The sequence below is a fragment of the Oncorhynchus keta genome, chromosome 4 (assembly GCF_023373465.1).
Source record: "Oncorhynchus keta strain PuntledgeMale-10-30-2019 chromosome 4, Oket_V2, whole genome shotgun sequence".
Lineage (NCBI taxonomy): Eukaryota > Metazoa > Chordata > Actinopteri > Salmoniformes > Salmonidae > Oncorhynchus > Oncorhynchus keta.
This window is the reverse complement of record NC_068424.1, coordinates 16,882,429-17,004,324: the sequence shown is the minus strand read 5'-3', so window position 1 is coordinate 17,004,324 and position 121,896 is coordinate 16,882,429. Positions and strand designations below refer to the sequence as shown.

At 44.2% G+C, this 121,896-nt stretch overlaps 3 protein-coding genes and 2 long non-coding RNA genes across 71 annotated transcripts; 3 read left to right on the top strand and 2 right to left on the bottom strand.

Annotated features, from left to right (window-relative positions):
- Positions 1–12,112: 12,112 nt before the first annotated feature.
- Positions 12,113–13,594, top strand: LOC127919205 (uncharacterized). 15 transcript variants are annotated; one of them, XR_008102173.1, is made up of 4 exons: positions 12,113–12,614; positions 12,942–12,975; positions 13,010–13,145; positions 13,282–13,594. It is a non-coding gene; the product is annotated as an uncharacterized LOC127919205 (long non-coding RNA). The 15 variants fall into 15 exon arrangements; XR_008102188.1 differs by lacking the exon at positions 13,010–13,145 and adding an exon at positions 13,163–13,230 and having other exon boundaries at positions 13,299–13,586; XR_008102177.1 differs by lacking the exon at positions 13,010–13,145 and adding an exon at positions 13,163–13,230 and having other exon boundaries at positions 13,282–13,586.
- Positions 13,595–14,477: 883 nt separating this feature from the next.
- LOC118382487 (D(3) dopamine receptor-like) lies at positions 14,478–51,826 on the bottom strand. 2 transcript variants are annotated; one of them, XM_052502701.1, is made up of 9 exons: positions 51,043–51,826; positions 50,850–50,896; positions 40,391–40,726; positions 39,739–39,851; positions 33,934–34,070; positions 31,760–32,004; positions 29,484–29,549; positions 24,389–24,758; positions 14,478–14,686 (listed from the first exon to the last, which is right to left on the bottom strand). In XM_052502701.1, the coding sequence occupies exons 3-9, from the start codon at positions 40,682–40,684 to the stop codon at positions 14,490–14,492; spliced, it is 1,422 nt and encodes a 473-aa protein (XP_052358661.1). In that variant the 5' UTR covers positions 40,685–40,726; positions 50,850–50,896; positions 51,043–51,826; the 3' UTR covers positions 14,478–14,489. The 2 variants fall into 2 exon arrangements, with proteins under 2 accessions (XP_052358661.1, XP_052358654.1); XM_052502694.1 differs by having other exon boundaries at positions 50,850–51,826.
- A 5,534-nt stretch (positions 51,827–57,360) lies between these two features.
- LOC118369956 (thiosulfate:glutathione sulfurtransferase-like) lies at positions 57,361–64,162 on the bottom strand. 3 transcript variants are annotated; one of them, XM_035754725.2, is made up of 5 exons: positions 64,046–64,156; positions 63,771–63,934; positions 58,125–58,247; positions 57,838–58,000; positions 57,361–57,703 (listed from the first exon to the last, which is right to left on the bottom strand). In XM_035754725.2, the coding sequence occupies exons 2-5, from the start codon at positions 63,910–63,912 to the stop codon at positions 57,649–57,651; spliced, it is 483 nt and encodes a 160-aa protein (XP_035610618.1). In that variant the 5' UTR covers positions 63,913–63,934; positions 64,046–64,156; the 3' UTR covers positions 57,361–57,648. The 3 variants fall into 3 exon arrangements, with proteins under 3 accessions (XP_035610618.1, XP_035610623.1, XP_035610612.1); XM_035754730.2 differs by having other exon boundaries at positions 64,052–64,070; XM_035754719.2 differs by having other exon boundaries at positions 63,771–64,162.
- A 10,801-nt stretch (positions 64,163–74,963) lies between these two features.
- Positions 74,964–108,787, top strand: LOC118369943 (SH3 domain-containing kinase-binding protein 1-like). Of its 50 annotated transcripts, none has more exons than XM_052502473.1 (24): positions 74,974–75,404; positions 76,755–76,912; positions 86,987–87,089; positions 89,287–89,393; positions 92,395–92,539; positions 93,509–93,561; positions 93,659–93,748; positions 96,301–96,370; positions 96,530–96,624; positions 103,801–103,902; positions 104,008–104,086; positions 104,195–104,356; positions 104,633–104,983; positions 105,078–105,185; positions 105,347–105,400; positions 105,562–105,804; positions 106,115–106,192; positions 106,498–106,636; positions 106,758–106,828; positions 107,109–107,218; positions 107,304–107,450; positions 107,756–107,982; positions 108,105–108,168; positions 108,260–108,787. In XM_052502473.1, the coding sequence occupies exons 1-24, from the start codon at positions 75,401–75,403 to the stop codon at positions 108,296–108,298; spliced, it is 2,799 nt and encodes a 932-aa protein (XP_052358433.1). In that variant the 5' UTR covers positions 74,974–75,400; the 3' UTR covers positions 108,299–108,787. The 50 variants fall into 50 exon arrangements, with proteins under 50 accessions (XP_052358527.1, XP_052358525.1, XP_052358540.1 ...); XM_052502467.1 differs by lacking the exon at positions 105,347–105,400 and adding an exon at positions 105,240–105,320; XM_052502456.1 differs by having other exon boundaries at positions 105,078–105,266.
- LOC127919200 (uncharacterized) lies at positions 78,447–79,484 on the top strand. Its single transcript, XR_008102161.1, has 2 exons — positions 78,447–78,748; positions 79,047–79,484. It is a non-coding gene; the product is annotated as an uncharacterized LOC127919200 (long non-coding RNA).
- Positions 108,788–121,896: the final 13,109 nt, after the last annotated feature.

The window sequence follows — 121,896 nt, the reverse complement described above, 5'->3', positions numbered from 1 at the left end:
CTAGTGATATGAACTTTTAATGTTGAAAAGCGATATTCAAAGTATAAATACAGTGAACTACACACACTAAAGGGAGATGGAGGGGGAGGGGGGAGAGATGGAGGAGGGGGGAACGCATTTCATGGGTTAATGGGGGAAGAGGGTGTATAGGCATTCCACAGTGATAGAGCATGTAATGATGTTCATAGCTAGAGGGCTCCCAGCAGGATAGCACTGACTGCCACTGTAGATAACCCTAGTCTAGTCACGGCTACACTACTGCTGCACAACAGCACCATGATCACAACACAGCGCCACGGCAACAGCGCTATGGTTACATGCCATGGTTACGAACATGGAGCAGCTCCAGCATACTGATTTTAATTTTTTTTAATTTTAAAGTTCCGCTTTTTTACTGAAGGTCTGCCATTTTGGTCTGTCTACTGCCAAACTTTGTAGAGTGTGCAGTGCCTATGTACACTGAACGTATATGTGAAGCTGAGTAGTGAGGTTTACATCCTCCATCGGTTACTGTAAATATAGCTGTTTGAGAGAACTTAGAAGAACATTTACTGTATTCAAAGCCGCATATAGGCATGCAATTGTTCCCAGTCCACTGCTCTGTTTCTATTCTGTTACAATCATCAAAGAGGAAATCTCTGGGACCGTAATCCTCGTCTCACACAATTATGCCAGAAATGTGTCTGTGTGTGTATGTATGAAGAACACACAGTATGGGTGTGTGTGCGTGCGTGCGTGTGACTGCTCTGTGACAGTGGTGGGAGGAAACAGTGAGCGCTAATGAGTGGAGAGAAGGACACAGTGAAATGCAAAGGAATACATGTTATTCCACACCTGCATTCCTTTTATCACCATTAGAGGTGCCATAACTGTCCTTCAGCTCTATTTATCTGCCTAGGGTTGGATGCTAACACACACACAGTTTGTCAAGGCTCTGAGTTTTTGTTAGGTGATAGAGAGAGCGAGATAGAGAGAATGTGGAGAATGTGAAGAAGAAAGAAGAGAAGCGAGAACAGAGGGAGGGAAACAGAAGAGGAAAGGGAAAGAGACAGGTGGAATGGGAAGGAGAGAGAGAGAGAGGCGGAGGGGAAGGAGAGAGAGAGAGAGGCGGAGGGGAAGGAGAGAGAGAGAGGCGGAGGGGAAGGAGAGAGAGAGAGGCGGAGGGGAAGGGGAGAGAGAGGCGGAGGGGAAGGAGAGAGAGAGAGGCGGAGGGGAAGGAGAGAGAGAGGCGGAGGGGAAGGAGAGAGAGAGAGGCGGAGGGGAAGGAGAGAGAGAGGCAGAGGGGAAGGGGAGAGAGAGGCGGAGGGGAAGGAGAGAGAGAGAGGCGGAGGGGAAGGAGAGAGAGAGGCAGAGGGGAAGGAGAGAGAGCGGAGGGGAAGGAGAGAGAGAGGCGGAGGAGGGGAAGGAGAGAGAGAGCGGAGGGGAAGGAGAGAGAGAGGCGGAGGGGAAGGAGAGAGAGGCGGAGGGGAAGGAGAGAGAGAGAGGCGGAGGGGAAGGAGAGAGAGAGAGGCGGAGGGGAAGGAGAGAGAGAGAGGCAGAGGGGAAGGAGAGAGAGAGAGGAGGGGAAGGAGAGAGAGAGAGGCGGAGGGGAAGGAGAGAGAGAGAGGCGGAGGAAGGAGAGAGAGAGAGAGGCGGAGGGGAAGGAGAGAGAGAGAGAGGCAGAGGGGAAGGAGAGAGAGAGAGAGGCAGAGGGGAAGGAGAGAGAGAGAGAGGCGGAGGGGAGGAGAGAGAGAGAGAGGCAGAGGGGAGGGAGAGAGAGAGAGAGGCGGGGGGGAAGGAGAGAGAGAGAGAGCGGAGGGGAAGGAGAGAGAGAGAGAGGCGGAGGGGAAGGAGAGAGAGAGAGAGAGGGAAGGAGGGGAAGGAGAGAGAGAGAGACGGAGGAAGGAGAGAGAGAGAGAGAGGGAAGGAGAGAGAGAGAGAGAGGGAAGGAGAGGAAGGAGAGAGAGGAGAGGAGGAGGGGGAGGAAGAGAGAGAGAGGCGGAGGGGAAGGAGAGAGAGAGAGGCGGAGGGGAAGGAGAGAGAGAGAGGCGGAGGGGAAGGAGAGAGAGAGAGGCGGAGGGGAAGGAGAGAGAGAGAGGCGGAGGGGAAGGAGAGAGAGAGAGGCGGAGGGGAAGGAGAGAGAGAGAGGCGGAGGGGAAGGGGTGTGTGTGAGTGTCTACATAGCTGGCCCAGTCTACACAGCTTTAGCCTAAGTCTATACAGAGTGGAACGTGGGACACTTCACACAGTAAAGTTAGAACTACAGGAGAACACCAGAACACCCAGGAGTCTGAACAAACACTCAGTCAGTAGAAATGGAGAGAGAAGCACACACACACACACACACACACACACACCATATTTTCCACACATGATGGCAGCACATGTTGCAGAATGCAGATATCAATATTCAGATATCAACATGCAGATATCAATATTCAGATATCAACATGCAGATATCAATACCAAATCAAATTTGATTTGTCACACACACTTAATACATCAGGTGTAGACTTTACTTTGAAATGCTTACAATCCAGTTTTAAGACAATTGAGTTCGGAAAATATTTACCAAATAAACGAAAGTTTAAAAAAAGTGACAATAAAAAAACGATATCAAAGCTATATACAGGGGATTCCAGTACTGAGTCAATGTGCGGGGGTCAATGCAAATAGTCTGGGTGTCCATTTGATTATTTGTTCAGCAGTCTGATGGCTTTGGGGTAGGAGCTGTTAAGGAGCCTTTTGGACCTAGACTTGGTGCTCCAGTACTGCTTTCCATGCAGTAGCAGAGAGAACAGTCTATGACTAGGGTGACTGGAATCTTTGACAATTTTTTTGGGCCTTCCTCTGACACCTCCTAGTATAAAGGTCCTGGATGGTAGGAAGCTTGGCCCCAGTGATGTACTGGGCCGTACACACTAGCCTCTGTAGCGCCTTACAGTTGGGGGCCGAGTAGTTGCCATACCAGGCGGTGATGCAACCAGTTCTCAATGGTGCAGCTGTAGGAACTTTTTGAGGATCTGGGGAACCATGACAAATCTTTTCAGTCTCTCGAGGGGGAAAGGGCATTGTCGTGCCCTCTTCATGACTATCTTGGTGTGTTTGGACCGTGATAGTTTGTTGGTGATGTGGACAATAAGGAACTTTAGACTCTCGACTCGCTCCCCTACAGCCCTGTCGATGTGAATGGGGGTCATGTTCAGCCCTCCTTTTCCTGTAGTCCACGATCAGCTCCTTTTTCTTGCTCACGTTGAGGGAGAGGTTGCTGTCCTGGCACCACACGGCCAGGTCTCTGACCTCCTCCCTATAGGTTGTCTTATTGTTGTCGGTGATCTGGCCACTGTTGTGTCATCAGCAAACTTAATGATGATGTTGGAGTCGTGCTTGGCCACGCAGACGTGGGTGAACAGAGAGTACAGGAGGGAACTAAGCACGCACCCTTGAGGGGCCCCCATGTTGAGGATCAGCATGGCAGATGTGTGGTTGGAATATGCACGTATGGTCACTGTGGGGACATCGTCGATGCATTTATTGATGAAGCCTTTGACTGAGGTGGTATACTCTTCAATACCATTGGATGAATCCCGGAACATATTCCAGTCTGTGCTAGCAAAACAGTCCTGTAGCGTAGCATCCGCGTCATCTGACCATTTATGTATTGAGATGAGTCACTGGTACTTCCTGCTTTAGTTTTTGCTTGTAAGCAGGAATCAGGAGGATATAATTATGGTCAGATTTGTCAAATGGAGGGTGAGGGAGAGCTTTGCATGCGTCTCTGTGTGTGGGGTAAAGGTGGTCTAGAATTGTTTTCCTCTGGTTGCACATGTGACATGCTGGTAGAAACGGATTTAAGTTTGCCTGCATTAAAGTCCCTGGCCACTAGGAGTATTTTCTTGTTTGCTTATGGCCTTATACAGCTTGTTTAGTGTGGTCTTGGTGTCAGCATTGGTTTGTGGTGGTAAATAGACGGCTACAAAAAATATAGATGAAAACTCTTTGGAGATAGTGTGGTCTACAGCTTATCATGAGGTACTCTACCTCAGGCGAGCAATACCTCGAGAATTCCTTCATTTTAGACATTGCACACCAGCTGTTATTGACAAATAGACACACACTACCACCCTTCATCTTACCGGACGTAGCTGTTCTGTCCTGCTGATGCATGGAAAACCCAGCCAACTGTATATTATCAGTGAAACAAGATATTACAGTTTTTAATGTCCCGTTGGTAGGATAGTCTCGAACGGGGCTCATCCAGTGTATTCTCCAGTGATGGCAAGTTGCCCAATAGAATGAATGGTAGAGGCGGGTTACCCACTCGCCTATGAATTCTCACAAGGCACCTGGATCTGCCCCCCCCCCCCTGTATCTCCGTCTTTTCTTCATGCAAATGTCGGCGATTTGGGCCTAGTTCGGGAGAAACAGTATATCCTTTGCGTAAGACTCATTAAATAAAACATCTTTGTCCAGTTTGGGGTGAGTAATCGATGTTCTGATATCCAGAACCTCTTTTCGGTCATAAGATTAGGTAGCAGCAACATTATGTACAAAATAAGTTACAATGCGAAAAAACACAGAAAATAGCACTGTTGGTTAGGAGTCCGTAAAATGTCAGCCGTCCCCTCTGGGGCCATTTTGTTCACCATGCAGATGTAGATATCAACATGCAGATATCAGTATGTAAATATCAATATGCAGGTATCAGTATACAGATAACATGCAGATATCAACATGCAGATATCAGTATACAGATAACATGGAGATATCAATATGTAGATATCAACATGCAGATATCAGTATACAGATAACATGGAGATATCAATATGTAGATATCAACATGCAGATATCAATATGTAGATATCAACATGCAGATATCAATATGTAGATATCAACATGCAGATATCAATATGCAGATATCAACATGCAGATATCAGTATACAGATAACATGGAGATATCAATATGCAGATATCAGTATACAGATAACATGCAGCTATCAATATGTAGATATCAATATGTAGATATCAATATGCAGATATCAGTATACAGATAACATGGAGATATCAATATGCAGATATCAGTATACAGATAACATGCAGATATCAATATGTAGATATCAATATGTAGATATCAGTATACAGATAACATGCAGATATCAATATGTAGATATCAGTATACAGATAACATGCAGATATCAATATGCAGATATCAGTATACAGATAACATGCAGATATCAATATGTAGATATCAACATGCAGATATCAGTATACAGATAACATGGAGATATCAATATGCAGATATCAGTATACAGATAACATGGAGATATCAATATGCAGATATCAGTATACAGATAACATGCAGATATCAATATGTAGATATCAATATGTAGATATCAGTATACAGATAACATGCAGATATCAATATGTAGATATCAGTATACAGATAACATGCAGATATCAATATGCAGATATCAGTATACAGATAACATGCAGATATCAATATGTAGATATCAACATGCAGATATCAGTATACAGATAACATGGAGATATCAATATGCAGATATCAGTATACAGATAACATGGAGATATCAATATGCAGATATCAGTATACAGATAACATGGAGATATCAATATGCAGATATCAGTATACAGATAACATGCAGATATCAATATGCAGATATCAGTATACAGATAACATGGAGATATCAATATGCAGATATCAGTATACAGATAACATGGAGATATCAATATGCAGATATCAGTATACAGATAACATGGAGATATCAACATGCAGATATCAGTATACAGATAACATGGAGATATCAATATGCAGATATCAGTATACAGATAACATGGAGATATCAACATGCAGATATCAGTATACAGATAACATGGAGATATCAATATGCAGATATCAGTATACAGATAACATGCAGATATCAATATGTAGATATCAACATGCAGATATCAGTATACAGATAACATGGAGATATCAATATGCAGATATCAGTATACAGATAACATGGAGATATCAATATGCAGATATCAGTATACAGATAACATGGAGATATCAATATGCAGATATCAGTATACAGATAACATGGAGATATCAACATGCAGATATCAGTATACAGATAACATGGAGATATCAATATGCAGATATCAGTATACAGATAACATGCAGATATCAATATGTAGATATCAATATGCAGATATCAGTATACAGATAACATGGAGATATCAATATGTAGATATCAACATGCAGATATCAGTATACAGATAACATGGAGATATCAATATGTAGATATCAACATGCAGATATCAATATGTAAATATCAATATGCAGGTATCAGTCTACAGATAACATGGAGATATCAACATGCAGATATCAGTATACAGATAACATGGAGATATCAATATGTAGATATCAACATGCAGATATCAGTATACAGATAACATGGAGATATCAATATGTAGATATCAACATGCAGATATCAGTATACAGATAACATGGAGATATCAATATGTAGATATCAGTATACAGATAACATGCAGATATCAATATGTAGAGATATACAGATAACATGGAGATATCAATATGCAGATATCAGTATACAGATAACATGGAGATATCAATATGCAGATATCAGTATACAGATAACATGGAGATATCAACATGCAGATATCAGTATACAGATAACATGCAGATATCAATATGCAGATATCAGTATACAGATAACATGGAGATATCAATATGCAGATATCAGTATACAGATAACATGGAGATATCAATATGCAGATATCAGTATACAGATAACATGGAGATATCAATATGCAGATATCAGTATACAGATAACATGCAGATATCAATATGTAGATATCAGTATACAGATAACATGGAGATATCAATATGCAGATATCAGTATACAGATATCAGTATACATGGAGATATCAACATGCAGATATCAGTATACAGATAACATGCAGATATCAATATGTAGATATCAACATGCAGATATCAGTATACAGATAACATGGAGATATCAATATGCAGATATCAGTATACAGATAACATGCAGATATCAATATGCAGATATCAGTATACAGATAACATGGAGATATCAATATGCAGATATCAGTATACAGATAACATGTATAACATGCAGATATCAGTATACAGATAACATGGAGATATCAACATGCAGATATCAGTATACAGATAACATGGAGATATCAATATGCAGATATCAGTATACAGATATGGAGATATCAATATGCAGTATACAGATAACATGCAGATATCAATATACAGATATCAGTATACAGATAACATGCAGATATCAATATGTAGATATCAACATGCAGATATCAGTATACAGATAACATGGAGATATCAATATGCAGATATCAGTATACAGATAACATGGAGATATCAATATGCAGATATCAGTATACAGATAACATGGAGATATCAATATGTAGATATCAATATGCAGATATCAGTATACAGATAACATGGAGATATCAACATGCAGATATCAGTATACAGATAACATGGAGATATCAATATGCAGATATCAGTATACAGATAACATGCAGCTATCAATATGTAGATATCAATATGTAGATATCAATATGCAGATATCAGTATACAGATAACATGGAGATATCAATATGTAGATATCAATATGCAGATATCAGTATACAGATAACATGGAGATATCAATATGCAGATATCAGTATACAGATAACATGCAGATATCAATATGTAGATATCAATATGCAGATATCAGTATACAGATAACATGGAGATATCAATATGCAGATATCAGTATACAGATAACATGCAGATATCAATATGTAGATATCAACATGCAGATATCAGTATACAGATAACATGGAGATATCAATATGTAGATATCAACATGCAGATATCAGTATACAGATAACATGGAGATATCAATATGCAGATATCAGTATACAGATAACATGCAGATATCAATATGTAGATATCAACATGCAGATATCAGTATACAGATAACATGGAGATATCAATATGCAGATATCAGTATACAGATAACATGGAGATATCAATATGCAGATATCAGTATACAGATAACATGGAGATATCAACATGCAGATATCAGTAGTAAAGATAACATGGAGATATCAATATGCAGATATCAGTATACAGATAACATGGAGATATCAATATGCAGATATCAGTATACAGATAACATGGAGATATCAATATGCAGATATCAGTATACAGATAACATGGAGATATCAATATGCAGATATCAGTATACAGATAACATGCAGATATCAATATGTAGATATCAGTATACAGATAACATGGAGATATCAATATGCAGATATCAGTATACAGATAACATGGAGATATCAATATGCAGATATCAGTATACAGATAACATGGAGATATCAATATGCAGATATCAGTATACAGATAACATGCAGATATCAATATGTAGATATCAACATGCAGATATCAGTATACAGATAACATGGAGATATCAATATGCAGATATCAGTATACAGATAACATGCAGATATCAATATGTAGATATCAATATGCAGATATCAGTATACAGATAACATGGAGATATCAATATGCAGATATCAGTATACAGATAACATGCAGATATCAATATGTAGATATATGGGTTGTGGTTGGGGAACAGGTGCACATCTCTCTAAGTGGAGGTGTGAGGTGATGTGTGGGTTGTGGTTGGGGAACAGGTGCACATCTCTCTAAGTGGAGGTGTGAGGTGATGTGTGGGTTGTGGTTGGGGAACAGGTGCACGTCTCTCTAAGTGGAGGTGTGAGGTGATGTGTGGGTTGTGGTTGGGGAACAGGTGCACGTCTCTCTAAGTGGAGGTGTGAGGTGATGTGTGGGTTGTGGTTGGGGAACAGGTGCACGTCTCTCTAAGTGGAGGTGTGAGGTGATGTGTGGGTTGTGGTTGGGGAACAGGTGCACGTCTCTCTAAGTGGAGGTGTGAGGTGATGTGTGGGTTGTGGTTGGGGAACAGGTGCACGTCTCTCTAAGTGGAGGTGTGAGGTGATGTGTGGGTTGTGGTTGGGGAACAGGTGCACGTCTCTCTAAGTGGAGGTGTGAGCGGATGTGTGGGTTGTGGTTGGGGAACAGGTGCACATCTCTCTAAGTGGAGGTGTGAGGTGATGTGTGGGTTGTGGTTGGGGAACAGGTGCACATCTCTCTAAGTGGAGGTGTGAGGTGATGTGTGGGTTGTGGTTGGGGAACAGGTGCACATCTCTCTAAGTGGAGGTGTGAGGTGATGTGTGGGTTGTGGTTGGGGAACAGGTGCACGTCTCTCTAAGTGGAGGTGTGAGGTGATGTGTGGGTTGTGTTTGGGGAACAGGTGCACGTCTCTCTAAGTGGAGGTGTGAGGTGATGTGTGGGTTGTGGTTGGGGAACAGGTGCACGTCTCTCTAAGTGGAGGTGTGAGGTGATGTGTGGGTTGTGGTTGGGGAACAGGTGCACGTCTCTCTAAGTGGAGGTGTGAGGTGATGTGTGGGTTGTGTTTGGGGAACAGGTGCACGTCTCTCTAAGTGGAGGTGTGAGGTGATGTGTGGGTTGTGGTTGGGGAACAGGTGCACATCTCTCTAAGTGGACGTGTGAGGTGATGTGTGGGTTGTGGAACAGGTGCACATCTAAGTGTCACTGGTGTTCTTTCCACCTGACTGACTGGCTCCACTCTCCATCTATCCCCTGCTAGCCTCTCTCTCTCCCTCTCTCTTTCTCTCCCTCTCTCCCTCTCTCTTTCTCTCCCCCTCTCTTTCTCTCTCCCTCTCTCTCCCTCTCTCTCTCTCTCTCTCTCTCTCCCTCTCTCTTTCTCTCCCTCTCTCTTTCTCTCTCTCTCTTCTCTCTCTCTCTCTCTCTCTCTCTCTCTCTCTCTCTCTCTTTCTCTCCCTCTCTCTTTCTCTCTCTCTCTCTCTCTTTCTCTCTCTCTCTCTTCTCTCTCTCCCTCTCTCTTTCTCTCCCTCTCTCTTTCTCTCTCTCTCTCTCTCTCTCTCTCTCTCTCTCTCTCTCTCGCTCTTTCTCTCCCTCTCTCTCTCTCTCCTTTTGTCTTTGTCTTTCTCTTTGTAAATATATTTAGCTCTGTTCATATTTCCTCTCCTTTTGTATCTTCAGCCCTCCGTCTATCTCTCTACATGTTTCTGTGGTTCTGGCAGGGCTCAGCTGGGGTCCAGCTGTGATACTGCCCCAGAACCCAAGCTGCTTCTCCCTACTACACATACTGCTCACGATCTCCCTCCAAACACACATCAAATCTCATTTTATTCTTCACATGCTTCGTAAACAACCGTTATAGACCAACAGTGAAATGCTTACTTCCCAACGATGCAGAGAGAAAGAATAGAAAAGTAATAACACAAAATAATAAATACACAATGATGAACAATAACTTGGCCATATGAGTGGATGTGCAGGGGTACGAGGTCATTGAGGTAGATATGTACATATAACTAGGAATAAAGGGACAGATAGTAAACAGTAGCAGCAGTGTATGTGATGAGTCAAAAAGAGTTAGTGAAAAAAGGGTCAATGCAGATAGTTAAATAGTTAACCAAAAAGCTACCCAGACTAACTGTTTATCTGTCTTATGGCTTGCGGGAAGAAGCTGTTCAGGGTCCTGTTTGTTTCAGACTATGTGCATCGGTACCGCTTGCCATGCGGTAGCAGAGAGAACAGTCTGACTGAATCATTGACCATTTTTAGGGTCTTCCTCTGACACTGCCTGGTATAGAGGTTCTGGATGGCAGGGAGCTCAGCCCAAGTGATGTACTGGTCCGTACACACTACGCTCTGTAGTGGTCAGATGCCAAGCAGTTTCCATACCAAGCGGTGATGTAGCCAGTCAAGATGCTCTCAATGATGCAGCTGTAGAACCTTTTGAGGATTTGAGGGCCCCTGCCAAATATTTTCAGTGATCCAAACATCTCTCTTTCTGTGTGTGTGTGTGTGTGTGTGTGTGTATACAGATGACAAGCAGCTCATGAGAAATGCTTCATTTAGCTTTTATTTGCCACAACACAGAGAACCTTTTCCTATCCGTTACAGCCCCGCCCACTTCGCCATTCACACCCGTGTCCGATTCGCTGGCACCACAAAGCCCAGGTCGCTATTAATCACTGAAATGAAAGCTCGACAGTTAGGGAGCATCGGAAATAAACGATGGATAGAGGACTATGTTTTGCACATTTTGAGGGCAAGGAAATATAACCAAATAACCAGACATAGCCCTCCGGACCTCGTTGAAGACCGAATCCCCCAGAGATAAATGAGTTTGACACCTCTGCTCTGAAGCCTTATCAATTTCTTTTACAGTGGCACCAAAAAAGCATTTTGAAAATGCTTCCTCTGTGATCCATAAGTGCTGACATCGATTTAAACGACTCCTACAGCGATCCAAACATCTCCACATCCACAGATATAGAAGGTCTTCATAGGGATTCAGATGGACGGAGCCTTTAAGCGACTGAAATATAAAACAGCCTGATAACGTTGACACGCATGCAGTGGTGGGTGACTGTTGGAAGAGGGGTGGACGATGTCACTAGTAACAGTAAATACTGCTGCTCTGAATATATAATGGCCTGATAACCTCAGTGACTATTTGAACAAATGACAGTTAAGTCATGACCTTTGCTACAGTAATAGCTGTGAGTCATCACCTGGAGTGGTGTGTAAGAAATAGAACAGGGTCTGAGTCTCAAATGGCACCCTAAGTCTGGTCAAAAGTAGTCCACTATAAAGGGAAGAGGGGGCCATTTGGGAGGCATGCTGTATCTGTGAGGCAAGACCCTGGGGTGTTGATTGACACATGACGTCGGCATAAGTCGGCATAAGTGGCCAGTATAGATGATTGGTCATTACACTGTTCCAGGCATCATCAAACGGAGGATTGTGACTGTGGTCTGATCTGTGTAGCTGAGTATTAGTGAAGGTCTTTCTTCATACGTCACCAGTTAAACTAACGTTATATTTGATCCAGCAAATGTCTGAAACACCAAACCCAGGACAGAGTATAATCCCTTGTTTCCTGAAACAAAGATCACATTAGGCAAGATGCACACCATGAGAGGACATTCAGGCTATTTTTGATGGCTGTACATTGTGTCCAGATCCTGTGCCATATAGATGCGTAGAACACTGATTTTCATTTCCTTTTCATCATTTGTCCAAATTTAAAACGTTTTTTTTCCCATCTCTGAATCATCAGTATTGTAGCAGTCATTTTTATGTTTTTTTAATTTCCCCTCCCTTCATGTCTCCTGCCCCCTGTGTACGGTATAACACAGGTGGAGCAGCTCCCTTCCCAGTCAACTGGCAGCCAAGCCACATGCAGTACTTGTAGTTCAGCTCAGGTGTGCTGGGCCTGAGGTACCGTCAGGAGGCAGCCAGAGAGCCCTTGCTCAGATGTGCTCCAGTGTGCTGAGAGGACCAGTGTGCTGAGAGGATCAGTGTGCTGAGAGGACCAGTGTGCTGAGAGGACCAGTGTGCTGAGAGGTCCCGTGTGCTGAGAGGTCCCGTGTGCTGAGAGGTCCCGTGTGCTGAGAGGTCCCGTGTGCTGAGAGGACCAGTGTGCTGAGAGGTCCAGTGTGCTGAGAGGACCAGTGCTGGGAGGACCATTATGCTGGGAGGACCAGTGTGCTGGGAGGACCAGTGTGCCAGTGTGCTGAGAGGACCAGTGTGCTGAGAGGACCAGTGTGCTGAGAGGTCCAGTGTGCTGAGAGGACCAGTGTGCTGAGAGGACCCGTGTGCTGAGAGGACCAGTGTGCTGAGAGGACCAGTGCTGGGAGGACCATTATGCTGGGAGGACCAGTGTGATGAGAGGGCCAGTGTGCTGAGAGGACCAGTGTGCTGAGAGGACCAGTGTGCTGAGAGGACCAGTGTGCTGAGAGGACCAGTGTGCTGAGAGGACCAGTGTGCTGAGAGGTCCCGTGTGCTGAGAGGTCCCGTGTGCTGAGAGGTCCAGTGTGCTGAGAGGACCAGTGTGCTGAGAGGACCAGTGTGCTGAGAGGACCAGTGTGCTGAGAGGACCAGTGTGCTGAGAGGACCAGTGTGCTGAGAGGACCAGTGTGCTGAGAGGACCAGTGTGCTGAGAGGACCAGTGTGCTGAGAGGTCCAGTGTGCTGAGAGGACCAGTGTGCTGAGAGGACCAGTGTGCTGAGAGGACCAGTGTGCTGAGAGGACCAGTGTGCTGAGAGGTCCAGTGTGCTGAGAGGTCCAGTGTGCTGAGAGGACCAGTGTGCTGAGAGGACCAGTGTGCTGAGAGGACCAGTGTGCTGAGAGGACCAGTGTGCTGAGAGGACCAGTGCTGGGAGGACCATTATGCTGGGAGGACCAGTGTGATGAGAGGGCCAGTGTGATGGGAGGACCAGTGTGCTGAGAGGACCAGTGTGATGAGAGGACCAGTGTGATGGGAGGACCAGTGTGCTGACAGGACCAGTGCTGGGAGGACCATTATGCTGGGAGGACCAGTGTGCTGAGAGGACCAGTGTGCTGAGAGGACCAGTGTGCTGAGAGGACCAGTGTGCTGAGAGGACCAGTGTGCTGAGAGGACCAGTGCGCTGAGAGGACCAGTGTGCTGAGAGGACCAGTGTGCTGAGAGGACCAGTGTGCTGAGAGGACCAGTGTGCTGAGAGGACCAGTGTGCTGAGAGGACCAGTGTGCTGAGAGGACCAGTGTGCTGAGAGGACCAGTGCTCTGAGAGGACCAGTGCTCTGAGAGGACCAGTGCTCTGAGAGGACCAGTGCTCTGAGAGGACCAGTGCTCTGAGAGGACCAGTGCTCTGAGAGGACCAGTGTGCTGAGAGGACCAGTGTGCTGAGAGGTCCAGTGCTCTGAGAGGACCAGTGTGCTGAGAGGACCAGTGTGCTGAGAGGACCAGTGTGCTGAGAGGTCCAGTGCTCTGAGAGGACCAGTGCTCTGAGAGGACCAGTGTGCTGAGAGGACCAGTGTGCTGAGAGGTCCAGTGCTCTGAGAGGACCAGTGTGCTGAGAGGTCCAGTGCTCTGAGAGGACCAGTGCTCTGAGAGGACCAGTGCTCTGAGAGGTCCAGTGCTCTGAGAGGACCAGTGCTCTGAGAGGACCAGTGCTCTGAGAGGACCAGTGTGCTGAGAGGTCCAGTGCTCTGAGAGGACCAGTGGAAGAGAATGGTCAGACATGGTCATTATGGACCTATCCTCTCGGCAGGAGATGGTTTCAATGAAGACGAGTCATTGACCCTGAAGATGGACGGTCATGGCTCATGTATCCATGCTCAGGTGTGGCTGGCCTGAGGTCCAGTACAGCTCAGAACCCTGGTCTGACAATGATTTCGATAAAGGACAGTCATTGCTCTGATAATGGGTACTCAGGCTGAGGCCATGGCTCATGTATCTTGTATCTTGTATGCCGGGCCCAAAGTGCAGTCCAGTACAGGTCAGGAGCATGGCTATGACGCGGTCATGGTGGACCATGGTGTTCTCAGCAGCTGAGGATCTTGATGAAGGCGCGTCTGAACTCGATGTTGAAGGTGGTGTAGATGACGGGGTTGAGGGCGCTGTTGACGTAGCCCAGCCAGGTGAAGGCGCTGTAGAGCTCCGGGGGAATACGACACGTCCTGCAGTGGGTGTTCAGGATGTGAGTCACGAAGAACGGCAGCCAGCAGATCAGGAACACCCCTGGAAGATGGAACGAGAGAAGGATTGAGAGAGTGGGGGAGACAGAACATGTGATCAAGTGTGACAGAGGGAGAGAGTGAGAGAGAGGGAGCATGACGGAGCGAGAGAGAGAGAGAGAAAGGGAGAGAGAGAAACAGAACAAGTGATCAAGTGTAACAGAGGGAGAGAGAGAGAGGGAGCATGACAGAGGGAGAGAGAAAGGGAGAGAGAGAGAGAAAGGGAGAGAGAGAGACAGCACAAGTGATCAAGTGTAACAGAGGGAGAGAGAGAGAGGGAGAAAGGGAGAGAGAGAAAAAGGGAGAGAGAGAGACAGCACAAGTGATCAAGTGTAACAGAGGGAGAGAGAGAGAGGGAGCATGACAGAGGGAGAGAGAAAGGGAGAGAGAGAGAAAGGGAGAGAGAGAGAGAGGGAGCATGACAGATGGAGAGAGAAAGGGAGGGAGAGAGACAGCACAAGTGATCAAGTGTAACAGAGGGAGAGAGAGAGAGGGAGCATGACAGAGTGAGAGAGAAAGGGAGAGAGAGAGAAAGCACAAGTGATCAAGTGTAACAGAGGGAGAGAGAGAGAGGGAGCATGACAGAGGGAGAGAGAAAGGGAGAGAGAGAAAGGGAGAGAGAGAAAGGGAGAGAGAGAAAGGGAGAGAGAGAAAGGGAGCATGACAGAGGGAGCATGACAGAGGGAGAGAGAAAGGGAGGGAGAGAGACAGCACAAGTGATCAAGTGTAACAGAGGGAGAGAGAGAGAGGGAGCATGACAGAGGGAGAGAGAAAGGGAGAGAGAGAAAGGGAGAGAGAGAAAGGGAGAGAGAGAAAGGGAGAGAGAGAGGGAGCATGACAGAGGGAGCATGACAGAGGGAGAGAGAAAGGGAGGGAGAGAGACAGCACAAGTGATCAAGTGTAACAGAGGGAGAGAGAGAGAAAGGGAGAGAGAGAGAAAGGGAGAGAGAGGGAGCATGGCAGAGGGAGAGAGAGAGAGGGAGAGAGAGGGAGAGAGAGGAGAGCGGGAGAGAGAGAGAGAGAGAGAGAGCATAATGGAGGGATAGAGAAAGAGGGGGAGAGAGAGAGACCGAACAAGTGATCACGTGTGACAGAGGTAGAGAGAGAGAGAGAGAGAGAGAGAGAGAGAGAGAGAGAGAGAGAGAGAGAGAGAGAGAGAGGTGCATAATGGAGGGATAGAGAGAGAGGGGGAGAGAGAACATGAGATCAAGTGTGAGGGGGAAAGCGAGATAAAGCGAGGCAGTGAAAGAGTAAAAGTAAAAGAGAGAGGGAGTACATTATTAACAATAATAATAATATGTTTTAACACACATCAACATCAACACCCTTGCAGAATTCCAAGTAGATCAATACCCCTATAGATGTGTTATGTAGAGTTGTAGGATCTTAATTTGATCAGTTTTGTCACAGGAGTAAAATAATCCTGCAGCAGGAGGATTTGATTATTCTCATAAAAGTGATCATTTAAGATGGGAAATTTGTTTTGATAGGCTACACTAGGCTATATTTTAGTTGTAGCTTGAGGCTGCATTTGGGATACACTTGTATGTCGTAATGGAGACCAATATCTATCTTGAGTTATTAAGTTTTATGAAAGGACAGTTGTTGATGTGTATGGCTGCATTTCAGATTTTTTTTTTTAAACATTTGAATATCACAGTAGTAGAACCTACTCTGATATCTGTAGATTTTGAAGAGTCAGATAGATTTAAGCAGTGTGGTACTTATATGGCAGTGAGAGGAAGGCCAGTGGCCGGCAGTGGGAGAAGATGGAAGGAGATGTCAGACATTCTGCAAATGTGTTCATCGATAAAACATTTGATCTCAATACAGTTTTCTGCTCCCAAAACTAGAATATGTTATGAACAGAGTGGACTAAGTTTTGTAGACTTGTTTTGCGTTGTTTAGGAGTGCCAAGGTGAATTCAGTTATTGCACATGTGCACTTCACAGAGTAGGCGTTCTCTAACGGAAATATACAGATGTGTGTTTGAAACCAGTTTTCTTTATTTTGTCGCACTGCATGGATCACCGGTGCAGTTGAGTGCAGCATTACTACGTGGGGCGCTCAACATGTGTTGTAGTTGAGGAGCCAGCCGAGGCTACTGCTCAAATGTTGCTGTTATAGGCCTACATGTTTCTCATTTGTATTGTGTTTTGATGCAGGTTTAGTTTTTTGGTTATTCGTTGTCAAGATTTAAAAACCGAAGGCAGGCGGCAACATTTTAGTAGCCTTGTTACGACGGGCATGTGTCTGAACACTTTCCCTCTGCTGCACGCTGTAAACCCGACACGAAAGCAGCGCAATTGACGCTGAATTCGGCAAAGTGAGCCAGCACAGCAGGCTGTAATTTCATAAAGTAGATATTTATTTATACTGGCAGTTGCTTGTGTGCCCTATTCTCCTTTATTAGTAACTTATACCCGCATGTGAATAATCCTTTATCTTACAACTTTTTGACGACCAATATGACATTTTCTGTAGGCAACAGCAATGACCCGTTGGAACCGAAACTTGGCATGGACATTTAGCCTACAACACGTTTAAACTTTCGGTCCGGTAGAAGATTCGGTCAGTGCTATTAGTGAAAGACCAATCCAATTCTCTCTTGGCCAGAGAAGCTAGGGAGTGTGTGAGGCTGAGGACATCTGCTCTGTGTGTGTGAGTGAGTGTGACGTTTCAACTTTCGGTCCGGTAGAAGATTCGGTCAGTGTTATTAGTGATGAGATGATACAGCGCACTGACTGGCTCATGTGAGTGTGTGGGTCTGGGAGGAGGGGTGTGTGTGGCGATGCACTGCCATTTGGCGTGCAGTACTTTGGCAGTGCTTGCTGTGACTTGTAGTGCAGCGCAACGCGGGCGGTAGGCATGGAAGCGGGCCGAGCTGAATTGACAACAAATCATTGCTCAGACTGAATAGAAATAGAAATGTGTCACCGGCCGGATCCGGCTTAGGGACCATGTGTTTAGGGTTGGGGGGTTCTTAGAGGGTTAGTTGGATCTCTTAGAGGGCTGTGGGGAGTTCTTAGGGGCTGGGGGAGGAAGTGATTAGGGTAGTGGGCTGGGGGGGGTTCTTCGAGAGCTGGGGGACTGAATGCTTAGAGGGTAGAGAGCTGGGGCGGGAGTGCTTAGGGTAGTGGGCTGGGGGGTTCTTAGAGAGCTGGGCGGGGGGTGCTTAGGGTAGTGGGCTGGGGGGTTCTTAGAGAGCTGGGGGAGGGAGTGCTTAGAGGGTAGAGGGCTGGGGCAGGGTCGATGTGGAATTTAGAAAGTGTCTCCCCCACAGTTCAAAGACCAATCCAATTCTCTCTTGGCAAGATAAGCTATGGAGTGTGTGAGGCTGAGGACATCTGCTGTGTGTGTGTGTGAGAGAGAGAGATTCCTCTGTCTCATTATGTAGACACCTCTGATTAGCTTCACTGTCACTCAGTAGGGCCTGGACTCACCAACATGTCAGCTCCCACAGTGAACAGCCTGGACCCATGGCTGTCAACACCACCACTAATCATTATAGTGTGTGTGTGTGTGTGTGTGTGTGTGTGTGTGTGTGTGTGTGTGTGTTTGTTGTGAAAAAGAGATGTTTGGTAGCAGGTGTTTGGTCTCATAGAGTGGATATCTATCTTTGGATCCACCTATCCACTTTACATTTGAGCTTTCCAATGGTTTGTTCTGATTGACTAAAGACTCACCTATGCTGCAGACTAACTAGTGCTAGGCTCCCAGCAGTGAAGATAATTCATTGTAACTGATATCCCACATAGGCGATATATTGGCTTTGCAGTGCACTGCAGACATTGTTCTATTGTGTTGTGGAGTATAATGGTGTTATAATGGTGGTAATAGATCTGTGAGGGAAAGTGATTCTGTCCTCTGACTCCCATGGCCATAACCTCATTATTGTACAACAGTGTTCACAGTCTATCATCCCTGTTGAAATAGAAGGACCGAAAACACCATCGTTGTGTCGTAAAACCATGAAAAGTAGTGCACCTAAACTGAGATCTGGTGTGATGATACAATAAATGTACTTCAAAACAGAATGGAAGTACTCTGAAACACCCGGAGTGGCTCTTCAATCTGAATCATTGTGTTTTTTAGGGTGTTGTGACCCTCTCTGGTGTTTCAGTGCATGAAAAAGGCAGCACCAAAACACTCAAATAAATGTCTCTCATACAATCCAAGGCTTTGAAATTGCATTTGATTCATGACATAAATATTGATTGATTGTAAATATGGAATGTTCTGTCAATATTTCCATTAAGACTCTAAAGAAGACACTGGGGATGTATACTTTTCCTGAGACTTTGGCACTAATTATAGGCTACAGTTTCCAGGCAACTGTGAGATTATAAATCATGTTACAATCAACATGTTTAGGGCTATGTAAGTCATAGTAGAGGTAACATTGATAAAGTGGGCCTTCATCACTGGTATTCTTGTGAGAAGGTGGATGTGAACCCGGTTACCCTGCTTGTCAAACGCCTGCCTTAGTCCACTCAGCCTGTCTTCTAGGTTCATCACAACTAAACTGTTGTGTTGAACCACACTCGTTACACTGAGCACATGGGGCCTCATTCAGACTTAACATGGACTGAATAAATGTTTTACTAAAGTCAATTTTTATCTATTTATTCATTCCACGTTAAATCAACTTATCTCAAGTCTGAAAAGGGCCTTGGAAGAATGTTCATTTGTGAAATTCACCCTTTATTTTTTCAGACCTTCATATCAGAAGACAAATGTATAGATTTAAGGCAAAATGTGAACTTCAGACATTGTGCTCCTGTAGTGTTCAGAATTCCCCCCAGTCTGAGGCATGGAGGAAGATGGAGGGCATTCCCGGCAGGTTTGCCCTCTAGCATGGTCAAGTATAAAAACAAGTTTGCAGGCACCTCCCCTGTATTTAGGTCCGTCACCAACTCAGACAGGTGAGAACACACCAAATGCTCAGCTGAAACAGCCCAAGAAAGCACGGGTCAATGACAACGTGAGAGCAAAATGTTATCACATTGAAGAACGAAACAGAAAAGGAATTCAGTTAATAAAAACATTTGTTTTGTGTAACATTTCAGCCACACATGCTAATAGTCCGAGTAAAACAGCTACTTGGATTCATTGATCTGTTTTCTTTTCTTTTCTTTTGTATTTCACCTTTATTTAACCAGGTAGGCTAGTTGAGAACATCTTTATTTAACCAGGTAGGCTAGTTGAGAACACCTTTATTTAACCAGGTAGGCTAGTTGAGAACACCTTTATTTAACCAGGTAGGCTAGTTGAGAACACCTTTATTTAACCAGGTAGGCTAGTTGAGAACACCTTTATTTAACCAGGTAGGCTAGTTGAGAACACCTTTATTTAACCAGGTAGGCTAGTTGAGAACACCTTTATTTAACCAGGTAGGCTAGTTGAGAACACCTTTATTTAACCAGGTAGGCTAGTTGAGAACACCTTTATTTAACCAGGTAGGCTAGTTGAGAACACCTTTATTTAACCAGGTAGGCTAGTTGAGAACACCTTTATTTAACCAGGTAGGCTAGTTGAGAACACCTTTATTTAACCAGGTAGGCTAGTTGAGAACACCTTTATTTAACCAGGTAGGCTAGTTGAGAACACCTTTATTTAACCAGGTAGGCTAGTTGAGAACACCTTTATTTAACCAGGTAGGCTAGTTGAGAACACCTTTATTTAACCAGGTAGGCTAGTTGAGAACACCTTTATTTAACCAGGTAGGCTAGTTGAGAACACCTTTATTTAACCAGGTAGGCTAGTTGAGAACACCTTTATTTAACCAGGTAGGCTAGTTGAGAACACCTTTATTTAACCAGGTAGGCTAGTTGAGAACACCTTTATTTAACCAGGTAGGCCAGTTGAGAACACCTTTATTTAACCAGGTAGGCCAGTTGAGAACACCTTTATTTAACCAGGTAGGCCAGTTGAGAACACCTTTATTTAACCAGGTAGGCTAGTTGAGAACACCTTTATTTAACCAGGTAGGCTAGTTGAGAACACCTTTATTTAACCAGGTAGGCTAGTTGAGAACATCTTTATTTAACCAGGTAGGCTAGTTGAGAACACCTTTATTTAACCAGGTAGGCTAGTTGAGAACATCTTTATTTAACCAGGTAGGCTAGTTGAGAACACCTTTATTTAACCAGGTAGGCTAGTTGAGAACACCTTTATTTAACCAGGTAGGCTAGTTGAGAACACCTTTATTTAACCAGGTAGGCTAGTTGAGAACATCTTTATTTAACCAGGTAGGCTAGTTGAGAACACCTTTATTTAACCAGGTAGGCTAGTTGAGAACACCTTTATTTAACCAGGTAGGCTAGTTGAGAACACCTTTATTTAACCAGGTAGGCTAGTTGAGAACACCTTTATTTAACCAGGTAGGCTAGTTGAGAACACCTTTATTTAACCAGGTAGGCTAGTTGAGAACACCTTTATTTAACCAGGTAGGCTCATTAACAACTGCGAACAAGTTCCCATTAACAACTGCGACCTGGCCAAGATAAAGCAAAGCAGTTTAGCACATACAACAACACACAGTCATACAATCAATAATACAGTAGAAAAATCTATATACAGCATGTGCAAATGTGGTAGGATAAGAGAGGTAAGGCAATAAATAGGCCGTGGTGGCAAAGTAATTACAATTTAGCAATTAAACAATGGAATAGTAGGATGTGCAGAAGATGATTGTGCAAGTTGAGATACTGGGATACAAAGGAGCAAGATACATAAATAAATACAGTATGGAGTATGGGGATGAGGAAGATTGGATGGGCTATTTACAGATGAGCTATCTGTGAGCTGCTCTGACAGGTCTTGGCGCTACATGTGCTGTAGTGAACTGACACGTAATGTATTTGCACCTTTGTGCACTTTATTTTTTATGCAAACGAAGGCCTGCTTTTTAGTTAATACTAGCTTCGTGAGTATCTACTGTTTTGATGTATACCCCACATGCTATATGCTAAACTAATTAGCCACTGCCATTTTAGCCTGCTAGAGTAGCTTTGGCCTACCACATCCCACTTTTAATTTTAATGTTTTTTTAAATTTATTTAACCAGGCAAGTCAGTTAAGAACACATTCTTATTCTCAATGACGGCCTGGGAACAGTGGGTTAACTGCCTGTTCAGGGGCAGAACGACAGCTCGGGGGTTTGAACTCGGAACCTTCCGGTTACTAGTCCAACGCTCTAACCACTAGGCTACCCTGCCGCCCCACTTGACATTCATGTTGATATCTTGACTCTCTATTTGCATAGCTTAATCACTTATTATTTTTTACATATTGTTATTTATATTTAATAATTGTATTTGTATTGCAATGTATTAATATTATAGCATTTGATATCCTAATGATGCATTCATGTACATTCATTATGGCTTGTCATTATTATTAGCCATCTCTGTTTCCCTGCAGAAAAACACCAGCTGGCCAATCCTAACCACAGCCATGATCACAGACTAATGCCAACTCAACTGTCAACTGTCAATCATATCCTCTAACTCAACTGCACTGTGATTCAATTCATCTGTACAACCTTCCATGTATCATCACCTTAATATAAAGACTCAGGTCAGGACATTAGCATAATGGATGACTGGTGGATTGCATTGAGACGGGGCTGAAGTTTTGTATGACTGCTACTGCTAACATTAGCAGTCATTGCCTGTATTTATTTATTCCATGAATGTGAAATATAATGCCACATTTCTGTTTATTTTGGAAGAATATGATAAATACCTAACAGATCAATGTAAACATCTTAAAGACCTGTTAATGTTTTGTTGTCATTTGATCATTTGCAAATAAAAAAGCATTTGAAGCTTCAATCTTGTCTTGAAAAACACATTTTGTACTCATTATTATCCTGGACAAACTTATTAACAAAACTGTATTTTCTTGTGTCCTTTGTTTGAGCATAATACTGTCCACTTGACCTTTTAGAATTACTGATGAGGCTTCTATCAGCACACCATATTTGAGCAGGGACTCCCATTCACAGTATTTGGAAACACAAGGAGAAGAGGTCTAATTCTGCACTAGACAGGATTCAAAACACCAGAAGAAGGGGTCTAATTCTGCACTAGATAGGACTCGAAACACCAGAAGAAGGGGTCTAATTCTGCACTAGATAGGACTCGAAACACCAGAAGAAGGGATCTAATTCTGCACTAGATAGGACTCGAAACACCAGAAGAAGGGATCTAATTCTGCACTAGATAGGACTCGAAACACCAGAAGAAAGGGTCTAATTCTGCACTAGATAGGACTCGAAACACCAGAAGAAGGGATCTAATTCTGCACTAGACAGGACTCGAAACACCAGAAGAAGGGATCTAATTCTGCACTAGATAGGACTCGAAACACCAGAAGAAGGGATCTAATTCTGCACTAGATAGGACTCGAAACACCAGAAGAAGGGATCTAATTCTGCACTAGATAGGACTCGAAACACCAGAAGAAGGGGTCTAATTCTGCACTAGATAGGACTCGAAACACCAGAAGAAGGGGTCTAATTCTGCACTAGATAGGACTCGAAACACCAGAAGAAATTCTGCACTAGGGACTCTAATTCTGAAGAAGGGATCTAGATAGGACTCGAAACACCAGAAGAAGGGATCTAATTCTGCACTAGATAGGACTCGAAACACCAGAAGAAGGGGTCTAATTCTGCACTAGATAGGACTCGAAACACCAGAAGAAGGGATCTAATTCTGCACTAGATAGGACTCGAAACACCAGAAGAAGGGATCTAATTCTGCACTAGATAGGACTCGAAACACCAGAAGAAGGGATCTAATTCTGCACTAGATAGGACTCGAAACACCAGAAGAAGGGATCTAATTCTGCACTAGATAGGACTCGAAACACCAGAAGAAGGGATCTAATTCTGCACTAGATAGGACTCGAAACACCAGAAGAAGGGATCTAATTCTGCACTAGATAGGACTCGAAACACCAGAAGAAGGGATCTAATTCTGCACTAGATAGGACTCGAAACACCAGAAGAAGGGATATAATTCTGCACTAGATAGGACTCGAAACACCAGTGTTTTCAACCTTTTCTGCCTTTCTGTTCCCAGTCCCTGGCAAGGTGTTGTGCAAATCTTGATTAAGTGGTGTTACAACACACCATGTCATGTTTCAGAACACCTCAGGATGAATGTTTCAGTACACCTTAAAACTGTCCCAATACCCTCAGAACCACGTGTTTCAATACTCCAGCCAATGTTTTGTTTGTAAGGTGGTGGCAGCTCAATTGCTACTAGTTTTTGTGTTATAGAGCACTTCATTTTAACAGTGCACTAACATTTGACCTTTTTATTTAAAAAAAGACATAGTCACTCACTAGATCCCTAAAGTGCATTCCATCAATGCACATCACAAGAGGTTGGTGGCACCTTAAATGGGGAGGATGGGCTCTGGGTAATTACTACCCTGGAATGGTATCAAACACATGGTTTCCATGCCATTCCATTTTCTCTGTTCCAGCCATTATTATGAGCCGTTCTCCCCTCAGCAGCCTCACATGTAATGTACTTTATCAATAGCCTAACTATTTTTTTCTATGTTCTACGAATTACTGGTCCATTCTCATGGTCAACGTGTTCTCAGTCAAATCACAGGGTAGAGTTAATAGAGATAAGAACATTATAGAGATGGTGATAGGCCGAATACAAACAGTAGAGTTACTCACCAAGCACAATGGCCAGCATCTGCGTAGCCTTCTTCTCCCTGTTCTGCATGCTCCTGACTCGATGTTGTTGTTGGCTGGTCAGGTACTGGGAGTGGGGGGCGGGACGGAGTGCCGTGTGAATGAGTCCATTGGACATCTCCTTGACCTCGCAGCTCCTCCGCACAGGAATACGCTCTTTGGCTTTGGCCACCTCTTCCTCGGCGCGGTCATGCTCAGTGCGGCCGCAGGAGGCGTGGCTGATGCTGCAGTAGTTCTGGATGTCCACCGGGGGCAGCAGTGTGTTCTCCACAGGGGCCGTCCGGGGACGCTTACGCCGCAGACACCCAGACAGGAGGTGAGCGTTAGGGGGCCCTGCCGGCTCTATACTCTCCTGAAAGGAACACAGTCAGTCACATTGGAAGGTGCTGAGCAATGCCCTTACTGTTGATCTGGTCCATAGGCAAGAATTTATTTTTTATTTCACCTTTATTTAACCAGGTAGGCAAGTTGAGAACAAGTTCTCATTTACAACTGTGACCTGGCCAAGATAAAGCAAAGCAGTGCGATACATATAACAACACAAGGTTACACATGGAGTAAAACAAACATACAGTCAATAATACAGTAGAAAAATAAGTCTATATACAATGTGAGCCAATGAGGTGAGATAAGGGAGGTAAAGGCAATAAATAGGCCATGGTGGCGAAGTAAATACAATATAGCAATTAAAACACTGGAATGGTAGATTTGACTGTGCAAAGTAGAAATAGTAGGGTGCAAAGGAGCAAAATAAATAAATATAGTAGGGGAAGAGGTAGTTGTTTGGGCTATTTAGAGATGGGCTATGTACAGGTGCAGTGATCTGTGAGCTGCTCTGACAGCTGGTGCTTAAAACTAGTGAGGGAGATAATTGTTTCCAGTTTCAGAGATTTTTGTAGTTTGTTCTAGTCATTGTCAGCAGAGAACTGGAAAGAGAGGCAGCCAAAGGAGGAATTGGCTTTGGGGGTGACAAGTGAGATATACCTGCTGGAATGACTGCTACGGGTGGGTGCAGCTATGGTGACCAGGGTCTTGTACATGACCTGGAGCCAATGGGTTTGGCGACGAGTATGAAGCGAGGGCCAGCCAACGAGAACGTACAGGTCGCAGTGGTGGGTAGTATATGGGGCTTTGGTGACAAAACGGATGGCACTGTGATAGACTGCAACCAATTTGTTGAGTATGGTATTGGAGGCTATTTTTTAAATGACATTGCCAAAGTTGAGGATCGGTAGGATGGTCAGTTTTACAAGGATATGTTTGGCAGCATGAGTGAAGGATGCTTTGTTGCGAAATATGAAGCCAATTCTAGATTTAACTTTGGATTGGAGATGTTTTATGTGAGTCTGGAAGGAGAGTTTACAGTCTAACCAGACACCTAGGTATTTGTAGTTGTCCACATATTCTAAGTAAGAACCGTCCAGAGTAGTGATGCTGGACGGGCGGGCAGGTGCAGGCAGCGATCGGTTGAAGAGCATGCATTTAGTTTTACTTGTACTTAAGAGCAGTTAGAGGCCATGGAAGGAGAGTTGTATGGCATTGAAGCTCGTCTGGAGGGTTGTTAACACAGTGTCCAAAGAAGGGCCAGAAGTATACAGAATGGTGTCGTCTGCGTAGAGATGGATCAGAGACCCACCGGCAGCAAGAACGACATCATTGATATATACAGAGAAGAAAGTCATAGGCAAGAATACTGTTGATCTGGTCCCTAGACAACCTTACGGTTGATTAAATCAAATCAAATTTTATTTGTCACAAGCACCGAATACAACAGGTGTAGACTTTACAGAGAAATGCTTACTTACACGCCTTTAACCAACAATGCAGTTTTAAGAAAATACCTAAAAAAAAGTAAGAGCTAAGAATAACAAATAATTAAAGAGCAGCAGTAAAATAACAATAGTGGGGCTATATACAGGGGATACCGCTACAATAATATGTACATGTAGATAGAGTTATTAAAAGGACTATGCAGCATAGAAGGGCGGGTTGGGGGGGCAATGCAAATAGCCTGGGTAGCCATTTGATTAGATGTTCAGGAGTCTTATGGCTTGGGGGTAGAAGCTGTTTAGAAGCCTCTGAGACCTAGACTTGGCCCTCCGGTACCGCTTGCCATGTGGCAGCAGAGAGAACAGTCTATGACTAGGGTAGCTGGAGTCTTTGACCATTTTTAGGGCCTTCCTCTGACACCACCTGGTATAGAGGTCCTGGATGACAGGAAGCTTGGTGACACCGCCTGGTATAGAGGTCCTGGATGGCAGGAAGCTTGGCGTACGCATTACCCTCTGTAGTGCCTTGCGTTCGGAGGCCGAGCAGTTGCCATACCAGGCAGTGATGCAACCCTTAGGATGCTTTCGATGGTGCAGCTGTAAAACCTTTTGAGGATCTGAGGACCCATGCCAAATCTTTTCAGTCTCCTGAGGGGGAATAGGTTTTGTTGTGCCCTCTTCATGATTGTCTTGGTGTGCTTGGACCATGTTAGTTTGTTGGTGATGTGGACGCCAAGGAATTTGAAGCGCTCACCCTGCTCCACTACAGCCCCGTCGATGAAAATGGGTGTGTGCTTGTCCTCCTTTTCCTTTAGTCAAACAATCAACTCCTTTGTCTTGATCACATTGAGGGAGAGGTTGTTGTCCTTGCACAACACGGTCAGGTCTCTGATCTCCTCCCTATAGGCTGTCTCATCATTGTCGGTGACCCACTGTTGTGTCATCGGCAAACTTAATGATGGTGTTGGAGTCGAGCCTGGCCGTGCAGTCATGAGTGAACCGGGAGTACAGGAGGGGACTGAACACGCACCCCTGAGGGGCCCCTGTGTTGAGGATCAGTGTGGCGGTTGTGTTGTTACCCACCCTTACCCCCTGGGGACGGCCTGCCAGGAAGTCCAGGATCCAGTTGCAGAAGGAGGTGTTTAGTCCCAGGGTGCTTATCTTAGTGATGAGCTTTGAGAGTACTATGGCGGTGAACGCTGAGCTGTAGTCAATGAATAGCATTCTCACATTGGTGTTCCTTTTGTCCAGGTGGGAAAGGGCAGTGTGGAGTGCAATAGAGATTGCATCATCTGTGGATCTGTTGGGGCGGTATGCAAATTGGAGTGGGTCTAGGGTTTCTGGGATAAGGGTGTTGATGTGAGCCATGACCAGCCTTTCAAAGAACTTCATGGCTACAGACGTGAGTGCTACGGGTCGATAGTCATTTAGGCAGGTTACCTTAGTGTTATTGGGCACAGGGACTATGGTGGTCTGCTTGAAACATGTTAGTATTAAAGACTCAGACAGAGAGAGGTTGAAAATGTCTGTGACGACACTTTCCAGTTGGTCAGCACATGCTCGGAGTACACGTCCTGGTAATGAATGTTGACCTGGTTAAAGGTCTTACTGGTTGCGGAGAGCAGTCGTCCGGAACAGCTGATGCTTTCATACTTGCCTCGAAGCGAGCATAGAAGTTATTTTGCTCATCTGGTAGGCTTGTGTCACTGGGCAGTTCTCAGCTGTGCTTTCCTGTAGTCTGTAATAGTTTGCAAGCCCTGCCACATCAGGACGAGTGTCGGAGCCGGTGTAGTACAATTCAATCTTAGTCCTGTATTTAAGCTTTGCCTGTTTGATTGTTTTTATCGGAGGGTATAGCGGAATTTGTTATAAGCTTCCGGGTTAGAGTCCTGCTCATTGAAAGCGGCAGCTCTACTCTTTAGCTCAGTGTGAATGTTGCCTGTAATCCATGGCATCTGGTTGGGGTATGTACGTACAGTCACTGTGGGGACGACGTCATTGATGCACTTATTGATGAAGCCAGTGACTGAGGTGGTGTACTCCTCAATGCCATCAGAGGAATCCCAGAACATATTCCCATCTGTACTAGCAAAATAGTCCTGTAGTTTAACATCTGCTTCATCTGACCACTTTTTTATAGACCGAGTGACTGGTGCTTCCTGCTTTCATTTTTGCTTGTAAGCAGGAATCCAGAGGATAGAATTATGGTCAGATTTGCCAAATTGCACCCCGATCTCTTTCAGCGAAATCTCAGTTTCTTTCTCCAGCAAATGACGAGGATGAGGGCCTGTTCAGGTTTTTGAAGTATATCCTTACAGACTCATTAAAGAAAAACAATTATTTGTCTATTACTTGGTGAGTAATCGCTGTTCTGATGTACAGAAGCTCTTTCCATAAGAGACGGTAGCAGAAACATACAAAATAAGTTACAAACAATGTGAAAAAAGTAATAAAATAGCATGGTTGGTTAAGAGCCGATAAAACGTCAGTCATCCACTCCGGCGCCATCTTTGCCATGATCTGGTCCATAGACAACCATACTGTTGATCAGGGCCCGGTTTTCCAAAAGCATCTTAAGGTTAAGTTCATTTTATAGGTTCTAACATTAACTTAACATTAAGATGCTTTTGGGAAACTGGCCCTGCCTGAAATTTAGATGCAGCTGTTCGCTTTCATATTTCCCCTATAATAAGGGATTGATTCAGACCTGGGACACCAGCTGACCCGACTCTCTGACATTTATTCATGATTCTACATGTCTCTGTCCTGATCTCCGCCCCACCCTGTCAGGGACCCCGCCCCTTCCTGGTTCACTGCTTCTCCCTTCCTGTTCCTCGTGTTTCCGCCTGTCAGTCTAAACTTGCGTATAACAGCCGAGCCTCGCAGCCCTGTTTACAGCGGGGAATTAAAGCTTGTCATTTGCTCCATCTTTGATGTCTCGCAGCCCTGTGGATTGGTGTGACATCCAGAGCCTGCGAGTTTAGTGGCAGTGAGGCGAGGAGAGCAGCCCGGTATCAGAATGAAGACTTTCAGCTCCCTCACAGCCCGGGGGCTAGCACAGATTAATGACATGGGCACACGCAGGCACACATACGCCCACCCACACACACTCAAGTCATCCAAAAACTCAGGTTTATCTATCTATGTATCTGTTTCTATTCATCTCCAGTACTCTTCCTCATACTTTCCAACACACTGTAAACACAGGAATTTACAAAGGCACACACACACACACACACACACACACACACACACACACACACACACACACACACACACACACACACACACACACACACAGCTCTTACCACTTTGATCCTAATGGGGGACAGGTCTCTGTTCTCCTTAAGGGACTTCTCCTGCAGACACTTTTCCTGGGAGAGAGAGATGAATGGAGAGACAGGGATTGAGAGAGAGATACAAATGATGACTGACTCATCCTTCAACAGGTAAACACACATGAGGCAAGAGAGAGGGAGAGAGAGATGGGGAGAGGAGGGAGAGAGGGGTGGCAGAGAGGAAATATCACACCTGACTCACCCTTCAAAAGGTAAACAACTTTCTTCCAGCAGTCAGCACCCTCCCATCCCCCCACCCATCCATCCATCCATCCACCCATCCATCTATTAGCTGTTAACTAAACCGCCTGTGTCACATGGCCCTCCAACAACTTAAACCGGATTCTCAATATCTTTGCCTGCTGTGTTGCTGATGATCTTGAGGTAAACTCTGCTTGAAAATTAGGTGAGAAAAAAACGACATTGTTTAATGCAAAAATGAACAGGGGCTCTTGTCTCCATATCAAATGTTGCTCCAGTTAGCTGGAACTAACCCTCGTTCTAACATTCCCAAACAGCACTCTACTCTGTTAGTTCCCTCATCCCAGATTTCTCCTGACTACACAACCATCCCATAATGATAATTCAATGTTAATTTCTCTACCATAAACTGCCTCCAACGTCGTTTTAGAGAATTTGGCAGTACGTCCAACCGGCCTCACAACCTCAGACCATGTGTAACCATGCCAGCACATGCGTTTTCTCAAGCCCTTTTGTGGGAGAAAACTCATTCTGATTGGCTGGGCCTGGCTCCTCAGTGGGTGGGCCTGGCTCCCAAGTGGGTGGGCCTGGATCCCAAGTGGGTGGCCTGTGCCCCCCAAGGCCCACCATTGGCTGCACCCCTGCTCAGTCATGTGAAATCCATATACTAGGGTCTAATGAATTAATTTCCATTGACTGATTTTCTGATATGAACTATACCTCAGTAAAATCTTGAAATTGTTGTATGTTGCGTTTATGTTTTTGTTATTAAGTATAGGTCAAAAATGGACTATAACATAGTGTGTCCTACAATCTTTCCACCTGCTCCCATCACATCATGGACATGACCTTAGTCACCTCTAGTGCAACGTAAATGACCCTGAAACCTCTAGTGTAACGGAAATGACCCTGAAACCTCGAGTGTAACGGAAATGACCCTGAAACCTCGAGTGTAACGGAAATGACCCTGAAACCTCGAGTGTAACGGAAATGACCCTGAAACCTCGAGTGTAACGTAAATGACCCTGAAACCTCGAGTGTAACGTAAATGACCCTGAAACCTCGAGTGTAACGTAAATGACCCTGAAACCTCGAGTGTAACGGAAATGACCCTGAAACCTCGAGTGTAACGTAAATGACCCTGAAACCTCGAGTGTAACGTAAATGACCCTGAAACCTCGAGTGTAACGTAAATGACCCTGAAACCTTGAGTGTAACGTAAATGACCCGGAAACCTTTAGTGCAACGTAAATGACCCTGAAACCTCTAGTGTAACGTAAATGACCCTGAAACCTCTAGTGCAACGTAAATGACCCTGAAACCTCTAGTGTAACGGAAATGACCCTGAAACCTCTAGTGTAACGGAAATGACCCTGAAATCTCGAATGTAACGGAAATGACCCTGAAACTGACTGATCGTGACTGCAATGATCAAAGAAACTCCCCAAGCCTACGGCTCCTCAGATCCCACATTATCATATAACCTGAACTGAGCCTGTTCAACTCTCACATCACAGATACATTCCCCTATCTACATCACATGGAGCCAGGTCACCTAGACAGCAGAGCGGAGCTCACAGCAGCTCCTTTGAGAGGTTTTATCATTGTCACTCCTCTAACTACGCCAACCTAATATCTGGATAATCGCCTCACTCCGTTTCCATGGCAATTGTGCACGTTGTATACAATGGCGGTGGACATTGACATCACCATGACAGATGCCACTTGTGACATTGGCTATTCATGAGTGAAATGTTGATGTGAGCGTGCAGGGTTCATTATTTATTTTTCCATGTCACATTAAGCTTGCTATCTCTTCTATAAGGAAATCCTTACATTTGACATTTTACCAGACACTCTTATCCAGAACGACTTACAGGAGCAATTGGGGTTAAGTGCCTTGCTCATTGGCAGATTTTTCATCTAGTTGGCTTGGGGATTCGAACCGGCGACCTTTTGGTTACAGGCCCAACACTCTTAACTGCTAGGCTGATGCATGCATATGTGTTTGTATGTGTGTGTTGTATAAGAGTGAATGCACTCACTTCCATGTTCATTTGCACAGTCACTGTGGGACCATATGACTGTGTTCTCACCGAGGGCTGGGCCAAACCTGGCTGGACCTTCCCGCTGCTGCCCTGGCGGATGGCAATCCTCTTCCTCCTCTTCCTGAGGAAGATGTAGATGCGGATGTACACCAGCAGGGTGACGATGAAGGGCAGGTAGAAGGACACCACCGACGAGTAGATGACAAAGTCAGGGTTGGAGATGGAGCACACCGTCGGGTCGTCTGAGAGAAGAAGAAGAAAACCACTATGTTCAAATTACTAAACAATACACATCAACAACACGTCTCTTTTCAGCACCGCTCGTACGGCCAACTAGCAAGATAACTGTAGTAAGTGTTATCTGTTATTTCCCAACACTTAATTTAAAAATGTTTGATACACATTGGTAAAATGCTACCTGCCCAAACCAGGTAACATTGACACATTTTGTTAAATCTCCACTTAAATCCATGGGTTGAGAAGCCTTCCATATTCTGAAAATTGGCCCGTTTCTATTAGTGGCATTGACACCTTGTTATGGAGTATGCAAATTGCATGTTAGCTCTGTGTTCATTCGGACGTGATTGAACACTGTTTGCTCTAGATTAATAGTGCATGATTCCTCCCACAAGGACCCTAGGAGGGAGGCTGACTGACTAAGACTGGAGCTCCTCTCTTTCCCAGCCTAGTACTACTACCAAACCCTGACTGGAGGTCCTCTCCTTCCCAACCTAGTACTACTACCAAACCCTGACTGGAGGTCCTCTCCTTCCCAACCTAGTACTACTACCAAACCCTGACTGGAGGTCCTCTCCTTCCCAACCTAGTACTACTACCAAACCCTGACTGGAGGTCCTCTCTTTCCCAGCCTAGTACTACTACCAAACCCTGACTGGAGGTCCTCTCCTTCCCAACCTAGTACTACTACCAAACCCTGACTGGAGGTCCTCTCCTTCCCAACCTAGTACTACTACCAAACCCTGACTGGAGGTCCTCTCCTTCCCAACCTAGTACTACTACCAAACCCTGACTGGAGGTCCTCTCCTTCCCAGCATAGTACTACTACCAAACCCTGACTGGAGCTCCTCTCTTTCCAGCCTAGTACTACTACCAAACCCTGACTGGAGGTCCTCTCCTTCCCAGCCTAGTACTACTACCAAACCCTGACTGGAGGTCCTCTCCTTCCCAGCCTAGTACTACTACCAAACCCTGACTGGAAGTCCTCACCTTCCCAACCTAGTACTACTACCAAACCCTGACTGGAGGTCCTCTCCTTCCCAACCTAGTACTACTACCAAACCCTGACTGGAGGTCCTCTCCTTCCCAACCTAGTACTACTACCAAACCCTGACTGGAGGTCCTCTCCTTCCCAGCCTAGTACTACTACCAAACCCTGACTGGAGCTAAGCAAGTCCCCTGTTCTGGTGTAGTTTACATTTACATTTAAGTCATTTAGCAGACGCTCTTATCCAGAGCGACTTACAAATTGGTGCATTCACCTTATGAGATCCAGTGGAACAGTCACTTTACAATAGTGCATCTAAATCTTAAAAGGGGGGTGAGAAGGATTACTTATCCTATCCTAGGTATTCCTTAAAGAGGTGGGGTTTCAGGTGTCTCCGGAAGGTGGTGATTGACTCCGCTGTCCTGGCGTCGTGAGGGAGTTTGTTCCACCATTGGGGGGCCAGAGCAGCGAACAGTAGTTTCACCTGTGGGGTTTAATATCTCACCTGTTCTTCACCTGTGAAGTCTAATATCTCACCTGTTCTTCACCTGTGAAGTCTAATATCTCACCTGTTCTGTGGTGTCTGTACAGCAGTATCGAACAGAATTCTGCTTCCATTACCTAATCTTTGAAGGTGTGTATCATCTGTTCCGTTGACTGTTGCCTATTCCAAAATCCGTCTCAATAGCCACAACGGCCTCAACATGTCCTGTAGATGTCTAAAAGGACTGGATGGGCGAAAGCAATGTGGTGGTCACACTCCCAAGCCAACCAAAGGGTTTGGTGGCGCAGCTACCATATTATACCCATCCGATCCTTCCAGATCTATGAGGAAGTAGTACAGGGTTATAGGGCCTTGCTGGCTAGGGGTTCATTTCAAACTGGGCATCCATCTCATCTACACTGGCGTGTCTGACATGTGCAAAGGGGTGTGGGTGTGTCTCACCTGATGTGTTGAATCCAAACAGAAGGGGGCAGGAGACAGCGAAGGCCAGGATCCACACTGTCGCGATCATGGCCGAGACCCGCTTCCTGGAGCTGTGTGTGGTGTTGTAGAGGACAGGCATCACCACCGCTGTGTACCTGGACATGGCTCACACAGACAATTTGTAAGAGGGAGAAGCCAAAGAAGTTGGAAAGTTAGAGGAAGAAACAAAAGGGGGAGAAAAAAAGTTAGATAAATGAGAAGTTAACAGAAAGAGAAGGAAGCACTAAGACTGCGATGTCAAGACCCACAATGGAACAGCAAACAAAGCGCAAATATTGAAACTGTTTCTCAATTACTCCATTTAACTATTCAGCAATATGACCAGTAAAGCTTTGATTAAAACCTGTATCAACCTTGTGTTATATGCCAATAATGCGTAATGAGCATGTGCAAACAGAGAGAGTAGAGGCGGTGACAGAGAGGGAACAGTAATTAGGGGGCACACCGATTCAGGCACTGATGAGACAACACGTTTCACTACAACCAGCCTACTGCCATCACCATTGTTTAACCACATCAACGTAATTATACATTTTCTTCTCACGCCGAACGTGAAGGGGTGAGGAATAAAGGCCAATGGAAAGGGGGATCCCTAGTCAGTTGTACAACAGAATGCATTCAACTAAAATGTGTCTTCCACATTTAACCCAACCCCTCTGTGTAACGGATTTCCTCCTCTTCATCTGAAGAGGAGTAAGAATGGGACCAAAGTGCAGCGTGGTAAGTGTTCATGATGTAATCTTTAATGAAACGAACTGAACACTGAAATACAAAACAATAAAGTGAACAAACGAAAACCGAAACAGTACCGTGTGGACCAAACACTCACCCACAAACCAAAAGTGAAACCCAGGCTACCTAAGTATGATTCTCAATCAGAGACAACTAACAACACCTGCCTCTGAATGAGAACCATACTAGGCTGAACACAGAAACCAACATACTAAAACAAACAGACTGCCCACCCCAACTCACGCCCTGACCATACTAAAACAAACAGACTGCCCACCCCAACTCACGCCCTGACCATACTAAAACAAACAGACTGCCCACCCCAACTCACGCCCTGACCATACTAAAACAAACAGACTGCCCACCCCAACTCACGCCCTGACCATACTAAAACAAACAGACTACCCACCCCAACTCACGCCCTGACCATACTAAAACAAAGAATTAAATAACAGAACTATGGTCAGAACGTGACACTCTAAATCAGAGAGGTGCGGAGATCTGCCTTAATCGTCATCCACGTCTTTGGCGCCCGGGGAACAGTGGGTTAACTGCCTTGCTCAGGGGCAGAACGACAGATTTTTACCTTGTCAGCTCAGGGATTCTATCCAGCTTACCTTTCGAGGTAGGGTAACATAGCACAAAAACACAAGAGAAACAATCAGAGGCTAAAAATAATACTATCCCATTTTCTCTCTCTTACTCTCTCTCCCTCTCTTTGTGTCTTTTTGCTAATTTTCAAGCTGATCTTAGGACAGGTCAAAAAATGATGTGTGGAAAACAATTTCACAGAACTAGATGACAACAGTGAAGAAGCATTGGGCAAGAGGAATAAGAGCACTTCAGAACACTTCAGGGTTGATCCATGTGGAACTCTGACCCCTGGGCATGCACATCACATTATCAATCAGGTTGTATTTATTTATATATCTTCATACTCTTGGTTTCTCTTAATATATTTTATTACTAAACACCATAAACTATGTGACATTATGAATGTCTTGCATTTACTGCAAATGCATTGCAATACCACTGTATTTTTGTGCTTTGAAAGGCACTCTATCAAATATCCTAAGCATACAGTACCAGTCAAAAGTTTGGACACACCTACTCATTCAAGGATTTTTCTTTATTTGTACTATTTTCTACATTGTAGAATAATAGTGAAGACATCAAAACTATGAAATAACACATATGGAATTGAGATTCTTCAAAGTAGCCACCCGTTGTCTTGATGACAGCTTTGCACACTCTTGGCATTCTCTCAACCAGCTTCATGAGGTAGTCACCTGGAATGCATTTCAATTAACAGGTGTGCCTTGTTAAAAGTTAATTTGTGGAATTTCTTTCCTTCTTAATGGGTTTGAGCCAATCAGTTGTGTTGTGACAAGGTAGGGGTGGTATACAGAAGATAGCCCTATTTGGTAAAAGACCAAGTTCATATTATGAAAAGAACAGCTCAAATAAGCACAAAGGATTGACTGACACAAAGGTCAGTCAATCCGGAAAATGTCAAGAACTTTGAACGTTTATTCAAGTGCAGTCTCAAAAACCATCAAGCGCTTTGATGAAACTGGCTCTCATGAGGACCATCACAGGAAAGGAAGACCCAGAGTTACCTCTGCTGCAGAAGATAAGTTCATTAAGAGTTACCAGCATCAGAAATTGCAGCCCAAGTAAATGCTTCACAGAGTTCAAATAACAGACATCTCAACATCAACTGTTCAGAGGAGACTGAGTGAATCAGGCCTTCATGGTCGAATTGCTGCAAAGAAACCACTACTAAAGGATACCAATAATAAGAAGAGACTTGCTTGGGCCATGAAACACAAGTAATGGACATTATTAGACCGGTGGAAATCGGTCCTTTGGTCTGATGAGTCGCAGAGTAGTTGAACGGATGATCTCTGCATGTGTGGTGCTGTTGGAAGACTGTTGGAAAAGCATTACACGTGACGCTGGTTGAGAGAATGCCAAGAGTGTGCACAGCTGTCATCAAGGCAAAGGGTGGCTACTTTGAATAATCTCAAATATAAAATATATTTTGATTTGTTTAACACTTTTTTGGTTACTACATGATTCCATATGTGTTATTTCATAGTTTTGATGTCTTCAATGTTATTCTACAATGTAGAAAACAGTAAAAATAAAGAAAAAACACTTGAATGAGTAAGTGTGTCCAAACTTTTGACTGGTACTGTGTATACCCCCAGTTGCAGGGTAATTCTCTCTGGGAAAAAAACATGATAATAATAAAGTTGCAATGTTTCCTGGGAGAGCAATGATAAATCATTGGGACTGTTGCTGTACTGCATCATTACAATACATACCGTGTACACATGATGCACACTGGACATTCTCTCTCTCTCTCTCTCACACACATACACACACACACACACTCCAATGTTCAAACGCCCACACACACACGGCCGCAAGCGTGCATACAAACATCCTTCACACCGAGGTGTTAATGATTCACCTGTCTGGACTAAGCTACTAATCAGTATAAAACAAACAAAACACACACACACCTACAGAGAATAACCATAAGCCTTCACTCTAAACAAACAAACAAAACACACACACACACACACACACACACACACACACACACACACACACACACACACACACACACACACAGAGAATAACACACAAACAAACAAAACACACACACACACACACACACACACACACACACACACACACACAGAGAATAACCATACGCTTTCACTCTAAACAAACAAGCAAAACACACACACACACACACACACAATGTATTCTGGCCACTGTTTTCCTATTTATTTGATGGTTAAAACTTCTTGCGACTCTCAAACCCGGATCCAGGAGCGTAATCATCGCCTCAAACTAATTAGCATAACGCAGCGGACAATATCTTTGCAGTTTTGGATACGTCAGAGTGTTTTCTATCCAAAGCTGTCAATTATATGCATAGTCGAGCATCACAAGATATCCTGTTTAAAACGGGAACGTTTTTTATCCAAAAATGAAAATACTGCCCCTAGAGTCGCAACATGTTGTGCCCAATGATCGTGTGGGTTCAGCCCCCACAGAGTTGTTAAATATGAACTAAGCAAATAAATAATGTACTTACCCAATGCACATCAACAGTACACGATTAAGTATTTGACAATATCATACAGCACGCTAACCTAGAGGGTACAGGCACCTCCATACAGCACGCTAACCTAGAGGGTACAGGCACCTCCATACAGCATGCTAACCTAGAGGGTACAGGCACCTCCATACAGCACGCTAACCTAGAGGGTACAGGCACCTCCATACAGCACGCTAACCTAGAGAGTACAGGCACCTCCATACAGCACGCTAACCTAGAGGGTACAGGCACCACCATTCAGCACGCTAACCTAGAGGGTACAGGCACCTCCATACAGCACGCTAACCTAGAGGGTACAGGCACCTCCATACAGCACGCTAACCTAGAGGGTACAGGCACCTCCACACAGCACGCTAACCTAGAGGGTACAGGCACCTCCATACAGCACGCTAACCTAGAGGGTACAGGCACCTCCATACAGCACGCTAACCTAGAGGGTACAGGCACCTCCATACAGCACGCTAACCTAGAGGGTACAGGCACCTCCATACAGCACGCTAACCTAGAGGGTACAGGCACGCACGCTAACCTAGAGGGTACAGGCACCTCCATACAGCACGCTAACCTAGAGGGTACAGGCACCTCCATACAGCACGCTAACCTAGAGGGTACAGGCACCTCCATACAGCACGCTAACCTAGAGGGTACAGGCACCTCCATACTGCACGCTAACCCAGAGGGTACAGGCACCTCCATACAGCACGCTAACCTAGAGGGTACAGGCACCTCCATACAGCACGCTAACCTAGAGGGTACAGGCACCTCCATACAGCACGCTAACCTAGAGGGTACAGGCACCTCCATACAGCACGCTAACCTAGAGGGTACAGGCACCTCCATTCAGCACGCTAACCTAGAGGGTACAGGCACCTCCATACAGCACGCTAACCTAGAGGGTACAGGCACCTCCATACAGCACGCTAACCTAGAGGGTACAGGCACCTCCACACAGCACGCTAACCTAGAGGGTACAGGCACCTCCATACAGCACGCTAACCTAGAGGGTACAGGCACCTCCATACAGCACGCTAACCTAGAGGGTACAGGCACCTCCATACAGCACGCTAACCTAGAGGGTACAGGCACCTCCATACAGCACGCTAACCTAGAGGTACAGGCACCTCCATACAGCACGCTAACCTAGAGGGTACAGGCACCTCCATACAGCACGCTAACCTAGAGGGTACAGGCACCTCCATACAGCACGCTAACCTAGAGGGTACAGGCACCTCCATACAGCACGCTAACCTAGAGGGTACAGGCACCTCCATACAGCACGCTAACCTAGAGGGTACAGGCACCTCCATACAGCACGCTAACCTAGAGGGTACAGGCACCTCCATACAGCACGCTAACCTAGAGGGTACAGGCACCTCCATACAGCACGCTAACCTAGAGGGTACAGGCACCTCCATACAGCACGCTAACCTAGAGGGTACAGGCACCTCCATACAGCACGCTAACCTAGAGGGTACAGGCACCTCCATACAGCACGCTAACCTAGAGGGTACAGGCACCTCCATACAGCACGCTAACCTAGAGGGTACAGGCACCTCCATACAGCACGCTAACCTAGAGAGTACAGGCACCTCCATACAGCACGCTAACCTAGAGGGTACAGGCACCTCCATACAGCACGCTAACCTAGAGGGTACAGGCACCTCCATACAGCATAACAAGGTGATCCGAGCCAGCAAACATTTATGAATGCAATGTTTCTCGTGAGAGTGTTTAAAATCAAATATTTAAGGCACACACACCTCACTCCTACTGTATATGTCCATTTCAACACACTTTCAAAACAACCAAAAATAACGCACACACTATCTCTTACACACACGCTCACAAACAAACGCACAGACACACACACAGACACACAACTAGCCCCTTACCTGTCGATGCTGATAGCACACAGGTTGAGAATGCTGGCGGTACACATCATGACATCCAGGGTGACAAAGACGTTACAGTACATCCTGCTGAAGAGCCACGCCCCTCCGACCACCTGGACAGGAAACACAGGGTCACATGACACACAATCAAACAGCTTTATCATCAATATCAATCATCATCATTCATAAACACACACAACATCAAATATATGATTCTCTCTCTCTGTCTCTCTCCCTTCCACAATACAACATGATCGAGAAAAAAACCTCACACACAGTTCAATTATGCCCTCACATTCACACCCTTCACAATGACAATTACACACTCCCAGTTCCAGCCCGCCTCAGCCAGGCAGATAGTGCTGCTTAGACAGGCCTTCCCTTTGTGCACTATAATATGTGGTAACAACTGTCTGACAGAGATGTGTTCTGAGCTGCATCGCCTGACTGCTGGATCTCCTGGTCTTAGATGGGAACACACACAATCACACCCATCCACATGCACCCTTCCTCTCCTTATGGTGTCCAGTCAAACACCCTATGTGATGCTCAGCTCCCTCCCTCCCCCAAACAACCCAGGTGGACCCGCACCTTCAAATACCCTGCCTCCCCATCCCTGGTCCCCTCCCCCCACACCCAGGTGGACCCTCACCTCCAGGTAGACAGCCCAGGGCATGACCAGTGAGGCCACCAGCAGGTCAGCTACAGCCAGGCTCACCACCAGGTAGTTGGTGGTGGTCTGGAGGGACCTCTCCCGCACCACAGCCAGACACACCAGCACGTTGCCAAACATGATGGCCAGGATGAGCAGGGAATACAGCATGGCGTAGTAGTTACACTCTGTATCCTCCTCCCAACCACCAGAGGAATTCCTATGGAGGAGGTCTTCCCGAATCCCTTCCGAGTCATTCCAGAAGAAGCGTTCAGTGACGCGAAACATTGCCATGGAGACGTCTCGGTGACATGGGAGAGGGGCTGGGTGAGAGACCTGCATGGGAGAGAGGGACAGGGACGGAGCTGATCCCATTACAACCACTAAGAGAAAGCTCCATACACGTCATATGAGATGTCCTCCCCATAGGGAAACTCTGAGTCACATCACCATCTAATCGGATACATTGCCATGATCAAGATGGGCAAAACAGTTTATTAGGTACACCACCCTGTTCACGAAAAGGGTTGTTCCTACAGACGTGGCCGTGGCTTGCTATATAAAGCAGGCAGACAGGCATCGAGGAATTCAGTTACTGTTTGACTGAACGTTAGAATGGGCAAAACAAGTGACCTAAGCGGCTTTGAGCGTGGAATGACCGTTGGTGCCAGGCGTGCCAGATCCAGTATCTCAGAAACTGCGGCCTTCTGGGCTTTTCATGCATGACAGTGTCTAGTGTTTCCTGAGAATGGTGCGACAAAAAAAACCATCCAGCCAGTAGCAGTCCTGTGGGCTCGTTGACGAGAGAGGTTTAAGGAGAATGGAAAGACTCATGCAAGCTAACAGGCGAGCCACAAACAGACAAATAATGGCACAATACAACAGTGGTGTGCAGAACGGCATCTCGGAACACACAACTCATCAGTCCTACTGCAGCAGACGACCACACCGGGTTCCACTCCTATCAGCTAAAAACAAGAAGAAGCAGCTCCAGTGGGCACAAGATCCCCAACACTGGACAATTGAGGAATGGAAAAACATCACCTGGTCCAAGGAATCCTAGTTCCTGCTGCGTCATGCTGAGTCAGGATTTGGCGTAAGCAGCATGAGTCCTTGGCCCCATCTTACCTGGTGTCAACGGTACAGGCTGTTGGCAGTGGAGTGATGGTGTGGGGAATGTTTCCTGGCACACATTAGGTCCCTTGATACCAATTGAGCAACTTTTCCATGCCCTGAAGAATTCAGGCTGTTCTGGAGGCAAAGGAGTGTACCTGGTAAAGTGGTCACTGAGTGTATATACGATATTGAATACACGTAAGGTTGACGTTTGTTGTCTTAAGTCTTGTCCTGGAGGCAGAACTGAGCGATTTCCACTAAATAGGCCAGCTACAAAGCCAAAATTGGCTATATCGTAAATATGTGCTTAATTTAAGGTTAGGCATTAGGGTTAGCAGTGTGATTAGGGTCTGGTTTAAAATTAGATTTTATAACTTTGTGCCCACTCTGCAGAGCTGCCTCCATCTCAAAAAATGCCACCCTGCACAAATATATGGCAACCATTCCCCATTCAGAACACACTATCCCTCTCTCACATCTGATATAAAGCCATCACATATGATAGTGTCACCTACACAATGAGGCTATTGCAGCAAACACAAAACACAATATCCTCCAGAGAATGACAGGCCATGGTCAGAGGAACGTAATCTCAGACTCCCAGGAGAAAGAAATCTTATCGTCTTAATGACAAAATAAATGACTTCTCAGTCTTTACAGTAAAACGTTACTGTTGTTATTCACTTTATATTTCCAGCAGTTTAACAGCTTAATGTCAGAGATGTGTATTTGATGAAGGCTGGTAGAGGTTAAGAGGTTAAGTTATTGTTTTCTGCTGGACCACTGCAGCAGACACATAGTTGGTTGGCACCATCATCAATCTCATTTTATTGAAACTATTCACTTTTTAATTTAAAAAAAAGATGATTTCCCAATCATCCCCAACAGTCATGTCTTATTGCCTTTGGCCTGTTACGGTAAATCCTCGCCATCAGAGAGAGCTAATCACTCCCTAGATGGCGGTGTGTCTCTCTCTCTCACTCTCTCTCTCTCAGCAAAATGGTAATGCCTACAACTGTGCAGTCCAAATACACATTCCAAGCATGAAGTACCTTTGTTGTACCTGGCCCAGTGGTAGGTAGATTAAGTTAACCTATAAAAACCTTTCAGCTATATTCATTTAACCTATCCAGACCTTTCAGATCAGCAGGGGGTGTGCACAAGGGCAGAAGAAAGAGAGTGGATTGGAAGTTGGAAACTTACAACTTGTCTCCTTCCTGGTGATGCCCCTTCAACCCTCCTCTTCCCTCATATTCCTTTCTCCTTTCCCCTCATATTCCTCCCTCCTCTCCCCTCATGTTCTTCCCTCCTCTCCCCTCGTATTCCTTCCTCCCCCCCTCTAACCTTGTATTCTTTCCTCCCCTCCCTTGTATTCTTTCCTCCACAACTTTTCCCTCCCCTTGTAGTCTTCCCTCCCCTCGTATTCTTACCTCCTCTCCCCTCGTATTGTTTCCTACTCTCCCCTCGTATTGTTTCCTCCTCTCCCCTCGTATTGTTACCTCCTCTCCCCTCTTATTGTTACCTCCTCTTCCCTCGTATTGTTTCCTCCTCTCCCCTCGTATTCTTACCTCCTCTCCCCTCGTATTGTTTCCTCCTCTCCCCTCGTATTGTTTCCTCCTCTCCCCTCGTATTCTTTCCTCCACTCTCCCCTCCCCTTGTAGTCTTCCCTCCCCTCTTATTCTTACCTCCTCTCCCCTCGTATTGTTTCCTCCTCTCCCCTCGTAATGTTTCCTCCTCGTCCTACTCTCCCCTCGTATTGTTTCCTCTCCCCTCTTATCCTCCTCTTCCCTCGTATTGTTTCCTCCTCTCCCCTCGTATTCTTACCTCCTCTCCCCTCGTATTGTTTCCTCCTCTCCCCTCGTAATGTTTCCTCCCCTCGTATTGTTTCCTCCTCTCCCCTCGTATTGTTACCTCCTCTCCCCTCGTATTGTTACCTCCTCTTCCCTCGTATTGTTTCCTCCTCTCCCCTCGTATTGTTTCCTCCTCTCCCCTCGTATTATTACCTCCTCTCCCCTCGTATTGTTTCCTCCTCTCCCCTCGTATTGTTTCCCTCTCTCCCCTCGTATTGTTTCCTCCTCTCCCCTCGTATTGTTTCCTCCTCTCCCCTCGTATTATTTCCTCCTCTCCCCTCGTATTATTTCCTCCTCTCCCCTCGTATTGTTTCCCTCTCTCCCCTCGTATTGTTTCCTCCTCTCCCCTCGTATTGTTTCCCTCTCTCCCCTCGTATTATTTCCTCCTCTCCCCTCGTATTATTTCCTCCTCTCCCCTCGTATTGTTTCCTCCTCTCCCCTCGTATTGTTTCCTCCTCTCCCCTCGTATTGTTTCCTCCTCTCCCCTCGTATTGTTACCTCCTCTCCCCTCGTATTGTTTCCTCCTCTCCCCTCGTATTATTTCCTCTCTCCCCTCGTATTATTACCTCCTCTCCCCTCGTATTGTTTCCTCTCTCCCCTCGTATTATTACCTCCTCTCCCCCTCGTATTATTTCCTCCTCTCCCCTCGTATTATTTCCTCCTCTCCCTCGTATTGTTACCTCCTCTTCCCTCGTCCTCCTCTCCCCTCGTATTATTTCCTCCTCTCCCCTCGTATTGTTTCCTCCTCTTCCCTCGTATTGTTTCCTCCTCTCCCCTCGTATTATTTCCCTCTCTCCCCTCGTATTGTTTCCTCCTCTCCCCTCGTATTGTTACCTCCTCTCCCCTCGTATTATTACCTCCTCTCCCCTCGTATTGTTTCCTCCTCTCCCCTCGTATTGTTACCTCCTCTCCCCTCGTATTGTTTCCTCCTCTCCCCTCGTATTGTTTCCTCCTCTCCCCTCGTATTATTACCTCCTCTCCCCTCGTATTGTTTCCTCCTCTCCCCTCGTATTATTACCTCCTCTCCCCTCGTATTGTTTCCTCCTCTCCCCTCGTATTGTTTCCTCCTCTCCCCTCGTATTGTTTCCTCCTCTCCCCTCGTATTATTTCCTCCTCTCCCCTCGTATTGTTTCCTCTCCCCTCGTATTGTTTCCTCCTCTCCCCTCGTATTGTTTCCTCCTCTCCCCTCGTATTATTTCCTCCTCTCCCCTCGTATTATTACCTCCTCTCCCCTCGTATTGTTTCCTCCTCTCCCCTCGTATTGTTTCCTCTCCCCTCTCCTCCTCTCCCCTCGTATTGTTTCCTCCTCTCCCCTCGTATTGTTTCCTCCTCTCCCCTCGTATTATTACCTCCTCTCCCCTCGTATTGTTTCCTCCTCTCCCCTCGTATTGTTTCCTCCTCTCCCCTCGTATTATTACCTCCTCTCCCCTCGTATTGTTTCCTCCTCTCCCCTCGTATTGTTTCCTCCTCTCCCCTCGTATTATTTCCTCCTCTCCCCTCGTATTATTTCCTCCTCTCCCCTCGTATTGTTACCTCCTCTCCCCTCGTATTGTTTCCTCCTCTCCCCTCGTATTGTTTCCTCCTCTCCCCTCGTATTGTTTCCTCCTCTCCCCTCGTATTATTTCCCTCTCTCCCCTCGTATTGTTTCCTCCTCTCCCCTCGTATTGTTACCTCCTCTTCCCTCGTATTGTTTCCTCCTCTCCCCTCGTATTGTTTCCTCCTCTCCCCTCGTATTGTTTCCTCCTCTCCCCTCGTATTATTTCCCTCTCTCCCCTCGTATTGTTTCCTCCTCTCCCCTCGTATTGTTACCTCCTCTTCCCTCGTATTGTTTCCCTCTCTCCCCTCGTATTATTTCCCTCTCTCCCCTCGTATTGTTTCCTCCTCTCCCCTCGTATTGTTTCCTCCTCTCCCCTCGTATTATTTCCCTCTCTCCCCTCGTATTGTTTCCTCCTCTCCCCTCGTATTGTTTCCTCCTCTCCCCTCGTATTGTTTCCTCCTCTCCCCTCGTATTGTTTCCTCCTCTCCCCTCGTATTATTTCCCTCTCTCCCCTCGTATTGTTTCCTCCTCTCCCCTCGTCCTCCTCTCCCCTCGTATTGTTTCCTCCTCTCCCCTCGTATTGTTTCCTCCTCTCCCCTCGTATTGTTTCCTCCTCTCCCCTCGTATTGTTTCCTCCTCTCCCCTCGTATTGTTTCCTCCTCTCCCCTCGTATTATTTCCTCCTCTCCCCTCGTATTGTTTCCTCCTCTCCCCTCGTATTGTTTCCTCCTCTCCCCTCGTATTGTTTCCTCCTCTCCCCTCGTATTATTTCCTCCTCTCCCCTCGTATTGTTTCCTCCTCTCCCCTCGTATTATTTCCCTCTCTCCCCTCGTATTGTTTCCTCCTCTCCCCTCGTATTGTTTCCTCCTCTCCCCTCGTATTATTTCCTCTCTCCCCTCGTATTATTTCCCTCTCTCCCCTCGTATTGTTTCCTCCTCTCCCCTCGTATTATTTCCTCCTCTCCCCTCGTATTATTTCCTCCTCTCCCCTCGTATTGTTACCTCCTCTCCCCTCGTATTATTTCCTCCTCTCCCCTCGTATTGTTACCTCCTCTTCCCTCGTATTGTTTCCTCCTCTCCCCTCGTATTATTTCCCTCTCTCCCCTCGTATTGTTTCCTCCTCTCCCCTCGTATTATTTCCTCCTCTCCCCTCGTATTGTTTCCTCCTCTCCCCTCGTATTATTTCCTCCTCTCCCCTCGTATTGTTTCCTCCTCTCCCCTTGTATTGTTACCTCCTCTTCCCTCGTATTGTTTCCTCCTCTCCCCTCGTATTCTTACCTCCTCTTCCCTCGTATTGTTACCTCCTCTCCCCTCGTATTGTTTCCTCCTCTCCCCTCGTATTGTTTCCTCCTCTCCCCTCGTATTGTTTCCTCTCTCCCCTCGTATTCTTACCTCCTCTCCCCTCGTATTATTACCTCCTCTCCCCTCGTATTGTTTCCCTCTCTCCCCTCGTATTGTTACCTCCTCTCCCCTCGTATTGTTTCCTCCTCTTCCCTCGTATTGTTTCCTCCTCTCCCCTCGTATTGTTACCTCCTCTTCCCTCGTATTGTTTCCTCCTCTCCCCTCGTATTATTACCTCCTCTCCCCTCGTATTATTTCCTCCTCTCCCCTCGTATTGTTACCTCCTCTTCCCTCGTATTGTTTCCTCCTCTCCCCTCGTATTATTTCCTCCTCTCCCCTCGTATTGTTACCTCCTCTCCCCTCGTATTGTTTCCTCCTCTCCCCTCGTATTGTTTCCTCTCCCCTCGTATTATTTCCCTCTCCCCTCGTATTGTTTCCTCCTCTCCCCTCATATTATTTCCTCCTCTCCCCTCGTATTGTTACCTCCTCTTCCCTCGTATTGTTTCCTCCTCTCCCCTCGTATTATTTCCTCCTCTCCCCTCGTATTGTTTCCTCCTCTCCCCTCGTATTGTTTCCTCCTCTCCTCGTATTGTTACCTCCTCTTCCCTCGTATTGTTACCTCCTCTCCCCTCGTATTACCTCCTCTCCCTCGTATTGTTTCCTCCTCCCCTCGTATTGTTTCCTCCTCTCCCTCGTATTATTTCCCTCTCTCCTCGTGTTACCTCCTCTCCCCTCGTATTATTTCCTCTCTCCCCTCGTATTGTTTCCTCCTCTCCCCTCGTATTGTTACCTCCTCTTCCCTCGTATTGTTTCCTCCTCTTCCCTCGTATTATTTCCCTCCTCTCCTCGTATTGTTACCTCCTCTCCCTCGTATTGTTACCTCCTCTCCCCTCGTATTATTTCCTCTCTCCCCTCGTATTGTTTCCTCCTCTCCCCTCCCTCCTCTTCCCTCGTATTGTTTCCTCCTCTTCCCTCGTATTATTTCCTCTCTCCCCTCGTATTGTTACCTCCTCTCCCCTCGTATTATTTCCCTCTCTCCCCTCGTATTGTTTCCTCCTCTCCCCTCGTATTATTTCCTCCTCTCCCCTCGTATTGTTTCCTCTCTCTCCCTCGTATTGTTTCCTCCTCTCCCCTCGTATTGTTTCCTCCTCTCCCCTCGTATTGTTTCCTCCTCTCCCCTCGTATTGTTTCCTCCTCTCCCCTCGTATTGTTACCTCCTCTCCCCTCGTATTGTTTCCTCCTCTCCCCTCGTATTATTTCCCTCTCTCCCCTCGTATTGTTTCCTCCTCTCCCCTCGTATTGTTACCTCCTCTTCCCTCGTATTGTTTCCTCCTCTTCCCTCGTATTGTTACCTCCTCTCCCCTCGTATTCTTACCTCCTCTCCCCTCGTATTATTTCCTCCTCTCCCCTCGTATTGTTTCCTCCTCTCCCCTCGTATTATTTCCCTCTCTCCCCTCGTATTGTTACCTCCTCTTCCCTCGTATTGTTTCCTCCTCTCCCCTCGTATTGTTACCTCCTCTCCCCTCGTATTGTTTCCTCCTCTCCCCTCGTATTGTTACCTCCTCTCCCCTCGTATTGTTACCTCCTCTTCCCTCGTATTGTTTCCTCCTCTCCCCTCGTATTATTTCCTCCTCTCCCCTCGTATTGTTTCCTCCTCTCCCCTCGTATTGTTTCCTCCTCTCCCCTCGTATTATTTCCCTCTCTCCCCTCGTATTATTACCTCCTCTCCCCTCGTATTGTTACCTCCTCTCCCCTCGTATTGTTTCCTCCTCTCCCCTCGTATTATTTCCTCCTCTCCCCTCGTATTATTTCCTCCTCTCCCCTCGTATTGTTACCTCCTCTTCCCTCGTATTGTTTCCTCCTCTCCCCTCGTATTATTTCCCTCTCTCCCCTCGTATTGTTTCCTCCTCTCCCCTCGTATTGTTACCTCCTCTTCCCTCGTATTGTTTCCTCCTCTCCCCTCGTATTGTTTCCTCCTCTCCCCTCGTATTGTTACCTCCTCTCCCCTCGTATTGTTTCCTCCTCTCCCCTCGTATTGTTACCTCCTCTCCCCTCGTATTGTTACCTCCTCTTCCCTCGTATTGTTTCCTCCTCTCCCCTCGTATTATTTCCCTCTCTCCCCTCGTATTGTTTCCTCCTCTCCCCTCGTATTGTTACCTCCTCTCCCCTCGTATTGTTTCCTCCTCTCCCCTCGTATTATTTCCTCCTCTCCCCTCGTATTATTTCCTCCTCTCCCCTCGTATTGTTACCTCCTCTCCCCTCGTATTGTTACCTCCTCTTCCCTCGTATTGTTTCCTCCTCTCCCCTCGTATTATTTCCCTCTCTCCCCTCGTATTGTTTCCTCCTCTCCCCTCGTATTATTACCTCCTCTCCCCTCGTATTGTTTCCTCCTCTCCCCTCGTATTCTTACCTCCTCTCCCTCCCTCCTCTTCCCTCGTATTGTTTCCTCCTCTCCCCTCGTATTCTTTCCTCCTCTCCCCTCGTATTGTTACCTCCTCTTCCCTCCCTCCTCTCCCCCCTCGTATTATTTCCCTCCTCCCCTCGTATTATTACCTCCTCTCCCCTCGTATTGTTACCTCCTCTCCCCTCGTATTGTTTCCTCCTCTCCCCTCGTATTATTTCCTCTCTCCCCTCGTATTGTTTCCTCCTCTCCCCTCGTATTGTTACCTCCTCTCCCCTCGTATTGTTACCTCCTCTCCCCTCGTATTATTTCCTCCTCTCCCCTCGTATTATTTCCCTCTCTCCCCTCGTATTATTACCTCCTCTCCCCTCGTATTGTTTCCTCCTCTCCCCTCGTATTGTTACCTCCTCTCCCCTCGTATTATTACCTCCTCTCCCCTCGTATTGTTACCTCCTCTTCCCTCGTATTGTTTCCTCCTCTCCCCTCGTATTATTTCCTCCTCTCCCCTCGTATTGTTTCCTCCTCTCCCCTCGTATTATTACCTCCTCTCCCCTCGTATTCTTACCTCCTCTCCCCTCGTATTGTTTCCTCCTCTCCCCTCGTATTGTTTCCTCCTCTCCCCTCGTATTATTTCCTCCTCTCCTCTTCTTCTTTCACTTCCCCTCCCCTCCTCTTCCCTTCCCTCTTCTCCTCAAGTTTTGTTGTCCCACAGAGCTCCCATTACTCCCCATTCCCACCATACTAGCCTTGCTGTTCCAGACTCATATTTGCGTATGCTACTCTCTACAGCTGTAATAAAGCAGGTGTTTGGAGGATATATTGGCACGGTTTGCGAGCCCTCGACTTCGTCTTGAGCCTAACAAGACCCATGCAAATATATCCTCCAAACACCGCCTTATCACTTAATTATGTCTATGGTCTAGTTCCTGATAATGTACTGAGATTGAACAGACCCAACCAGAGTCTACCGGGAGGGAGGTCTTCCATCAGCATGTAGACATGGTGACTCAGAGTGCTCATGGTGATTGGGGCTGCACACTTCCTGTTCTCTGATAATAAACACCTCTATCATGGGAAATGTGGAACGAAAATACAGCAATGCAGCGTGGGTCTGCGCGTGTTCGAGACAGAGAAAAAGAAAGACATATTTTGGCAGATTGTGTGTCTCTTTCACACACATGCACACACACCCATGGATTCACGCACACACACAAGCGCACACATACACGCTTGGGAACAGAAAAGTGCATGTTTGTCCTGTTGTTGTCTCAGGTTAAGGTGCCAATGTACTTGGACATGTAGCAATAACACCAACCTCCATCAGACGGCCCACACACACTGCAATCACAGGTTTACATAAAGGTTTTGACCTGAGAAGAATGACTGGACTTACAGAGCAGTAGGCATCAAAAGCATTTATCCAAGAATACATTGCTAATAGACATATGTAATCTGGTTATCAAAAATAAAGGCATTACACATTATTCTGATAGCCTATATCACAATGATTGACTCCTAATCAGTCAGTATCACCGGAAATGTTCAATTATCAAATCAGTTTGACTGTACAAATCAATTTGGGGATGCTATCTCCCACCTGCAGTTCTTGAAATAATTTATGTTTCTCTGAACAATTTTTCCTGTTGTTTATTAAGACATCCTCATGCCTGTTAGAAATATGCACACCTCTGAGAAATTCATTAAAACATGTTATAGTTAATATACATATTATGTCAATTGAAATGTTGTCACGCTGCCTTTCCTTCAATTTTTGTGAATGAGAAAATCTGTTCCATTTTTGGTGAAAGGCAGACGACACCTTCGATACGCCTCTCGTGAACCACTGGGCACACACTTGTTGAATAAACGTTGTTTCCACTTAATTTCAAGGCAATTACGTAGAACCAACGTGGAAAAGACGTTGAATAGGGGTCAGTCCCTGATACCTAAACCACAATCACGTGTGGGGAGTATATCAAGCCAACATGCATACCCAAATTGAACACATACAATGAAAATTGGTAAAAGTCGGCATAAAGTTTTTTTAAATCATTGAAAGTCATGCATCAAGTAGGCTGGGCTAGAATAAACAAACACAAAAACAATCCTGTATGTAAAACGTTTAAGCATCAGAACAAGACTTGGCAGGTGACCATAACAACCCCAACATGAATCTAAACCTTTATTATGTGTGCGCCAAAAACAGACAGTCCTACCTGTTAGGCTTTCCCAGCGCCGAATGCACGAGGTGCCATCGCCGAATCTGTCGGTTGAAAGGTAAAAGTTGTCCGGTCTGTTTTTATGCACTCCAACCGTACCCAGGGCTGTGAGGTGCCCATTCTCCGCGCGCTCTGAGTCAGAGAGCCCAGAGACGGAGCCTCATTAATGCACAAGACTATAAATACTCACCCACTCCGATTGACTATTTGTCCCTTGAGTTATTCTAGCAAAGCAACTGGTTCACTTGTCCCTTTTGATCTCTCGGGTTGCGCACGAGACTGCATCTCGGAACGTGATGTAGGCAACTAGGCTCGATGAAAATGAGCTTAAATTGTGATTAGTAGGCTAATGGTGGTGGTGGTTCATCTACCTGGTCATTACAAGTCATGTTCAAGCAAATGTACTATTTAGGTCTATATAAGTTTTCTTAATGTAATACAGTTATATGGTTGACGCTAATTAGGCTACTGGGATTGAAGAAAACAAATCATAAAATGAACAATGCCCTATGGGGGCCTAAAGTACATTCATAAACATTAGTCAAATGCCCGTGTAGAAGTCGATGGAAAAATGAATGACAGCTTAGTTTACATCAGGCTGCAGGTCCAAACATCCCCTTACTGACAACCGTTTTTTTTTAGGGAAAGAGCGCGGGAGACATTTATTGCGTGACTGTTGGTGCGGGTGCCATGAAAGAGCAAATGTCCGGTGTGGCTCACTTGATAGAGCATGGCGTTTGCAAAGCCGGAGTTGTGGGTTCGTTTCCCACGTGGGACCAGTACAAAAATGAGCGCACTTTCTAATCGCTATCGATAAGCGCGTCTGCTAATTATCTGAAATGTCTTAAAAACGCACCCCATCTGAGACGAACTCATTCAACATGTGGTCAAGAAGTCGGTTCTGCGTGAGCCATTGAGTATTTTTATCTTTAAAAAAAATATAAAACTTCACTCCAGTGTGCAGATTCATTGAAATCCCCCAAAGAAATCTTCACAGGTAGTGAGAGGTAACGACCAGATGAAAATGTACTGTGGGGGAGGGGGCTGGTCCAAAATAAGGGAGGGTTGTCGAACTTATTTTTTTGGCTTTGAGGAGGGTTGCGTGTTTTTTGGGGGGCACAAGGGAGGGTAGTGCGTTTTTTCCCTAGTTTACATTGGCTCTTCTGCTCATATTTTCCCGATAAACAATGTCTTGGCCTACTTTTGTTATATCCTAAAAAAGTTAAGAAACATTTGTGAAGGTTTGGTATGGCTATTATTAGGCTTTGGCTACTGTATGCTTATGATAAGAAGGCAGTGCACACCGGTGTTCAACTGATTGACAGATTAACTTGAGCTGAGGAAGACTGTTTCAGACCTAACAGAGTTACTCCTATCTAACAATAATGGTTATCTTTATACAAAATAGTCAGATAGAAAATTAGCCAATTACCCTCCTTCTGTATGTCTTTATCTATATTTTATTTAACTAGGCAAGTCAGTTAAGAACAAATTCTTATTTTCAACGACGGCCTAGAAACAGTGGGTTTCAGGGGCAGAACGACAGATTTGGACCTTGTTTGCTCAGGGATTTGAACTTGCAACCGTTACTAGTCTAACGCTCTAACCACTAGGCTACGCTGCCGCCCATAGCAGACTTAGTAGCCGTCTGACATAAAGACATTTCTTTATGCTGGTGGCATCTCTCTCTCTCTCTATATATATAAAAACATAGGAATATCACACAGTATACACCAGTGGCGGCTGCTGAGGGGAGAACAGCTCATTATAATGTCTGGAACAGAGTAAATGGAATGGAACCTGTAAACCATGTGTTTGATGGATTTGATACTATTCCACTCCAGCCATTACCATGAGCCTGTCCTCCCCAATTAAGGTGCCACCAACCTCCTGTGGTGGACACCTAAACCTATAGGCCCTGGCATGTAATGTCCTGATACATTTAGTGATCAAATCACTGACAGTTGAACCGTGAGGTGAACAATTATTGTTTGAGGAAAGTAACCAAAAAATTAAAATATTAAAATAGGCTAAACAGTTTAGCATATATTACACATTGAAACACAAGGAATTAGTGTTCTTATCATTTGTTAGAGGCTGTTTAAGGACACGTAAATGTGGCTCATTTGGCCAACATCCATCTTTTATTAATAAAGCTGGCTACACCAGGTTGGATCTGAATGCATATGGATGCCCATAACATTTCTCTAATGTCTCTGGTCAATTAAAATCTTCCCTGTCATATTGTCCGGCGACAACTCTTCCTAAAGTACACTCTGAAATGGCATATTGTCTTCATGAAGATTTTAGAATATCCACATTAAAATCTGTCGCCAACTGGATGGAAACCTAGCTATAGACACACCAAGCCAGTGTGCTCGTCCACTGTCACTTTGATTGTGCTGCACATCATGGTTAAGAACAGGATTCCAACCAAAAAAGCTTGTAAGAATTGTACTTAAATTCCCCCAAATACTCATCTGGAGGTTGAGCATTTTTTGTCTCTATCTGTATCTATGTAATTGTATTTGTATTTATGTAAAACAAATAGGAATCACAATGGAAATAAGTCCCAGACTTTATTGTGCAATCCCAGTCACTTAAAAAAATGTATTTTTTTTTTAAACTGACAAATAAAATAAAAATCAATCAATCCAAACTGTGCAGCGGCCAATTGATTAATGGAAAGAGACATCTGTTACAAAAGACCAGAACGTTTAATGACATTCAGAGATTGTCAAGCCAAGCCTTCTATACTGGGTAAGCCTACAAGGTAGGGAGTGATGTCTTTTCTGTTAGTCCAGATTGACAGACGACTTATTGTGGTGTTGAAAACACAAACCATGATATTGAAGTGCCCGAAGTTAACATGCTTTGTTTATTGGTTTTGTGGTGCATTGACTCAGAAACATTTGTTCCATATATTTTAGACAACTATAAATATGGCATCAAAATGTAGAACATCTGATTTCCCCCTAGCTGATCAGTCTGCAACTGGCTCTGATTGTAGTGTAATAAACATGCAGTGAGAGTGAGCTCTTCAGTGGTGGTCGGCGAACCCTCAACCTTCTGGCCCGTAGCCCTGCGTGGCATCGGCTGTGCCACGAAAGCATCCTGAAGAGGCAAAGTAGATATCCACACTTATAAACAAAAGGTTGCTACAGTTATTATTAGTTGTGGTTGTAAACATTCTTTTTGGTTAATTCTATGAGGGGGGAGGGTGTTCAATTTGGGGAGGAGGCCGTTGATTTTTTCATGACACCTTGAGTTGTTTATCGGGTTAGCCTAACTGTTAGAACTGACTGAAACAAAAGTTACCAGAACCTTCTAGCAAAATGTTCTGTCTGTGTCTGGTATGTTCTGTTAGAAACACAAGAGAGAAGTAGCCAACCTGAAAAGCTCAAGGTCTGTTCAGGACATACAGAACAGGGTATGCAGCGTCAGTAGAACTCTAGAGCAAATAGTTGATCATTTTATGTCCGTTAATTCAAAACTAATAAAGGCCCAATGCATTGCTTGTTTTTTTTTCTTAAAAAAAAATAATTGAAATGTTTATCTGAATGTTTCTGCACCCGCAGCACCCCTACTTCCTGCAACCTCATGCAGTAAATGATGAATAATTACCCCCCTTATTACACACCATCACTATGCATTAGAGGAAATGAGCAGGCTTCAATCCTAAATGAATGGGTATGAGGAAGATTGACAGCATCTAATTATATTTTCAGAGGCCTTTTGTCCTGATGATGAATTATGCTGTATGCTGCACAGCAGTGGTCTATGAGTGGGAGGTGAGACGAGAAAGACAGGAGCCAAGGAAAGAGAAAAGAGAATTGGAAAAGGAATTTTAGAGTCTAGAGCCAGATCCACACTTGATACATGTACTGTAGACTATCAGCCCCCAAATCAACGAGAGAGAGATGCAGAGAGAAATCTCTCAATCTTCTCCAACATGGTTTTCAAATCAAATCAAATTTGATTGGTCACAGACATATTTAGCAGATGTTATTGTGGGTGTAGCAAAATGCTTGTGTTCCTAGCTCCAACAGTGCAGTAATATCTAACAATACACACACAAGTAAAATAATTGAATTAAGAAATATATAAATATATTAGGATGAGCAATGTCAGAGTGGCAATGACTAAAATACGGTAGAATGGGACACAGTATATACATATAAAATGAGTAAAGTAGTATGTAAACATTTAAAGTGACCAGTGATTCCATGTCTATGTCTATAGGGCAGCAGCCTCCAAGGCGCAGGGTTGAGTAACCGGGTGGTAGCCAGCTAGTGATGGCTATTTAACAGTCTGAAGGCCTTGAGATAGAGACTGAAAAATAGCTTCTCGGTCCCGGCTTTGATGCACCTGTACTGACCTCGCCTTCTGGATGATAGCGTGGATAGGGTGGTGCTCCCTCTGCTTTATAGAATCTCTGCAGAACTGTGGACTATCAAAGCTGCTCAGTGTCAGCTAGCATTAGAGCAGACTAGCAGGAGACTATGTGGGAATGAAAGGCTCAATCAACAGTAAGTCGGAGCCGAGGGAAAACAACTTCATCATGTCACCAAGGCCAGCATCTATCCTGACTCCCTTCCAGCTGGGAGACTACTATCACATCCTTGAAATGGTGAGATTGTGACCCCCCCACTATCTATACGCCCTGTTCCTCCCCCAGGAAAAATCTGCAGTGTAGTTTGTAATGTTTACTATGTCCTGATACATTTAGTGATCAAATTGCTGACAGCTGAACCGGGAGGCAGACAATTATTGTTTTAGTTAAGTAGTATATGTATTTATGTTCCTCCCCCCAGTGAAAATCAGCAGTGTAGTTAGTAAACATTACAAGAGGGGGGAAATCACACTGTCTACTGTACTGACATTGACCGGCAGACACATAAAATGGGATGAGGGAGAGAAAGGAAAAACAGCGAGAGAAAAATAAAAAAAAAGTGAGAAAAGAGAAATGACTGAGAGAGAAGAAAAGAGAGCTGGGAGCAGCTTTCCTACTGAATGGGTGATGAAGAGACCATGAGCTGACCCCGTGTTTGACAGCTGACCCCGTGTTTGACAGCTGACCCCGTGTTTGACAGCTGACCCCGTGTTTGACAGCTGACCCCGTGTTTGACAGCTGACCCCGTGTTTGACAGCTGACCCCGTGTTTGACAGCTGACCCCGTGTTTGACAGCTGTTGAGTCTGGCTGTTATTTACCTGTCAGCATAATGGAGGTTTGAACAACATCAATGGCCGTGAACGCTCAGGGGACCATCGTAAACAACAATATAATCGACTAAGAAGAGCATGGTTATCAGTGGAGATGTTAAAGTGATGGGGTACATAAAACACTGCTGCCATCTTATGGCTGAATAGGTAAATTGCAAACTGTTTCAGTATTGATTTGATAACAGAGGTGCACACCTACAGTACCAGTCAAAAGTTTGGACACAGCTACTCATTTCAGGGTTCTTTATTTGTACTATTTTCTACATTGTAGAATAATAGTGAAGACATCAAAACTATGAAATAACACATATGGAATCATGTAGTAACCAAAAAAGTGTTAAAACAAAATATTTAATATTTGAGATTCTTCAAAAAGTAGCCACCTTTCGCCTTGATGACAGCTTTGCACACGCTTGGCATTCTCTCAACCAGCTTCATGAGGTAGTCACCTGGAATGCATTTCAATTAACAGGTGTGCTTTGTTTAAAGTTAATTTGTGAAATTAATTTCCTTCTTCATTAGACCAGTGGAAATATGTCCTTTGAGATTTTTGGTTCAAACCCCTGTCTTTGTGAGCTGCAGAGAAGGTGAAAGGATGATCTCCGCATGGGTGGTTCCCACCGTGAAGCATGGAGGTTTGATGGTGTGGGGGTGCTTTGCTGGTGACACTGTCAGTGATTTACTTAGAATTCAAGGCACACCAAAGCATTCTGCAGAGATATGCCATCCCATCTGGTTTGTGTTTAGTGGGACTATCATTTTTCTTTACAGCAGGACAATGACCCAACACCCCTCCAGGCTGTGTAAGGGCTAAGGAGAGTGACGGAGTGCTGCATCAGATGGCGTGGCCGCCACAATCCCCCGACCTCAACCCAATTGAGATGGTTTGGGATGAGTTGGACCGCAGAGTGAAGGAAAAGCAGCCAACAAGTGCTCAGCATGTGAGAACTCCTTCAAGACTGTTGGGAAAGCATTCCGGGTGAAGTTGGTTGAGAGAATGCCAAGAGTGTGCAAAGCTGTCAAAGCAAAGGGTGGCTACTTTGAAGAATCTAAAAGAATAAAATATATCTTGATGTGTTTGACACTTTTTGGTTACTACATGATTCCATGTGTTATTATATAGTTTTGATGTCATCACTATTATTCTACAATGTAGAAAATAGTAAAAATAAAGAAACCCTTGAATGAGTAGGTGTGTCTAAACTTTTGACTGGTACTGTATGTCATTGTTTATTGTTCATTTATGTAAAATTCCTGCATAAAATAAACAGTAATACAACCATATAAATCTTAAATATTGACTTTATTGATGAAGTAAGTCTCTCAGTTTATGATCTTGCCTTTTACATTTCACATCAGTCTTTCAGCCAAATGAGATAGGAAATAAGGATGCAGAACAACCTCTTCCAAGTAAGTTAGTTGTCATAGATAACTGAGGTCAATCAGTCAGGAACAGTATCTGAAAACTTGAGTCCTCTAAGACGTGTGTTTCGGTATTGGTTTTCTGGTGCAGTACTCAGACTAGATGAGTTATAGGGCTGGACCAGAACTCTGTTATGGATGTAAAGTGACTCACTTTCCCTCATGTGCGGCCCATTCACTGTACCCCCCCTGATAGTGCCGAGCCCTAGGAGAGAGAAGGGGAGGAGAGAGGGGGAGATCTTTCAGGTGTCTTCCAGTATGTGTATATGAGAATACTGTATGTCCACACTAATGTACCACACTAATAAGGTATGCCAGGTGAGTTAAAGTGTGTTATACCTGTTGAAGCCCAGTTGTCGGGCGATGGCTAGAGCTTCGGCGCTCCTCCGGCCCTTCTGGCAGTGGAACACAAGGTTGTCATCATCTTTCCCAGGAGCCTTCACTTCGAACTGCAGCTGGAACTGCTCTGGTGACAGCTTTAGAGATTCCTCCAGCTGGCTCACTGACAGACCCACACATACACGCTGAACATTAGTAGAGATTGCGCGCATGCACAGATACAGTACACATAAAAACACACACCTTTGATAGGTTAATATACACCATGATTTGTGTAGTCTACTCACATGGGATGTTTACAGAGTCCGGGATGCGTCCAGCCATGAACTCATCTTGGTTGCGGACATCAAACAGCTGGACGTTGTGAGTGGACAACATGTTCTTCAGCTGCTTGTAGCTCACCACCGAATCTGAGACACACACACACACACACCACTATAATGGGTTCACTGCTATTCCATAATCATATCCCCTGTCCCATTAATATACATTGTTGTCTGTTGTTAAAACCTTGATAAACCTGGACTCACCGTCCATTGCTTGAAAGAAAGACTCGGAAACCAGGAACAATTTCAGCCAAAATGATCCTACTGGTGGTGAATTCAGTGAAACTAAACTGTTCAGGACAGAGGTTTACTAATAGAGGTTGAGAGGCAGGCTGTGTTACAAAGGTTGACTATAGTGCTGGACCCCCAAACACAGTCTATAGTTGAAAAGTATGAATAAGCCAATGAATGAATAACTTGAACCAGGCCCAATCACAAACTGCATGGCAGCAGATCCATTCACACACACACACACTTTACTGGAAAGTGCTGATTACCTTTTTTCCAGTTAGTCCTAACATCTGGGCTAACCAACCAATCCACTCATCAGCCATTCTAATTATGTTTTGCTACTCTAGGTGAGCATTTGAAAACAAGAGCATGTTAGGGAGCATGTCATGGAACCAGTCACCAATATGGCTACAGCAGAAATGCTGCAATTAAATAGCCTTTAACTAGTTTCCTGAAAGAGGAAATCTGCCGTTCAAATCATCACAAAGCAGATACCCCGTCACTGTATTGGTAAAAAGCTGAGCGATGTGGCTGGATAAATGTTTCCACTCAAATTCATAGACAGAGTTAAATCAAATCAAATCATCCATTGTTTAAAGTTATGGATGCTATCACTGACTAACCATGAGATCAAAATGATCATTGTAAACGAACTCTGTTAAAACTACATTACAAACAATGGAGTAAAACAAGCTTATATTTTGGGTTCTGATGGGGCATGACAGTTGTATGGGGTATGAGTAAGTTCATGAGGCATTTATAAGTTATATTCTTCAACAATCAATGGGTAGTGCTTAAATTTGTAAATCAGGAGGTGCCGGAACAAAAAGTGAGCGCGAGGGGGGGGTCTTTTCATTCTCCTTGGGAGCTCTGGTGGCAAAGGAACCAAAAAAAATCCCTTCATAATAACACAATGCATGTCACCGCATTTGCGTAGTGGCATAGAGCACTGAGCAGTAGAGTAGAGGCACGTATAAATTCCACACATCGAACATTTTTAGCATCCTAGGGTCCAGATTTTTTGGGGTTTAATTCTAATTATCTTCTGTGACCAATTTTTACTAGATCCCTGCCTGAGCCCTACCCATGCCTGCTACGTTAATGCCTGCTACGTTAAGACCCTACCCATGCCTGCTACGTTAAGACCCTACCCATGCCTGCTACGTTAAGACCCTACCCATGCCTGCTACGTTAAGACCCTACCCATGCCTGCTACGTTAAGACCCTACCCATGCCTGCTACGTTAAGACCCTACCCATGCCTGCCACGTTAAGACCCTACCCATGCCTGCCACGTTAAGACCCTACCCATGCCTGCTACGTTAAGACCCTACCCATGCCTGCTACGTTAAGACCCTACCCATGCCTGCTACGTTAAGACCCTACCCATGCCTGCTACGTTAAGACCCTACCCATGCCTGCTACGTTAAGACCCTACCCATGCCTGCTACGTTAAGACCCTACCCATGCCTGCTACGTTAAGACCCTACCCATGCCTGCTACGCTAAGACCCTACCCAGACACGATTGCTTCTGCCCGAAACTAGAAATAACTTCCTGTTAGTACACCTAAATCCATTAGCAGCTTTTCTCTGTGTCACCCGCTACCTGTGCGCTGTTCGCTCTGCATGTGTTCTGCTCATGGCTGCTCTGAGTGAGTATAGCAGCAACTCCGCTTGGGCTCAATGACCAGATATGAGAGCACAGAGCATGGCTGCGAGCTGCTTTTCGTCACTCAAACATTTGTGAAATAATCTCTCCGGTTTTATATTTGATGAGGTTGAAGCCCTTTTGACACCTACGTGTTAAACAAGGTTCAACCCACACACCGCCCACTCCACCTAGTTAGAGGGGAATCTTGGGAGTTGTTGGACTTGGGAACATCAGGACTGATCATGACATTCAAAGCTAGATAACTAGACTCAGACATTGTTTATAAAGTTTTAAAAAGTGAATGTGTCTACAATAGACGAGTGAAAACAACAAAACCACTGTATTACATGGGTAAAAATAGTCCTTTAACCTGTATATGCAGGGGCGCAACTTTCACATGGGACGGGGGACATGTCCCCACATTCTGAAATGTACAGATTAAAAAGTCTTCCCTTTGATCAGCAGGAGCCATTTGCTTTCCAACCTGTGTTTTCCTGTGATTGTATTTGAAATATTGCGAAAGGCCTGTTTTGGCTGTATGCTGTTCACTGAAAGATTTGCAGCAAGTTCCCCATTGTAGGCTATGCCTTGTGATTGGGCTACACACAATCAACAGCTCGGATCCTCTGTGGCGAAGTTATAAACCTACTCCTGGTGTAGTATTCTGAATGGTTTCATTTATTATTATTTATTTCAATGCATCATCCATTTCGTATGATGTTACGAATTACAATTCTGCCATCTCTCACCACAATTGGCAAACAATTGGCCAGTCAGCCAATCAGTGTTGTTCTCAAACATCAAATCAAAATGTTATTTGTCACATGTGCCGAATAGAACGGTGTAAACCTTACAGTGAAATGCTTATTTACAAGCCCTTAACCAACCATGCAGTTTTAAGATTTTAAAAAAAATCTAGACTTGGAGCTCCGGTACCGCTTGCCGTGCAATAGCAGAAAGAAAAGTCTATGACTTAGGGTGGCGGGAGTCCTTGGCAATTTTTGGGGCATTCCTCTTACACCACCTGGTATAGAGGTCCTAGATGGCAGGAAGCTTGGCCCCAGTGATGTACTGGGACACACGCACTACCCTCTGTAGTGCCCTGCGGTCGGAGGCCGAGCACTTGCCATACCAGGTGGTGATGCAACCAATCAGGATGCTCTTGATGGTGCAGCTGTAGAAGCTTTTGAGGATCTGAGGGCCATGCCAAATCTTTTCATCTCCTTTGTCTTGATCACATTGAGGGAGAGTTTGTTATCCTGGTACCACTCTGCCAGGTCTCTGGCAATGATGGCTTGGAGTCATGCTTGACCATGCAGTCATGGGTGAACAGGGGGCACAGGAGGGGACTGAGCACACACCCCTGGGGACACCGTGTTGAGTATCAGTGTGGCGGATGTGTTGTTACCTACCCTCACCACCTGGGGGCGGCCTGTCAAGAAGTTCAGGATCCAGTTGCACAGCGAGGTGTTTAATCCCAGGGTCCTTAGCTTAGTGAGGAGCTTCGTGGGCACTATGGTGTTGGACGCTGAGCTGTAGTCAATGAATAGCATTCTCACATAGGTGTTATTTTGTCCAAGTGGGAAAGGGCAGTGTGGAGTGCAATAGAGATTTCATCATCTGTGGATCTGTTAGGGAAGTATGCAAATTGGAGAGGGTCTAGGGTTTCTGGAATAATGGTGCTGATGTGAGCCATAGCCAGCCTTTCAAAGCACTTCATGGTTACCTTGGCAGGTAACCTTGGTGTTCTTGGGCACAGGGACTATGGTGGTCTGCGTGAAACATGTTGGTATTAAAGACTCATCTAGAAGAAAAAGAAACGCAAACCTATTTAGGTGAGGTGCTGGCTAGCGGAGTAGAAAACTTGAAAATAAAAGAGCTGCACACTCTAGGAGCTCAGATGCAAATATGTAATTACCAACAGCCAAGCCGTCATCAGGGTATAATCACAAACACTGCGGAATTACTCGTTTATATCGTGTCAAAAGACACAGGTGTCTGTAACCATGGCCAAGAGTGGCCTAATATTATTGGTTACTTCTCAATTATTAAAATGGCGTACAAAGAACAGCATACAAACAACAAATGGATAGCATACAATCATAAATTCATTTTAGACTACACAAGCTTACAAACAATTACAATGGCAAGTAACAATAATCACAAGAATGGCTTCAGACAGGTTGAAAATGTCAGTGAAGACACTTGCCAGTTGGTCAGTGCATGCTCAGAGTACAAATAATCCGTCTGGCCCTGTGAATGTTGACCTGTTTAAAAGATCTTACCCACATCGGCTACAGAGAGCGTGATCACACAGTCATCCGGAACAGCCGATGCTCTCATATGCATGATTCAGTGTTGCTTTCCTCGAAGCGAGCATGTTAGTTATTTAGCTCTTCTGGTAGGCTTGTGTCACTGGGCAGCTGTGTTTCCCTTTGTAGTCCGTAATAGTTTGCAAGCCCTGCCACAACCAACGAACACTCGAGCTGGTGTAGTATGATTCAATCTTAGTCCTGTATTGACGCTTTGGCTCTTTGATGGTTTTGTCGGAGGGCATAGCAGAATTAGCATCTGTGTCCTCTGACCACTTCCTTATTGAGCGAGTCACTGGTACTTCCCGCTTTAGTTTTTGCTTGTAAGCAGGAATCAGGACGATATCATTATGGTCAGATTTGACAAATGGAGGGCAAGGGAGAGCTTTGTATGCGTCTCTGAGTAACAGTATAACTTTAGACCGTCCCCTCGCCCATACCCAGGCTCGAACCAGGGACCCTCTGCACACATCAACAACAGTCACCCACGAAGCATCGTTACCCATCGCTCCACAAAAGCCGCGGCCCTTGCAGAGGGGAACTACTACTTCAAGGTCTCAGAGCAAGTGACGTCACCGATTGAAAGGCGCACCGCTAACTAAACTAGCTGTTTCACATGCGTTACAGTGGCCTAGAGTTTTTTCCCTCTGGTTGCACATTTAACATGCTGGTAGAAATTAAGTAAAACAAATTGAAGTTTCCCTGCAATATTGTCCGGCTACTAGGAGCATCGCCTCTGGATGAGCATTTTCCTGTTTTACTAGAAGGCAATTCCAATTAACTATTACATTGAAAATGATTCAATAGTTTCTGGAATGAAGCAGTCCAAAACTGAGAGGTGGCTCAAATTAAAGCTGCAATATGTAACTTTTTGGGCTACCTGACCAAATTCACATTGAAAAGTGGAAGCCACTAAGAAGCGGTCTAAGTGCGCTATTTCTGTTTCCCTTAAGTTTAGATTTTGCACACCGGCTTCAAGTAGCTTAATATAAAATAGTGTTGGTTATGGAAAATATATTTCACATGGTTTAGATGGTGCAATGATTCTCTACTATAGTTGCTTGTTTTGTCACAAACTGAAATTAGGAAAACTATTGGTATTTTAGCAACCAGGAAATAGTGTAGTGATTTCTGCACAGTGCATACATTTTAAGCACTGTCAATGGGTAGGCTATATATAATTAATTCAAAAGTCCAAAATTGTTGTATCAATCGCAGATTGCCCTTAAATGAATACTCAAAAGGTGCCTTAGGCTATATGATGACATTGGTAACACATAGGCACGGATTTATATGGCGCAGTCACATTGAACAACAACTAGGTCTATGTTGGATTCAGGTTGAACAACTGATTAACCAAATTGACAGGCCTCAAGAAGAGTGGTGACCGTGACAGATGGAATTATAGCCTACCGGGGTTGGGCAAGGAGGACTCGCTGAATCTGGTTGTTGAGGTCGTGATACCACACCATTGGCCTCTCATACCGAGCGAAACGCGGCTGCTGGTTTCCGCAAGGGTCAGAAATATTCTCCGTAACAGCAGACCGGACACCATGATGACTATAGACCGGCTTCCCCTTGTAAGCAAAGGAACAAACTACTTTGTATCAAAAAATGTATTACACAGTATTTTCTTTCTGCCCTCTGCCGACAAATACGTGTTAACAATGTTTCAAGAGTGCACGTACCCTAACCATTGTTAAAGTGTTGAGAAATTTGGCCTATCTCGAGTCATATTATCGAGAAAGATAAGAGGCAATTGCGTCGATTTATGAGTTCTAGGAATTAGACCCTTAGTGAATGGGCGCGTTCGAGCAGATTACTTTTGACAAGTAGGTGACCATCGTTGATCATCGTCGTTGATTGCGCCTACATGTCGGATGCATTTAGTTAACAAAAACATGTATTGTTTTTTTACTGCAGGTTGTGGGAGGCTCTATTGGCTCTAATTCGTGTATTTTTGTTTCACCCACACGAACGTGACCAAAGATAAGCAAGACATTTCACTTGGTATTTTTTTTCTGGCCAGACGACAAATTCCCACCTGGCGTGGACTAATAAAGTGTATTTTATCTTATCTTCTACAGAAAGGAACCTTGACCATTGTTCTAGTTTAGCCTATTTTACAAGCAATATGTTGAGTTCCAGTGCAGTGCATGGGAATTATTTACAGTGCAGGACAAAATAGAAAATGCCAAACTTGGCTTGGGGCGTAAAAAGTTACATAGGTCTTCTTCAACATCAGCGGTCTGCCAGCGTGCTGACGTGACACTGATGGGTTGTCGGGTCTGATGGTTTGTTTATATTGCAGGTTAGGAGAATTAACGTGACAGGTTAGGATAATTAATGTGACAGGTTAGGATAACAGGTTAGGATAATTAACATGGCAGGTTAGGATAATTAATGTGACAGGTTAGGATAACAGGTTAGGATAATTAACGTGACAGGTTAGGATAATTAATGTGACAGGTTAGGATAATTAACATGGCAGGTTAGGATAATTAATGTGACAGGTTAGGATAATTAATGTATCCGTGGTGACGTGACGCGTCATTCAGGGCAGGTGGTGGGGCTCGAGGTTTCTGTGTTTTACACTATATCCATTACCATATATATCATTGAATATTATCTGCTGTTGGCTTGTGTGGATGTATGTATCTGTTATGCAACATAGCTGACTTGAAACATTGTTAACAGTTTCAAGGCCATGGGCCTTTCTCATGATGGAAAAGTAGCATGAAGACAGGAACTGTTCAATGAGTTGGGGGGGGGGGCACATTCAGAGCGGGGTGTTGCGAGAACAAGCGGTCTTTTGTTAGATAACAGGAGACAGGTGCGAGATAACGGTATGAGCGCATGGATGTTCTTCACAGCAACACTTACATCTATCAACAGAAGCGCAAAGAGGCGGGGACCCGCGTGAGCGTATGCAATAGGCTGAGCAAGTTTAAACCACGCCCAGTCTCTACTGTGATAGGCCAACAGACGGGTTGGAACTGTCTATCACAGTATAAAGAATACTGTTTACATACATCTTGTCAGTTCTCTGTTTTGCCCTGCGAGGTGGGACAGAGAGAGCCCGTATATACGAAAATTGCATTTACCACTTATTGCTTAGCTAATAAAAAGTACATAGTATACAATCGGTGACTCATTGTCATATTTATCCTGATACCAGATTCGAATTGACGCAACTCTAACAGAGGGGGGGCTTGCCTGTTTTGCATGTAATTTTGCCGTTAATATGTGTCACATATCAGTTTCTTAAACAATGTAATAAAAAAATATATATATATCATTGAGTTAATACAGCTCCAAATTGCAGGTCTTTCAGTTTAGCTCAGTGCTTTCTGTGGTGGTGGGGCAAGCCAGCAGAAAATATGCAGCGTTGCGTCGTGATTGGCCCAGTGTTCTGTCACTCATGGGAACACCACATCACCACCAAGTCAAAGGGTAGAGCTAGAGAATTCTAGCTCCTTGGGTGCTGCCATAGAGTTACATTAGAAGTGCCCATCCAAGAAGGCACAAGGTTACTGGCTACAGATAAAATTATGTCAAATCACATTATATCTACAGTAGCTTTGATTGGACTGATCATGTCAACGTCATACTTTAAAAATCTTAGCTAGCAGTCATCATGTATCAAGTCGACAATCTACTGGCAAATCCTTTTGAATCCTTGTCATATGAAGATAAATAATAAAGGGAAATTATAGATAAACATATCAGTGCTCATCGACCATTGGACATAAACATTACACAACAAGTTGGAAATTGCAAATTCAACAATGAGTGGTTTGGAAGAAATCAGTGACAGTGGCTAACTGCAAGCATTGCAAAGCAATCACTCACCTGTTATTCAGTGGAGTGGCTGTGTGTTCCAAGTTTAAAATGATAAACATTCAACATTCGCCATGCTGTCAATGCCATGCTGTCAATGAATGTCAATGCATGATTTGTGCCACATTCAAAATAACTGTTAAATCGGAACTGCGATAACTTGACTTCAGTGAGTTCAAGACAACTGGGAAGGCGGGAATAAACAAGCTTCGACTGAGAAAATACGTTTTGAAAGGTCATCCAACACGGAATTGTAAATCCGGCCTCTTTCTAGAGCTCCGACCTGAAGATAAATGACGTCATCATGATTAGACTTTTTCAGAGTTCCCAGTTGATGTGAAAGCACCATAAATCCAGAGAATGTCAGACTTTGATGATACAATTTGCCCATGAAGGACCTCCGCGCCACCTTTCTGTTCAAGTGAGTACAACACAGCAAGATGAGTATGCTGTATGCCGCTGCATAAATTATGCAATATGCCAGGGGGATATGTATTCTGTAGCTAAGAATGTAATACTAAGGTTATGTTATGTTAGTAGCCCATGTGCCTCACCCTAATAATTTGGTCTTTTTACTCCTTTTGCCTAGTGTTCTAACTTGGTGGTGCACATGTAGCCTATAACTTGTTTTAGAAAAATGTAGTCATTGAATATTGTAAGAGCTTTCATTGTCTGTTTATATGCCCCCTTTATTTATCCTACAGATCTGACTTGTTGTACAAGGAGAACACTGTAAGAACGGCCCATGTTCTGAATTGTGTCGCTGTACATTTCAAAAGTGCTAAACAAATAGTTATATTGACTATGTCTGTCCTAGCTTGCTCATATCTCTCTTATCCGCTTGTCATCCCATTATGCCATAGTTTGTACATCTCAATTGTCATTAGAAACCACATTTGTTTAAGCAAGTCAGCCACATCAGATATGTTTTTTTAAAGGGCAGTAAATGAGGCTGAATGAACTGTTTCGCTGCCAGTCAAGGCTCCGCTGATAGCCAGGTGTAGCAGTGGTAAGATGTTGGGACAGCTTTATGCAGGTGTTTTGTGGGCACCATTTGTCACTGTTATAGTGCAATTAATGTATTGTTTAGTGTTTTGTTGTGTAGGGATTTTGCTGCCATGGATCCCACTTTTTTATTTGTTTTTGCCCCACCAAGATTTACATGCTAAAATTGCCACTGAGTATCAGTGTAGGAGAATTTACGTAGCAGGTTAGGAGAATGAGTTTAAGGTTAGAGAAAAGGGTTAGTGTTAGGCTTAGTAAAATCCTTGTTATCAACAACTGTTGTCCCCGACGAGACAACTAGATGGAGCTGTACTCAATCTAGCCACAACGGTAGAAACTGTCAGACCCGACAGACCATCAGTATCGTAATACCGGCATGATGTAGGCCTAACTGAGGTGAACATGAATGAAAATGACTTGTGTATGGGCCTGTATGTAGGCCTTAACTTGGTGCATCTATAGGCTAGGTGAGGGCTCAGACCTGTGGCAATATGTATATTAATTTATGCATTCATAGGTACACACAGATTATGATATATTTGACTGTATTAAAAACTGGATTAGAAAAATAATTTTGACTTGAATTGTGCGCTGCCACACGTCTCTCCTATCTTTCAGCTGTCCCCATCACATTGTGTGTGGCTCTGAGTTATCAGTCAATGAGTGGGAGCTTGCGCAGAGGAAAGGGGGAGAGAGAGAGAGTTACAGCACTGTATAGACATAGTATGACATTTGAAATGTCTTTATTCTTTTGGAACTTGTGTAATGTTTACTGTTAATTTTTTATTGTTTATTTCACTTTTGTTTATTATCTATTTCACTTGCTTTGGCAATGGTAACATATGTTTCCCATGCCAATAACGCCCTTGAATTGAATTGAGCAGATGAGAGCCCACATTTTTTATCATGTTTTTACATAAAGATAGATTTAGAGTTAGATAAACTTGAATTTTTCTGCAAGAACATATACAAGATACTACCTTCCACAACATAACCTTCACTCCAAATCAAAACTCCAAACCTACAATGTGATTTTGGAAAACATTTCCTGGAAGGATTCATACTACCAAGACTCTTATTTCCAAGCTATACAGAGGGTGCTCTGGCAAACAAACAACATAAACCTGAAAACACCATCTAACCTGGAACTGAGCGAGTAATGTCTAGTCTGAATCTACTTTTAAAGCCAAGAAGAAAAATACAATACAATTATATATTTTATTTATAAGGACTGAGTGCTAAGGTAAGGCTACCAAGCTTGCTAGGACAGAACATATCTGACTGCAATTAGCAGTGAGAGGTGTCAAAGCCCTTGAGCCCAAAAATGTTAGGAGAGTTTCACAGCTGACCCCACCCAAATGCAGAGGCTTTTGAAGCCCCCTCCCACTGTTCAGAGGTCATTACAATACAGTGGATAACAGTGGATAACCCTCGCAAGGCTGCCGGCCCAGACAGCATCCCTACCGCGTCCTCAGAGCATGCGCAGATCAGCTGGCTGGTGTGTTTACGGACATATTCAATCTCTCCCTATCCCAGTCTGCTGTCCCCACATACTTCAAGATGGCCACCATTGTTCCTGTACCCAAGAAGGTAAAGGTAACTGAACTGAATGACTATCGCCCCGTAGCACTCACTTCTGTCATCATGAAGTGCTTTGAGAGACTAGTCAAGGATTAATTCACCTCCACCTTACCTGTCACCCTAGACCCACTGCAATTTGCATACCGCCCCAATAGGTCCACAGATGATGCAATTGCAATCACACTGCACACTGCCCTATCCCATCTGGAGAAGAGGAATACCTATGTAAGAATGCTGTTCATTGACTACAGCTTAGCATTCAACACCATAGTACCCTCCAAGCTCATCATTAAGCTTGAGGCCCTGGGTCTCAACCCCATCCTGTGCGATTGGGTCCTGGACCTCCTGACGGGGCACCCCCCAGGTGGTGGAGGCAGGAAACAACATCTCCACTTCGCTGATCCTCAACACTGGGGCCCCACAAGGGTGCGTGCTCAGCCCCCTCCTGTTCTCCCTGTTCACTCCTGACTGTGTGGCCATGCATGCCTCCAACTCAATCATCAAGTTTGCAGACGACACAACAGTAGTAGGCTTGATTACCAACAACAACGAGACAGCCTCTAGGGAGGAGGTGAGGGCACTCGGAGTGTGGTGTCAGGAAAACAACCTCTCACTCAATGTCAACAAAACAAAGGAGATTATCGTGGACTTCAGGAAACAGCAGAGGGAGCACCACCTTATCCACATCGACGGGACAGCAGTGGAGAAGGTAGAAAGTTTTAAGTTCCTCGGCATACACATCATGGACAAACTGAAATGGTCCACCCACACAGACAGTGTGGTGCAGAAGGCGCAACAGCACCTCTTCAACCTCAGGAAGATGAAGAAATTTGACTTGTCACCTGAAACCCTCACAAACTTTTACATATGCACAATTGAGAGCATCCTGTCAGGCTGTATCACTGCCTGGTATGGCAACTGCACCGCCCACGCCCGCAGGGCTCTCCAGAGGGTGGTGCGGTCTGCACAACGCATCACCGGGGGAAAACTACCTGCCCTACAGGACATCTAGAGCACCCGATGTCACAGGAAGGTCAAAATGATCATCAAGGACAACAACCACCTGAGCCGCTGCCTGTTCACCCCGCTACCATCCAGAAGGCGAGGTCAGTACAGGTGCATCAAAGCTGGGACCGAGAGACTGAAAAATAGCTTCTATCTCAAGGCCATCAGCCGTCACTAACGCAGAGAGGCTGCTGCCTACATACAGACTTGAAATCATTGGCCACTCTAAGAAATGGATCACTAGTCACTTTATTAATGCCACTTTAATAATGATGTTTACTCATCCCATATGTATATAATGTATTTTATACCATCTATTGCATCTTGTCTATGCCACTCTGTCAATTCTCATCCATATATTTATATGTACATAGTCTTATTCCATCCCTTTACTTAGATTTGTGTGTATTAGGTAGTTGTTGTGTAATTGTTAGATTACTTGTTAGATATTGCTACACTGTCGGAACTAGAAGCATAAGCATTTCGCTACACTCGCAATAACATCCGCTAACCATGGGTATGTGACTAATACAATTTGATTTGATTTAATGTTCATTTTTATTGTTTATTTCACTTTTGTTTATTATCTAGTTCACTTGCTTTGGCACAGTTAACATATGTTTCCCATGCCAATAAAACTCTATACTTTCAATTGAATTGAGAGAGAGAATTAGAGAGAGAGCTGCAACCAGAGGAGGGCAGCAGAGGACAATACATACATGTAATTTTGTCCTTGAGACATTTAATTGAAATACTGTAAAATTCCATCTGTTCCTATGGAGGACTGCTCCTTTTGAGGAGTACAAATATGGCAGCTGGTAGCTTAAAAACCTCTAATTGGGGTTTATACATTGAACATCCCTGTTAGTGAGAATTTCTCCTTTGCCAAGATAATCCATCCACCTGACAGGTGTGGTTTATCAAGAAACTGATTACACAGCATGATCGTTACACAGGTGCGCCTGGTGCTGGGGACAATAAAAGGCCACTCTAAAAGGTGCAGTTTGGTCACACAACACAATGCCACAGATGTCTCAAGTTTAGAGAGAATGTGCAATTTTGTATTTATTTTATTTCACCTTTATTTATCCAGGTAGGCCAGTTGAGAACAAGTTCTCATTTACAACCTCGACCTGGCCAAGATAAAGCAGAGCAGTGCGACAACATCAAACAACACAGAGTTACACATAAACAAACGTAGGGTCAATAACACAATAGAAAAAGTTGATGTACAGTGTGTGCAAATGTAGAAGAGTAGGAAGGTTGGCTTTGGGGATGACCAGTGAAATAAACCTGCTGGAGCGCATGCTATGGGTGGGTGTTTCTATGGTGACCAGTGAGCTGAGATTTGGTGGGGCATTACCTAGCAAAGACTTATAGATGACCTGGAGCCAGTGGTTTTGGCAACGAATATGTAGCGAGGGCCAGCCATGAGAGCATACAGGTCGCAGTAGTGGGTAGTATATGGGGCTTTAGTAACTAAATGGATGGCACTGTGATAGACTGCATCCAATTAACTGAGTAGAGTGTTGGAGGCTATTTTCTAATTGACATCACTGAAGTCAAGGATCGGTAGGATAGTCAGTTTTATGAGGGTATGTTTGGCAGCATGAGTGAAGGAGGCTTTGTTGCAAAATAGGAAGCTGACTCTAGAATTAATTTTGCATTGGAGATGCTTAATGTGGGTCTGGAAGGAGAGTTTACAGTCTAACCAGACACCTAGGTATTTGTAGTTGTCCATATATTCTAAGTCAGAACCGTTGAGAGTAGTGATGCTAGTCGGGCGGGAGGGTACAGGCAGCAATCGGTTGAAGAGCATGCACATAGGTTTACTTGCATTTAAAAGCAGTTGAAGGCCTAGGGAGGAGTGTGGTATAGCAAATCAAATCCAAGTTTTTGTCATGTGCGCCAAATACAAAAGTGAAATGCTTACTTACAGGCTCTAGCCAATAGTGCAAAAAAAGCTTGCATTGAAGCTTGTTCGGAGGTTTGTTAGCACAGTGTCCAAAGAAGGGCCAGAAGTATACAGAATGGTATCATCTGCGTAGAGGTGGATCAGAGAATCCCCAGCAGCAAGAGCGACATCATTGATATATACAGAGAAAAGAGTCGGCCCGAGAATTGAACCCTGTGGCACCCCCATAGAGACTGCCAGGAGTCTGAGCAACAGGCCCTCTGGTTTGACACACTGAACTCTATCTGAGAAGTAGTCGGTGAACCAGGCGAGGCAGTCCATTTGAGAAGCCAAGGCTTTTGAGTCTGCCGATAAGATTGCTGTGATTGACAGAGTCGAAAGCCTTGGCCAGGTCGATGCTGCACAGTACTGTATTTTATCGATGGCGGTTATGATATCGTTTAGGACCTTGAGCGTGGCTGAGGTGTACCCATGACTAGCTCCGAAACATGATTGCACAGTGGAGAAGGTACGGTGGGATTCGAAATGGTCGGTGATCTGTTTGTTAATTTCCCTTTCGAAGATTTTAGAAAGGCAGGGCAGGATGGGTATAGGTATAATAGTTTGGGTCTAGAGTGTCTACCCCTTTGAAGAGGGGGATGACCGCAACAGCTTTCCAATCTTTGGGGATCTCAGACGATACAAAAGAGAGATTGAACAGGCTAGTAATAGGGGTTGCAACCATTTCGGCGGATAATGTTAGAAAGAGAGGGTCCAGATTGTCTAGCCCGGCTGATTTGTAGGGATCAAGATTTTTTAGCTCTTTCAGAACATCAGCTGTCTGGATTTCGGTGAACCAGAAGCGGGGGGTGACAATGTTTCCTATCCTCAGTGTAGTGGGCAGGAGGAGGTGCTCTTATTCTACATGAACTTTACAGTGTCCCAAAAATTTTTGGAATTAGTGCTACAGGATGCAAATTTCTGTTTGAAAAAGCTAGCCTTCGCTTTCCTAACTGACTGAGTATATTGGTTCCTGACTTCCCTGAAAAGTTGCATATCGCGGGGATTATTCGATTCTAATGCAGAACGCCACAGGATGGCATGCTGAATGCAGGAATGTCCATCAGAGCTGCTGCCAGAGAATTGAATGTTCATTCCTCTACCTTAAGTCGCCTCCAACATCATTTTAGATAATTTGGCAGTACGTCCAACCGCCCTAACAACCGCAGACCACGTGCAACCACGCCAGCCCAGGACCTCCACATGCGGCTTCACCTGCAGGATCATCTGAGACCAGCCACAAGGACAGCTGATGAAACTGTGGGTTTGCATAACCAAATAATTTCTCAGGGAAGTTCATCTGTGTGCTCGTCATCCTCACCAGGATCTTGACCTGACTGCAGTTTGGTGTCGTAACTGACTTCATTTGGGAAAATGCTCACCTTCAATGGCCACTGGCAAGCTGGAGAAGTGTGCTCTTCATGGATGATTCTCGGTTTCAACTGTACCGGGCATATGCAGACAGCGTGTATGACGTTGTGTGGGCGAGCAGTTTGTTGATGCCAATGTTGTGAACAGAGTTTCCCATGGTGGAGGGGGGTGGGGTTATGGTATGGGCAGGCATAAGCTACGGACAATGAACACAATTTTAATTTTATCGATGGCAATTTGAATGCACAGAAGTATCGTGACGAGATCCTGAGGCCCATTGTCGGGCCATTAATCCGCCACCATTGCATCATGTTTCAGCATGATAATGCACAGCCCCATGACGTAAGGATCTGTACACAATTGCTGGTAGCTGAAAATGTCCCAGGTCTTTCATGGCCTGTGTACTCACCAGACATGTCATCCACTGAGCATGTTTGGGATGCTCTGGACCAACGTGTGCGACAGAGTTTTCCAATATCCAGCAAGTAAGCACATCCATTGAAGAGGAGTCGGACAACATTCCACAGGCCACAATCAACAGCCTGATCAACTCTATGCAAAGAAGATATCATGCTGCATGAGGCAACTGACAGATACTGACTGGTTTTCTGATCCATGCCCGTTTATTTTTTGGTATCTGTGACCATTAGATGCATATCTGTATTCCCAGTCATGTGAAATCCATAGATTAGGGCCTAATTTATTTATTTCAATTGTGTGATTTCCTTATATGAACTGAGTAAAATCTTAGAAATTGTTGCATTTATATTTTTGTTCAGTGTAAATACATCAGTATGCCATGTCAAACACAACGTCCACATTTGCAGAGATCGGATACAGATCAAATGTATATAAGGTCTCCGTATACGAGGAACTATGTGATAATCTGCTCAACATGTCTGCAATGTAGGCAGCATGGAACGCCACCAAGTTCTGTTCAAACCTTCGCAGATGATCCAGTCTTTATTTTCAATGGCCGGAGGACGTTTATCATCGGATAATCCACATTAGTATTATTGGCCCAGTGGCGATTTTAGCATGTAAATCTTGGTGGGGGTAAACTCCCCAATTTTTTTTTTAGATGCATGCCAGCAAAGCCACTACACTACAAAACACTAAACACTACATTAATTGCACTATAACGGCGACAAGCGGTGCCCACAAATGTTTACGGTCTACATAAAGCTGTCCCAACAGCAGAGCTTTCTTGCCAGCAGAATGGAGTGAATCTTTACCACCGCTACACCAGGCGATCAGCAGAGTCTTGTCTGGCAGCGAAACAATTCATTCAGCTTCGTTTACTGCCTTTAAAAAACAAACATAGCTGTTATGGCTGACCATATTTTTCTGGCATATTACATCATTTATGCAGCAGCATATAAGACATTTTTGGAGTGGCTTTGTTCTACGCAAATGTTGTAATTAAAAAAAAAAGATTTACAGTTCTGAGTTGGATAACTGTTCAAAACGTATTTTCCCAGTCTGACTTCCCAGTTGCAATGCTTGTGATTGTCCACTGTCACCGATTCCTTCAAAACAATGTTTCCAACTTGTTGCGTAATGTTTATGTTCAATGGCCGATGAGCACGGATACATTTAATCTATATTTCTTTTCATTATTTCTCTTAATTTGACAAGGATTAAGAAGGATCTGCCAGTAGATTTGATTCACGATGATGACTGCTAGCTGAGATTGTGAAAGTAAGATGTTGACATGATCAGTCCAATCAAAGCTACTGTACATATAACGTGACTTGACGTCATTTCTGTGGCCAATGACCTTGAGCCTTCTTGGAAGTGCACTTTTAATATAACTCTATGATAGGACCCAAAGGCCTGAAATGTTGGATGTCTACCCTTACTAAATGACTGAAGCTAGCCTCTGCCCAACCTGCCCCGTGGCGGATCGCCACTGTATAGGCCTGTAAAAAATTATAGCGTTTGTGTATCTGGAACGCACCCAATCTTTTGGGGGAAGATTCGCGTATTCTCGCGATATTTATTTATACTGACGTGGTACGCAGCTCAGGGCAAAGAGAAAGCGAGCGCGCAGTTATTTCTGTACATCAGTGGTTTTCCGCTATCTTGACTGGTGTGTGGTGTGATAAGGGGATAAAGCGGAAGGAATATGGTTCCATCTCACGTCCCTCCGGCTGCAGCGCTGTCATAACGGAGTTGTCGTGCTGGCGGCTGGGGCTTGTACTCGGTCCACGGAATAACCAGGATTCCTGCCTTTCCCGTTTAACACGGTAGTCCCTGCAGCAGTAGCTGAGCGTCACGGGAACAGATGGGTGAGTTGAGACAAGATTATTATTATATTTTTTTAACCTTTGTGATGCGTCAATTTATAGTTATAACAGTAGAAAACCTAAACACAACTGGACACACCTGGATACTTTACAGTACAGATGCTGAATGTAGTCTAAACTATGTTTTCGTTAGCTGCGTGTCCTGATGACCATAACGCGATGCTTAGGCGGGGAACTTGCGTGTGTGTTGCGAGTACAGCAGACAGTAAGAAGACATTGATGTGCGACAGATGTTGACACGTTTACATTTTTATTCTCCGTCCTCTCTCTTCCCCTATCTCGCTCTTCCTCTCCCCGTTGTTGCGCGAATATAGCCTGAGTTTAAATTGGTTTAGTTGTAGAGTTACTAATAGGAAGTGTAGATCCCTCCAGGTAAACCCCAGGGAGAAGTGGGGGTAGAGAGGAGGGGAAGGACCGGAAGAGAAAACAGCTTCATGATCTTCACTGTAATACAGACTGAGATAGGCCAGATGTCCCCTCCTCTCTTCCTCCTCTATTATTTCAATCCTCTCTTCTTCTCCTCTCTTCATTCTATTCCTGTAGTGGCTGTATAAGCCACCCCCCTAGTTGTGACCAATAATATACTCATTTACAGATACACACAGACACCACCTGGCACCATCAGTTGGAGTCCTGGTCCCCATGGTAACCAGACACCTCAGCAGCACCTCCATGGGGATTGTTATTGGTGGCCAGCTGACATATGAATATTCATCAGTATTGTGTGTGTGTTCTACTACTGAGTTGGGAGTGTATTATTTCTGCAGGCATAGTTGGTACACTCTGTTGTTTCTCTCAGTACAGAGAGGCACAGGGTGGGGATAGACAGGGAGAGAAGCAGAGGCTGTTTTAGGGGTTGGGAGCTAGGAGGAGGGGGATTGAGTCATAGCAGTCCTCCGTCTCATTCCACCATTCCCGTAGTTACATCCCCACCACCACCCACACAACTATGACAGAGATCTGTGTATTTGTGTGTCCTTTTACAAACTGAACTTTTCTTTGGGCGCATTCCTGACTTGGAATGCAAACACAACTCAACTATTGCGGAAATCAAATAACATTTTATTGGTCACGTACACGGTTTAGCAGGTGTTATGGCGGGGCAGTGAAATGCTTATCTTCCTAGACCCTATCAATCAATGCAGTATATGACTACAATTCAAACCTTTTTTTTTTAAAACAGGAACTAAATTATGCATTCATGTCAATCAAAAACTTGATGACTTCGGCACAGATGTCTCACGTTAAGATTCAGGCTTAAGTTTGTTAGCCATTAGTCATAAATTGTTTGTCTTTTCTCTCTTGTCTCTCTGTCTCTGTGTGTGTTTCCAGTGGAGGCGGTGGTAGAGTTTGACTATGAGGCTCAACAGGAGGATGAGTTGAGTCTGCGTGTCGGTGACATCATCATTAAGGTAACCAAGGATGACGGAGGGTGGTGGAAAGGAGAGATAGACGGACGGAGGGGGCTGTTCCCAGACAACTTTGTCAGAGTGAGTAACAATTACAACACACACTCAAATCAATGTTGTTGTTCCCATATTGTGTTTTAAGAGCATTGTACAACCAAGTGTTTAGGATCTGTAGCATTTTCTAAATGTGTCAATGCATTTAGAATGTCAAAGAAAATGCTTCAGTGTTTACATTGTAAATACCTCAACATGTTTATTCACCGTAACACTTTTTAAACACATTAACATATTTATTCAGCACAAGGCGTTTTTAGGTTTTAAAAACTAAACACTGGGGGTGGGGTTTTAACAGTGTAGGTAGGGTGTAAAGCACGGTTTGCATATTTCCCAGCATGCCTTTCATGTGAATGTGAAAGACCCACCCATGAATGTGTTTGTTGGTGAGAGAGACATTGTTGTCAATTTCAATAACTTGATTGACCATATATGAACATGTTACTTTAAAAAAAAATATATATATATTCTAACTTGGCCATAACTAAAGGCCATTCACATATTATACATCTCATGAGGTGTTTAGTTATGAACTAGTTGCCCTCCATAATGTGTTCTGAAAATCTTGACTCATGTGCCACATCAGACCTGCAAATCACAGTACACTGGTTTGTGAAGTGATTAATAAATCTTGTTGGAATACAGATAGAGGGTGTATATCCAACAATTTCCCCCCCCCCAAAATCATTTTTTCACTCAAGACATGGCATATGGGGGAGCAGTGAGATACCCAATCGATTAGATTATACTTTTCTCGTCAATCATCTTGAAAGAAAACGTATAGTTAAAGATTGCACTTTGCAGAAATCGCTCCACCATTTCCTGGTTGCTAGAATTCCAAAAATTATTCTAATTTCAGTTTATGTGGCAAAACAAACCGTAGAGAATCATTGTACTGTCTAAACCGCTCTGAAATATATATTTGCATAACCATTACTATTGTATTTTCAGCTGTTTGAAGCTGGTGTATAAAACTGAAAGTGGAATACGCAAAAAAAAACTAAACTTAAGAACAAAAAGTGTAGAAATAGCGCACATAGAACATATCTACCTCTTCTTAGACTTTCTTTCATTGAGATCTATAACACACATTTCTATGTGAATTTGGTCGGTCTGCCTAAATAAACATTACATTGCGGCTTTTGAAAACTGGAAATCAACCAAAGGTCAAATGCTTTACTATCTAAAGGTTGCAAGTGCGTGGGCGATGGAGAGAAACAAAATGGTGCAGTTTAAGGCCATGTGGCGGAGAGTGATGCAGGCGCTGGAGATGAGGGGTGTGAGCAGTTGGGTCCTGGCAGGAGTGATGTTGTGTATGTTTGTGTGCATCTGCATGTTGTCGTTTTGTATGTGGATATTTTGTATTATAAAAAATATATATAATAAATAAAATATTAAAGCCAATATTTTTTTCACCCAAACCTGCACTCAGAATGACTGCTGTGGTGAAGGACTTAACAAACAATACTACCTTAACCATCTTGACTGGAACCAACATCTCAGTAACGGGTGTAATAAATCCAACCCCTTACAGATGGGATTAGTTTAGAAAAATGTAAGTTATTTATCTTTGTATAGTATACAATCAAGTAATCAATCAATGTGCCTGAGTAAACATAGATATTAAAACAAACTATTCTAAAAAATCTACCTGCATTGAATGGAAACATTTCTTGAATCAAATGTCTTGTTCAGTTGTGCTGAAATGTAGGTTTGATTGAATTTATTTGACAGTCTGTAAAATCCATACATAAGGGAGCTCCAGCTGGTGACGCCTCCACAGACAATTGAAGGAAATCATCAAGGATAACACAATACATCTTAACAGCTTATTTCCATTGTGGTCCTTCTGAAGAGGGAAAGGTGACAGACATTCCTAACACTGATCTGAATAGAAGGCATGGAAAGTCACATCCATTGCTATTGACTAAATCCATTCTTAACAGGACTATGGGGAAGTAAACACTAGTGTTTAAAATGTCAACACTTAGGAGATGAAGGTGTTCTACTGGTTGGAAACTAACTGGGGAAAAGCTGACTCGTGTTTAATCTTGCATTCTCAATGCATGTGTTCAGTATGAGAACACCTATTGCCAAATCAAAATATCTAACGTTTAAGTTTTAAACATGTCACGTTTCATGTTTTTTTTTTTTTTTACAGTGTAGCCTAATGAACCTAATGACTGGTTCTGCGAATCTGTAAAGAACACAAACCTGTTCTTTGAATGTCCTGGATGGGAGACCAGATGCTGCAGCAAAAACACTGACACCAGTATCTAACAGTGGTGTGGTTGTGTGGTACGGGGGAAGCATCCACTTCCTTTCACAGTAGAGGAAGTAAAAATGACACAAGCAAACATGAACCCAGTGTTGTTGTGTGTTTCTTTAACCCTGAATGGTCAATGATAAAGTCGATCTAGAATAGAACAGACAAGATATTCATCTGCTGAATTGTTGCTCCTAAAAATCATTATTTAATAACTGTTGTGTTGAATGTCACTGCTCACTCAGATTACACTCACCTTGTGGTCAGTTTGAGTGCATGAGTCATGCATGTTATCATTCTCTTGTTCTTCCTAATAAAATGTGCATTTGTTCACTCCCCTCGTGGACTCAGATTACACTCACCCTGTGGTCAGTATTAGGGATGAATATTTTCCAGAGAATCTTTCAGGTTTCAACACCAGGAATAATACATATTATGCCGAGCGTCCCGAGAAATAACTATCTGTAAGGTCCCCCAGTCGAGCAGTGAATTTCAACCACAGATTCGACCACAAAGACCAGGGAGGTTTTCCAATGACATGCAAAGAAGGGCCCCTATTGGTAGACGGGTGTAACAAACAAAAAAGCGGACATTCAATGTCCGTTTGAGCCTGGTGAAGTTATTAACTACACCCGGGATGGTGTATCAATACACCCAGTTATTACAAAGATGCAGACGTCCTTCCTAACTCAGTTTGCAGAGAGGAAGGAAACCACTCCGGGATATGAAGATGAGGCCAATGGTGACTTTAAAACAGTTGCAGTGTTGAATGGCTGTGATAGGAGAAAACTGAGGATGGATCAACAACATTGTACTTACTACTCCAGAATACTAACCTAACTGACAGAGTGAAAAGGAAAAGCTGGTTGTCTGCTTTGTACCAGGCACTGGGAGATGAATTCACCTTTCAGCAGGACAATAACCTGATAAAGGAAACAACACACTGCTCTTGATAGTATCACTGGTCTTTAATAAGCTTGAGTATCGGCCTCACGGCCTTTGTCAGAGCTTTTGTGAATTTCTTAAAATTAGCACCCTTATGTAGACCTGGCGCCACCCACATCCGTTCACACATCGAAAGGGGTTGGAGGCAAAGGAAAAACAAACAAGTGCTACCATATGCATTTCATATATATTAGAATAACGTGTGGAAAACCACAATGAGAACAACCACGTCTGTAAAACCACTGAGGACATAGCAAGTTTTCATTCATCGTTGGGTACATCGACGAAAAACATCAGAGTAATCTTAAATAGGGTCATAACTCATGTTCAAATTCACAACATAACATTTCATCATTAAGTCCTTTAGGAAATAAAGTCTGGAGGGTGAAAATCCCAAAACATTCTCTTTTACTCAGAGTATTATTAATATCACCTCCCCTGTCTGATATCGTAACTTTCTCTATGCCACAAAATCTAAAGGTAGAAATGTCATGCTTTAGGTCATAAAAATGTACAGCGACTGGATAATCCCTGTCGTTTCTTCTGATTGAACTTCTATGTTCACTAATTCTCTGAGAGAACGAGAGGTTTTACCGGCATAGCAGAGCCCACATGGACATGTAATAATGTAAATAACATGGGTGGTGTAACACGTAATAATGTCATTTATTTGGAACTGTTTTCCTGTATGGGTGGCAGAAATATTCACACGTCATCATGTTGTTGCACTGTGCGCATCCTCTGCATTTATAGCTACCATTTGGTAGAGGGCGTAAATTGCGACCTCGCCTATACACGTGGTAGATTTTTAAATTCAGCCGGCAAAGCTGGGTCCGATGATAAAATATGCCAGTGTTTCTTGAGCACATCTCCCAGTTTCTTGAGCACATCTCCCAGTTTCTTGAGCACATCTCCCAGTTTCTTGAGCACATCTCCCAGTTTCTTGACCACATCTCCCACTTTCTTGAGCACATCTCCCACTTTCTTGACCACATCTCCCACTTTCTTGACCACATCTCCCACTTTCTTGACCACATCTCCCACTTTCTTGACCACATCTCCCACTTTCTTGACCACATCTCCCACTTTCTTGACCACATCTCCCACTTTCTTGACCACATCTCCCACTTTCTTGAGCACATCTCCCACTTTCTTGAGCACATCTCCCACTTTCTTGAGCACATCTCCCACTTTCTTGACCACATCTCCCACTTTCTTGACCACATCTCCCACTTTCTTGAGCACATCTCCCACTTTTCGCGAGTTCAAAGTATATGTAGTTGTGAACATTACAGAGTGTTCTTTAGCTTTAGTGGGTCTTTTTTTGTAGCAGTTCATCTCGTGTTTTTCCCAAAGCCAAATTAAGAGCTTCATCCACACATTGTGACGAATAGCCTCTTCTTAGAAACCTAATGCGCATCTCTGCTGCTTTTTCTATAGATCATTCGTTTTAATAGGTGTAATAGTAAAGACCATAGGCAGCTGGTGAGTTTCAAGTTTGGGGAAGCTTCCAATTTATCCTACCATTTCTACCCATCTTTTATATGCACATTTTTGTGGAACAGTTTAATTTCAATAATAACATTTTATTTTCTCAGTCATTGTCACGTGATTAATCATAAAAATCTGAAATAAAATGATTAAAATGTCAAAGTTAAAATTGAACTGAGGTGAGAGCAGCAGCCTCTGCCATATGAACACATTGATACACTGTGATCCATTGGCGGCTAAAGAAATGAGCTCATAGAACTCCGAGACAGCCTATAGGCCAATGCAGCAGTAGGCCTGTAACCTCCATCTCAACTAAGTAAAATAACCTGATAAATTCTGCTTCTTTCAATCACAATCATCTCTCTTCTCTACCTGTCTGCCTCCCTTTCTAACTGTCTTGACCTGAGCTATTGTTAGTGAACTGCAACATTGTATCAACTGGCCTATTCTGGGCCCTCAGAGTTCCCCACCCAGTGAGCTCTAGACAGACTGCTGTTTTTTAAAATAACATTTCTACTGGCTATATGGGGTCATCAGATCATGATATTTTGCTCTTTCACACCGAGGCGTGGTGATTATCGAGGCCTGGAGTGTTGGAAAGATTGTTCTAATACTTAGGAACTATCATTCGCAATGGATGTAAAGAAAGAAAGAAAGAAAGAAAGAAAGAAAGAAAGAAAGAAGAAAAAAAATACTGACTTTGTTTCCGATGTGTGAGTTGAAAACCAGTTTATTAGTGGTGGACGTGGTGAGTTATGACAATCAGACATTAACAAATGGGCACCCTCCTGTATTTGCATGCCGCAGGCCAGGTAGGCCTACTCTATATGCGTGCTCAGGGGCACTCGCTCCCTCAACGTTATCAGGACAGGGAAACACATACTCATTGCTCACCAAGCGCTTGTTACTCACAAGTTTAGAAGGTTGTGAACCCGGCAAACAATGTTTCCACTCCGAGAATGAGACCGGCAAATTACTGTAATTAAGACATGCATTGATAGAAGTGTATGTAACCATATGATGAGAGAATAACAGTACATTTACTAGGCTTACGTGAGTCATATGGGAATTGATTAAAAAAAACACCATCAAAGGGCAAAGAATTCACACAATGTATGGGCAAGAATTTGCAGTAGACAGCTGAGCACAGTCTGGAGAGCTGCACCATATCTTGGCCACACACCCCTCCACTACACACAGGTCTGCACATTATACCCCTAGAACAGCATTGTACTTATACTGGACAGATTTGGGTAAGAGTGAGCCCTGTCACTTTTTCCTTTTCCTGTCTGCTAAAACGACATCACCGGAGAAAGCATCTAAGCGAGTGAAACAGCACCCCTCTACATATAGACCATGTATCTCGGCCTGGGCAGAAATAGTATGACATGCTATACTATTTTGGTCCAGACAGCATTAGATACAGTATATGGTCTACACATTTTTGTTTTTGATTATTATGATTGGTTTTGGTATTCATAAAGCATCTCAGAGCAGAGTGCTGATCTTTAGATCATAATGAATGACATTACATGGACAGAGTGTACCTGATCCTAGATTAGCACTCCTAGTCTGTAATGCTTTTTTGATATGGGCCCTGCTGGTATGTTGGTGCTAGGCTGGAACAAAAACCTGTTAAAACTGCTTTCCAGGAACAGGGTTGGAAAATGTTCATCTCAGAGGAAGAGAGTTTGACTAGATATGTCCCATGACAGTAACATTCTGTGTGTGTGTGTGTACAGTCGTGGCCAAAAGTTTTGAGAACAACACAAATATTAATTTTCTTCTGCCTCAGTGTCTTTAGATATTTTTGTCAGATGTTACTATGGGAATACTGAAGTATAATTACAAGCATTTCATAAGTGTCAAAGGCTTTTATTGACAATTACATGAAGTTGATGCAAAGAGTCAATATTTGCAGTGTTGACCCTTCTTTTTCAAGATCTCAGCAATCCGCCCTGGCATGTTGTCAATTAACTTCTGGGCCACATCCTGACTGATGGCAGCCCATTCTTGCACAATCAATGCTTGGAGTTTGTCAGAATTTGTGGGTGTTTGTTTGTCCACCCGCCGCTTGAGGATTGACCACAAAAGGTCTGGGGAGTTTCCTGGCCATGGACCCAAAATATTGATGTTGTGTTCCCCGAGCCACTTAGTTATCACGTTTGCCTTATGGCAAGGTGCTCCATCATGCTGGAAAAGGCATTGTTCGTCACCAAACTGTTCCTGGATGGTTGGGAGAAGTTACTCTCGGGAGATGTGTTGGTACCATTCTTTATTCATGGCTGTGTTAGGCAAAATTGTGAGTGAGCCCACTCCCTTGGCTGAGAAGCAACCCCACATATGAATGGTCTCAGGATGCTTTACTGTTGGCATATGACACAGGACTGATGATAGCGCTCACCTTGTCTTCTCCGGACAAGCTTTTTTCCGGATGCCCCAAACAATCGGAAAGGGGATTCATCAGAGAAAATGACTTTACCCCAGTCCTCAGCGGTCCAATCCCTGTACCTTTTGCAGAATATCAGTCTGTCCCTGATGTTTTTCCTGGAGAGAAGTGGCTTCTTTGCTGCACTTCTTGACACCAGGCCATCCTCCAAAAGTCTTCGCCTCACTGTACGTGCAGATGCACTCACACCTGCCTGCTGCTATTCCTGAGCAAGCTCTGTACTGGTGGTGCCCCGATCCCGCAGCTGAATCAACTTTTTAGGAGACGGTCCTGGTACTTGCTGGACTTTCTTGGGCACCCTGAAGCATTCTTCACAACAATTGAACCACTCTCCTTGAAGTTCTTGATGATTTAGTTGCAATCTTACTGGCAGCAATATCCTTGCCTATGAAGCACTTGATGACGGCACGTATTTCCTTGCAGGTAACCATGGTAGACGGAGGAAGAGCAATGATTCCAAGCACCACCCTCCTTTTGAAGCTTCCAGTCTGTTATTCAAACTCAATCAGCATGACAGAGTGATCTCCAGCCTTGTCCTCGTCAACACTCACACCTGTGTTAACGAGAGAATCGCTGACAAGATGTCAGCTGGTCCTTTTGTGGCAGGGCTGAAATGCATTTGAAATGTCTTTTGGGCATTCAGTTAATTTTCATGGCAAAGAGGGACTTTGCAAGTAATTGTAATTCATCTGATCACTCTTCATTCTGGAATATATGCAACTTGCCATCATACAAACTGAGGCAGCAGACTTTGTTAAAATTAATATTTGTGTCATTCTCAACTTTTGGCCACGACTGTACAGTAAGCAGGTGTTTCCTGTTCTGACATTGCAAATCTGTTCCTCTTCCTTTTGTTATATCAGTTTGGTTTCCTTCTATAGAGAAGCGCACTCACTTATACTCTGACACACTCAGGTGTGCTTGTGAATGTGTGTGTGTTATTGCGTCAGTCTGTGAGCTGCAGAGCAGGGATTATGAAACTGCATCCTGACGAATGCATTAAAGAACTGGGAAATATACAGCCGTGTGTGTGAATAAAAAGGCTGTGTATGTTGCAGCTGTAGGGCAATGCTGACGAACACACAGTAACTCGGGTAGGGCAATGCTGACGATCACACAGTAACTCGGGTAGGGCAATGCTGACGAACACACAGTAACTCGGGTAGGGCAATGCTGACGATCACACAGTAACTCGGGTAGGGCAATGCTGACGAACACACAGTAACTCGGGTAGGGAAATGCTGACGAACACACAGTAACTCGGGTAGGGCAATGCTGACGATCACACAGTAACTCGGGTAGGGCAATGCTGACGAACACACAGTAACTCGGGTAGGGCAATGCTGACGAACACACAGTAACTCGGGTAGGGCAATGCTGATGAACACACAGTCACTTTCGGGTAGGGCAATGCTGACGAACACACAGTAACTCGGGTAGGGCAATGCTGACGAACACACAGTAACTCGGGTAGGGCAATGCTGACGAACACACAGTAACTCGGGTAGGGCAATGCTGACGAACACACAGTAACTCGGGTAGGGCAATGCTGACGAACACACAGTAACTCGGGTAGGGAAATGCTGACGAACACACAGTAACTCGGGTAGGGCAATGCTGACGAACACACAGTAACTCGGGTAGGGCAATGCTGACGAACACACAGTAACTCGGGTAGGGCAATGCTGACGAACACACAGTAACTCGGGTAGGGCAATGCTGACGAACACACAGTCACTGGGTAGGGCAATGCTGACGAACACACAGTAACTCGGGTAGGGCAATGCTGACGAACACACAGTAACTCGGGTAGGGCAATGCTGACGATCACACAGTAACTCGGGTAGGGAAATGCTGACGAACACACAGTAACTCGGGTAGGGCAATGCTGACGAACACACAGTAACTCGGGTAGGGAAATGCTGACGAACACACAGTAACTCGGGTAGGGCAATGCTGACGAACACACAGTAACTCGGGTAGGGCAATGCTGACGAACACACAGTAACTCGGGTAGGGCAATGCTGACGAACACACAGTAACTCGGGTAGGGCAATGCTGACGAACACACAGTAACTCGGGTAGGGCAATGCTGACGAACACACAGTAACTCGGGTAGGGCAATGCTGACGAACACACAGTAACTCGGGTAGGGCAATGCTGACGAACACACAGTAACTCGGGTAGGGAAATGCTGACGAACACACAGTAACTCGGGTAGGGCAATGCTGACGAACACACAGTAACTCGGGTAGGGCAATGCTGACGAACACACAGTAACTCGGGTAGGGCAATGCTGACGAACACACAGTAACTCGGGTAGGGCAATGCTGACGAACACACAGTAACTCGGGTAGGGCAATGCTGACGAACACACAGTAACTCGGGTAGGGCAATGCTGACGAACACACAGTAACTCGGGTAGGGCAATGCTGACGAACACACAGTAACTCGGGTAGGGCAATGCTGACGAACACACAGTAACTCGGGTAGGGCAATGCTGACGAACACACAGTAACTCGGGTAGGGCAATGCTGACGAACACACAGTCACTCGGGTAGGGCAATGCTGACGAACACACAGTAACTCGGGTAGGGCAATGCTGACGAACACACAGTAACTCGGGTAGGGCAATGCTGACGAACACATATGAACTCGGGTAGGGCAATGCTGACGAACACACAGTAACTCAGGTCGTGTGTGTCCTGTGATAGTTTCCATAAGAAAAAAAGGGCAAGACCCAATAACTGCATTAGCGTTTGTGGGTGGACATGAAGTTAGGGATGTGTGTGTGTGTATTCCTCTTCCTGCTCATAAAGGGTTAGGTGACTCGGGTTACAGACATCTTATCCATTACCATGACTTCAGCACCTGATAAATAGATGGGAGACAAGATACACAGAGATACAAAACAAACATTCAAACTCTCTCTCTCTCTCTCTCTCTCCAGGAGATGAAGAAGGAGGTGAAGAGAGCGGCGGGTCCTAAATCTGATTTGTCCAATGGCAGTACAAGCCCTGTACCTGAGCCTGACCTACGACCAGCCAGGAAAGGTACCCCCCCCCCCTCACACACACACACACACACACACACACACACACACACACACACACACACACACACACACACACACACACACACACACACACACACACATCCTTAGGTAGATTAATGTCCCCCTGCTCATACACAGATCCTATTAGAGTGATAGGCATTAGCGTCAGGTTATCCTTTGTCCTTCACACACACGTGCACACATTCCTGATACTACCGTTCACTAAAGGAATTATTCACAATATTAACAGTACTATATATATACATACAGTTGAAGTCGGAAGTTTACATACACTTAGGCTGGAGTCATTAAAACTTGTTTTTCAACCACTCCACACATTTCTTGATAACAAACTATAGTTTAGTATAGGCAAGTCGGTTAGGACATCTACTTTGTGCCTGACACAAGTAATTTTTTCCAACAATTGTTTACAGACAGATTATTTCACCTATAATTCACTGTATTACAATTCCAGTGGGTCAGAAGTTTACATACACTATGTTGACTGTACCTTTTAAACAGCTTGGAAAATTCCAGAAAATGATGTCATGGCTTTAGAAGCTTCTGATATGCTAATGAACATTATTTGAGTCAATTTGAGGTGTACCTGTGGATGTATTTTAAGGCCTACCTTCAAACTCAGTGTCACTTTGCTTAACATCATGGGAAAATCAAAAGAAATCAGCCAAGACTTCAGAAAACAATACCCCTCCGGCAGGAGACGCGTTCTGCCTCCTAGAGATGAATGTGCTTTGGTGCGAAAAGTGCAAATCAATCCCAGAACAATAGCAAAGGACCTTGTGAAGATGCTGGAGGAAACTGGTACAAAAGTATCTATATCCACAGTAAAACGAGTCCTATATCGGCATAACCTGAAAGGCCGCTCAGCAAGGAAGAAGCCACTGCTCCAAAACCACCATTTAAAAAAGCCAGACTACGGTTTGCAACTGCACATGGGGACAAAAAATCATACTTTTTGGAGAAATGTCCTCTGGTCTGATGAAACAAAAATAGAACTGTTTGGCCATAATGACCATTCTTATGTTTGGAGGAAAAAGGGGGAGGCTTGCAAGCCGAAGAACACCATCCCAACCGTGAAGCACGGGGGTGGCAGCATGTTGTGGAGGTGCTTTGCTGCAGGAGGGACTGGTACACTTCACAAAATAGATGGCATCGTGAGGCAGGAAAATGATGTGGATATATTGAAGCAACATCTCAAGACATCAGTCAGGAAGTTAAAGTTTGTTTGCAAATGGCTCTTCCAAATGGACAATAACCCCAAGCATACTTCCAAAGTTGTGGCAAAATGGCTTAAGGACAACAAAGTCAAGGTATTGGAGTGGCCATCACAAAGCCCTGACCTCAATCCTATAGGACATTTGCGGGCAGAACTGAAAAGGCGTGTGCAAGCAAGGAGGCCTACAAACCTGCCTCAGTTACACCAGAATGGGCCAAAATGTACCCATTGTGGGAGGCTTGTGGAAGGCTACCCGAAATGTTTGACCCAAGTTAAACCATTTAAAGGCAATGCTACCAAATACTACTTGAGTGTATGTAAACTTCTGACCCACTGGGAATGTGATGAAAGAATGAAATACTGAAATAAATAATTATCTCTACTATTATTTTTGACATTTCACATTCTTAAAATAAAGTGGTGATCCTGACTGACCTCTGACAGGGAATTTTGACTAGGATTAAATGTCAGGAATTGTTAAACTGAGTTTAAATGTATTTGGCTAAGGTGTATGTAAACGTCCGACTTCAACGGTATACAGCACCAGTCAAGAGTTTGGACACACCTACTCATTCCAGGGTTTAAATGATTCCATATGTGTTATTTCATAGTGTTGATGTATTCACTATTATTCTACAATGTAGAAAATAGTAAAAATAAAGAAAAACCCTTGAATGAGCAGGTGTCCTAAAACTTTTGACCGGTAGTGTGTGTGTGTGTATATGTATATATAATGTTAGTATGTGTGCAGTGGGCAACAAATAATAATAATAAATAGTTAAATAATATACTAGTGTGTGTGTGTGTGTGTGTGTGTGTGTGTGTGTGTGTGTGTGTGTGTGTGTGTGTGTGTGTGTGTGTGTGTGTGTGTGTGTGTGTGTGTGTGTGTGTGTGTGTGTGTGTGTGTGTGTGTGTGTGTGTGTGTGTGTGTGTGTGTGTGTGTGTGTGTTTTTTCCAGGAGATCAGACCCACCAGAGGAGGTGTAAGGCTTCCTTCAGCTATGTTCCCCAGAACGAGGATGAGTTAGAGCTGAAGATAGGAGATGTCATCCACATACTGGGGGAGGTGAGAGGGGAGGCTGACATACTGGGGGAGGTGAGAGGGGAGGCTGACATACTGTGAGAGGGAGGCTGACATACTGGGGGAGGTGAGAGGGGAGGCTGACATACTGGGGAGGTGAGAGGGGAGGCTGACATACTGGGGGAGGTGGGAGGGGAGGATGACATACTGGGGGAGGTGAGAGGGGAGGCTGACATACTGGGGGAGGTGAGAGGGGAGGCTGACATACTGGGGGAGGTGAGAGGGAGGCTGACATACTGGGGGAGGTGAGAGGGAGGCTGACATACTGGGGGAGAGGGGAGGCTGACATACTGGGGGAGGTGAGAGGGGAGGCTGACATACTGGGGAGGTGAGAGGGGAGGCTGACATACTGGGGGAGGTGAGAGGGGAGGCTGACATACTGGGGGAGGTGAGAGGGGAGGCTGACATACTGGGGGAGGTGAGAGGGAGGCTGACATACTGGGGAGGGGAAAGGGGAGGCTGACATACTGGGGAGGCTGACATACTGGGGAGGTGAGAGGGAGGCTGACATACTGGGGGAGGTGAGAGGGGGGAGGCTGACATACTGGGGGAGGTGAGAGGGAGGCTGACATACTGGGGAGGTGAGAGGGGAGGCTGACATACTGGGGAGGTGAGAGGGGAGGCTGACATACTGGGGAGGTGAGAGGGAGGCTGACATACTGGGGGAGGTGAGAGGGGAGGCTGACATACTGGGGGAGGGGAGAGGGGAGGCTGACATACTGGGGGAGGTGAGAGGGGAGGCTGACATACTGGGGGAGGTGAGAGGGGAGGCTGACATACTGGGGGAGGTGAGAGGGGAGGCTGACATACTGGGGGAGGTGAGAGGGGAGGCTGACATACTGGGGGAGGTGAGAGGGGAGGCTGACATACTGGGGGAGGGGAAAGGGGAGGCTGACATACTGGGGGAGGCTGACATACTGGGGGAGGTGAGAGGGGAGGCTGACATACTGGGGGAGGTGAGAGGGGAGGCTGACATACTGGGGGAGGTGAGAGGGGAGGCTGACATACTGGGGAGGTGAGAGGGGAGGCTAACATACTGGGGGAGGTGAGAGGGGAGGCTGACATACTGGGGGAGGTGAGAGGGGAGGCTGACATACTGGTGGAGGTGTGAGGGGAGGCTGACATACTGGGTGAGGTGAGAGGGGAGGCTGACATACTGGGTGAGGTGAGAGGGGAGGCTGACATACTGGGGGAGGTGTGAGGGGAGGCTGACATACTGGGGGAGGTGAGAGGGGAGGCTGACATACTGGGGGAGGTGAGAGGGGAGGCTGACATACTGGTGGAGGTGTGAGGGGAGGCTGACATACTGGGTGAGGTGAGAGGGGAGGCTGACATACTGGGGGAGGTGTGAGGGGAGGCTGACATACTGGGGGAGGTGTGAGGGGAGGCTGACATACTGGGGGAGGTGAGAGGGGAGGCTGACATACTGGGGGAGGTGAGAGGGGAGGCTGACATACTGGGGGAGGTGAGAGGGGAGGCTGACATACTGGGGGAGGTGAGAGGGGAGGCTGACATACTGGTGGAGGGGAGAGGGAGGCTGACATACTGGGGGAGGGGAGAGGGGAGGCTGACATACTGGGGAGGTGTGAGGGGAGGCTGACATACTGGGGAGGGGAGAGGGAGGCTGACATACTGGGGGAAGGGAGAGGGGAGGATGACATACTGGGGAGGTGAGAGGGGAGGCTGACATACTGGGGGAGGTGAGAGGGGAGGCTGACATACTGGGGGAGGGGAGAGCGGAGGCTGACATACTGGGGGAGGTGAGAGGGGAGGCTGACATACTGGGGGAGGTGAGAGGGGAGGCTGACATACTGGGGGAGGGGAGAGGGGAGGCTGACATACAGGGGGAGGGGAGAGGGGAGGCTGGCATACTGGGGGAGGTGAGAGGGGAGGCTGACATACTGGGGGAGGTGAGAGGGGAGGCTGACATACTGGGGGAGGGGAGAGGGGAGGCTGACATACTGGGGGAGGTGTGAGGGGAGGCTGACATACTGGGGGAGGGGAGAGGGGAGGCTGACATACTGGGGGAAGGGAGAGGGGAGGATGACATACTGGGGGAGGTGAGAGGGGAGGCTGACATACTGGGGGAGGTGAGAGGGGAGGCTGACATACTGGGGGAGGGGAGAGCGGAGGCTGACATACTGGGGGAGGTGAGAGGGGAGGCTGACATACTGGGGGAGGTGAGAGGGGAGGCTGACATACTGGGGGAGGGGAGAGGGGAGGCTGACATACAGGGGGAGGGGAGAGGGGAGGCTGGCATACTGGGGGAGGTGAGAGGGGAGGCTGACATACTGGGGGAGGGGAGAGGGGAGGCTGACATACTGGGGGAGGGAGAGGGGAGGCTGACATACTGGGGGACGGGAGAGGGGAGGCTGACATACTGGGGGAGGTGAGAGGGGAGGCTGACATACTGGGGGAGGGGAGAGGGGAGGATGACATACTGGGGGAGGTGAGAGGGGAGGCTGACATATTGGGGGAGGTGAGAGGGGAGGCTGACATATTGGGGGAGGTGAGAGGGGAGGCTCACTGTGTGTTTGGGTGTGTGTCGTTTTCAACTTTTTCTTTACTGTAGTAACTTCCCCCTCTGGTGTCCACATGACAGATCTGTTAAACCACATTATAATACTGTAGTGACCCTGTGTTCACAGTCATGTATATTAGCTTCTCCACGGGAGCTAGCTGTCTTACACCATGGAGAACATGCAGGTCTCCCGACCAGAACCTTGTGCTTTCAATTTTCATCTTCAGACAACTTCACTCTCCCTTCCTGTTTCATTGCAATATTGACTTGTGTGTTCAGGTGGAGGAGGGCTGGTGGGAGGGCAGTCTGAACGGTATAACAGGGATGTTTCATGTGTTCAGGTGGAGGAGGGCTGGTGGGAGGGCAGTCTGAACGTTATGACAGGGATGTTTCATGTGTTCAGGTGGAGGAGGGCTGGTGGGAGGGCAGTCTGAACGGTATGACAGGGATGTTTCATGTGTTCAGGTGGAGGAGGGCTGGTGGCAGGGCAGTCTGAACGGTAAGACAGGGATGTTTCCCTCCAACTTCACCAGAGAGCTGGAGGACACGGCCCCTTCACTAGACACATCCACTAGGTCATCACAAGAGGAGCTACGCAGCAACAAGACCAGTGAGTCACGCACTCATCACAGCCATGCACATGCACAAACCATCACAAGCTAGGTTTTCATCCAATTGGTGATAGATTTTCATGCGAATATTCTAAAATCTGCATAAAGTAAATATGCGCATTTTCCCACCAGTGGTGTGCTTCCACCAAAGAGACATGTTACGGATAAAAATCAGTGCGTGATGAGGTAGTGCACAAAAAGTCATTTTTGCCTTATATTTTCACATACCGCATAAAAATTCTTAAATTCAATGTGTTTCTATCGCCTTTTCAACTCTACTCCAGCCAACAGCTCGCAGATACAGTGCGGGTAGGCTGTGAGGATTGTCTAGTCTACATGATGAGATGATTATGGATTTCTATTTGTCAAATGGCAGTCAAGCATCAATCATGTCACCAGAATAAGACCCTCAAGCTCATTACCGTGCACTTTCACCACCCTGTGAAATTCATCGTAACATATTTCATCTGTAGTCTAATAAACTGCATGGTTTCCCGACGAGTGGGAGTGGGAGTGGGAGGACCACACAACATGTCATCCATCGCAGGGCTCCAAGCTGACTTCTATATGATGGTTGTTATATCAATGCGTATAAAAAGGTTTCCACCGTCATGTCTGGTATAATCCATTTTACCACCTTGTCTAGTGGATTTAGTTTTGTTGACATTTGGAAAGTTTTCCGTCAGGCCTGTCGTGACATATTTGTATCCAACGTGTACTTTTACACACATAAAAAGGTTGGACGGAAACCTGGTTACTGAACAAATGTTTTTTATATGCATGAAATGGCAGATCAATATTCATATGATGTAACACAATTAAATAACATTGGTACATGATTCTGCTGAACTCAACATTGTGTGTGTGTGTGTGTGTGTGTGTGTGTGTGTGTGTGTGTGTGTGTGTGTGTGTGTGTGTGTGTGTGTGTGTGTGTGTGTGTGTGTGTGTGTGTGTGTGTGTGTGCGTAGGTAAAGACAGTCCAGGCAGCGAGAGTGACGGAGGAGAGATTCAACCCAAGAAGGTGTGTGTAGTTTAATAACAGTTTCATGATAAGTGTAATGTGTTAGAACAGTATTGTCATGGTAACTAACTATAGTGCTGGTAACATGTGACTCCAGGTTCGAGGGTTTGGGTTCGGTGACATCTTTAAAGACCAGCCCATCAGACTGAGACCTGCATCTGGAGACATGGACACAGAGGGAGAGAAGGTGATACACACAAACTTAAAGGGATAGTTCAGGCAGAATCTATATTTGGGTGGAATAACTCTTACCCTTATAGATGTAGGATTTTAATTTCAGCTAGTTTGCTAAAGCAGGAAAATAATTATTCAGCAGCAGGAAATGTGAATTATTATATGGATTATAATTAATGGACATTTTTCTTTAGGGTAAATCATGTCTGACATTTTTAAAGGGAAAATCACAAACGTTTGGAAGCCTTTTTAACCCTGAAATACACTACAAAATAATTCCCCAAACTCGGTCCTTGGAACCACAACGGTGTACATTTAGTTTTTCCCACTATCAAGCTTTGACCGTTTGAATCAGCTGTGTAGTGTTGGGGCAAAAACCAAAACGTGTACCCCTTGGGGTCCCAAGGACCGAGTTTGGGAAACGACAAGTTAAGAGCCTACATCTGTATACGATGTCAGTGTTTACGTGTAAATGGGAGGAAGGAAGTCCATTCCAGGCTCCTCCTCTTCCTGTCTTTCAGTTTCAGGAAGTACCTCATATTCTATCACACACACCGTTCAATGATGAAGGCATGTGAGAGCGCTCTACAGGGAGTAATGGAGGGAGAGGCTGTAGAGGTTTTTACCTACCTGTACACACACACACAGACACACACACTGAGTCACTGTGGCTGGCAGAGCTGATATAGCAGGGCTGATATAGCATGGCTGATGTAGCATGGCTGATGTAGCAGGGCTGTGTCTAGAACCACAGGACTAGGGTAAGACAAGCCTGCATCTCTCCTTTTCTCTCTCTCTCTTCACTTGGTTCTCTCTCTCTCTTCACTTTGTTCTCTCTCTCTCTCTCTTCACTTTGTTCTCTCTCTCTCTTCACTTTGTTCTCTCTCTCTCTCCACTTTGTTCTCCCTCTTCACTTTGTTCTCTCTCTCTCTCTCTCTCTCTCTCTCTCTCTCTCTCTCTCTCTCTCTCTCTCTCTCTCTTTCACTTTGTTCTCTCTCTCTCTTCACTTTGTTCTCTCTCTCTCTTCACTTTGTTCTCTCTCTCTCTCTTCACTTTGTTCTCTCTCTCTCTCTCTTCACTTTGTTCTCTCTCTCTCTCTTCACTTTGTTCTCTCTCTCTCCACTTCGTTCTCTCTCTCCACTTCGTTCTCTGTCTCTTCACTTCGTTCTCTCTCTCTTCACTTTGTTCTCTCTCTCTCTCTCTTCACTTTGTTCTCTCTCTCCACTTCGTTCTCTCTCTCTCCACTTCGTTCTCTCTCTCTCCACTTCGTTCTCTCTCTCTTCACTTCGTTCTCTCTCTCTTCACTTTTCTCTCTCTCTTCACTTTGTTCTCTCTCTCTTCACTTTGTTCTCTCTCTCTTCACTTTGTTCTCTCTCTCTTCACTTTGTTCTCTCTCTCTCCCACTTCGTTCTCTCTCTCTCCACTTCGTTCTCTCTCTCTTCACTTCGTTCTCTCTCTCTTCACTTTTCTCTCTCTCTCTCCACTTCGTTCTCTCTCTCTTCACTTTGTTCTCTCTCTCTCTTCACTTTGTTCTCTCTCTCTCTCTCTTCACTTTGTTCTCTCTCTCTCCACTTCGTTCTCTCTCTCTCCACTTCGTTCTCTCTCTCTTCACTTCGTTCTCTCTCTCTTCACTTCGTTCTCTCTCTCTTCACTTCGTTCTCTCTCTCTTCACTTTTCTCTCTCTCTCTTCACTTTGTTCTCTCTCTCTTCACTTCGTTCTCTCTCTCTTCACTTTTCTCTCTCTCTCTTCACTTCGTTCTCTCTCTCTTCACTTCGTTCTCTCTCCCTTCACTTTGCTCTCTCTCTCTCTCTTGCTCTCTCGCTATTCACTTTGCTTTCTCGCTCTCTCTTCACTTTGTTCTCTCTCTCTCTCCCTCGCTCTCTCTCTCGCTCACTCTCTTTCCCTCTCTCTCTTCACTTTGTTCTCTCTCCTTTTCTCTCTCCACTTTGTTCTCTCTCTCTATTTCTGTCTCTCTTTCTCTCTTCACTTTGTTCTCTCTCCTTTTCTCTTGTCACACTCTCTCTGTATTACAATGGAGTCTGATTTATAACGGGACTGTGTGGATGATGGCAGGGTCATGTTTGGTTTAGGGTATGTCTTGTGTAGTGTTTGTTGTGTATGAGTATATTGATCAGTGCCAGCTTGTGTATGCATGTGGTAATCCATTTTTGTGTGTGTGTGTGTGTGTGAGAGAGAGAGTTTGGGTACGTGTCAGGCTGTGTGTGCGTTTGCTTTTGTGTGTACGATATTTTGCAGAGAGAGGGAGGAAGTTGTGGAGGGAGGGAGGGAGTGGATTTGGGATGTTCTTCTGAGTGTGAAACAGAGAAGTGTGTGTGCTTGAAACAGACTGGGCTCTGTGCGTGTGTGTGTGTGTGTGTGTGTGTGTGTGTGTGTGTGTGTGTGTGTGTGTGTGTGTGTGTGTGTGTGTGTGTGTGTGTGTGTGTGTGTGGTGTGTGTGTGTGTGTGTGTGTGTGTGTGACAGACAGAGCCCAGTCTGTCCGGAATTGATCGCAAATGGAGTATTCTAGGAATGTAGTTTCCTGTGTGTCCCTCTTCTCCCCTAGACACAGGTTAGGAAATCACCCTCTGTTTCCCTGGAAACCATGAAGGCAGAACCTGAACGCATGGTGAAAGGTGAGAGGGAGGGGCCTGGGTTCTTCTAGACAGTCTCTCACTTCCTGTTTCACACCTAGAATAAGATAAAGATTCACACCTGCTTAGTCTCTTGATTTACTTTAATATACCTGAGTTTTGGGATTCAACGTGAGTGTCTGTATTCTGATTGGTTCCCAGGCCGTGAGCTGTGTAAGGTCATCTTCCCGTACGACGCCCATAACGAAGATGAGCTGTCAATGAAAGAGGGAGAGATTGTCACCATAATCAACAGGGTGTGTGTGTCTAACCTCTGAGTGTCCATGCATGCGGTTGTGCATGTGTGTGTCAGGTTTGGGGTTAATTCCACAAATTCAATTCCATTTCAATTCCCTCTACCTGTAAATTCCAAATTTCATTTAATTCAAATTCTGGAGTAAATTCTTTATTTGAAGTGCATTAAATCCATTAACGGGGAGATAAATATTGAATTCCAATTCAAGTATCTCTTTCTACTCTTACCCGTATACGGGTTGAAAATGGCAGATTTTAATAAGCACCTAAGTTGGAGCACAGTGGCTATACAGTAACATGCTATACATGATGTCAGAGCTCTGGCTCTTCGGTTCACAGCGCTGTGTGGGTTTTGACTGACAGCCGTTTTGAACTTGATTACCGCACGCCAAGAAGTTGCTCCCATCCCTCCTGCTAACTGGGCAACTTTAGCACATTTTTGGTCTGAGGGAAATTATGTAAATAAAAAAGGACTATATATTTTGAAAGATGAGACGTTGAGGATTATAATAAATACGGCTTTGATGTCATACAAGCAAGTCAAACACCTGTGAGTCCTGAACAGGAGGAGTCTATACGGACCTGAATACACCTTTCTATACGCACCAAAGACTATTCCATCTCATATTGTATTGTATAACTTAGCTAGTCATGTTGGCAATAGAACAGACCTTCAAATGATGCCCACCTGACCCAGATTGCACCTACCCCAAATATATCCAGAACATTTTCAGATTTCTTTATCAGCAAATGCAGCAAAAAGTCCAGTAAATGTAAAATGATCACACAGTCAACAGTGTAATGTTTGGATTCAGTCTTGTCAGGTGAACTGTTGTGTCCTCACCTGGATGACCAGTTCCTGAAGGACATTGCAGAACGGCGTACAGTTCTGTATCCAATTTTCAAGGAAACTAGATTAAAAGGAAACGAGTAGCTTTCGTCGTCAATAAACTATATATTGATAACCTGTTGTTCAGAGACACAAAGACGACTCCATGGCTATTTTAAAAATTATAAAAGTTCTTATAGACCAAGAAAATAATGAAACACAATTCTAGCCCGGTTATGGATTGTAATAATACAATAACAAATATGGCTTTTCTATACATCTTCAAATGGAACTAATTGGAACACAAAAGCACTAATTGAACATGGTGAAGATAAAGGCTCAGTAAACAGAAGGCACAGTATGTGTGGATGGTGGAGTGTGTGTTTTTGTGTTATGTTTGGGAAAGTGTGGCGTTGAGTGAGAAAGGAAATGGTTGCATATCCCAGAACCAATGTATTTCTGTGAGCGGAGGTGTGAGGGAGCTTTCAATGTTGTTCAGATGATGGATATACTTTTATAATGAATTATACATCTTCTTTATTTATTTATGATCCTATATTGATGGAACGATCCACAACCCTATACCCTGGACACCCACCCGAATGACCCAGAGACTCAGGAGAAGTCCTAATGTAATGGTATGGTCCACAACCCTATACCCTGGACACCCACCCGAATGACCCAGAGACTCAGGAGAAGTTCTAATGGATTGTACATAATGGACACCCACCTGAATGACCCAGAGACTTTTCTAATGTGATGGAACGATCTTCAAATACCCTGGACACCCACCTGAATGACCCAGAACTCAAAAGTCACTAATGTGAACATGGTCCACAACCCTAACCCTGGACACCCACCTGAATGACCCAGAGACTCAGGCAAGTAATGTAATGGATGGTGGATGACCCTATACCCTGGACACCCACCTGTGTGACCCAGAGACTTGGAGAAGTGTGGTGATGGAACGATCCACAACCCCATACCCTGGACACCCACCTGAATGACCCAGAGACTCAGGAGAAGTCCTAATGTAATGGTATGGTCCACAACCCTATACCCTGGACACCCACCTGAATGACCCAGAGACTCAGGAGAAGTCCTAATGTGATGGAACGATCCACAACCCCATACCCTGGACACCCAGATGATGGAGAGACTTTTATAATGTAATGGTATACATCTTACCCTGGACACCCATTTGACCCAGAGACTCAGGAGAAGTCCTAATGTAATGGAACGATCCACAACCCCATACCCTGGACACCCACCTGAATGACCCAGAGACTCAGGAGAAGTCCTAATGTAATGGTATGGTCCACAACCCTATACCCTGGACACCCACCTGAATGACCCAGAGACTCAGGAGAAGTCCTAATGTGATGGAACGATCCACAACCCCATACCCTGGACACCCACCTGAATGACCCAGAGACTCAGGAGAAGTCCTAATGTAATGGTATGGTCCACAACCCTATACCCTGGACACCCACCTGAATGACCCAGAGACTCAGGAGAAGTCCTAATGTAATGGTATGGTCCACAACCCTATACCCTGGACACCCACCTGAATGACCCAGAGACTCAGGAGAAGTCCTAATGTAATGGTATGGTCCATGACCCTATACCCTGGACACCCACCTGAATGACCCAGAGACTCAGGAGAAGTCCCTAACTGTTTTATGGGCCTGCTGTAAACGGTCTGTATACAGCCAAAATGTGGTCAGAGACCGAGAGCAGCACTGCTCCCTAAAGATTCTGAGGCTGCTTGGCTGTGTTGGTCCTGCAAAGCCAAAGCCCCCTAAAGGGAGAGCATACTATACAAGGACATTCTCAAAGCTGCTAATGAGAACCTTGATGACCTTTTACCTAGCCGGTGGGGATTCCGGTGGGGTGCCCCCACCCAGGCAGTGGCAATGCTGGCAACACTAGCTGCAGTAACCCATGGGGAGGGGGTCACACTTGGACATTCAGAGAGGGGGTATATTATTATGGCCCTGGTGATACAAAATCAAAAGTCTGACTGCATGGAGATGCTTGCGAATTATGGTCAATACGGGGGACCGTGTTTCAGGGAAAGGGGTACATTTGACCTCCCATCATCTAGGATGTGACAATGGTTCATAAAATATCCCCATTTCTGCACAGTCTTCTCATGCAACTGTATATGCATTCGTAAATCAAGACCTTTCTTGAGTTGGGCTCTGGGATGGTGGAACTGTTGAGAATGTGAGCCTATGGTTGTGTGGGGGGAAAGGGTTGAGTGGGTGTGTATGAGTGTGTTTGTGGGGGTGTGTATGAGTGTGTGTGGGTGTGTATGAGTGTGTGTGTGGGGGTGTGTATGAGTGTGCATGATGTTAGGGACAATATAGGATGATTCACAATAATTGTTCGCGAATATAATAATTGCTTGTAATGATGTCATTTTGGTAATGGTGAGACTGGTGAGAGGTAATTCTTTGCATAAATTGCCTACATTACTACAAATATTAATAGCTAATTATGGAAAATAAGAAACAGGATTTAAAAAATATATATATTTTTTGATGGCTATATATAATACAAATCGAGGTGAGTGCGATGGAAATGCATTTGGCGGTTGATCTACTTCTGTTCTGTAAATGGCACTGTGGGGTCGGGGGTGGTCTGCCGGGCATTGGGATGACAACCCAACTCGGGATGGGGAGGGCTTTTAGTGGGGACCAATTGGAGGTTTACTTGGTAGCAATACAAATATCATGGTACAGCTATATAGACTATATATATATATATATATATATATATACTATCTATATACTATATAGACACTCAATCATCAAGTTACTTTTTATTGTACGTTTACAAACATATATTTTGATAAATAGAATTGAAAGTTGTCTCATTATGGTAAATGGTGAAATAAGTATAGCCAGTTACAATTGTAATGGCTTAGCAGATAATAAGAAAATACAGTATTTACCTGGCTAAAAGAGAAGGAATATAATATCTATTGTTTACAGGAAACTCATTCAACAATTCAAAAGGGGTGATGGTTTTAATTAACAGTAATTTTGATCCAAATATGCAAATAGTCCAAACAGATCCTCAAGGTAGATGGATGATTATAAATATGTTATTGGACAATAAACAGATATGGCTTATTAACCTATACGGTCCGAATAATGATGATCCAAGCTTCTTTGAAAATATAAGAATTTATCAACTCTACAAGCAACACTAGACTCTATTATTATGGTGGGAGATTTTAATACGGTTTTAAATACCTCTATGGACCGTAAAGGAAATCGCACTACAAACTGTCACCCTCAGGCACTTAAGGAAATCGTGAATGTCATGGATATATTGGAATTAGTGGATATATGGAGACTTAAATACCCTGACCTAGTGACATATACATGGAGGAGACTTAAATACCCTGACCTAGTGACATATACATGGAGGAGACTTAAATACCCTGACCTAGTGACATATACATGGAGGAGACTTAAATAACCTGACCTAGTGACATATACATGGAGGAGACTTAAATAACCTAAATCTAATCTAATCTAAATCTAATCAAAGCCTACTGGATGATACATTGTTTAGAACTAGGACAGAAGAATTTATAACTGACTTTTTCAGACATAACATCGGTACAGCAGATCCCCTTATTGAATGAGACACTTTTAAATGTGCCTTTAGAGGCCATGCAATTCAGTACTCATCTATAAAACAATAGCAATATAGATCAAGAGTCCATATTAACAAAGAAAATTTAAGAACTAACAATACAGTTAGATAGCAATAAAAACTGTACCATAGAGTCACAGAATAAGTTAGAGGAAAAACAAAAAGAAATGGAGGAACTTATTCAAGAAATATCCCGTGTAATATTATAAATATTATAAAAAATTAAGCGAACTGGATGGAAAAATGCACCAAATTCTTTTTCAATCTTCAATATAGAAATGCTACCAACATTTTTTTTATTGAAACTTGTTACAACTTACATGCATGATTCACCAAATGATATTAATAATTAATAATGTAAAATGAACATCTGTACAGAAAGACTCATGTGAAGGCCAAATTACAGAGGAAAACTTCTTGGTGCAATTAAAGCCTTTAAGGCTGGGAAAACTCCAGGGCTGGATGGCATACCAGTAGAAGTACCGTAAAAAATATATATATTCAGAGGACCATTATTAGCATGTTTTAATCACTATTATATAAATGGTAGATTATCAGACACGCAACAAGAATGTTTAAAATCATTATTACTGAAACAGGACCCAAGTAGTATATGTAAAGATCCAGTCCATTTAAAAAAAGTGGAGGCCTCTTACACTTCAGTGTTGTACATTTACATTTTTTTTTTACATTTAAGTCATTTAGCAGACGCTCTTATCCAGAGCGACTTACAAATTGGATGTGTGATGCGAAAATCAATTTGAGGTTCAATTTGTTTGTGAAGCATCACAGCACAGTTGAAAAATATATGGCAAATAGAAATCCTAAATGGATGGTGATAAGAGATAGATGGGAGGGGTTGAATGGAGCTGAAGGGTGGGACTAATAACAAGATAACCAATGTAAAACATATGGGGTCTGTAGAATGTATATAGGTTCATACATTTTGTGAAATAGCACAGTTACAAATAGAAATCAAACTGGACGGACATCAGAAAAAGAGGAAGGACTAAAAACAAACAAAATATAACTACTGTAAAATAGATAGTTGTAAAATATGTACAAACCGAATGTAGAAGCCTAAGTGTTATTGTTTATTAGTTTACTCCAATTGGGGGAAGGGTGGTGGGGTTTGCGGGGAATAATAAAGGTATATTCTAAAAAAAAGTATGTATATCTATATAGGTATGAATATGTATGCATATGTGTATATAAATGGACATATATATTTACCCCCAAAATATATGGGGGATCGGGAATGATGCAGACAATTACATTGATGGAAACCACAATCTTTCCGCAATATTAAGCTGATCCTCCCCTAAAATGAAAAAATAAATCATAATAATAATAATCCCATAATATCCAAACTGTTCCCTTTCAATTGCCGCCATGGTTATGCATATGCTTTTCATATTTCTTCTGTAAGAAACATTTCAATTTAGGCCTATCCATATAGGGCAATTCCCATTCAATTCCAAAGATGAAATGCTTTTACAATTCCAATTAAATTCAAACAGTCCAATTACAATTCCATAACTGGAAGATTGTTTTGTATTCAACATAAATGCTCCCCTTCATGAGTGAATTCAAAAATGTAATTGCAATTTCAAATGACATTTTAATTGACCCCAACCCCGGTGTGTATTGTGCTTGGGTTGTATCCAGACTGTCCTTCTCTCACGTTGGAATTGACTGTATTACCAGTTTGGTACACGAGGGGGCGCCAAAATACCCATTGGGCATCTTTTACCAGAATGCTAACAAAGTTAGCACAACTAAAGGTGAATTTCCATGGAGGCTGCTAGCTAAATATGCTAACGAGCGCAAATGAAAATAAACTAAAAAGATAAAATGCATAAGAAATATATTGCTGCGTTTGGTAAACGCAGATCTAACTTGCTTCTTATTGTAATTTCTAATTTTGCTTCAGTTGCGCTTCTCCACTCGGATGAGAATTCACGAACTGGCATTCTATCAGCAGACAGCGCTGTGACTGATGTGGAACTACTTTTCTCTGGTACTTTTCTTGGTGTAGCCAGCCTATTTTTTTCCGGTAAAATACAAGATTAACTTTAAGCGAAACATTAGGAAATGTAGCTGGTTACATTCTTTATATGATAAACATTAGAAATATGATGGCCATACATAATTTTTTTGCAAAGAAATACCTTGCTTTTTCACTAAACTCATTTACTTGTGTGGCTGCCAGCCAATTAGCGTCGCTCTTCTGTAGTCATCACATTCTGCCGAATGTGGTGCACTGATGTATTTTCTGTGAAGGGAAACTATAGCTGCATGTCCCTGATCACTCTATTGTAGCAACAAAAAAAACACTGTTGACTTTCAATATAAAACATGACCCCTGTCAATACACAGCTGGACTCACAAACACATGACTGGCTCAACAGTTGTGGGGAACTACGTTAAGCTTCCTAATCTAAGATAATGTGACAGGTGAAATGAAGAATGTGATCTGCTTTATCTCCTAATGTATTGCACAAGTTGACTGCAGGTATTTACTTAAAGTAGCTACAAATATTCACATTATTGAAATAGTTTCAACGGTATTGAAAAGCCATCCCATGGCTAAAAAATACCCCGGTATAGAGTTTATACGGTATACCGCCCAAGCCTAGTGTGTTTAACCTGTGTATGTGGATTCTGTGTGTTGTAGGACTGTGCTGACACGGGGTGGTGGATGGGGGAGATAGGGGGGAGAAAGGGAGTCTTCCCTGATAACTTTGTCAAACTGTTGATTCCTGATGTAGAGAAAGAGGTAAGACGCGCAAATATAATTTGATTTGTACTGTTATTATGGTGTTCAATTAATGACATTACATAAGAGCAAAATCACTTAGTGTTTCTTTGTGTGCGTTTGCAGAGACCAAAGAAGCCGCCTCCCCCCAGCATCCCTTCGGGTAAACACACCACAGGTATACCTCCATCTCCTCTCTCCACAGGTAATCCTCCATCTCCTCTCTCCACAGGTAATCCCCCATCTCCTCTCTCCACGGGTAATCCTCCATCTCCTCTCTCCACAGGTAATCCTCCATCTCCTCTCTCCACAGGTAATCCCCCATCTCCTCTCTCCACAGGTAATCCTCCATCTCCTCTCTCCACAGGTAATCCTCCATCTCCTCTCTCCACAGGTAATCCCCCATCTCCTCTCTCCACAGGTAATCCTCCATCTCCTCTCTCCACAGGTAATCCCCCATCTCCTCTCTCCACAGGTAATCCCCCATCTCCTCTCAACACAGGTAATCCTCCATCTCCTCTCTCCACAGGTAATCCCCCATTTCCTCTCTCCACAGGTAATCCTCCATCTCCTCTCTCCACAGGTAATCCTCCATCTCCTCTCTCCACAGGTAATCCTCCTCTCTCCATCTCTCCTCTCTCCACAGGTAATCCCCATCTCCTCTCTCCACAGGTAATCCCCCATCTCCTCTCTCCACAGGTAATCCCCATCTCCTCTCTCCACAGGTAATCCCCATCTCCTCTCTCCACAGGTAATCCCCCATCTCCTCTCTCCACAGGTAATCCTCCATCTCCTCTCTCCACAGGTAATCCCCCATCTCCTCTCTCCACAGGTAATCCCCCATCTCCTCTCAACACAGGTAATCCTCCATCTCCTCTCTCCACAGGTAATCCCCCATCTCCTCTCTCCACAGGTAATCCTCCATCTCCTCTCTCCACAGGTAATCCTCCATCTCCTCTCTCCACAGGTAATCCCCCATCTCCTCTCTCCACAGGTAATCCTCCATCTCCTCTCTCCACAGGTAATCCCCCATCTCCTCTCTCCACAGGTAATCCTCCATCTCCTCTCTCCACAGGTAATCCTCCATCTCCTCTCTCCACAGGTAATCCCCCATCTCCTCTATCCACAGGTAATCCCCCATCTCCTCTCTCCATCTCCCTCTCCACAGGGTAATCCTCCATCTCCTCTCTCCACAGGTAATCCCCCATCTCCTCTCTCCACAGGTAATCCTCCATCTCCTCTCTCCACAGGTAATCCCCCATCTCCTCTCTCCACAGGTAATCCCCCATCTCCTCTCTCCACAGGTAATCCTCCATCTCCTCTCTCCACAGGTAATCCCCCATCTCCTCTCTCCACAGGTAATCCCCCATCTCCTCTCTCCACAGGTAATCCTCCATCTCCTCTCTCCACAGGTAATCCCCCATCTCCTCTCTCCACAGGTAATCCCCATCTCCTCTCTCCACAGGTAATCCCCCATCTCCTCTCTCCACAGGTAATCCCCCATCTCCTCTCTCCACAGGTAATCCCCCACCTCCTCTCTCCACAGGTAATCCCCCACCTCCTCTCTCCACAGGTAATCCCCATCTCCTCTCTCCACAGGTAATCCTCCATCTCCTCTCTCCACAGGCAATCCTCCATCTCCTCTCTCCACAGGTAATCCCCGATCTCCTCTCTCCACAGGTAATCCTCCATCTCCTCTCTCCACAGGTAATCCCCCATCTCCTCTCTCCACAGGTAATCCCCCATCTCCTCTCTCCACAGGTAATCCCCCATCTCCTCTCTCCACAGGTAATCCCCCATCTCCTCTCTCCACAGGTAATCCCCCATCTCCTCTCTCCACAGGTAATCCCCCATCTCCTCTCTCCACAGGTAATCCCCCATCTCCTCTCTCCACAGGTAATCCTCCATCTCCTCTCTCCACAGGTAATCCTCCATCTCCTCTCTCCACAGGTAATCCCCCATCTCCTCTCTCCACAGGTAATCCCCCATCGCCACTGATACCGTTTTGTGCGTGTCTCAATCATCTCTCTATCTCCGTCTCTGCTCTTCTCTGTTTTGTGTTAGTGTGTGTAAGGGAGAGAGATAGAAACTAGGAGCAATGGTGGTAATTAAACAGGCATATAACCAAATGGTGATAATTAAACAGGGAGAGAACCAAAGATAGAGATATCTATAGGGAAGAGTGTCAATAATGTCACCCTCAGTTGACCGCTGACCCCTATGTGACCTGTAGATAAAAGGTCAGAGGTCAGGAAGGTACCCCCGGAGCGCCCAGAGCACATGCCTCACAGACCAGCTGACGACAACAAAGGTACTACAGTACTACTACAGTAATACTATAAAAAAGCTACTAACTCTGCCTCACAGATCTGATGACAACAGAGGTACTACTACTACCATTACTATACTACATTATTCCACAATCATCTACAATGCCTGCTTCGGCTTGCTGCAGCCTGACTACTCCCCTATATGGCCCTATTCAGCCTGCCTACCTTAACTCTCTTCACCTCTTCAGCTGGCTCACACCTCACCTCTACACTGTGTGTGTGCGCGCGCGCATGTGACTATCCACTTATCCTGTCCGTATATGTGTTTGTGTGTGTTTGTGTGTAGGTGAGGAGGTGAAGGTTGGAGAGATCCCTAAGCCTGCCCTTCCGTCCATCCCTCCAAAAAAGCCCCACCCACCAAAGACAAGCTCCTCCCACCTCCCTTCCCGAGGCCCAGACAGACCTGAGAGACCTCCTTCTGTACCGTCAGTACACACACACATACGCACACACACACACACACACACATACGCACACACACACACATACGCACACACACACACACACACACACACACTAAAGTTGTCAACTGGTCTGCCTGTTCAGGTGTGAGAGCCCTAAGTCTGAGGGTGGGGCTGTGACTCCAGATCCTGCCTCTGACATGTCAAAAGACATTGGTGAGTTTGACTGAGAGGACAAGGGGCAGACCTGGGGCAGTTTGACAGTTATGCGACAGGACACTACTCCAATCAGAGAAGGGAGTTGACTGACTTAAGAGACAGAGAGGTTTGAATATGAATGAAGATCCGCAGTTCTCTCTCTCTCTCTGTCCATATGTGAGGAATTAGCTGCCCTAGCCTTCATATTGTTCAGGGAACTGTGTGTTTGTTTGTGCGTGTTCTCTGGTAAGATGTTATGTGTTACTGTGGATTAACAATATAATGTGTGTGTGTGTAGATCTGGTTTATTTGGACTCGCTGTTCTTGTCTAGAGAGAAACTAAGCCATCCCACCGCAATGCGACCAAGAGTCCTCATCCGCAGACCACGCTCCTTGATCATCAGCACAGTAAGTGTACGCACGCACACACACACGCACACATTATTTTCTTTAACATGTCTGGGTGACACCTCTCTCCTCTTTTCTCTCGCAGTCTTCTCTGTCCAGTATTGACCTGCTGGACTCTCCTGCGGTAGAGGAGCAGAGAAGGGGGAAGGACAGAGAAAAGGAGGAGCTGCAGGACTCCTTGTGTCCTAGAACAGTAGATGTCTCTCAGAGGAAAGCACTTCCCACCATCAATGTAAGAATTTGTTGAATTGAAATGTGTTTAATTACATTTTAGCAGTCAATCAGAGTATATTGTGTGTAGTATATTGTGTGTGTTTGTGTATTCCCGGACCATCAAGTTGGCTTGCGAAAAATAAAAAGGATTTCTGGTTTATTAATTAACCTAGACCTGTGTATGAGTTGCTGGTTGAAACAATAGAATCAATCCATGCCCATTTCAAGCATATCTTCCTAAAAAGTTCCTTAAAAGTTATTTCCAAACATTTAAGTAAGTTAGCTGGCTAACTCATCAATCCTGATTTGTGACATACCCCACAGGTACCTGACAGTAAGGGTGTGCTGCCACCCAAGCCTGCTGTCCTTCACCCACCGTCAACACAAGGCATAGCCCTCCGCCCTATAAGCCCCTCCCCTTCATACGCAAAACCCACCTCTTCATGTATAAGCCCCTCCCCTGAGCCCAGGCCGACACCCACCCTGGAGGAGCTAAGGGGACAACTGAGAGAGCTGAGAGCCTCTGTAGAACTGCTGAAGAGCCAACACAGGTGTGTGTGTGTGTGTGTGTGTGTTTGTTTGTTTGTTTGTTTGTTTGTTTGTTTGTTTGTTTGTTTGTTTAATTGTTTGTTTGTTTGTTTAATAGTGTGAGTGACTGGTGTCTTTATCCCAGGCAGGAGATGAAGCAGTTGTCCAGTGACCTGGACGAGGAGAAGAGGTCCCGCCTTACTATGCAGGTGAACACATCTAGTGCTGAACAACATTCATTTACCGCTGCTACATTTGTCATCTTAGCTATACATTACATTTGGTGTTTGTCTTTTTCAGATGGAGGTGGAGAAGATTAAGAGGAGTTTATTTAAATGACTTTGCACCCTCCCCGGGGCATATTGATGACGTCACCTCACGCTGGAGCCAGAGTGTGACATCATCCTGGGGCAGAGTTCAGACGAACTAGTTTGTGCCAGAAATCAATATCAATGACAGACGATTCCAATCCCCTCTTGTCTGTTTGTGTTGAAAAGGCTTGTTTATTTTTTTGGTTTCCTGCTGTCTGATTGGAGTGTTCTGGATCAAGGGCGTAGCCTCACTAGTACTCTGTCTGACACCCCGCTACTCAAAATACCTGGAACACTTTCACCTGCTGTTAGTGTGTGTGTGAGCATACAAGGTTTCTATGGCAACCCCGCACTGTGGCCTTCCTTCCTGTTTTAGATGTCTTTCTTTCTGATGACATAAAGACAGTTTCTGGACTTCATATATCCAGGAAAGTGAAACAGACTTTTATATTCCAGTGTTCTAAAGATGAAGATTATGGATGTGTGCCGATTTTAATCAAATAAAAAGTTATTCTGTCCCAGACTACCTTACCTACCCAAACATACACACACATTTTATTTTACCTTTAATTAACTGGGCAAGTCATTTAAGAACAAATTCTTATTTTCATTGATGGCTTAGGAACAGTGGGTTAACTGCCTTGTTCAGGGGTAGAACGACTGGTTTTTACCTTGTCGGCTCGGGAATTCGATCTTGCGACCTTTCGGTTACTAGTCCAACGCTCTAACCACTACCTGCCACCCCACGTGTGCATTGTTTGTGTGTGTCAGTGCCCCTCCACTGCTGTTTATTCTGTTGATTCAGGTAATTAGTCTGGTTGAACATCAGAGCGCTGGACACACATACACACACACACATTCCTCAACACACATGCAGGCTGCTGTTTTCTTGCTTGTATAAACTGCTGTGTGTGTTGTAGACAAGTGGGTTACCATCTCTGTCTCATCAGGTAGTGTGTGCATGTTGTTTTGATTAAAGACACAGATCGCATGTGACAGTTCAAGAATGTCCTCAGGCGTGGGACATAACTCAGCTTGGCTGTCTGGGGGTGTCAGATCAGAGGACAGACAGTTGATTATATATGGCTCTGAAGGAGATGAGTGCCGGTTTACGATCCCATTACCAATTGTGCTATTGTGTATGTTTTTTTCACGTTATTTGTTACTTATTTTGTACATAATGTTTCTGCCACCGTGTCTTATGACCGAAAAGAGCTTCTTGATATCAGGGCAGCGATTACTCACCCCGTACTGGAGGTATTCCTCTTCAACGAGTCGGACCGGGAAGGATTTACTTCGGACGCCCGACAGGGCCCTCATCCCCGTCATTCGCAGGAGGAAAAGACTGAGATATCGTGGACGATGGTCCTGGTGCCTTGTAAGGATCCGTCGCAGAGAGGGTCATCTACCTTTACCATCGGTCCCATTTAGCCAACGTACAATCAATCGATAATAAAATAGACGCATTATGAGCACGTATATCCTACCAAAAGGACATTAAAAACTGTAATATCTTATGTTTCATTGAGTCGTGGCTGAACGACAATGATTAACATACAAGCTGGCAGGTTTTAAGCTTTTTCAGCAGGATAGAACAGCGGCTTCTGGTAAGACAAGGGGCAGTGGCCTATGTATATTTGTAAACAGCTGGTGCACGAAATCTAAGGACGTCTTGAGGTTTTGCACGCCTAAGGTAGAGTATCTCATGATAAGCTGTAGACCACACTATTTACCAAGAGAGTTTACAACTATATTTTTCGTAGCTGTCTACATACCACCGCAGACCGATGCTTGCACTAAGTCCGCACTCAATGAGCTGTATACGCCATAAGCAAACAGGAAAACACTCACCCAGAGGCGGCGCTGCTAGTGGCCGGGGACTTTAATGCAGGGAAACTTAAATCCGTTCTACCTAATCTCTACCAGTATGTTAAAGGTGTAACCAGAGGGGGAAAAACTCTGGACCACCTTAACTCCACACACAGAGACACGTACAAAGCTCTCCCTCGCCCTCCATTTGGCAAATCTGTCCATAATTCTATCCTCCTGATTTCTGCTTACAAGCAAAAACTAAACAGGAAGCACCAGTGACTCGGTCAATAAGAAATGGTCAGATGCTAAGCTACAGGACTGTTTTGCTAGCACAGACTGGAATATGTTCCGGGATTCCACCGATGGCATTGAGTACACCCAATCAGTCACTGGCTTCATCAATAAGTGCATCGATGACGTCGTCCCCACAGTGACCATACGTACATACCCAACCAGAAGCCATGCATTACAGGCAACATCCACACTGAGTTAAAAGGATAGAGCTGCCGCTTTCAAGGAGTGGGACTCTAACCTGGAAGTTTATATGAAATCCCGCTATACCCACCAACGAACCATCAAACAGGAAAAGCGTCAATGCAGGACTAAGATTGAATCATACTAAGGGCTTGCAAACTATTACAGACTACAAAGGGAAGCACAGCCGCGAGCTGCCCAATGACACAAACCTACCAGATGAGCTAAATTACTTAATATATGCCATTTAGCAGACGCTTTTATCCAAAGCGACTTACAGTCATGTGTGCATACATTCTACGTATGGGTGGTCCCGGGAATCGAACCCACTACCCTGGCGTTACAAGCGCCATGCTCTACCAACTATGCTCACTTCAAGGCAAGTAACACTGAAATATGCATGAGAGCACCAGCTGTTCCGGATGGCTGTGTGATCACGCTCTCCGTATCCGATTTGAGTAAGACCTTTAAACAGGCCAGACGGATTACCAGGACATGTACTCCGAGCATTGACTGACCAACTGGCAAGTGTCTTCACTGACATTTTTCACCAGTCCCTGACTGAATTTGTAATACTAGATTAAAAAACATGAGCTGGCACACACCCAGAAAATTATTTTGTGTGGAGGTGCTGACTAATGGCAAATAAACTATAAACTATCAAAATAAAGAAAGTCGCACACTCCATATATAAACTCCCAACAATTTTATTTACCAACGCTTTGGCATCACTGTGCCTTCCTCAGGGTAATGTCATGAATACTTGAACCAGGTTATGTAGACAATAGTGAAGGGTGTGTCATAATGATTAAGTTTATTAAAATGTATTAGTGAAATTTAAAAAAAAATGTTTATGGCATATGAAATATATTACGCTATTGTTATCATATAGAAACATGATTGAATATTATACATCATATTAGCATCAACATACAAATGAAGTTAGAAGTTTACATACACTTAGGTTACATTTTTCAACCACTCCACACATTTATTGTTAACAAACTATAGTTTTGGCAAGTCGGTTAGGAAATCTACTTTGTGCATGACACAAGTCATTTTTCCAACAATTGTTTACAGACAGATTATTGCACTTATAATTCACTGTATCACAATTTCAGTGGGTCAGTGGTTTACATACACTAAGTTGACTGTGCCTTTAAACAGCTTGGAAAATTCCAGAAAATTATGTTGTGGCTTTAGAAGCTTCTGATAGGCTAATTGACATCAATTGAGTCAATTGGAGGTCTACCTGTGTATGTATTTCAAGGCCTACCTTCAAACAATACCATGCAAGTATAAACACCACGCAGCTGTCATACCGCTCAGGAAGGAGATGTGTTCTATCTCCTAGTGATTATTGTACATTGGTGTGTGAAGTGCAAATCAATCCCAGAAAAACAGCAAAGGACCTTGTGAAGATGCTGGAGGAAACCGGTACAAAAGCCAGACTACGGGTTGCAATGGCACATGGGGACAAAGATTGTACTTTTTGGAGAAACGTCCTCTGGTCTGATGAAATAAAAACAGAAGTGTTTGGCCACAATGTCCATCGTTATGTTTGGAGGAAAAAGTGTGTGCGAGCAAGGAGGCCTACAAACATGACTCAGTTACACCAGCTCTGTCAGGAGAAATGGGCCAAAATTCACCCAACTTATTGTGGGAAGCTTGTGGAATGCTACCCAAAACATTTGACCCAAGTTAAACAATTTAAAGGCAATGCTACCAAATACTAATTGAGTGTATTTAAACGTCTGACCCACTGGGAATGTGATGAAAGAAACAAAAGCTGAAATAAATCATTTGTTTACTATTATTCTGACATTTCACATTCTTAAAATAAAGTGGCCATCCTAACTGACCTAAAACAGGGAATTGTTACTAGGATTAAATGTCAGGAAATGTGAAACTGAGTTTAAATGTATTTGGCGAAGGTGTATGTAAACACCCTTTACTATTGTCATTGGTTGCACTAATTGCACTGTTTCTCTACATAACCTGGTTCAAGTATTCATGACATTACCCTGAGGAAGGCACAGTGATGCCAAAGCGTTGGTAAATACCCATTAAATTGCTGGGAGTTTATATATGGAGTGTGCGACTTTCCTTATTTTGATAGTTTTGAGTCTGTAATACCAACATGTTTCAAGGAGGAACAGCCAAGGGGACAGGGAGCAGGCTCTAGGTGTGATGTTACATGTGTTAAGTCATGTGACCACCCGGTTCCAGACATGTTCTGTCTGCGTGGACCGATCTGCAAGGACATCTTCCTCAAATCTGACTGTTAAGACACCAAGAACAGGGACAACGCTGGTCGCCGTGTCCTTTGTAGACAAAGGAAAGGGGTGGGGACAGTTGAAGAGCGGGAAACTCAAAGTTTGTAACTACACTCATGGAAATGCTAATACTTTTAACATGAACAACTGCTCATTCGAAAATGAATTGCAATTTACATATTTGCGAGTGTATGCCTTTGATGTCCTTCTCTTCGATCGCCGGTCCGTCTGCTGGATAATAGTTCATCAGAGAGTCGCTGCTTGTTTAACGCTGGTCGCAGTGTCCTTTGTAGATCTGTTATAATAGATATGTCAGCGTACCCTGAAGTTCTTAGAGTTTTTCTGTTAGAATAGATGCTTCCAAGGTTCTCGGTATTCTCGTCCTAGAGTTACTCATATTTTCAGCTGCAGACTGATAAAGGTTACGGTCGAGGATTTACTTCTTCGGTAGTGATCGATAGTTTCAGAGTTTAGGCATTTCAACGTGGGGACCCTGTCCTGGCGTTATCTTGACTCTAGTTTGTAGATTTCTTAACCATTCGTGAGGTACGGTTTACCGTGGCTCTCTTCGGCATAAAATGTACATTTTGTCACAAGTGCTTTTATACTCTGTGGAAGAAAGGGTGGTTCCATGATGCCTGATGTAATGTCTGGTATCACGGGGGCGTGGCCACTGACTAGTTAAAACTTAATATCTAAACACGTATCTCGTTTAGAAGGCCAACATCACATTAAATCTTCTCACAAATAGTTTCATATTAAATCATATATTTTATACAACCATCAGATGTTTACACAACCAAAGACACAGTAATGTGTGTTTCCTTTCCTTCAATGAAATCTCCAAATGAAACAAACTCTACATGACTGTCTCTTAAGTGTCCACGGAGCACTCCCACATTCTCAGATATAATATAAATATTGTATTAGGAGTTTTGGCAAGACGAATGTCTTTGTTCTCCATCGGCTCTCTCCCTCAATACTCCTTGGCAGCGAAGAGAGTTTCTCCCAGGAATTTATGACCGTTGTAAAACCTGCGGTGGGAAAGAGAGTGAGAGAGGGGGGGGAAGCCACGATATACACCCAAAAGGGCCACGTCGTGAGTCGTGACAGTAATATGAGATCTATATGTAAAACATTTACATTTGACATTTTAGTTATTTATTTCTCTGAGAGTGAGGTGGATAAATAGCATTTTTTTTTTTTTTTTAAAAAGGTCATTTAGCAGATGCTCTTATCCAGACCGACTTACAGTTAGTGCATCCATCTTAAGATAGCTAGGTGAGACAACCACATCACAGTCAAATTAACAATACACCAACATTCCATTCCAGCTAAACAATGGATATGTAGAATTTAGATTTGTTTTCAATCTAAATGCCATGAATAAAAAAATATGAGAACAGTAATATTTTACACACACACAAAAGTACAATAAGCATTCATTTATTATGAAAAAACTGAAATGTAAAAAATGTGTGGATATAGTGTTTTGGAAATAAACTCTTCAAGTCTAAATCAAGGGTCTTCATGTAGAATTGTAATTATCCTGATCAAGCACATTGTGTGTGTTTGTGTGTGTACAGTGGTTCCTCCTTTGAAAGTTGCGAGCTTACACCGCGGGACTTAGAGGTATCCAGCGTCATGGCTTCATTGCTCCAGACCACCGCCAAGGGGGAGTTAGAGCACTCATTATGCATTTGGGTCCAAAGGTTCATATGACCAATCATATCGAGTGGTTCCAATGACGAATTTGACGTGAGCCATTCATCGCTGGTGACTTTCTTCAGTAAAGATGACTGACAAAACATTATGGTGGAAGCAAATATAAGTAATAATGTCATAACGAGTCAAGCAAAAAATGTACAATTGAGAGGAATATGTTAGTTAACTTCATATGGCTGCAGGGGCAGTATTGAGTAGATTGGATGAAAACGGCCATTACAACGGCAAACTTTTTTCCAAATTAACTCCATAATATCAACAGAAACATGGCAAACGTTGTTTAGAATCAATCCTCAAGGTGTTTTTCACATATCTATTTGATGATAAATCATTTGTGGCAGTTGGGTTTCTAAAAATGTAATATGAATGCAAATGTCTCCTTCACGGTTTGCCCAAATGTACCTGGGTGACTTCCCACTAAATGTCATGTAGCTCGCTCATACTCAAGTTATCCACCTGAAACCTTGCACATACACTGCTCCCATTTGTGGACACCATCGGAATAACAAGCAGAGTAGTGACTGGAACTGGAACCTTTCTCTTGCATTTCAAAGATGTTGGTAGAAAGAAAAAAGGTTGTTTTTTTTGTTGTATTTTCTTCTACCAGATCTATTGTGTTGTTGAAGAACAATTCCTATTCCATACATCATTGAACATTTGTATCAATGTGGACGAGAGACAGGGGAGCAGGAACAGAGTATTTTTGCAGAGCAATGCAACAAAGCTGGATCATTCTGGCAATAATACATGCACCATCTCCATGCTGCAAATACTCCCTAACTCTTTGCCATTGTACACAATGGCCCATTGCTTGGAGACTTCCTTTGACCATTCTAAAGCCCACATGGGGCATCCTTGCCTTAATGGCCCTGACTTTCTGGTTTAACTCTTTATCTGACATATCAGAATAGCATTTCCTGACAGACATATTGTGTTCTTTCATCCTTCTGTATATAAAGCTAACCGTTACACTGTCATGAAATATGATTATATATCAACTATGAAGCAAATAGGACATGGCCTGCTTATGAGTTGTGTCGTGGAAATTTCCTCTATTTACCATATCATGAGCGCAAACCACACACAAGTCAGAGTTAGTTATCAAAGTCCATCTCTAATTATATGAGCTCTATCACAACCCTGTGACTCTCAGATCGATTCAGTGTCTATCAATGAATTCTCTGAGAGCCCCCTACACATTGCAGCTGAGTTCCTTTAATAGCAAAGAACACACATAGTCAGACAGCATAGACACAATAAATCGTTCAGCTTTGTCTCCTTACTCAAACCCTAGAACCATAAACCAATCCTCCATATCAACAGGCATATATCAAATTGTCATTTAGATACAACCAATTCTAAATACAACTAATCCTGGACAAACTCACGGAGAGCATAGAATGATTCCAGACACTGCCATCCTCCTCTCCCCGATGGGAAAAGTAGGGAGTGACTGGCACACAGACACAGTGGAGCAAAAGATATGTTTACACATGATGACACCTTGACCTCTCCCCTCTCTGCGGCCCATGCAACTTAGTCTTGACATAGAACAGATAACTGCAACCCTGCCACAGTTTTATACAAAAATACCATTCTGATGAGAAGTAACTTACAAACATATGATGAATATAAAACATCTTACCTATGTTACCAACCAATTCTGATTATTCCCCAACAGTTGCCATGAAAGAAAGTTAGATGTGTTCAACTGAAAATGCCGAGAACAGGCGATCGTAGCTAAATGTTTTTGGTTAGCTTGAGAATAATAATTGCAATATTTATCATTCTACGGTATGTATGTATGTATCTAGGTAATATAGTAGAATGTTATGAACTAGGAGCTAACTACTAGCTATGTAGAAGTTGGACAGAAGAACACCCAGTGCTGCTTACCTGAGATGCCTTCATCACACAGTCCTTTGTAGATGTCCGCTATGGTGTCGGAAAGAAAGGCTGAACAGTATTGGTTGTAGCCAAACTGACACTGAAAAAATGGCCAAAATTGAGTGTTTTTTTCAAATACGTTTTTTATTCCCAAAATATTTGGGGGAAATAAAATGCATGAAGTTTTGCACTCTTACAAAATATTTGAGAATAAAATTTGAAAATAAAAAAGGTTTTCTTGACAAAATACACAAATATACCTCCATAGTGTATAACAATTTGCCTGTGAATATCCAGACCTTCATACAAACTTGTTAGGCAGAATTCTTGTGGTGCTGCTGTATCCTGCCAGCACGCCCACAAGAGAGCCACTCAGGCGGAGAATTACACGTGGAAGACGGCGAGGAACAAGATGGGAGTAACATCAATTTGCAAGTTGGGGAGGGGGGCTAATAGCTGAACATTAGACTTTTCAACCTTTACTAAAGAATAGTCTAATAGCTGAGCTGTGAAAACCCCCCTCTACTATCACAGACCAGATTTGCCCTAACGACGAGCACTGATTATGCTTTTGTGTCCCAATGCACTACTGTGTCTCTAACTGACAATGAATGGGCAATATAAACCAAATAATAAACTGATAATTGTGCATGACTTCAAATGAAACAAGCAAGGAACAGGTTTCCAACCCTGAACCTTCTTGCACGAAGTCCAGCGTGCTATCGACTGTGCACCAAAAGCATCGATAGAGCACGTCCTCCCGGTAGCTCGCTACTCAATGTAATAAAGTAATGACTTTCAAATAAGTTACCTTACACGTTATGTCCTTACGAACCACATAGCATATCATTGCAGCAGTATGTACCGGTATGTTAGCTATCTACCTAACGTTAGTAGTTATACATAAAACTTGCTTGTATATTAACTATAGGCTATCTAACTATCCAACATTATTGACTTGATTATTCCCATCATTCTTAGCTTAGCTAAATGGTATAGCTGTTGTGCGTTCTCAATGGACATCCGGGTGCTTTTGTAAATTCGCTCTGGCTATCTACTCCGATTTCAGAGCACTATCGTCTGAATGTACCAGAGCGCAGAATAATACATTTACGAGCGCTCAACACCCATTGAATATGGCCGGTGTCAGTAAAAGTCGGCAAAAAAGCGTAATTAAATTGTTTCCAGCAGCACAGTTACAGTCACCAACGCTCTGGTTAACACAAAAACTAAAATGGTAAAATGGTAAAATGAGTAAAATGGTCAGTGGTCTCTTTTGTGTCTGGAAGAAGCTAGCAAGCTAGCTAACGTTAGCTTGGGTGTTTGACTGCCGTTGTAGGGGCAGAACGCTTGAATCAATCCTACTCCTCGGCCCAAACGCCCAATGTGCGCTCTGAAACCGAAAAGGTCTGAATTTACAAACTGACAATCTGACAACGCTCTGAGTTTATGAGCACAGACACTCCAGATTGAATTTAACTAGGCAAGTCAGTTAAGAACATATTCTTATTTACAAGGATAGCCTACTCCTTCCTCTTCGTAGGGTAATTGAACCCCGGTCTCCCATGTGCCCTGCCCGCACGACACAGGGATTCTTTAGCTAAATAGCCCAGTACTGTACTGTAGACCATCACGTTGTGCAGCGCCATATTTTCCATTCCATCCTAATGGATACCCAGAGGGTTTTTTGTTTTTTTTGGAATAGAAACTGTAAACGGCTGTTTGAAGAAGGTGTGGACCAAGGTGCAGCGGGGTACGGGTTCATGATTTTTATTAACTGAACACTGAAATAACAAAAATAACAAAGGGAATGAACGAAACCGAAACAATTCTGTCGGGTGCAGACACAAAATGTGTAACTTTCACACATTAATACGTCCAATACAGCAAATGAAAGATACACTTATTATTAATCTACCCATCGTGTCTGATTTTAAAAAAAATGTTTACAGCGAAAGCACAACATATGATTATGTTTAATGTTTAATCACCGCCATGTCAAAAAAACACACAGACATTTTTCCAGTCAAAGAGTCACAAAAAGCAGAAATATAGATAAAATGATCTTCATCAGATGACACTCATAGGACATCATGTTACACAATACATATATGTTTTGTTCGATAATGTGCATATTTACAGTGCCTTGCGAAAGTATTCGGCCCCCTTGAACTTTGCGACCTTTTGCCACATTTCAGGCTTCAAACATAAAGATATAAAACTGTATTTTTTTGTGAAGAATCAACAACAAGTGGGACACAATCATGAAGTGGAACAACATTTATTGGATATTTCAAACTTTTTAAACAAATCAAAAACTGAAAAATTGGGCGTGCAAAATTATTCAGCCCCCTTAAGCAAAAGGTCGCAAAGTTCAAGGGGGCCGAATGGCACTGTATATCCGAAAATCTCAGTTTACATTGGCGCGTTACGTGCAGTAATGTTTTGATTCCAAAACATCCGGTGATTTTGCAGAAATACTCATAATAAACATTGATAAAAGATACAATTGTTATTCATAGACTTAAAGATAGACTTCTCCTTAATGCAACCACTGTGTAAGATTTCAAAAAAACCTTACGGAAAAAGCATAAACTGAGAACAGCGCTCAGTGCCCAATTCAGCCAAAGAAATATCTGCCATTTTGAAGTCAACAGAAGTTAGAAATAACACCATAAATATTCATTTACCTTTGATGATATTCATCAGAAGGCACTCCCATGAATCCCAGTTTGACAATTATTGACTGATTTGTTCTATAAAGTTCCATAAAGTCCATAATTTACAGTGGGGAAAAAAGTATTTAGTCAGCCACAAATTGTGCAAGTTTTCCCACTTAAAAAGACGAGAGAGGCCTGTAATTTTCATCATAGGTACACTTCAACTATGACAGACAAAATGAGAAGAAAAAAATCCAGAAAATCCCATTGTAGAATTTTTAATGAATTTATTTGCAAATTATGGTGGAAAATAAGTATCACACCGCTATCATCCAGAAGGCGAGGTCAATACAGGTGCATCTAACTCAAGGCCATCAGGCTGTTAAATAGCCATCACAACTTAGAGTCTGCTGCCCTAAAGACATAGACTTGAAATCACTGGCCACTTTAATAATGGAAAACTAGTCACTGTAAGGAGTGACGTCGGACAGGAGAAACAGGTATAAATATATAATATTTAATAGGGAACAGACATAGAACACGACAGGAACAGCGTCAGCACATAGGTAAACAAGGACATATGACAAACATCAATCCTGAAGCAGGGAACAGAGCTAGGGAACAGACAGATATAGGGAAGGCAATAACACAAGTAATAAGAGTGACAAGTTTAAAAGTTAAACAAATTCTGCCATCCACTTCCTAATTTATGAAACACAGGCTTCCAGGTCAGGGAATTTTGGGGCTTCACCATATTTCATCAGAATGTACAGCTGTGTGTTGTTCGCATAGCAGTGAAATTTGACGTGTTTCCGAATGACATCACCAAGAGGTCAAATATATAGTAAAAGCAATATTGGTCCTAAAACAGAACCTTGAGGGATGCCGAAACTTACAATTGATTTGTCAAAGGACAAACCATCCACAGAGACAAACTGATATCTTTCCTGACAGATAAGATCTAATCTAATCTCTCCAAAAGAATTTGGTGATTGATGGTGTCCAAAGCAGCACTAAGGTCTAGGAGCACGAGGACAGATGCAGAGCCTTGGTCTGACGCCATTAAAAGGTAATTTACCACCTTCACGAGTGCATTCTCAGTAATATAATGGGGTCCAAAACCAGACTGAAGCATTATGAATACATTATTTGTCTTCAGTAAGTTGCCGAGCAACAGCTTTTTCTAAAATGTTTCAGAGGAATGGGTGACTCAATATAGGCCGATAGTTTTGTTACATTTTCCAGGTCAAGGTTTGGCTTTTTCAAGCGAGGCTTTATTACTGCCACTTTTAGTGAGTTTGCTACGTATCCGGAGGATCGGGAGCTGTTTATTATGTTCAACATAGAAGAGCAAAGCACAGGAAGTCGCTCTTTCAGTAGTTTAGCTGGAATAGGGTCCAGGATGCAGCTTGACGGTTTAGAGCCCATGACTATAACAGATGTCAAGATTTTACTGCTAACCTACAAATCATTACATGGACTAGCTCCTACCTATCTCTCCGATTTGGTTCTGCCGTACATACCTACACATACGCTACGTTCACAAGACACAGGCCTCCTTACTGTCCCTAGAATTTTTAAGCAAACAGCTGGAGGCAGGGCTTTCTCCTATCAAGCTTCATTTTTATGGAATGGTCTGCCTATACATGTGAGAGACACGGACTCGGTCTCAACCTTAAGTCTTTACTGAAGACTCATCTCTTCAGTACATCCAATTATTGAGTGTGGTCTGGCCCAGGGTTGCGAAGGTGAAGGGCAAGGCACTGGAGTGATGAACCACACTACTTGGCCTGATGACCAGTCGACCTGGTCGTGCTGCTGATCCAGTTTCTGCTCTTTTGCCTGTGGCTATGGAATCCTGACCTGTTCTCCAGATGTTCTACCTTGTTGTGCTGCTCCAGTTTCAACTGTTTTGCCAGCGGCTATGGAACCCTGACCTATTCACCAGGATCAGAACTTCCGGCGCCGACAGAGATGGCCGCCTCACTTCGCGTTCCTAGGAAACTATGCAGTATTTTTTAACGTGTTATTTCTTACATTAGTACCCCAGGTCATCTTAGGTTTCATTACATACAGTCGAGAAGAACTACTGAACATAAGATCAGCGTCAACTCACCATCAGTACGACCAAGAATATGATTTTTGCGAAGCGGATCCTGTGTTCTGCCTTTCAACCAGGACAACGGAATGGATCCCAGCCGGCGACCCAAAAAAACGACTCCGTAAAAGAGGGAAATGAGGCGGTCTTCTGGTCAGACTCCGGAGACGGGCACATCGTGCACCACTCCCTAGCATTCTTCTCGCCAATGTCCAGTCTCTTGACAACAAGGTTGATGAAATCCGAGCAAGGGTAGCATTCCAGAGGGACATCAGAGACTGTAACGTTCTTTGCTTCACGGAAACATGGCTCACTGGAGAGACGCTATCGGAGGCGGTGTAGCCAGCGGGTTTCTCCACGCATCGCGCCGACAGAAACAAACATCTTTCTGGTAAGAAGAGGGGCGGGGGCGTATGCCTTATGGCTAACGAGACGTGGTGTGATCACAGAAACATACAGAAACTCAAATCCTTCTGTTCACCTGATTTAGAATTCCTCACAATCAAATGTCGACCGCATTATCTACCAAGAGAATTCTCTTCGATTATAATCACAGCCGTATATATTCCCCCCCAAGCAGACACATCGATGGCTCTGAACGAACTTTATTTGACTCTTTGCAAACTGGAATCCATACATCCTGAGGCTGCATTCATTGTAGCTGGGGATTTTAACAAGGCTAATCTGAAAACAA

Coding starts and splice junctions, on each gene's coding strand:
- LOC118382487 (XM_052502694.1), bottom strand. CDS start 40,684: ATGGCAATGTTTCGCGTCACTGAACGCTTCTTCTGGAATGACTCGGAA. Junction 39,852..40,390: donor CCTGGGCTGTCTACCTGGAG/GTGAGGGTCCAC, acceptor TTTCCTGTCCAG/GTGGTCGGAGGGGCGTGGCT. Junction 34,071..39,738: donor TGTGCTATCAGCATCGACAG/GTAAGGGGCTAG, acceptor AGCCATGTCCAG/GTACACAGCGGTGGTGATGC.
- LOC118369956 (XM_035754719.2), bottom strand. CDS start 63,912: ATGGTGTCCGGTCTGCTGTTACGGAGAATATTTCTGACCCTTGCGGAA. Junction 58,248..63,770: donor GTCCTCCTTGCCCAACCCCG/GTAGGCTATAAT, acceptor TGTGTGTCTCAG/ATTCGGTGGTGAGCTACAAG. Junction 58,001..58,124: donor GGACTCTGTAAACATCCCAT/GTGAGTAGACTA, acceptor TGGGTCTGTCAG/TGAGCCAGCTGGAGGAATCT.
- LOC118369943 (XM_052502445.1), top strand. Junction 76,913..86,986: donor TCCCAGACAACTTTGTCAGA/GTGAGTAACAAT, acceptor CTCTCTCTCCAG/GAGATGAAGAAGGAGGTGAA. Junction 107,451..107,755: donor AAGCACTTCCCACCATCAAT/GTAAGAATTTGT, acceptor CATACCCCACAG/GTACCTGACAGTAAGGGTGT.